Source organism: Mobula birostris, chromosome 13 (assembly GCF_030028105.1).
Source record: "Mobula birostris isolate sMobBir1 chromosome 13, sMobBir1.hap1, whole genome shotgun sequence".
NCBI classification, from domain to species: Eukaryota; Metazoa; Chordata; class Chondrichthyes; order Myliobatiformes; family Myliobatidae; genus Mobula; species Mobula birostris.
Genome location: NC_092382.1, coordinates 28,496,424 through 28,603,471, shown reverse-complemented (window position 1 = coordinate 28,603,471; position 107,048 = coordinate 28,496,424). Strand labels below are relative to the sequence as shown.

General features: G+C 45.4%; 3 protein-coding genes and 1 long non-coding RNA gene across 5 annotated transcripts; 2 read left to right on the top strand and 2 right to left on the bottom strand.

Annotated features, from left to right (window-relative positions):
* The first annotated feature begins 30,675 nt into the window (after positions 1-30,675).
* On the top strand, positions 30,676-32,183 carry LOC140208660 (probable G-protein coupled receptor 139). Its single transcript, XM_072277504.1, has 2 exons — positions 30,676-30,775; positions 31,230-32,183. The coding sequence occupies exons 1-2, from the start codon at positions 30,709-30,711 to the stop codon at positions 32,138-32,140; spliced, it is 978 nt and encodes a 325-aa protein (XP_072133605.1). The 5' UTR covers positions 30,676-30,708; the 3' UTR covers positions 32,141-32,183.
* Positions 32,150-35,142, bottom strand: LOC140208662 (uncharacterized). Of its 2 annotated transcripts, none has more exons than XR_011888855.1 (3): positions 34,991-35,142; positions 34,600-34,722; positions 32,150-32,214 (listed from the first exon to the last, which is right to left on the bottom strand). It is a non-coding gene; the product is annotated as an uncharacterized lncRNA (long non-coding RNA). The 2 variants fall into 2 exon arrangements; XR_011888856.1 differs by lacking the exon at positions 32,150-32,214 and adding an exon at positions 32,398-32,590.
* A 16,317-nt stretch (positions 35,143-51,459) lies between these two features.
* On the bottom strand, positions 51,460-104,239 carry LOC140208661 (uncharacterized). The gene is made up of 3 exons (XM_072277505.1): positions 103,468-104,239; positions 84,760-85,869; positions 51,460-53,799 (listed from the first exon to the last, which is right to left on the bottom strand). Exons 1-3 carry the CDS (start codon positions 103,917-103,919, stop codon positions 51,636-51,638), a joined length of 3,726 nt encoding a protein of 1,241 aa, XP_072133606.1. The 5' UTR covers positions 103,920-104,239; the 3' UTR covers positions 51,460-51,635.
* Positions 71,593-81,370, top strand: LOC140207506 (uncharacterized). The gene is made up of 2 exons (XM_072276032.1): positions 71,593-71,626; positions 76,477-81,370. Exon 2 carries the CDS (start codon positions 76,843-76,845, stop codon positions 78,046-78,048), a length of 1,206 nt encoding a protein of 401 aa, XP_072132133.1. The 5' UTR covers positions 71,593-71,626; positions 76,477-76,842; the 3' UTR covers positions 78,049-81,370.
* Positions 104,240-107,048: the final 2,809 nt, after the last annotated feature.

The following is a 107,048-nucleotide window of genomic DNA, read 5'->3' as shown; positions in this document are numbered from 1 at the left end:
CGATTGAACCTTCCTAACTAACCTTCCGTGTGGAACCTTGTCAAAGGCCTTACTGAAGCCCATATAGACAACATCCACCGCTTTACCTTTGTCAACTTTCCTAGCAACCTCTTCAAAAAATTCAATAAGATTTGTCAAACATTACTTTCCATGCACAAATCCATGTTGACTGTTCCTAATCAGACCCTGTCTATCCAGATAATTATATATACCATATATAGCAATACTCCAATCCTCCGGCACCATCCCCGTTTCTAATGACATTTGAAATATTTCTGTCAGAGCCCCTGCTATTTCCACACTAACTTCCCTTAAGGTCCTAGGGAATATCCTGTCAGGACCTGGAGACTTATCCACTTTTATATTCCTTAAAAGCTCCAGTACTTGCTCTTCTTTCATTATCATAGTTTCCATAACTACCCTCTTTGTTTCCCTTACCATACACAATTCAATATCCTCTCCTTAGTGAATACTGAAGAAAAGAAATTGGTCAAAATCTCCCCCATCTCTTTTGGCTCCATACATAGCTGCCCACTCTGATTCTCTAAGGGACCAATTTTATCCCTTACTGTCCTTTTGCTATTAATATAACGGTAGAAACCCTTTGCATTTACTTTGGATTTATTTTCACCTTACTTGCCAAAACAACCTCGTATCTTCTTCTAGCTTTTCTAATTTCTTTCTCAAGATTCTTTTTACCTTCTTTATATTCCTCGAGCACCTCATTTACTCCATGCTGCCTATATTTATTGTAGATATCTTTCTTTTTCCAAACCAAGTTTCCAATATCCCTTGAAAACCATGGTTCTCTCAAACTTTTAACCTTTCCTTTCAACCTGACAGGAACATAAAGATTCTGTACCCTCAAAATTTCACCTTAAAATGACCTCCATTTCTCTATTACATCCTTCCCATAAAACAAATTGTCCCAATCCACTCCTTCTAAATCCTTTCGCATCTCCTTAAAGTTAGCCTTTCTCCTATCAAAAATCTCAACCCTCGGTCCAGACCTATCCTCCATAATTATATTGAAACTAATGGCATTGTGATCACTGGACCCGAATTGCTCCCAAACACATACCTTCGTCACCTGCCCTATCTCATTCCCTAACAGGAAATCCAGCACTGCTCCTTCTCTAGCTGGTACCTCTATGTGTTGCTGCAAAAAACTATCCTGCACACATTTTACTAACTCCAAACCATCTAGCCCTTTTACAGTCTGGGCTTCCCCGTCTACATGTGGAAAATTAAAATCTCCCACACTCTCAACCGTGTGCTTACTACAAATATCTGCTATCTCCTTACAAATTAGCTCCTTCAATTCTTGCTCCCCATTTGGTGGTCTAGAATACACCCCTATAAGTGTTACTATACCGTTCCGATTCGTCAGTTCCACCCAAATAGCCTCCCTAGACGAGCCCTCTAATCTATCCTGCCAGAGCACTGCTGTAATATTTTCTCTGACAAGCAAAGCAACACCTCCCCCTCTTGTCCCTCTGATTCTAGCACACCTGAAGCAATGAAATCCAGAAATATTTAGTTGCCAAACAAACCCCTCCTGCAACCATGTTTCACTAATAGCTACAACATCATACTTCCAGGTATCAATCCATGCTCAAGGCTCATCCACCTTTCTTACAATGCTCCTAGCATTAAAATAAATGCATTTAAGTAATTTTCCACCTCTATCTCTCTGTTTATCACTAATGGTGCAAACAACTTTACTATCTCCTTTTTCTTCCTTCTCCCCTACATCTGTTCCTACACTTTGGTTCCCCTCGCCACTTGTATCTCGTTTAAATCCACTAGAGCCTCTCTAGCAAACCTACCTGCAAGAATTGAAGGATGGAAGTAAGTCCCCCAGTGAGGAAGATTTGTGAATGGGAAAGTGTCGATGGGAGATAGTGGTGGGACTCCAGCCAAGCAAAAGGATAGGAAGATAGAACCTGCAGGAGGTAGGCGGATGAGGAAGCGAGATCCTGTGGGAGGAAGGCAGATGGGGAAGAGAGATCCAGCAGGAGGAAGGCGGATGGGGAAGAGAGATCCCGCGGGAGGAAGGTAGATGGGGAAGAGAGATCCAGCAGGAGGAAGGCGGATGGGGAAGAGAGATCCCAGAGGATGAAGGGGGATGGGGAAGAGAGATCCCACAGGATGAAGGGGGATGGGGAAGAGAGATCCCACATGAGGAAGGGGGAGGAGAAGAGAGATCCCACAGGATGAAGGGGGATGGGGAAGCGAGATCCCACAGGAGGAAGGGGGATGGGGAAGACATCCAACAGGAGGAAGGGATTGGGGAAAAGATCCCACAGGAGGAAGGGGGATAGGGATGAGTTGTCTCACAGGAGGACTCGGGGGGAAACGATAATCATACAAGATGAGGGGTTACAGAAAAAGATTGTACGGGAGGGGTGAGACTGAAAAGAGGCCCAGAAGAGATGCGCTCACGGTATCTGGTAGTGAGAAAAGTCACACACGGGGAAGGGCAGGGAGGACAATCTCACAATGGTATTTATCTCCTTCTCACTGGGAAGCGGGTGTGAATCTCTGACCCACCTGCTGCAGTCAGTGTCGGTAACAGTGAACCATAGAAACATAGAAAATAGGTGCAGGAGTAGGCCATTCGGCCCTTCGAGCCTGCACCACCATTTATTATGATCATGGCTGATCATCCAACTCAGAACACCGCCCCAGCCTTCCCTCCATACCCCCTGACCCCCGTAGCCACAAGGGCCATATCTAACTCCCTCTTAAATATAGCCAATGAACTGGCCTCAACTGTTTCCTGTGGCAGAGAATTCCACAGATTCACCACTCTCTGTGTGAAGAAGTTTTTCCTAATCTCGGTCCTAAAAGCCTTCCCCTCTATCCTCAAACTGTGACCCCTCGTTCTGGACTTCCCCAACATCGGGAACAATCTTCCTGCATCTAGCCTGTCCAATCCCTTTAGGATCTTATACGTTTCAATCAGATCCCCCCTCAATCTTCTAAATTCCAACGAGTACAAGCCCAGTTCATCCATTCTTTCTTCATATGAAAGTCCTGCCATCCCAGGAATCAATCTGGTGAACCTTCTTTGTACTCCCTCTATGGCAAGGATGTCTTTCCTCAGATTAGGGGACCAAAACTGCACACAATACTCCAGGTGCGGTCTCACCAAGGCCTTGTACAACTGAGAAGGAACATTGTCAATGGACGTGTCACAGTCAGTGAGAAACACGGCCATTCCTGTGATTTACTACCATTAAACCAATGGCCGTTGTTCACTGATCTGATGAAGTCTCCAACATCCCTTCACAAGGAACCACAGAACCCTCCTGTCCTTGGGGAATTACTGACCGATCCCCTGGTCACTTGTCACAATTCTTCACAATCTGATTCACTACAGTTTTATCCAAATCCCTTTACAGGATATCCCCGGGATGTGGATTCAGGAACTGTGCTACTGCAGTTACAAACTCTTGGATGGTGAGGTGTGGGAAATGTGTACACCACGCTCCGGGCAGAATCCTCTCTCTCCAAAAGCTCCATCAGGAACTGGGAAGGCTGCAGATTGTAGTTGATCAAATCTCCACCTGTAAACACAATCTTCTTCTCGAGCACTCCTCTGAAGGCCATCTGACCAACCCTGAGTAACACATCAGGGGACTGTCAATCTCACGACCATGGTTTTTCAGGATGTTGTAAATATAGTAGGAATATAGTTGGGTGATGGTCTTGGGAATTCGCTCTGGGTCCCTGACTCTTTGTGTGAAGAAGGGACCCAATGCCAGAGCGAGGATCCAGCAGTAGGAGGGGTTGCTGCCGCTACCGTCTGATCTTCAAAATACCTGATGAAATATTCCTTCCGTTCCTCACCTACAAATCCCAGGATTTCAGCCCAGACACTGATCTTCGCCTTTTCCAATAGATGTAACGCAGTGGGACGTGTGGTCACCAGCACTGAACACCCTGGGAGCAGCTTGCCCTGGATTAAACTGTACACAATGTCAGACACCTTGCACTTGAATTCAGGATCTGGGCACTGGTGCTTGGGTTCTGTATCTCTCCGACTGTCAGCAAAATCGATTCTGTGCTTGAATTCATCCAATCCATCGAATATAAACAGCAATCCCTCTGGGTTCTTCCAGACCTCTCTCAGGGCATTCCCAAAATACGGATATTGATGCAGAATCAGTTCTTTCAAGTTTATTCTGCAATTAATGGAGTTTAAATCCCAGAATTTGAAACTGAAGGCAAACTGGAATTGTTGGTATATTTTCCCCGTGACCCAGTCATAAACAATCTTTTGTACCATTGTTGTTTTCCCGATCCCTGGGACTCCGGCCACTGCTGCTGAACATCCCGAAGTTGATTGTGTGAAGAATCTTTTCATTTTGTCCCAAAAACTATGTGAGTAACTATTCTCAAACAGATGAGCAATCCCGATTTTCTCCAGCTGTCCGCGGAGATGTTCCTCTCTGCACTCCTCGTGGTCTCTGCCTCTTGCCAGCAGTTCATGTTCCACCAGTCTCCGATCTCGAACAGTAGAAATGACCGTGAGCTCAGCGTATCGATCAACCAGCTGGAAAACCTTCACCTTCTCCCTCATCAGGATTGTGTTCACTCTCAGTGTTTCAGTTTGTGCCCGCAGAGTCTCCTTGTGTTTCTGTTGAACATCTTAGGATGGACAGAAATAGGTGGTCAATGCCTGATCTGATGAACACCGAACACTCACGTATTTACCCCAATAATAAGAAATTGTTAATGACACTGTTTGGGTGAAATTGGGAGATCAGAGATAAGAGCGTCTGAAGATGAACGATGGCCCCGAAACATTTCTGATCCGATTCAGGTTCGCTGTTAAAGCCTCCCCTCTCCCCTCTGTTCGTAGTTTGCAGATTCCCCGGTGTTCCAGCGAGCACCAAGTGCACACGTGATTCTGGAGAGGAGAGTGTTGTGTGGAGCGGCTGGTTTCACCGCTTTCACTGCTCAGCTTCTGCTGAACTGGGCAACACCGCAGAGGGTAACAGTGGGGGTCGGGGGGCAATTTACTTGCTCTACTGACTTTTACTTTCTCATAATGGAGCGGATACTCTCGACACTTCTTTAGGTTGAAACTGTCAGTACTGAGCCACAGAAAAGGAACATTATTTCCATTTCCTTTTCCAAGCTCAGCCAGTCACGATGTAACACACCCCGCAGTAGTCTACAGTCTCTTCTTCTCCGAGGAACTGTTACATTAACTCAGGCTATACACCCTCACCACACCTCTACAGTCTCCTCTGCTCTGAGGAGCTAGTACGTGAACTCAGGCAATAAGCCCCACCACACCTCTACGGTATCCTATGCTCCGAGGAGCTGGGACATGAACTCAGGCAACTCCCGGATGTTGTGCAGAACAGCAGAAATCTGAAGAAGATGTCAGCAGTAATACGGGACTCTATAGTCAGCAGGAGAGGTAAGCGATTCTGTGGACTCAAAAAGGAGACACCGATGCTACTTTGCCTCTCAGGAGCCAGGGTCCGAAACGTTACTGGACACGTCCATAATATCCTGAAAAGGAAAGGTCACGAGTCGTGATAAATATTGGTACCAATGATATAGGAAGAGAACAGGGAAGAGGTCTGGAAAACAAAACACAGCGAGTTAGGAAGGAAGCTGAGAAGCAGGAACTCAAAGGTAGTAATCTCGGGATCACTGCCTGTGCCACCCGACAGTGGGGATAGGAATAGAATGAGGTGGCAGATAAGTGTGTGGCCGAAGAATACAGCAAGGGGCAGGGATTCCAGCAGGGTCCGATATTCTTGCAGGCGAATTTACTGGAGCTGTTGGGAGTGTTTTAAACTAATATGACAGGGCAATGGAAACCAGTATGATAGAGCTGAAGATGAGCCAGCAGGTTTAAATGTGGACACAGCCAAGTGTTAAATTGTACCACAGAGGCAAAATTCGATTTTGGTTGGTACGACGTTGTGGCCATTACTGAGTTGTGGCTGAAAGAAGATCTTGTTTGGGAGTTTAACATCAAAAGATATACTTTGTTTCGAAAGGACAGGCAGGAAGACATTGGCTATGTTTTCGAGATGGAATTACACCTTCAGAAAAAGGGGACATAAAGTCAGAGGACGTTGACTCTTTGTGGGTGGAGATAAGAAATTACAGGGGGTAACAAAGCACATTATGGGAATCATATACAGGCCTCCAAATAGTCGCCAAGATGTGGGTTTGAGTTGCAAAGGGAAAAGGCATGTAATAAGGGTAATGACACATTTGTCCTGGCGAACTTCAATATGCAAGGGGAATGGGAAAATCAAGCATACTTAAGGTGTCGGGTCGCAGGAGAGGGGATTTATTGCGATTGTGCTTGAGCCTACTTGGGGAAAGGCTCGCTTAGATTGGGTGTTGTGTAATAACCCAGATCTTGTTTAGTGGCTCGCCGAGCTGGCTTGTTCGCTTGCAGATGTTTCATTACCCAGCTAGGCAACATCACCAGTGCAACTTCGGATGAAATGCTGGTGATCTATACTGTTCGCCTTTTGTGTGTCCTGTGATTAGTCCATGAGTGAGTGAGTGTCAATATGGAAGCAAAAGTGAGTGGGAAGTTGGATGATTGGAAACCTTTTAAAATCTAACAAAAGGCAACTAAAAAAGCTATAAGAAGGGAAAAGATGAAATATGAGGTGAGACTAGACAATAATATCAAGCAGGATAACAAATGTTTTTGTTCAGTTACATAAAAAGAAAAAATGGAGTTGAGAGTTGATATTGGTCCACTGGAAAATGATATTGGTGAGCTAGTAATGGAAGACAAAGAAATAGCAGGTGAACTTTAGAAACATAGAAACATTGAAAACCTATAGCACAATACAGGCCCTTCAGCCCACAATGCTGTGCTGAACATGTACTTACATTAGAAATTACCTAAGGTTACCCATAGCCCTCTAGTTTTCTAAGCTCCATGTATCCAGAAGTCTCTTAAAACACCCCTTCATATCCGTCTCCACCACAGTTCCATGCACTCACCACTCTGCGTAAAAAAACATCTCCTCTGTACTTACAAGCACCTTAAATCTGTGTGCCCTCTCGTGCTAGCCATTTCAGCTCTGGGAAAAAGCCTCTGACTACCCACACGATCAATGCCTCTCATCATCTTATACACCCATATCAGGTCACCTCTCATCCTCCACCGCTCCAAAGAGAAAAGGCTGAGTTCACTCAACCTATTCTCATTAGGCATGCTCCCCAATCCTTGTAAATCTCCTCTGCACCCTTTCTATAGTTTCCACATCCTTCCTGTAGTGAAGTGACCAGAGCTGAGCTCAAGTGGGGTCTGACCAGGGTCCTGTATAGCTAATGCATACTTTGCATATCTCTTCACTGTGGCCCGTGAGTGACGGGAAGCAGCAGTGACTGCCATCGCTATTAATGAGAACAAGATTTCTGGATGGTGTGTTGCCATGGTCGGGGAAATCTCGCATCCAGTCTGAAACATGTTTAAGGGTAGTGTGAGCAGAGGTCAAGGTTCACGTCGGCACCAATGACAGGGCAGGAAGGGTGAAGAGGTGCTGCAAAGTGAGTTCATGGATGTAGGTGATAGGTTAAAGTGCACAACATCCAGGGTTGTGTCTTCAGGATTGCCACCCATACCACATGCTAGTGAGGCCTGAAATAGGATATAATACAGTCTAACGTGTGGCTGATGAGATGGTGCATTGTGGAGTGCTGCAGATGTTTGGATGATTCCAAGGAAGATGGGACCTGGACAGACATGATCGTTTTGCATCCGAACTGGAGGGGGACTGATACCCTTGCGGGAAGGGTTGTTAACACTGCATCGGGATGGGGTGAGGTGTCAAACTTGAGCTGCAAGGGGATGAAGAACCAGAGTGGATAGTGGAGTGGTTGTGTGGGAAAGATGCTGTTAATCCAACATAAAAAGTCAGGAGTCTAAAGAAAGAACATGGTGAAACAAATGTTCCCAAATGTGTATTATTTCATTGCAAGGAGTATTGTAGGAAAGGCTGATGAGCTTAGAGCATGGATCAGCATATTGAATTACAGTATTGCAAGCATTAATGTGATTTGATTGGAGGAGGTGCAGGACTGGCAGGTCAGTCTTCCAGGGTTCTGTTGCGTTAGACACAATTTGATTGAGTGGCAGGGATTAGAGAAGGACAAGTGACATCACTAGTTAGGGAAAATGTCCCTGCATTGCTCACACAGGACAAACTGGAAAGCTCATCCACTGAGGCCTTATGGGTGAAACTGAACAATAAGGAAGGGATGGGATTATATTACAGAGTGCCCAATAGTCAATAGGATTTGGGGGATCAAATTGTTTGAGAAATCACAGGCAACTTAGAAGGTTATGATGCTAGATAGTTGTAACTTTCCACTTATTGACCGGGACACCCATACTTTAAAGGGCTGTTTGGGATATCGTTGGTAAAATGTGTTCAAGGAAGTTCCCTTGATCAATATATTGAGGTCATAACTATAGACTGAAATACTATTAGGGTACATGACGGGGCAGGTAACAGAGGTCTGTGCAGGTAAATACTTTGGATCTAGTGATCATAATACCATTAGTTTAAAGATCATTATGGAAATGGGTAGGTCTGGTTCTAAATTGGAGAAAAGGCCAATTTTAATGGTATCAGAAAGGATCTGGTGAACGTGAATTGGAACAGGTTGTTTTCGAGCAAATCTGTGCTTGGTAAGTGTGAGGCCTTCAAAACTGCTATTTTAAGAGTACAGAGATGGAATGCATAAATGACGACCAGTACAGAGTTTGAATGTTGCTGACAGAATAAAAGGCAGGGCTAACATGTTTAGGGAACCTTGGGTTTTGACAGATATTGAGACCCTGGTGAAGGAGTGCATAGCAAGTATAGGCAGGAAAGAACAAATGAGGTACTGATAAGTATAAATAATTCAAGAGTTACTAAAGGAGGGAATCAAGAGGGCTGAAGTACGGCACGAGTTTGCTCCAGCAGATAATGAAAAGGAGAGCACCAACTCCTTCATCAAATATATTCAAAATAAAAGTATACCAAAAGGCAAAATTGGTCTTCTTGAAGTTCAGAGAGGGCATTAATGCATGAAGCTGACGTAGGTGGGGGAGATTTAAAATGGATTTTTTGCATTTATGTTTACTCAGGAGACATACAGCGTCTTTACAGTGAGGCGAAACAGCAATGCGATCATGGACCCTATACAGATGACGGAGGAGGAGGTGTTTCTGTCTTGATATAGAATATAGAATAGTACAGCACAGTACAGGCCCTTCGGCCCACAATGTTGTGCCGACCCTCAAACCCTGCCTCCCATATAAGCCCCCACCTTAGATTCCTCCATATACCTGGCTAGTAGTCTCTTAAACTTCACTAGTGTATCTGCCTCCACCACTGACTCAGGCAGTGCATTCCACGCACCAGGAAGCAACAAATCTCTCTTTATATTAATCTCTGTCTAATCTTGCTGCTAACATTGTGTTTGTCACAGAGTCCAGAGTCTGGGAACAGCTAGATGGCAGGAAGCAGATGGTGATGATGGGAGGCTGGTTATTGGAGTCCAGGCCCGCGCCTCGTGGAGTTCCCCAGGGTTACACCCATTGCTACTTGTCATCTATGTCAATAATCTGGTTGAGAATGTACAGGGTATGGGGAGTGAGTTTGCAGCAAGTAATGTCAAACAATTACTTCTTTTTGCAAGATTGTAATATAAACACCCCTCTTTCCCTCTCCACACTCAGAACAGACCAAAAGCTACTTCATAAGATGCAAGTTCTTCAAATGAGCAAACACTGAGGGAATGTGAGTGAGATTAAAGAGCTGGGATACTGACAGTACATTACCAGACCTGGAGTGATTGTAACTGGGTCTGACAGAGGCATAACTGGTATTTCTGGGCACATTCAGTCTCACCATAACTATTCCCTACCTTACTCTGTACAGATATGTAATGTCTAAAGGACCAGTGTTTGAGTAAATGAGACTCACCAAACTTGCTCCGGACTGAATCAATGGAAACCCTGAGTCAGAAGGGTTCTCTCCAGTTGGTGCTCTCAGTCCTCGGGCTGGGTCACTTGCTGCTGTTCCCTCATCTTCAGTCGTGGTTCTCTTCCAGTTGTGAGCTTTTCTTCCAATAAATCTCTCACCGCAGGTCTAACTTTAACATGAAAGATAATGAAGCACGTTAACAATACAAAGGAGAACAAAATATTTCTGCTCACTGAAATCTAAACATTGAAGACAAATATAATGATCTCTGTGAACAAATCTGTAATTGTCCCTGACACGTCACAGAACCTGATAAGGGATAGGAAGGAGTCATCGTTCAGTCATGGTCAGATATAAGATGCAGGAACAGAATTAGGTGATTCGATCCATGGAGTCTGCTCCATCACTCAACCACGGCTGAGATTTATTCCAACACCATATTCTCGCCTTCCTCCTGTAACCCTGAAGCTACTTACCAATCATGAATATGATTCTTCTCACCTCAGTCCAATGCCATTTTTGAAATTGTGACTCTTGGTTCTTGAGACTCCAACAGAGAAACATCCTCTTCCTAAATATACCCAAATGACAGCCTCAGCCACCCTCTGTGGCAACAAATTCCACAGATCAGCCATCTTTTGGCTGAAGAGATTGTTCTCATCTCAGTTTTAAAGGGAAGCGTCTTTATTCTGAGACTGTGCTGTCAGATCACTGACTCTCCGTCTAATGGAAACATCCTCTCCATGTCCACTGTATCCAGGCTTCTCAGCATTCAGTAGGTTTACTTAACCACCTCCCCTTTCACCACCCCGTCTGAACTCCAGTGAGCACAGCCCCATAACCATCAAATGCTCCTCACACGTAAAGCTGATCATTCCTGAGATTATTCATGTGAACCTTGTTGGCAACAACTGCACTGAACACATTCCCAAGTACAACAGACAATCAGAAAACTTAAACCATTCCAGAGTGAATTTAATAAAAAGCAACTGGAATCACCAGAGTCGCGCAACAGGAAAGGAACTGCTGTGGGGAGATCAACAAATTTAACGATTCAGGTTCACAATCTTCTGTCAGAATGGACTCAAAATTTTCCATTTTTAGTGCAGATCTCCAGCAACTTGAGTCTCTGTTTGATTTCCACTGTCTGACAGACAGGTGACAGCGTGGAGGAATTTCCAAACACAGTTCGAACACTGAACCCCCCCAGATCTATTTCTGCTGGTGCAAACACAGAACAGCCCATTTAATCACAGCCTCTCCTTGTGAGGGATGAATACAAACTCATTCTCTCCTCAGATTAACAGCATTGCTTCCAGAGGAACTCCAGAAACAAACATTTGATCCCAGACCAGAAATACTGGCTCAACACCTCACAAACCCGGGCAGCTTGATCCCCGGGTCCATTTTACTTGGATCTAAACAGGAGTGCAGTGCTGCCGGAGCTCACCGGGGCACCACTCCGGCACCTCGGTAAAAAAACGTCAAAATGAACAAGCGGGGAATTTAACAGCGGCCGCATATTAAATAGGGGGAATTTTACAGAAGTGGGGGTTGGGGATAGGTGGTGGTGATTGGTGGGGAAAATACCACTAACAACATTAGGATAGGATATTTGATCGTTTTTGGTGAAATCCTGGATCTGTGACTGTTTTTTATTGAGGTATTTGTGAAGTTCGTCCTCGCTCGACCGTTGTTTTCCCAGCATGCCCTGCTGTAGCCTCCCGCCATTTCACAGATCCTCAGTCTCTCTCCAGCCGAGGGACGACTGTACACAAGTGTGAGCATTTTTCCGCTCTTTCCAACGGGTACCATTGGATTCCAGGTAGCAGCTGTATTAAGCAAGGAATGAACATCGAAACCCAGGTTAAAAGTCCAAAATAATGAAAGAAAAATTCACTGCTCGCTTATCTTCGGCCTGATTTTGATGAAGAATTCAAGGTAATCATCCAAAATCTTCTTCTACATCTGGATAAAGTGAATTTAGTTTTTTTCACAAGGCAAATGGGGAAAAAAAATTTCTAGGCTATAAGCTAGTTTTACATCATTTCAACTGTCATTAATAGCGCATCAACCCCTTGGCTGAGCTCCACCAACTGTAGTTGATTGGAAAGAGGCTGTTTGTCTCTTTGTGTTGATAGGAAAAAGAGTAAATTAGTGAGGCAATAAACGAGACAAAACGCATTTCCAAACCTCCCAAATGGTTGCCCTCCTCCCCTATTAACATTTATCACTTCCAAATACGATATTTTTTATTCGTATAGATACGACAACAATTTATGTAAAGATTCAAGCTTCTTTAACTTTTTATACATTTAAAGACTAAACAGAATCTGTATAGGTCTAACCATGTAGTACTCGACGTGTGAGGATATTGTGAGTATCGACACTCACAGATACACTTCCTGTCCAAACATTTCTGTGAGAGAAACGGTACGAGGCAGAGTTGCCAACCTTCCACTTTTGATACTAATATTCAGCAATATTCTTGGCTTTAGCAAAACTTCACTAGACGTTTTTTTTTCATACTTGATTACTTGGTTCCAATGTAGATATCTAAAAGTGTAAAAAACTTACTTGCTTTATTTCTGTTATTTTTATACCTGCTTAGGAACACTGCTGAGCGCTGTGGGCCCTGCTGTCTGCTCTGACTCAGTCGTATTAGTAAGGCTACATCTGTGGTGGTCCGTGGATTACTCACTAATACAAAAGTAAATTTTTCTCACCAACAACCCTGTGGCTTCTAAGCAAACAATGTTGACTTCTTTCTTCCGTAAACAAGCTGAGGAGTGTAACAAGGATAACATACAAGTCATTGATAACAGTAAAACTAACAAAAGCTGTGTTTCGCCTGCATCTCGTTCAAATTTTCTAACCGGCTCCAAATGCAGTTCTGAAAGTAATGGTCCTTCGAAGTCAGGCCTGTATCCCTGTTCAGATGTTTGATAGGCTATAATCTTGTTAATGTCTTAACTGTCACTATATTTCTGTGTACATCAGTCACTGAAAGCAAGCATGCAAGTACAGCAGGCAGTGAAGAAAGCTAATGGCATGCTGGCCTTCATAACAAGGGGAATTGAGTATAAGAGCAAAGAGGTCCTTCTGCAGTTGTACAGGGCCCTGGTGAGACCACACCTGCAGTACTGTGTGCAGTTTTGGTCTCTAAATTTGAGGAAGGACATTCTTGCTATTGAGGGAGTGCAGCGTAGGTTCACAAGGTTAATTCCCGGGATGGCGGGACTGTCATATGTTGAAAGATTGGAGCGACTGGGCTTGTATACTCTGGAATTTAGAAGCCTGAGAGGGGATCTAATTGAAACATCTATAATTATTAAGGGATTGGACATGCTGGAGGCAGGAAACATGTTCCTGCTGATGGGTGAGTCCAGAACCAGAGGCCACAGTTTAAGAATAAGGAGCAGGCCATTTAGAACGGAGTTGAGGAAAAACTTTTTCACCCAGAGAGTGGTGGATATGTGGAATGCTCTGCCCCAGAAGGCAGTGGAGGCCAAGTCTCTGGATGCTTTCAAGAAAGAAATGGACAGAGCAGTTAAAGATAGCAGAATCAAAGGTTATGGGGTTAAGGCAGGAACTGGATACTGATTGTGGATGATCAGCCATGATCACAGTGAATGGCGGTGCTGGCTCAAAGGGCCGAATGGCCTACTCCTGCACCTATTGTCTATTGAGCTCTGGATTTCATATATTTCTTTCATCTTGGTTTAGTGGTTGACATTATGAGAAGCCCTATTCATTTATATATGCCACACCCAATTTGTATACCTGCTCATTACATGAATGGGGGAAGGAAGTTACCCAGTGCATGAAATGAGCTGGTAGACTGATTAGGTGTGACATCGAGTTTCTTAGCCTGAGGTGGAAGGAGTCAATTTTGAAAACCAGTCAATTTTCAATTATCTGACACAGAAATACCACAACAGTTATTAGCTTCAAACTTTCTGCATGATCACTCACAGAGCGGAACTACACGTACATGTAACGACAGCTGTAAACTTCAGGCTTTCTAACTTAGGCCACGAACTTATCAATCACCCCTCGTCCAGCTCCAGCACCTAAAAAACTGGCACTGCACCCCTGCTCCAGCCGTCAGACAGAGCCCGGGCCCGGGACTTTCCGAATTTAAGCGGCCCAGATTCACACAAACTCGGGGATGTTTCCACTCACCGCCGCCCCGAATCGGAGACCCACCAACGGCAGCTGCATTCGGCAGCGCGCATGCGTTAGCAGGATGTTCGCGGCAGCGCCACCAGTGGCCGGAGGTCCATGCAGCGCCACCAGTGTCCGGAGGTCCGTGCAGCGCCACCAGTGGCCGGAGGTCCATGCAGCGCCACCAGTGGCCGGAAGGCCGGAGCGACAACAGGGAGGTAAATCACAAACACGACAAAGTCTGCAGATCAAAGTTGCTGGTGAACACAGCAGGCCAGGCAGCATCTCTAGGAAGAGGTACAGTCGACGTTCCAGGCCGAGACCGTTCATCAGGACGTCGACTGCACCTCTTCCTAGAGATGCTGCCTGGCCTGCTGCGTTCACCAGCAACTTTGGTGTGTGTTGCTTGAATTTCCAGCATCTGTAGAATTCCTCATGTTTAAAGTCTGCAGATGCTGGAAATCCAAAGCAACACAAACAAAATGCTGGTGGAACTCAGCAGGCCGGGCAGCATCTATCGAAAAGAGTCAACAGTCGACGTTTCCAGTTGAACCCTCCTTCAGGACTGAGATGAAATGACGGAAATACCTGAATAAAATCGGTCCGGACGAGGAAATGTCTCGCTGGAAGGTGATAGGTGAAGCCAGGTAGGTGGGAAAGCTGAAAAGCTGAAGAAAATAGAATCTAATAGGAGAGGAGAGTGGAGAATAGGAGAAAGGGATGGAGCAGTGGACCCAGAGAGAAGTGATCAACAGGTGAGAGGACGTGGAAAGTCAGAGAGGAAGAGAGGGAGTGGGATGGAGGGGTGAGGGGAAGATTTGTTCACCGGAAGGAGAAATCGATATTCATGCCATCGGGTTGGGGGGCGGGGGGTACGCAGACGGAATATAAGGTCCTGATCCTGGACCCTGAGGTGGCTTCATCTCAGCACAAGAGGAGGCGATGGGTTGACACGTCGGAACGGGAATGGGAATCGGAATGGGAATGAAAATGTTTGGACACCGGGAAGTCCTGCTAGGAGCGGATAGTTCAAAGGTTAATTTATTATCAAGCAGGTATCCGTAAACAACTCTTGAGTTTCTTTTCTTCTCCAGAGAGCCACGAAACAAAGAAAGAACATGAAAGTCGTTCAGAGAGAAAAATCAAACTCCCACCACACCCCCCGCATCAAAAAGAACGGCATTGCGATCATCAACCCCCAAAACCCACCCCTCCCGCACAAAAGGGAACAATAACATCGACCCCCCCCAAAAAAAACAACCCTACCCCGCACAACTGCGGAGGGTCTGGTGTCACCAGTGTCGAGGCGGCCGCATCGGGAGCAGCGGACACAACGGGCGACCCCGGAAGATTCACAGGTGAAGTGTCGCCTCACCTGGAAGGATGTTTGGACAACGGAGAGAGTTCGGCCGTCCGGCCCTTTCACTGTGACACCCCGAACTCCACATCAAATCCGTCCACACGAATCTGGGTGAACTTTAATGACCAATAAATATAATTCCTCTCAGCGATCAGCTGTCTGAGTGATCCCCTGACTCTGAGAGGAAGGGGTGTCTCTGGTCCACATTGTCAGGGTGTTGAGTTTACCAGGAGACAGAGACCGCAGGGACGAGAGGTTTTCTGTTGACTAATACACTGTGTGTGGACCCCGCTAGCAATTCTGGTGTTGTGACCCGAATCGAGACAAACACCAGGCTGCCCACTCCACCAACAACACGGCACAGCCGGACACATAACAGGGGACTTTACATCTCACAACACTGGATTCAGTGATGAAACCCGTGATTAATGTTGTTGTCCCACCGAAATCATCAGAAACGTCCATTCAGGTGTTTTTAAATACAAGCACTCCCCCACAGCTGACGTCACAAGGCGCACCCACGCGCCTGACGTCACACATGGGCTCCCCAGACCGAGATCTGCCCTCACGTGCGCCGTGTCTTACGTCACCCACGCGCTGCGGTGCTCGAGCTTGTTCGGTTTAACGGCTGGGCTACGAATCACGTGACTAGCCCCTCCCCCACCGCTGTCAACAGAGGATTCAGGAGCTGCGCTATTCCCATTGGTGCGAAGCGATGTCAATCACTGGTTACAACCAATAGCCGAGGCGGACCAGCCGAGAGGGCGTTACCGCTCTCCGTCAAAGCGGAACAAATCCCAAAGTAAATGTCCGCTTTCTGATTTATTTCCATTTCCCTCCGAGGGAACAAAATCTTTGACATCAGCTGTTGAGAAAATCACCTTTGTTCTACCCCCATGTGAGATGAAGAGAGGTGAGTTACTAACGGAGAGAGACAAAAGGTAAAATACCTATTGGGCGCCCGGTCGGTCTCCGCAGCCCCAGAGTGGCCCGGACACTAACTCAGTCTGTCTGCTTGTCTCTCCCTGTACTGGGATCCTGTTCATAACGCCAAATGTTAACATTAAATCTGAATAAAACTCAGTCTGTCCGCTTGTCTCTCCCTGTACTGGGATCCTGCTCATAACGCCAAATGTTAACATTGAATCTGAATAAAACTCAGTCTGTCCGCTTGTCTCTCCCTGTACTGGGATCCTGTTCATAACGCCAAATGTTAACATTAAATCTGAATAAAACTCAGTCTGTCTGCTTGTCTCTCCCTGTACTGGGATCCTGTTCATAACGCCAAATGTTAACATTGAATCTGAATAAAAGTCAGTCTGTCTGCTTGTCTCTCCCTGTACTGGGATCCAGTTCATAACGCCAAATGTTAACATTAAATCTGAATAAAACTCAGTCTGTCTGCTTGTCTCTCCCTGTACTGGGATCCTGTTCATAACGCCAAACGTTAACATTAAATCTGAATAAAACTCAGTCTGTCCGCTTGTCTCTCCCTGTACTGGGATCCTGTTCATAACGCCAAATGTTAACATTAAATCTGAATAAAACTCAGTCTGTCTGCTTGTCTCTCCCTGTACTGGGATCCTGTTCATAACGCCAAATGTTAACATTAAATCTGAATAAAACTCAGTCTGTCTGCTTGTCTCTCCCTGTACTGGGATCCTGTTCATAACGCCAAATGTTAACATTGAATCTGAATAAAACTCAGTCTGTCTGCTTGTCTCTCCCTGTACTGGGATCCTGTTCATAACGCCAAATGTTAACATTAAATCTGAATAAAACTCAGTCTGTCCGCTTGTCTCTCCCTGTACTGGGATCCTGTTCATAACGCCAAATGTTAACATTAAATCTGAATAAAACTCAGTCTGTCTGCTTGTCTCTCCCTGTACTGGGATCCTGTTCATAACGCCAAATGTTAACATTGAATCTGAATAAAACTCAGTCTGTCTGCTTGTCTCTCCCTGTACTGGGATCCTGTTCATAACGCCAAATGTTAACATTGAATCTGAATAAAACTCAGTCTGTCCGCTTGTCTCTCCCTGTACTGGGATCCTGTTCATAACGCCAAATGTTAACATTGAATCTGAATAAAACTCAGTCTGTCCGCTTGTCTCTCCCTGTACTGGGATCCTGTTCATAACGCCAAATGTTAACATTGAATCTGAATAAAACTCAGTCTGTCTGCTTGTCTCTCCCTGTACTGGGATCCTGTTCATAACGCCAAATGTTAACATTAAATCTGAATAAAACTCAGTCTGTCTGCTTGTCTCTCCCTGTACTGGGATCCTGTTCATAACGCCAAATGTTAACATTGAATCTGAATAAAACTCAGTCTGTCCGCTTGTCTCTCCCTGTACTGGGATCCTGTTCATAACGCCAAATGTTAACATTGAATCTGAATAAAACTCAGTCTGTCTGCTTGATACTCCCTGTACTGGGATCCTGTTCATAACGCCAAATGTTAACATTGAATCTGAATAAAACTCAGTCTGTCCGCTTGTCTCTCCCTGTACTGGGATCCTGTTCATAACGCCAAATGTTAACATTAAATCTGAATAAAACTCAGTCTGTCTGCTTGTCTCTCCCTGTACTGGGATCCTGTTCGTAACGCCAAATGTTAACATTAAATCTGAATAAAACTCAGTCTGTCCGCTTGTCTCTCCCTGTACTGGGATCCTGTTCATAACGCCAAATGTTAACATTGAATCTGAATAAAACTCAGTCTGTCTGCTTGTCTCTCCCCGTACTGGGATCCTGTTCGTAACGCCAAATGTTAACATTGAATCTGAATAAAACTCAGTCTGTCTGCTTGTCTCTCCCTGTACTGGGATCCTGTTCATAACGCCAAATGTTAACATTGAATCTGAATAAAACTCAGTCTGTCCGCTTGTCTCTCCCTGTACTGGGATCCTGTTCATAACGCCAAATGTTAACATTGAATCTGAATAAAACTCAGTCTGTCTGCTTGATACTCCCTGTACTGGGATCCTGTTCATAACGCCAAATGTTAACATTGAATCTGAATAAAACTCAGTCTGTCCGCTTGTCTCTCCCTGTACTGGGATCCTGTTCATAACGCCAAATGTTAACATTAAATCTGAATAAAACTCAGTCTGTCTGCTTGTCTCTCCCTGTACTGGGATCCTGTTCGTAACGCCAAATGTTAACATTAAATCTGAATAAAACTCAGTCTGTCCGCTTGTCTCTCCCTGTACTGGGATCCTGTTCATAACGCCAAATGTTAACATTAAATCTGAATAAAACTCAGTCTGTCTGCTTGTCTCTCCCTGTACTGGGATCCTGTTCATAACGCCAAATGTTAACATTGAATCTGAATAAAACTCAGTCTGTCTGCTTGTCTCTCCCTGTACTGGGATCCTGTTCGTAACGCCAAATGTTAACATTGAATCTGAATAAAACTCAGTCTGTCCGCTTGTCTCTCCCTGTACTGGGATCCTGTTCGTAACGCCAAACGTTAACATTGAATCTGAATAAAACTCAGTCTGTCTGCTTGTCTCTCCCTGTACTGGGATCCTGTTCATAACGCCAAATGTTAACATTGAATCTGAATAAAACTCAGCCTGTCCGCTTGTCTCTCCCTGTACTGGGATCCTGTTCATAACGCCAAATGTTAACATTGAATCTGAATAAAACTCAGCCTGTCCGCTTGTCTCTCCCTGTACTGGGATCCTGTTCGTAACGCCAAACGTTAACATTGAATCTGAATAAAACTCAGTCTGTCTGCTTGTCTCTCCCTGTACTGGGATCCTGTTCATAACGCCAAATGTTAACATTAAATCTGAATAAAACTCAGTCTGTCTGCTTGTCTCTCCCTGTACTGGGATCCTGTTCATAACGCCAAACGTTAACATTAAATCTGAATAAAACTCAGCCTGTCCGCTTGTCTCTCCCTGTACTGGGATCCTGTTCATAACGCCAAATGTTAACATTGAATCTGAATAAAACTCAGCCTGTCCGCTTGTCTCTCCCTGTACTGGGATCCTGTTCATAACGCCAAATGTTAACATTGAATCTGAATAAAACTCAGTCTGTCCGCTTGTCTCTCCCTGTACTGGGATCCTGTTCATAACGCCAAATGTTAACATTGAATCTGAATAAAACTCAGTCTGTCTGCTTGTCTCTCCCTGTACTGGGATCCTGTTCATAACGCCAAATGTTAACATTGAATCTGAATAAAACTCAGTCTGTCCGCTTGTCTCTCCCTGTACTGGGATCCTGTTCATAACGCCAAATGTTAACATTAAATCTGAATAAAACTCAGTCTGTCCGCTTGTCTCTCCCTGTACTGGGATCCTGTTCATAACGCCAAATGTTAACATTAAATCTGAATAAAACTCAGTCTGTCCGCTTGTCTCTCCCTGTACTGGGATCCTGTTCATAACGCCAAATGTTAACATTGAATCTGAATAAAACTCAGTCTGTCTGCTTGTCTCTCCCTGTACTGGGATCCTGTTCATAACGCCAAATGTTAACATTAAATCTGAATAAAACTCAGTCTGTCTGCTTGTCTCTCCCTGTACTGGGATCCTGTTCATAAAGCCAAATGTTAACATAAAATCTGAATAAAACTCAGTCTGTCCGCTTGTCTCTCCCTGTACTGGGATCCTGTTCGTGATGCCAAATGTTAACATAAAATCTGAATAAAACTCAGTCTGTCCGCTTGTCTCTCTCTGTACTGGGATCCTGTTCGTGATGCCAAATGTTAACATTAAATCTGAATAAAACTCAGTCTGTCTGCTTGTCTCTCCCTGTACTGGGATCCTGTTCATAACGCCAAACGTTAACATTGAATCTGAATAAAACTCAGTCTGTCCGCTTGTCTCTCCCTGTACTGGGATCCTGTTCATAACGCCAAATGTTAACATTGAATCTGAATAAAACTCAGTCTGTCTGCTTGTCTCTCCCTGTACTGGGATCCTGTTCATAACGCCAAATGTTAACATTAAATCTGAATAAAACTCAGTCTGTCCGCTTGTCTCTCCCTGTACTGGGATCCTGTTCATAACACCAAATGTTAACATTGAATCTGAATAAAACTCAGTCTGTCTGCTTGTCTCTCCCTGTACTGGGATCCTGTTCATAACGCCAAATGTTAACATTGAATCTGAATAAAACTCAGTCTGTCCGCTTGTCTCTCCCTGTACTGGGATCCTGTTCATAACGCCAAATGTTAACATTGAATCTGAATAAAACTCAGTCTGTCCGCTTGTCTCTCCCTGTACTGGGATCCTGTTCATAACGCCAAATGTTAACATTGAATCTGAATAAAACTCAGCCTGTCTGCTTGTCTCTCCCTGTACTGGGATCCTGTTCATAACGCCAAATGTTAACATTGAATCTGAATAAAACTCAGCCTGTCTGCTTGTCTCTCCCTGTACTGGGATCCTGTTCATAACGCCAAATGTTAACATTAAATCTGAATAAAACTCAGCCTGTCTGCTTGTCTCTCCCTGTACTGGGATCCTGTTCATAACGCCAAATGTTAACATTAAATCTGAATAAAACTCAGCCTGTCCACTTGTCTCTCCCTGTACTGGGATCCTGTTCATAACGCCAAATGTTAACATTGAATCTGAATAAAACTCAGCCTGTCCGCTTGTCTCTCCCTGTACTGGGATCCTGTTCATAACGCCAAATGTTAACATTGAATCTGAATAAAACTCAGTCTGTCTGCTTGTCTCTCCCTGTACTGGGATCCTGTTCATAACGCCAAATGTTAACATTGAATCTGAATAAAACTCAGTCTGTCCGCTTGTCTCTCCCTGTACTGGGATCCTGTTCATAACGCCAAATGTTAACATTAAATCTGAATAAAACTCAGTCTGTCCGCTTGTCTCTCCCTGTACTGGGATCCTGTTCATAACGCCAAATGTTAACATTAAATCTGAATAAAACTCAGTCTGTCCGCTTGTCTCTCCCTGTACTGGGATCCTGTTCATAACGCCAAATGTTAACATTGAATCTGAATAAAACTCAGTCTGTCTGCTTGTCTCTCCCTGTACCGGGATCCTGTTCATAACGCCAAATGTTAACATTAAATCTGAATAAAACTCAGTCTGTCTGCTTGTCTCTCCCTGTACTGGGATCCTGTTCATAAAGCCAAATGTTAACATAAAATCTGAATAAAACTCAGTCTGTCCGCTTGTCTCTCCCTGTACTGGGATCCTGTTCGTGATGCCAAATGTTAACATAAAATCTGAATAAAACTCAGTCTGTCCGCTTGTCTCTCCCTGTACTGGGATCCTGTTCGTGATGCCAAATGTTAACATTAAATCTGAATAAAACTCAGTCTGTCTGCTTGTCTCTCCCTGTACTGGGATCCTGTTCATAACGCCAAATGTTAACATTAAATCTGAATAAAACTCAGTCTGTCTGCTTGTCTCTCCCTGTACTGGGATCCTGTTCATAACGCCAAATGTTAACATTAAATCTGAATAAAACTCAGTCTGTCTGCTTGTCTCTCCCTGTACTGGGATCCTGTTCATAACGCCAAATGTTAACATTGAATCTGAATAAAACTCAGTCTGTCTGCTTGTCTCTCCCTGTACTGGGATCCTGTTCATAACGCCAAATGTTAACATTAAATCTGAATAAAACTCAGTCTGTCCGCTTGTCTCTCCCTGTACTGGGATCCTGTTCGTGATGCCAAATGTTAACATAAAATCTGAATAAAACTCAGTCTGTCCGCTTGTCTCTCCCTGTACTGGGATCCTGTTCGTGATGCCAAATGTTAACATTAAATCTGAATAAAACTCAGTCTGTCTGCTTGTCTCTCCCTGTACTGGGATCCTGTTCATAACGCCAAATGTTAACATTAAATCTGAATAAAACTCAGTCTGTCTGCTTGTCTCTCCCTGTACTGGGATCCTGTTCATAACGCCAAATGTTAACATTAAATCTGAATAAAACTCAGTCTGTCTGCTTGTCTCTCCCTGTACTGGGATCCTGTTCATAACGCCAAATGTTAACATTGAATCTGAATAAAACTCAGTCTGTCTGCTTGTCTCTCCCTGTACTGGGATCCTGTTCATAACGCCAAATGTTAACATTAAATCTGAATAAAACTCAGTCTGTCCGCTTGTCTCTCCCTGTACTGGGATCCTGTTCATAACGCCAAATGTTAACATTAAATCTGAATAAAACTCAGTCTGTCTGCTTGTCTCTCCCTGTACTGGGATCCTGTTCATAACGCCAAATGTTAACATTGAATCTGAATAAAACTCAGTCTGTCTGCTTGTCTCTCCCTGTACTGGGATCCTGTTCATAACGCCAAATGTTAACATTGAATCTGAATAAAACTCAGTCTGTCCGCTTGTCTCTCCCTGTACTGGGATCCTGTTCATAACGCCAAATGTTAACATTGAATCTGAATAAAACTCAGTCTGTCCGCTTGTCTCTCCCTGTACTGGGATCCTGTTCATAACGCCAAATGTTAACATTGAATCTGAATAAAACTCAGTCTGTCTGCTTGTCTCTCCCTGTACTGGGATCCTGTTCATAACGCCAAATGTTAACATTAAATCTGAATAAAACTCAGTCTGTCTGCTTGTCTCTCCCTGTACTGGGATCCTGTTCATAACGCCAAATGTTAACATTGAATCTGAATAAAACTCAGTCTGTCCGCTTGTCTCTCCCTGTACTGGGATCCTGTTCATAACGCCAAATGTTAACATTGAATCTGAATAAAACTCAGTCTGTCTGCTTGATACTCCCTGTACTGGGATCCTGTTCATAACGCCAAATGTTAACATTGAATCTGAATAAAACTCAGTCTGTCCGCTTGTCTCTCCCTGTACTGGGATCCTGTTCATAACGCCAAATGTTAACATTAAATCTGAATAAAACTCAGTCTGTCTGCTTGTCTCTCCCTGTACTGGGATCCTGTTCGTAACGCCAAATGTTAACATTAAATCTGAATAAAACTCAGTCTGTCCGCTTGTCTCTCCCTGTACTGGGATCCTGTTCATAACGCCAAATGTTAACATTGAATCTGAATAAAACTCAGTCTGTCTGCTTGTCTCTCCCCGTACTGGGATCCTGTTCGTAACGCCAAATGTTAACATTGAATCTGAATAAAACTCAGTCTGTCTGCTTGTCTCTCCCTGTACTGGGATCCTGTTCATAACGCCAAATGTTAACATTGAATCTGAATAAAACTCAGTCTGTCCGCTTGTCTCTCCCTGTACTGGGATCCTGTTCATAACGCCAAATGTTAACATTGAATCTGAATAAAACTCAGTCTGTCTGCTTGATACTCCCTGTACTGGGATCCTGTTCATAACGCCAAATGTTAACATTGAATCTGAATAAAACTCAGTCTGTCCGCTTGTCTCTCCCTGTACTGGGATCCTGTTCATAACGCCAAATGTTAACATTAAATCTGAATAAAACTCAGTCTGTCTGCTTGTCTCTCCCTGTACTGGGATCCTGTTCGTAACGCCAAATGTTAACATTAAATCTGAATAAAACTCAGTCTGTCCGCTTGTCTCTCCCTGTACTGGGATCCTGTTCATAACGCCAAATGTTAACATTAAATCTGAATAAAACTCAGTCTGTCTGCTTGTCTCTCCCTGTACTGGGATCCTGTTCATAACGCCAAATGTTAACATTGAATCTGAATAAAACTCAGTCTGTCTGCTTGTCTCTCCCTGTACTGGGATCCTGTTCGTAACGCCAAATGTTAACATTGAATCTGAATAAAACTCAGTCTGTCCGCTTGTCTCTCCCTGTACTGGGATCCTGTTCGTAACGCCAAACGTTAACATTGAATCTGAATAAAACTCAGTCTGTCTGCTTGTCTCTCCCTGTACTGGGATCCTGTTCATAACGCCAAATGTTAACATTGAATCTGAATAAAACTCAGCCTGTCCGCTTGTCTCTCCCTGTACTGGGATCCTGTTCGTAACGCCAAATGTTAACATTGAATCTGAATAAAACTCAGCCTGTCCGCTTGTCTCTCCCTGTACTGGGATCCTGTTCGTAACGCCAAATGTTAACATTAAATCTGAATAAAACTCAGTCTGTCCGCTTGTCTCTCCCTGTACTGGGATCCTGTTCATAACACCAAATGTTAACATTGAATCTGAATAAAACTCAGTCTGTCCGCTTGTCTCTCCCTGTACTGGGATCCTGTTCATAACGCCAAATGTTAACATTGAATCTGAATAAAACTCAGTCTGTCCGCTTGTCTCTCCCTGTACTGGGATCCTGTTCATAACGCCAAATGTTAACATTGAATCTGAATAAAACTCAGTCTGTCCGCTTGTCTCTCCCTGTACTGGGATCCTGTTCATAACGCCAAATGTTAACATTGAATCTGAATAAAACTCAGCCTGTCTGCTTGTCTCTCCCTGTACTGGGATCCTGTTCATAACGCCAAATGTTAACATTGAATCTGAATAAAACTCAGCCTGTCTGCTTGTCTCTCCCTGTACTGGGATCCTGTTCATAACGCCAAATGTTAACATTAAATCTGAATAAAACTCAGCCTGTCTGCTTGTCTCTCCCTGTACTGGGATCCTGTTCATAACGCCAAATGTTAACATTAAATCTGAATAAAACTCAGCCTGTCCACTTGTCTCTCCCTGTACTGGGATCCTGTTCATAACGCCAAATGTTAACATTGAATCTGAATAAAACTCAGCCTGTCCGCTTGTCTCTCCCTGTACTGGGATCCTGTTCATAACGCCAAATGTTAACATTGAATCTGAATAAAACTCAGTCTGTCTGCTTGTCTCTCCCTGTACTGGGATCCTGTTCATAACGCCAAATGTTAACATTGAATCTGAATAAAACTCAGTCTGTCCGCTTGTCTCTCCCTGTACTGGGATCCTGTTCATAACGCCAAATGTTAACATTAAATCTGAATAAAACTCAGTCTGTCCGCTTGTCTCTCCCTGTACTGGGATCCTGTTCATAACGCCAAATGTTAACATTAAATCTGAATAAAACTCAGTCTGTCCGCTTGTCTCTCCCTGTACTGGGATCCTGTTCATAACGCCAAATGTTAACATTGAATCTGAATAAAACTCAGTCTGTCTGCTTGTCTCTCCCTGTACCGGGATCCTGTTCATAACGCCAAATGTTAACATTAAATCTGAATAAAACTCAGTCTGTCTGCTTGTCTCTCCCTGTACTGGGATCCTGTTCATAAAGCCAAATGTTAACATAAAATCTGAATAAAACTCAGTCTGTCCGCTTGTCTCTCCCTGTACTGGGATCCTGTTCGTGATGCCAAATGTTAACATAAAATCTGAATAAAACTCAGTCTGTCCGCTTGTCTCTCCCTGTACTGGGATCCTGTTCGTGATGCCAAATGTTAACATTAAATCTGAATAAAACTCAGTCTGTCTGCTTGTCTCTCCCTGTACTGGGATCCTGTTCATAACGCCAAATGTTAACATTGAATCTGAATAAAACTCAGTCTGTCCGCTTGTCTCTCCCTGTACTGGGATCCTGTTCATAACGCCAAACGTTAACATTGAATCTGAATAAAACTCAGTCTGTCTGCTTGTCTCTCCCTGTACTGGGATCCTGTTCATAACGCCAAATGTTAACATTAAATCTGAATAAAACTCAGTCTGTCCGCTTGTCTCTCCCTGTACTGGGATCCTGTTCATAACACCAAATGTTAACATTGAATCTGAATAAAACTCAGTCTGTCTGCTTGTCTCTCCCTGTACTGGGATCCTGTTCATAACGCCAAATGTTAACATTGAATCTGAATAAAACTCAGTCTGTCTGCTTGTCTCTCCCTGTACTGGGATCCTGTTCATAACGCCAAATGTTAACATTAAATCTGAATAAAACTCAGTCTGTCCGCTTGTCTCTCCCTGTACTGGGATCCTGTTCATAACGCCAAATGTTAACATTGAATCTGAATAAAAGTCAGTCTGTCTGCTTGTCTCTCCCTGTACTGGGATCCTGTTCGTAACGCCAAATGTTAACATTAAATCTGAATAAAACTCAGCCTGTCTGCTTGTCTCTCCCTGTACTGGGATCCTGTTCGTAACGCCAAATGTTAACATTGAATCTGAATAAAACTCAGCCTGTCTGCTTGTCTCTCCCTGTACTGGGATCCTGTTCGTAACGCCAAATGTTAACATTGAATCTGAATAAAACTCAGTCTGTCTGCTTGTCTCTCCCTGTACTGGGATCCTGTTCATAACGCCAAATGTTAACATTAAATCTGAATAAAACTCAGTCTGTCCGCTTGTCTCTCCCTGTACTGGGATCCTGTTCATAACGCCAAATGTTAACATTGAATCTGAATAAAAGTCAGTCTGTCTGCTTGTCTCTCCCTGTACTGGGATCCTGTTCATAACGCCAAATGTTAACATTAAATCTGAATAAAACTCAGCCTGTCTGCTTGTCTCTCCCTGTACTGGGATCCTGTTCGTAACGCCAAATGTTAACATTGAATCTGAATAAAACTCAGTCTGTCCGCTTGTCTCTCCCTGTACTGGGATCCTGTTCATAACGCCAAATGTTAACATTAAATCTGAATAAAACTCAGTCTGTCTGCTTGTCTCTCCCTGTACTGGGATCCTGTTCGTAACGCCAAATGTTAACATTAAATCTGAATAAAACTCAGTCTGTCTGCTTGTCTCTCCCTGTACTGGGATCCTGTTCGTAACGCCAAATGTTAACATTAAATCTGAATAAAACTCAGTCTGTCTGCTTGTCTCTCCCTGTACTGGGATCCTGTTCGTAACGCCAAATGTTAACATTAAATCTGAATAAAACTCAGTCTGTCCGCTTGTCTCTCCCTGTACTGGGATCCTGTTCATAACGCCAAATGTTAACATTAAATCTGAATAAAACTCAGTCTGTCTGCTTGTCTCTCCCTGTACTGGGATCCTGTTCATAACGCCAAATGTTAACATAAAATCTGAATAAAACTCAGTCTGTCCGCTTGTCTCTCCCTGTACTGGGATCCTGTTCGTGATGCCAAATGTTAACATAAAATCTGAATAAAACTCAGTCTGTCCGCTTGTCTCTCTCTGTACTGGGATCCTGTTCGTGATGCCAAATGTTAACATTAAATCTGAATAAAACTCAGTCTGTCTGCTTGTCTCTCCCTGTACTGGGATCCTGTTCATAACGCCAAACGTTAACATTGAATCTGAATAAAACTCAGTCTGTCCGCTTGTCTCTCCCTGTACTGGGATCCTGTTCATAACGCCAAATGTTAACATTGAATCTGAATAAAACTCAGTCTGTCTGCTTGTCTCTCCCTGTACTGGGATCCTGTTCATAACGCCAAATGTTAACATTAAATCTGAATAAAACTCAGTCTGTCCGCTTGTCTCTCCCTGTACTGGGATCCTGTTCATAACACCAAATGTTAACATTGAATCTGAATAAAACTCAGTCTGTCTGCTTGTCTCTCCCTGTACTGGGATCCTGTTCATAACGCCAAATGTTAACATTGAATCTGAATAAAACTCAGTCTGTCCGCTTGTCTCTCCCTGTACTGGGATCCTGTTCATAACGCCAAACGTTAACATTGAATCTGAATAAAACTCAGTCTGTCTGCTTGTCTCTCCCTGTACTGGGATCCTGTTCATAACGCCAAATGTTAACATTAAATCTGAATAAAACTCAGTCTGTCCGCTTGTCTCTCCCTGTACTGGGATCCTGTTCATAACACCAAATGTTAACATTGAATCTGAATAAAACTCAGTCTGTCTGCTTGTCTCTCCCTGTACTGGGATCCTGTTCATAACGCCAAATGTTAACATTGAATCTGAATAAAACTCAGTCTGTCTGCTTGTCTCTCCCTGTACTGGGATCCTGTTCATAACGCCAAATGTTAACATTAAATCTGAATAAAACTCAGTCTGTCCGCTTGTCTCTCCCTGTACTGGGATCCTGTTCATAACGCCAAATGTTAACATTAAATCTGAATAAAACTCAGTCTGTCCGCTTGTCTCTCCCTGTACTGGGATCCTGTTCATAACGCCAAATGTTAACATTGAATCTGAATAAAACTCAGTCTGTCCGCTTGTCTCTCCCTGTACTGGGATCCTGTTCATAACGCCAAATGTTAACATTGAATCTGAATAAAACTCAGTCTGTCCGCTTGTCTCTCCCTGTACTGGGATCCTGTTCATAACGCCAAATGTTAACATTGAATCTGAATAAAACTCAGTGTGTCCGCTTGTCTCTCCCTGTACTGGGATCCTGTTCATAACGCCAAATGTTAACATTGAATCTGAATAAAACTCAGTGTGTCCGCTTGTCTCTCCCTGTACTGGGATCCTGTTCATAACGCCAAATGTTAACATTGAATCTGAATAAAACTCAGTCTGTCTGCTTGTCTCTCCCTGTACTGGGATCCTGTTCATAACGCCAAATGTTAACATTGAATCTGAATAAAACTCAGTCTGTCTGCTTGTCTCTCCCTGTACTGGGATCCTGTTCATAACGCCAAATGTTAACATTAAATCTGAATAAAACTCAGTCTGTCTGCTTGTCTCTCCCTGTACTGGGATCCTGTTCATAACGCCAAATGTTTACATTGAATCTGAATAAAACTCAGTCTGTCTGCTTGTCTCTCCCTGTACTGGGATCCTGTTCATAACGCCAAATGTTAACATTAAATCTGAATAAAACTCAAACTCAGTCTGTCTGCTTGTCTCTCCCTGTACTGGGATCCTGTTCGTGATGCCAAATGTTAACATTAAATCTGAATAAAACTCAAACTCAGTCTGTCTGCTTGTCTCTCCCTGTACTGGGATCCTGTTCATAATGCCAAATGTTAACATTGAATCTGAATAAAACTCAGTCTGTCCGCTTGTCTCTCCCTGTACTGGGATCCTGTTCATAACGCCAAATGTTAACATTGAATCTGAATAAAACTCAGTCTGTCTGCTTGTCTCTCCCTGTACTGGGATCCTGTTCATAACGCCAAATGTTAACATTGAATCTGAATAAAACTCAGTCTGTCCGCTTGTCTCTCCCTGTACTGGGATCCTGTTCATAACGCCAAATGTTAACATTGAATCTGAATAAAACTCAGTCTGTCTGCTTGTCTCTCCCTGTACTGGGATCCTGTTCATAACGCCAAATGTTAACTTTGAATCTGAATAAAACTCAGTCTGTCCGCTTGTCTCTCCCTGTACTGGGATCCTGTTCATAACGCCAAATGTTAACATTAAATCTGAATAAAACTCAGTCTGTCTGCTTGTCTCTCCCTGTACTGGGATCCTGTTCATTACGCCAAATGTTAACTTTGAATCTGAATAAAACTCAGTCTGTCCGCTTGTCTCTCCCTGTACTGGGATCCTGTTCATAACGCCAAATGTTAACATTGAATCTGAATAAAACTCTGTCTGTCTGCTTGTCTCTCCCTGTACTGGGATCCTGTTCATAACGCCAAATGTTAACATTGAATCTGAATAAAACTCAGTCTGTCTGCTTGTCTCTCCCTGTACTGGGATCCTGTGCATAACGCCAAATGTTAACATTGAATCTGAATAAAACTCAGTCTGTCTGCTTGTCTCTCCCTGTACTGGGATCCTGTTCATAACGCCAAATGTTAACATTAAATCTGAATAAAACTCAGTCTGTCTGCTTGTCTCTCCCCGTACTGGGATCCTGTTCCTAACGCCAAATGTTAACATTAAATCTGAATAAAACTCAGTCTGTCTGCTTGTCTCTCCCTGTACTGGGATCCTGTTCGTAACGCCAAATGTTAACATTAAATCTGAATAAAACTCAGTCTGTCTGCTTGTCTCTCCCTGTACTGGGATCCTGTTCGTAGCGCCAAATGTTAACATTAAATCTGAATAAAACTCAGTCTGTCTGCTTGTCTCTCCCTGTACTGGGATCCTGTTCGTAACGCCAAATGTTAACATTAAATCTGAATAAAACTCAGTCTGTCTGCTTGTCTCTCCCCGTACTGGGATCCTGTTCATAACGCCAAATGTTAACATTGAATCTGAATAAAACTCAGTCTGTCTGAGATTTTGCAATCCCTTGTCAAGCTATCACAATTGGGATTTTACTTGAATGACATGATGTTAGATTTTACCCCCGCTGTTGGAAGACACGTCAGATTGTGTAGTATTGAGTATTCAGCGTACTGGAGCGAGTATAAATGAATGAGATTCATCAGCTCAGAGTTTCTTCAGCGAGATCGCGGGCAGCTGGGAGACAGGCTGAATTCCACACAGAATGCTTGAAGCATTTTACAGCATGAGAAAAGTATATTACATGATCATTTTCATTATTGGTGTTCCTGGTAAGAACATAGAATAAGTGAAAATTGTTATTCTATGTACATGTTCTTTGGTTCAAACAGTGTTGTGATGTTGGTGGATCGTTGAGTGCACTGAGGACACGATAACAAAACCGTGTTCATTTTCAAGCTCCGTGATCTCGGCTGAAAATAAACCATCAGTTACAACAGGTGTAGAAAGGAAGATCGGGGAGATGGCTTCCTTTTGTGGATTCATGGCCGCCAGTTTTAATGAATTAATGCATTAGTTAATTATTTCTGATTGCATTCCTTGCTATAGTGCGACGGAACCCTCCAACCTAGAGTAATGCAGAATTTAAAAGAAGCGAGAAAACTGGGGCCCATGTGGGCGGGTGACGAATGGTCAAGGAGGAACTTTTCCGTTTATCTCTGCACAGAGACTCACGGAGCTGCGATACAGTATTTCACTCATTTTTTGTTTTTGTTTTTCCCCCAGTGAATTTAGTGGCGATTGTGATCCTGTCCCGGGGAAAGTGCGGACTCTCCAAGTGCACCACTCGCTACCTGGTGGCCATGGCAACGGCGGATCTACTCACCATCATCTTTGAGATCATATTGTGGCGGGTCAGTTATTATTACTTCCCCGGGACTTTCCTGGACATCACCCCCGTATGCAGTGTGATCTCTACTCTGGGAGTGGCAGCCACAGACTGTTCTGTCTGGTTCACTGTCACTTTTACGTTTGATCGGTTTGTCGCCATCTGTTGCCAGAAACGGAAAGCAAAGTATTGCACCGGGAAAACTGCGGCTGTGATTCTGACAGCAACCGGCGCTCTGCTCTGTTTTAAAAATGTGCCCATCTTCTTTCGATATCGTCCTGTGAAAGTGATTGACAATATACCCTGGGACTGTATTATAAAGCCGAGCTACTATACGCATCCCGGCTGGGTGGGATATGACTGGCTCGCTACCGTTCTTATGCCATTACTCCCATTCGTGTTAATACTACTGCTGAACGCTCTGACAGTCAGGCACATTTTAGTGACTAGTCGCGTCCGTAAGGGGCTGAGGGGTCAGAACAAGGCGGAGAACCGCAGTGACCCGGAGATGGAGAGCAGGAGGAGGTCTGTAATCTTACTTCTCACCATCTCTGGAAGCTTCGTCATCCTGTGGTCGGTAAAATTTGCCGAATTCCTTTATTACACAGTTGCCGTATTGGATCAAAATAATTACAACGATTCGGAATACATTTTCCAACACTCTGGAGAGATGCTGATGCTATTAAGTTGCTGCACAAACACGTTTATTTATGGGGTAACTCAGTCCAGGTTCAGAGAGCAGTTCATCCGCGCAGTGAAATGTCCACTCACGTCAATTATTCAACAAATTAGTAAACAAAATATCTAAGTTATTTTCAAAGCCGGTGGGAGCGTTTTCCACTTTGACACTGCAGAACCGGCGGGCATCGGATAACGTAGCAGCTGAAAGAACAAAATTGGTATTAAACTCTTAAGAGCCGCGGCACGGGAACAGACCCTTTGGCACCCGAAGCTCCAGAAAGCGCCTCCCACCAATTATTAAAACTGTATTGTTTTTCAGTTGTTTTCCCACCATGTTAACGCTCCCCTCTCCGCTACACACCTTTCGATTATGATTCCCACACTGCAGCGTTAATGCTCACCTCTCAGAGGACCGAGAGGAAATGTTCACCTCTCAGAAATGCTGGCGTCAGGCGGAGAACGATCGGAATACATCCCAAGTCTCCGGGAGATCAGATTGGACCTGGTCCATGCTTGGAGTGAGCAGGCAATCTCGTAAAGAGACTTGTTTTAGTCTATCCAACATTGGCACGTCTTTCTAAACCAAATGAGCAGACAGCATCAACTTTAATTATCCAGTGTACCCGGGTGCAGTGAATTGGTGATGTTTTCCATTAGACCACAAGACATGCGCACGGAATGTCCCCCAAGATCCAATTATCGTGTGTAGAAAGTGGGCCGATGGTGAACTCAGACAGTAATTAAACCACAGGACATAGGAGCAGCATTGGACCAGTCGTGCTTTCGAGCTCTTCCACTTAGGTGATCTGTTCCTCAACCCCAACTTCCGTCCTCCTCTCGGAAATCGTTCGCACATTCACCAGTTAAGAGCCTTTCAAACTTTCTCTTAACCACATCCGGGAGCTTGGTCTCCACAACTTCTGTGGGATCAAATTCCACTCCTCTTAAAATAGATGCCATTTGCCTTCGCTGCTACCGAATTAAGCTGCAAGTTCGCTCCAGCGAATCCAGAACCGATGTCCAAATGCATCTTTTATTTTTGAGTTTTCTCTCCAGTTAGAACATTTTCGACACATTCATCATCCCTTCCAAAGCACATACCCCACACGCCCATAACCTGCATTCCAGCTGTCACTTCGTTGCCTACTCGGTCAAACGAAACATTTTTCTGTAGATCACCCTGTCGGCGACAATACTTGTTTCTGCAAGGAACTCTGGTCCAACTGAATCCCGCCCATGAGCTGACTCGGACGGTCATTAACCCACAAGGCTTAGGAGCAGAATTGTTCAATATAATTGTGGCTGATTTACTCAGGAGTCAGTTCTTCCGCTGCTCTGGTCTCCAATCAAGCCCCCCAGGCCACCTACACAAACACTGTATTTGCGTGTATTCCAATGCCTCCGATACTCTAGCCGTCACCACCCTCCCTGGCAGGGATTGCAGGGATTCACCCAGTCTGACAAAAGTAACATCTCTCTACATTGCTTCAAATGACTGTCCCTTAACTGAAACGGTGTCCTCTCCATTATTACCCTCCCAAACGTGATAATACGTTTATATGTACCTTTTTGCCGCTTAAGGTCATGTAGGTCTCAGGAATGTAATTCTTCCACCCGAGGAATACAGACACAGCCTGTTCCGATTCTCTCAGAACACAGAACAGGAACTTCTGGTCCATGATAATCGGTGTCCACCATGAAACCAAATTCAACTAATCCGTGCAACATACATCAAAGTTGCTGGTGAACGCAGCAGGCCAGGCAGCATCTCTAGGAAGAGGTAGAGTCGACGTTTCGGGCCGAGACCCTTCGCCAGGACTAACTGAAAGAAGAGCTAGTAAGAGATTTGAAAGTTGGAGGGGGAGGGCTCAACTAATCCGTGCTGTCTGGCATGATACATAAACTTCCATTGGCATCTGGTTATATTAATTTGCCCAACATACCTCCTTTAAACACATCCCCTCTCATCCAATGTGCGTGTCCTCGAGTATTTTTGTTTTTCATTTTCAGGTTGAGAAAATGATTCAGGCTGTCGACAGTAATTTTCGTTCCTGATTTTATAAACTTTTGTCACGTCTCCCCCAGAACCCGAAGCCTTAGGGAAAATATTCCAAGTTAATCTAGATTCTCATGTCTAGCTCCAATTTGCTAGCACTTCTTCGTGTTCTTCACTGTCTTGGCGATGCTACGGCACGTCCACATGTTTATAAAGGGTTGTGAGAGTCTGTCCCATGTCTAACAATGGTCATATCTAATGGCAGTAACCGAGGGGGCAAGGAAACCTTTTTATCCCTGCTACTTACAATAAGCCAAAGGCCGCTGCCTTTTGACACCTCTGTCCTCGGGCCAAGTTGCTGCCATTTAAACCTTTCACTATTTGAATTCCACGGTTATGTTCTGCTCAGCCTGTTCCACGCCAAAGGAACTCAACTCCCAAACTTCTCAATCCCTCCATATAACTGAAATATTCCTTCCCAGGCAACATTCAGATATCTGATGTCCACACACTCAAGAGGCGCCATCATACCTGTAGCGTACTCTCATCACCTGAACTACACATGATACACCCGCAGGGAAACAACTTACCGTATGTTTCATAAAGCAGCAGTGCATCTTCCCTTTCAATATGGGTGTCGTGGTAAACAATGTTTACCTTGTTTGCATTATTCGATGGGCCGGCCGTTCGTTTTTCTCCAGGAGCCAAGGAGACTGAAAGGTAACATAATCGAGGTACATTTATCAAAAGTGGCACAGATGGGTCAAACAGTTCAGCTGTGAAAAAGAAATCAGAAGAAATGTAAAGATATATATCATAAGAAAAAAAATAATTGAGTTATGATCAGAGAAACAATATTTTAATAACAGCAGAGAGGAAATGTTCTTGTTTTTTTTCTATGGCAGAGAGTTGCCCATATCGGGCAGGCACTGCCAGACGTGGTGGTAGCGATTTCATCTGCGAAGACAGTTTAATTTCTACCTTTGGTGTCTCTTTCTTCCTTTTCTTTCAAGGAGGATGGTTCCTGTCGAAGACCCTGGCCTAAAAATGCACTCTGACTTCAGCTGCTTCTTGTCCACTTCTTCCTCGGCAAAGCGGCCGTCGTTGTCGAAGGCCCTGCACACTCACGTTGTCCTGCTCCCGGCCCCTACAATCATGCAAATGGTACAAAGCTCCGTCAACAGCCCACCAGGGCTCACGAAATTTCTGTCCCATTGTGTAAAGATTAGTGAACAGAGCTCACGCAAATAAATTGAACTTTTGATCTCACAGTCCACCTCGACATGACCCTCGCACCTTATTTACAACCTACTCTTCATGTTCTCTGCAAGTGGAACACGATACAAAGTTCAAAGTAAAATTATAATCAGCCTACAAACATGTCACCACATACAATCCTGATATTCGCTTTCTGCGTGCATACTTAGCACAGCTATAGAGCAGTAACTGTAAACAGAATCAGTAAACTATAAATTTCTGGAACTGTAACCTGTAAACAGACTGTGCACCTGCACAAAATCAATAAATAGCATTTAATAATGAGCATGAAAGAATCCTTAAATGAGTGTTATTTTATCCCCATTTTTCCTCAATGTACTTTCGTAGTGAAATGACCTACATGGGTGGCATGCAGAACGAAATTTTGTTTTTGTCACTTTTATTTCGTAGAAGCGACAAAAGTAAAACGGTTACCAATTTCCAATCTAAGGAGAATTAAACGTCGCCATGGAGACACGTGATTAAATATTCATAGCGGCAGACAAACACTACGGGCACGCATACTTTGAGGGGGTGTGAATCAGAATGAGTGTGTTCTCATAGAAACATTGCAAATTTTAAAAGGCCTAAACAGATTAGATATGGCTAAGGTGTTTCCCATGGTAGGGGATTCCAGGACAACAAGAATCCAGACTTCAGGATTGAAGGACTTCCTTTTAGAACTGAAATGCGGAGAAATTACTTTTGTCAGAGGGTGGTAACTCTGTGGAATCTGTTGCCACGTGCGGCTGTGGAGGCCAAGACATTGGGTGTATTTAAGGCAGAGATAGATAGGTTCTTGATTAGCCAGGGCATCAAAGGGTATGGGGAGAAGGCAGGGGAGTGGGGATAACTGGATGGAGTGGATTAGCCCATGATTGAACGGTGGAGCAGACTCGATGGGCCGAAAGGGCTACTTCTGCTCCTAAGTATTATGGTATTATGGTCTTTTTTAACAATGGATGAAATGGTCAGATGGACGGGCTTTCGGGACATTTTGTCTGCAGCTCAGGAAGACATTCCGAGACAGGTGCAAACATTCAAAGAATAGTTTCGACTAGTGGGACCCGTGGACCGTCCACAAAAGTAACAGGCAATTTGCTTCCAAATGGATTGAAATTTCAAATTCATTCTTTTTCCCACTGTTTATCCCCATGATAGGGATGATCATCGTTACTTTCTCGTGAACGCCTGCAGGAAAAAGATCTCAGGGTAGCATAGTGTAACATACGCACTTTGACAACGAATTTTCTTTGCCTGCTTTGAATGTGACTTTCTTATAACAGCTTATATAGGAGCAAAGCTGGACCTCGAGGGGACCCTGGGCTGTAAAGTACCTGGGATTGAAGCTGAGCTCAGACGAGTGGCAGAGGGACCCGAGTTGCCGAAGGCATGAGTGATGGACCGGGGGAGACCTCGCCATGGAGTATCCCAAGGAACATCTGAAACTGAAGACATAGATGATGGTACACGGAGGTCTCAAAGAGTCAGGAGACCCCAGATCGGCTGGCCTCTGTAGCACCGGGGGAACAGAGGGTTCAGACTATCCCCCTAGTGAGATATGTCACTACCATTTACAAATGGATTGGAGCTTCCGACATCACGAAATTCCTTTGTAAACAGTGTTATTAACGGTTGGATGACATATTATTTCAAAGTCATGAGGACATGACCATCTTGCTGGGGGCGGGGGGAGGGGGAGGGGAGTGTGTAATGCCCTGGTTCACATTTGTACTGTTATGCTGTATGTATTTCATTTTGGGAGTGATATAAGAGCGCTCTGTTCTGTTTTCATGCTTGTTTGGGTCACTGCTGAAGATAAAAGATAAGACAATGTGTGCCATCTAATTAGGATAGTCAGCTTCAGCCCAGTTACTTTAGAGACCAGGATCCTTTCGAAGTCCAGCTGGAATCCTGCCTGTTCACAGATCGGCCCCCGGATTTCACCTGCCTCTGTGTGAGAAGCGTGAGAAGTGTGAGAAGACTCTTCCTGAATTAGTGGGGAGCTAGCAAAGGGCAGCGTACACCACACCCCCATTTCCTCATTGTCCGAATCCATACGTCGTTCAGCGGCGGTGGTCGGTCTACTCTTCCCTGCTGCTGATACTTCAGTCTCTCTCATGGGTTTCTGTTAATACACACTGCTCAAGTCCAGCACCCTGAACCACGTCGCGCCATTCAGGCAAGCCAGCGTGTCCTCGGTGCTCGGGGCTGTTTAGTCGACGGGGACTGGAACCGTGTTCAGAGTCCGATCGAAAACACCTCTCCGTATCTTCCCGTTCTTCTTCCTGGCCACCACTATTGGAGACGCGTAAGGGATTCGGGACTCAATGATGATCCCGGCTTCTTTCATACTGCAGATGCTGCCGAACGTCCTTCCGCAGGTGCCAGTCACCGTGACTTTTCTCTGAGCGGGGTGTCCTCTGTCACCCCGATAGAGTGGCGAGTGTTCTTGAAACAACCCACATCAAACTCGTCAGTAGAAAATGCATCTTTCAGCTTCAATATCTTCTCTATCAACCTCCTCTTCCAGCCTCCAGGTACCGGGGAGTAACCAAAGTTGAATGACTTGGCTGTCAACTTTCCCTTTCCCGGGGAGAAGTTCTCCCCGGCTTGCCTCATGGGAACACTAGACATTACCGTCACCGGAATGAGGTGCGCCATTGGCATACCCCGCCTGAGGGTGACCTCCCGCTCCGAAGTGTTCCTGACACTCTCTGTCATCGTGCTCACCTGTACAACCCAGGGCTTCTGCAGCTCGGGCCTCACCAGTACCCCAGCAGGTAAGCCTGACTCCTCTTCGCCGTCTTCTGGAGCTCACTCTCCGAGAGGTTCCGTCGTTCACAGTCCCGCCTGGTGTCCCTCTTCACCACAGTTATAACAGACGATACCGGCCGCTCCCCTTCTCGCGGGATCCCGGCCACGAGCAGCCCTCTGTGTAGATTGCCCCTTTAGGGGTCCGCTTCCCTATCAGCTCTACCGTACGGAGGAGGGTGAGCGGGTGCGCACCCGATGATAACAACCAGGACATCTCAGTTCTGAACTCTGCCACAAGCTCGTTCACCATTCCTCGGTGTGTGTTATCAGTGATCACCTTAGCCAAGTGGACCGCTACCGAGGACTGCACCCTGTGGACGGAGGCCTCCCGCGCCTCCATCAAGTTTTCTTCCTCTCTTAGATCTCTGATCAACTGGACAAACGAGGGAAGAGGGCACCTCTTACGAGACATTCGGAAAGCCAAGCGATCAGGTCCGGTGAATGTGCGCTTTTCGCCAGTGGCTCCTCTCAGCCGTTTGAATGGCCCCTGTACGCCGCAAGCAATTTAGCTGCATCTCTCGGCGAATAATGTAGGCAGAACCTCCCGACAGCACCCCTCCCCCGCTCCTGAAACATGTTCTGAAATCCCGTCATAAGCTCCAGTGGGTTTCCCATCGAACCAAACGCCTATTCTAGCATTTGTACGTAGGCCGCAGTGGTAGCTCAGTGGTTCAGTGTCTTTATGGATCTCACTACGTCAACAGCCGGCCCCTTCAATCGCTGTCGTTCTTCGTCATTAGAGCACTGCCCCTTATCCAGCAATTTAGATGTATTCCATGCCCAAGCCTCATACTCCTCTTTCCTTCAGGGGTGGGCTTCATTCCTGACAACAGGCTGAGCCTACGGTAGCTGAGACTTTGAAACTGGGTATCTTGCCTTTTATTCGTCAGGGAGGTAAGGGCCACAAACTCAAAATGCTCAGCCCTCGCTGGAAGACTCATTAGACCCTCTACTCAGACCACTCCTGCCCCTCGCTCCGCAGAAACGATAGCAACTTGTCTTTAAAGTCTCCGACCCCAACTACGGGAAGCTCAGCTTCCGATTCAGCACGCTCGCCTTCACTCCCGTCCTCCCGCAAAGTATGGACAACCCGCGACCGACTCCTGTCCCGGGACCCCAATTGTACCATGCAGTTTTACTGCAGTTACTTCAGTTCTAGTCCGAACTAGAACAAAGTCTTTGACCGCCACTTTATCAAAGCTCCGCTCCACCCGTGCAGCTTCCATAACCACGTATCGTAATCACTTTACCAAACAATAATTTAACACAAACACAGAACCCATTGGATTAGCGCTCAGGGCAATCACACAGCATCCAGCGAAATCGATCCCGGATGAGCCCCTACAATGAAGCACCCTGGCAGAGCGAAGGCAACCTCCGGCCATGCCAAACTCGTGCGATTGAGGCACGATCGCTCCTACCCCAAACCCCGGTTTGTGTGGATGCTGTGTCAATTGCTACCCTGTTACAAATTAATGCCGCGAAATAACAGACTTTGCACAGCACACGTTTAAAGGAATTATATTTAAGAATCTTAACTAAGGGGTTGGTAAACAATAACAAAAAGAAAAGGAACCTTTCTAATTAAACAGTCAAATGTGCAACAAGTTGGAGCTCATCTTGAACTCTGCACCCACGCACTGAGCCCCCGGTCAACGTGAACGCCCACACCACCCTCCGAACGTCGCTCGCAACCCATCTCGAACAAACGGGTCTCCCACCAGATCGTACGCTACGACCGGTTCTTCTCAGCGTCTTCTCTCTTCATCTCCTCTCTAACCAAAAAAACTCAAGCCCAACCTTAATGCCCCTTACCAGAGAAAACCTCCCCTTAATCCGACCATCCTAATTGTATGGCACACATTTCTCCTATCTCTTAACTTCAACAGTAACCCAAACAAATATGAAAACAAGTAGTTCACAAAGAAGAGCACAAAATGAAATGCCTACAGCACAACAGCAAACACACGAAACAGGGCATTACACAAGTAAGCACGACTATCTACCTCACTGTCAACGCTACCAATGCAGTGCATCTGCAAAACAATTGTCACTGTTGTTACAGAGGTAATGAATGCAGATGCTCTGTCGTTTTAAGCAATTGCACCAGTTCGAGGGTCACGTGTAGGGCGATTGAATTATTTATTTCATATCGGTGCAAACATTCAGTGTACCTGGTTCACCACGTGACGGACTGAATCGATTTTGAGCTCACACAAAATGCTGGAGGAGTTCACCAGGTCAGGTAGCATGCATCAAAATGAACAAAAAGTTCACGTTTCGGGCTGCAACCCTGTTCCAGTATGGAATAAAAGGCGCCGAGATGCCTCAATGAGTAAGTTGGGAGGAGGCCGAAAAGGACAAGCTAGAAGGTAATAGGTGAAGAAGATGTGTAGGATAGGTGGCTGAAATGTGGCTGGGGTGATAATGGGAAAAAACAAAGAGCTGGAAAAGATGGAATTTCATAGGAGAAAGTGGATCATGGGAGAAAGGAAAGTAGGAGAGGACCGGAGGGAGGTGACTGGAAGTGAGAAGAAGAGTAGGAGGCCAGAGTGGTGAAATGAAGAAGAGGGACGGGGGAGAGGGAAAACACCGGAATACTGAGATATCTGTGTTCATGCCATAAGACTGCAGGTTCCAAAGGCAGAATGTAAGTTTGCAGTTTACACCTCCAACCTGAGAGTGGGCTCATGTGGCAGAAACGGAGACAATGGGCCGAAATTTCGCACTGGGAATGGGGATTGGAATTGAATTGCGGAAATTCTGCTTTTTGTTGTTGGAGCTGAGGTGCTGGCTGAAGCGTTAATTAATTTGAAGAAGGGAAGCTTGTATGGCGTATAGCTCCGGGATTGTGCTCCCAATGTTTTTTTTCCTTTTCTTTTTTTTTTTGTTAGTGTTTTTTTTGGGTTTGTTTCAGTTAGCAGGGGTTCTTTTTTCCTTCTTTCCTTTTTCCAAAAAAAAAGTTTTAACATTTTGTCCTTTTTTTCTTATTATTATTGATATATCGTTTAGCTTGGTTAATCAGTTAGTTCAACTCTTATTCTACATGTTGATACGTTGACTTGATTACTTTAATGTATTTTTTGTTTATTTTCAATAATAGAAACATAGAAACAGAGAAAATAGGTGCAGGAGTAGGCCATTCGGCCCTTCGAGCCTGCACCGCCATTTATTATGATCATGGCTGATCATCCAACTCAGAACACCGCCCCAGCCTTCCCTCCATACCCCCTGACCCCCGTAGCCACAAGGGCCATATCTAACTCCCTCTTAAATATAGCCAATGAACTGGCCTCAACTGTTTCCTGTGGCAGAGAATTCCACAGATTCACCACTCTCTGTGTGAAGAAGTTTTTCCTAATCTCGGTCCTAAAAGGCTTCCCCTTTATCCTCAAACTGTGACCCCTCGTTCTGGACTTCCCCAACATCGGGAATAATCTTCCTGCATCTAGCCTGTCCAATCCCTTTAGGATCTTATACGTTTCAATCAGATCCCCCCTCAATCTTCTAAATTCCAACGAGTACAAGCCCAGTTCATCCAGTCTTTCTTCATATGAAAGTCCTGCCATCCCAGGAATCAATCTGGTGAACCTTCTCTGTACTCCCACTATGGCAAGGATGTCTTTCCTCAGATTAGGGGACCAAGACTGCACACAATACTCCAGGTGTGCTCTCACCAAGGCCTTGTACAACTGCAGTAGTACCTCCCTGCTCCTGTACTCGAATCCTCTCGCTATAAATGCCAGCATACCATTCGCCTTTTTCACTGCCTGCTGTACCTGCATGTCCACTTTCAATGACTGGCGTATAATGACACCCAGGTCACGTTGCACCTCCCCTTTTCCTAATCGGCCACCATTCAGATAATAATCTGTTTTCCTATTTTTGCCACCAAAGTGGATAACTTCACATTTATCCACATTAAATTGCATCTGCCACGAATTTGCCCACTCACCCAACCTATCCAAGTCACCCTGCATCCTCTTAGCATCCTCCTCACAGCTAACACTGCCACCCAGCTTCGTGTCATCTGCAAACTTGGAGATGCTGCATTTAATTCCCTCATCCAAGTCATTAATATATATTGTAAACAACTGGGGTCCCTGCACTGAGCCTTGCGGTACCCCACTAGTCACCGCCTGCCATTCTGAAAAGGTCCCGTTTATTCCCACTCTTTGCTTCCTGTCTGCTAGCCAACTCTCCACCCACACCAATACCTTACCCCCAATACCGTGTGCTTTAAGTTTGCACACTAATCTCCTGTGTGGGACCTTGTCAAAAGCCTTCTGAAAATCCAAATATAACACATCCACTGGTTCTCCCCTATCCACTCTACTAGTTACATCCTCAAAAAATTCTATGAGATTCGTCAGACATGATTTTCCTTTCACAAATCCATGCTGACTTTGTCCGATCATTTCACCGCTTTCCAAATGTGCTGTTATCACATCCTTGATAACTGACTCCAGCAGTTTCCCCACCACCGACGTTAGGCTAACCGGTCTATAATTCCCCGGTTTCTCTCTCCCTCCTTTTTTAAAAAGTGGAGTTACATTAGCCACCCTCCAATCCTCAGGAACTAGTCCAGAATCTAACGAGTTTTGAAAGATTATCACTAATGCATCCACTATTTCTTGGGCTACTTCCTTAAGCACTCTAGGATGCAGACCATCCGGCCCTGGGGATTTATCTGCCTTCAATCCCTTCAATTTACCTAACACCACTTTCCTACTAACATGTATTTCGCTCAGTTCCTCCATCTCACTGGACCCTCTGTCCCCTACTATTTCTGGAAGATTATTTATGTCCTCCTTAGTGAAGACAGAACCAAAGTAATTATTCAATTGGTCTGCCATGTCCTTGCTCCCCATAATCAATTCACCTGTTTCTGTCTGCAGGGGACCTACATTTGTCTTTACCAGTCTTTTCCTTTTTACATATCTATAAAAGCTTTTACAGTCCGTTTTTATGTTGCCTGCCAGTTTTCTCTCATAATCTTTTTTCCCCTTCCTAATTAAGCCCTTTGTCCTCCTCTGCTGAACTCTGAATTTCTCCCAGTCCTCAGGTGAGCCACTTTCTCTGGCTAATTTGTATGCTGCTTCTTTGGAATTGATACTATCCCTAATTTCTCTTGTCAGCCACGGGTGCACTACCTTCCTTGATTTATTCTTTTGCCAAACTGGGATGAACATTTGTTGCAGTTCATCCATGCAACCTTTAAATGCTTGCCATTGCATATCCACCGTCAATCCTTTAAGTGTCATTTGCCAGTCTATCTTAGCTAATAATAGTGAATAAAAAGATTTAAAAATGAAATGAAATTCATTTGAAGAAGGCGTCTCGGCTCGAAACGTCGACGGTTTGTTCATCTCCATAGACGCTGCCTTATCCGTTGAATTCCTCCAGCATTTTGTATGTGCTGTGATTGTTGTGATTTCACCAATCGCCATTTCATCGTCTTTGAGTTTTTGCAATTGCATATTAAACTATCTATACCTCAAATTGGGATTTTACTTGAATGACATCATGTTTATTTTTATCCCAGATGTTGGAAGACACGTCAGCCTTGTGTAGTCTTGTATATTCAGCGTGCTGGAGCGAGTATAGATGAATGACCGTGGAGATCAATCAGCTCAGAGTTTCTTCGGCGAGATCGCAGGCAGTTGGAAGACAGGCTGAATCTCACACAGAATGCTTGAAACTATTTACCGTGTGAGAAAGATACATTACTTGATCATTGCCATTGCCGGTGTTCCCGGTAAGAACACAGGTAAACTAACATTTACAGTTCTATGTGCGCGGTCTTTGGACTCATTCAGTTACTGACAGCGTTGTGATGCCGGTGTATCAGTGAGTGCGGTGCAGACATTGTAATAAATCCTTGTGTTCCTTCAGAAGTTCCTTGCAGTTTCATCCGTAGCCTCGGCTGAAAATAAATAGATAAATAAAGGAAACAGATGTAAAGTGGAAGGTCAGGGAGATTGATGCATTTTGTGGATTCATGGCAGGCAGCTTTGATTTATCAATGCAAGACCCCTGTCAATGTAAACTGCAATAATCCAGCGCGCTCGGCACCTTTACGGGTTACTTGGTGCTTTTTCACCCGCATCAATAGTTCAACACGCTTTGAATTCAAATTTAAAGGACTTGCGCTGGGTTTGGAAAAATGATGCTGCAAGTTTGAAGGGAACGTGATAAGCCAAAACCCGGTGAGATGCACTTGTGCGTTAGATCGTGAACCATCGGGATTTTCGAAAATTGAAATGTGTCCGTGTGTGCTTTAATTTACAAGGGTTTCTTTCCAGGCCATAATATCCATGAAGAGGGGGTTAGCCAACCCAGAGGTGTCTGTTAGATGCCTGACGGGGTAAAGTACATGGTCCGCTCTGCAACAATAAACATCGATCCATTTAAATAATGCGTCTGTAATTTGGAGCAGGTCAGAAGGAATATACCAAAAAAAAAAGAAAAAAAGATGGGAACTTCCAGATAAGATCTCTTGACATTGTGTGAAGGAACCGCGGCCAAGTGCAGCTGCAGAATTTAAAAGCAACGAGCCTAGCTGGGCACGTGTGGGCGGGTGACAAACGGGAGTTGAAAAGATGAATGCTTGCGAACAGAGGAAGTAAATCTGCTACGAACTTTGAACGTTGTAAATGGACAAAGTCAGAGGCAGTGAGGCGTAGCGACATGCGATGAGTGCCAGAAAATCGTGGGAGTTGCTTAGGTATCCAAACTTTACACATCAGTCGAAAAGTGCCCTTGGCGATCAGTTCAAAGTGCCTCCTTGCCAAATCCTGCTCCTCTTGCAGTACCGAGTGCCGTAACCTTTCTCCCTGCTTGCGCGCATTTGAGGTGTCTGCGAACCCCGATTTACACCTCTTAAACCTCCAGTAAAGTTAGGTTGTTGTCTCTTTACAACTTATCTCTGCACAGAGCGGTGAGACAGTAATTCACTCAGTCTTTCTGCTGTTCCCCCCAGTGAACTTAGTGACGATTGTGATACTGTCCTGGGGAAAGTGCGGCCTCTCCACCTGCACCACTCGCTACCTGGTGGCCATGGCAACGGCGGATCTACTGACCATCATGTTTGCGGTGATATTGTGGCTGGTCGGTTATTATTACTTTCCCTGGACTTTCATGGACATCAGCCCCGTATGCAGCGCGATCGCTGCCCTGGGATTGGCAGCCACTGACCGTTCTGTCTGGTTCACCGTCAGTTTTACCTTTGATCGGTTTGTCACCATTTGCTGTCAGAAATAGAGAGCAAAGTACTGCACCGGGAAAACTGCGTCTGAGGTTCCGACGACAACCGGTGTTCTGCTCTGTTTGAATAATGTGCTGCAGTTGTTTCTATTGTAACCTATGAAAGTGATTGACAATATACCCTGGGACTGTTTGCAAGTGCCGAGCTACCGTACAGATCCCCGGTGTGTGGGACATGACTGTCTTACTACTGTTCTACTGCCAGTACTCCCGTTCGTGTTAATAGTACTGTTCAACGCTCTGACAATCAGACACATTTTAATGACAAGTCGCGTCCGTGAGGGGCTGAGGGGTCGAACAAGGCGGAGAACCGCAGTGAGCCGGAGATGGAGAGCAGGAGGAGGTCTGTGATTTTACTTCTCACCATCTCCGGAAGCTTCATCATCCTGTGGCCAGTAAATTTTCTGACTTCCTTTATAACAAAATTGCCGGATTGGATCAAAATAATTACAATGATTCAGAACACATTTTTCAACACACCGGATACATGCTGATGATATTAAGCTGCTGCACAAACACTTTTATTTATGGGGTATTATGAGAGCAGTTCATCAGCGCAGCGAAATATCCGCTCACGTCAATAATTCAAATAATTAATAAACAAAATATCTAAGCTCTTCTCAGTGGGGGTTATGGTGATTTCCATCTTAACACTGCAGAACTGACACCGGAGAACATGGCAGCGGGGAGAATAAAACTGGTTTAGAGCCCGAGAGAGGCACGACACAGGAAAATACACATTCACACCTTCAGCCCGCGACATCCACCTCCTATCAATTATTGCACTCACCCTATCTTTTATGTTTATTCTCCCACCATATTCCGGCTCCTGTCACCGCCACAACCCTTTCGGCAATGATAAAGCGGGAGAGGATCCGGGGACATTCAAGTCCTAATCGGCAACATTGCATCTTATTTGTTACGTTAGTCTTTTGCATCAGAACGAAATGAACAAGAAAGCTTACTCTGCTGCAAGGAAAAATGTCACCTCGCTTCCTGATTTTTTTTTCATAAATTTCCATCCGTACAAACTGCACGTTGAATCTCCCCTGCATTCTCCGCAGTACAATCGTATGGTTAACGTTGTTTTATTTTTTTCCTCAATTAAAACTGGTAAAACGTTGTCTATGGACATAAACAAAGAACTCATTTCTCAACTGCGATGAATATATGGACTATTCTAGCGGTGTTTATTATTGTCCTGCAGGTCTAATTGTTTAATGTTATTCTGTAGTGACTTTGGGATGATACCAGTCGTGTATATTACAACCGGGACAATTGTTCATGTATCGCAGACTTTCATTTTCCTCTTTCAAGTCAGCATATTTTAGCTGCTTTTCACTGATTTCTACGTGTTGTATTTATCAGAATGGCTATACTGTATCTATCAAGTAAATTGTCTTTGCATGCTTATCCTGTGATATTATATCCGGACGAGGATCCACTCGCTCTAATAATGGATCGGTCGTAATTTAATTGTAAGGCTCCGGCTCCAAAACGGGATCAGGCTTGTATTTACAGTAATCTATAGTATCTTTCATGACTTTGCATCTTAAAACAAGATTTTGATGAATGATGTTTGCCACTTGATGACGCCTGTGTAAGTAACTAGATTGAAATCAATTGCTGTTGGATACGCTAATGTGTTGGATAGTTTCTCGTTTCAATTGGCAGATTCTGTTTCAGAGCCCGAGAGAGGCACAGCACACTTCGTAATGAATTTGTTAGTCTTTCAATGTGTATTTTTGTTATTTCTGTGTCAACCGCCTGGTCCTTATTTACACAAGGAACCACTCAGTTTCTGGGAGGAGGTCTCCAGCTTTGAGGCTGCCGTTGGACGCTTTCCTCATTTGCTCAGATCGTGGGGATCTCATCCGCGGACGATTTTGCTCATCTATTGGCTAGCTCTTTCTTCTATAGCAGTGTTTCCCAACCTATTTTAGCCCGAGTGCCGTGAGTCAAGGTGAACTGTCGAGCACCCTAGCGGCTAATTTATGCATCCCCAACAACGTCTGTTAGGTTGGTAAGGTCGGACGAGATTGCCGAGTGTCAGAGTCGTTGTGACGACGAATGTTCACTGCCTGCAGTGCTCTGCTTCTTCCTGTGTCCCAGCGCCACGTCTTTTTTTGGAAGTGTCTGCTCTGCTAACGGTCAGTCAGGTCTGGTGCCTCAAGTTAGAGGCAGCTTACCGCTCCATCAAGAAACTTGAACGCCCCCCGGCGAGTGTTATTTGTTCCTAAAGCCGTCTTAGGATGCGTAACCGCCCCCAGAGGGAATAACTGTTCTATTGTGATAGTTTCTTCATGTTTCTGGGTTGACCTTACATTTCAGTTCAGAATAGCGCATGATCGGAGCGTGTTGAATCCTGTTTTCGTTGATGCAAATACATCCTTAGAAAAGTTACCGTGAGTGGGACAGAGGGAATGGAACTCCCTCAACATCCTGCTACCTCCTCTCTCTATAGTGTGCTCACCGTATCTGTCACTCCTTTTCTCCCTACCCTTCACCCTCCTCACTCCTCAAAACACCTTCCTCTGTCTCTCTCCTCCATCTTCTCTTACTCTCCCTCTCCCCTCTTACCCTAATACACCCTCTCCCACTTCCTCACCTCCCTCTCTTACTCCGCTCACCCGAACTTTTTCTCACTCTCACTTCTCTTCTCCCCTTTCTGTGTACAAACCGCACCGCGCACCCCGACACTGAATCTCGGCCCGAGTTCACTCCAGGATAGCATACCATCCTTTTTGATGTGCGATTGTGACAGCAACAAGATAAGTAGGCTGGGTAACATCGGAATTTACTGGCATTTGGAGTTGGATGAAGCACAGGAGGGAGAGAAAGATTAGATTAGACTATGGGGACACACAGTCCTCTTTTATTGTCATTTAGTAATGCCTTTGCATTAAGAAATGATACAATGTTCCTCCAGTGTGATATCACAGAAACACAAAACAGACCAAGACTGAAAAACTGACAAAAAACACATAACTGTAACATATAGTTACAACAGTGCAAGCAATACTGAAATTTGATAGAGAACAGACCATGGGCACGGTAAAAAAAAAGTCTCAAAGTCTCTCGAAAGTCCCATCATCTCACGCAGACGGTAGAAGGAAGAAAACTCTCCCTGCCATGAGCTTCCAGTGCCGCAAACTTGCCGATGCAGCATCCTGGAAGCACCCAGCCACAGTCCGACTCTGAGTCCATCCGAAAACTTAGAGCCTCCGACCAGCCCTCTGACACTGAGCACAGAGCACCATCTCTGCTGAGCACTTTGACCCCAACCCCGGCTGCCAGTAACAGGCAAAGCCAAGGATTTTGTCCTTCCCCTCCGGAGATTCTCGATCACACAGTAGCAGCAACAGTGAACCAGGCATTTCAGAAGTTACTCCAGACATTCTTCTGTGCTTCTCACGTCTGTCTCCGTCAAATCAGAATTGTGCACGGCCCCTACTTACAAATACCGGTATCATACACCGGAGAGGCTGCGCGCTGCGTTGTACCACCATCTTCTCCTCCCCAGAGATCTAGAGGAAGAGGGAGAAGGAGAGAAGGGAAAGTGGGAGAGAGAGGGGTAGGGAGAGAGAGGGGTAGGGAGAGAGAGAGAGAGAGACAGAGAGAAAACAGGTTGAGTGGTGGTAGTGAAAGTGAGGGAGGGAGAAACTGAGTTACAGAAATAAGAGGCCGTTGGAGTGTTAGCGAGACAGACTGAGGAGAGATGGGAGGGAAGTAGCGGAGGCGAGAAACAGAGGGGAGAAAGACGGTGGCAACAACCAGTGAGGGGAGAAAATGGCAGGAAATGAGATGGATGTGGGAGAGAAGTAAACGGGAGCGAGTGAGGGGACAGAAAGAGGCGCGGGAGAGAACGACGGAGGAGAGAGATTGGAGGGAATAGAGATGGGGAAATAAACCGGGATAGAAAACAGGGATTGAGGCGGGGGAGATAAACGAGGGAAATGGATGGGCTCTTTGACATCTCTGCTGATCAGTGAGAGAGAAACGGACAGGGATCGAAAAGGGCTGCTCATTTTAAATGGAGACGTATGGAAATTTCTGAAATTCTAAATCTTCCATGTAAATTCCTTTAGGATCAGTGAAGTGTCTATCTATCTGAGAGTAAGCGGGTGGCTGGGTACATTGAGGTGGAGATAGAGGGGGATGGAAACAGATGCATAGATTAGACACGGCCGTGTTGAATAAACATAATATCATAAGACTTCCTCCTCCTCTCTCTTCTGAATTGATTTCCCTGTAGTCTGAGGGTGTACCACCAGTCCTGGGCTCTGCATTATGGGAAACGTCCTCTCCACATCCTCTCTATCTTGGCTTCTCAGTATTCAGGAAACAGCGCCCCCCCCCCCCCCCCCCATTATTCTAAACTCCAGTGGGAACAGGCAAAGAGACACCAAACACCATGAGCTGTGGTCTTGTTAATCAGCGTCAGGTGCAACACCTTGTTCAAGACCATCTGAAAATCCAAACAAACAACACCCACTGCCTTTCTCATTTCACCAAAGAATTCCAACAGATTCGTCTGAGAAGATTTCTCCTGAGGAAAACCATGCTGACTTTGGCCGTACACGGGAGGATTTAAAAGAACTGTCATGGAACAAAATCACTGGCAGGGTCCAGCCGGCCTGAGCTGACTCGCTACTGCAGGGGTCCCCAACTTTTTTGCACTGCGGACCGGTTTCATATTGACAATACTCTTGCGGACTGGCCAACCCGGGGGTGAGGGCGGTGGGTAGGGTTGCCAATGGACAAGAGTAGAGCCAAATACATTGTTTACAGAGACTACAACCACCACGAAGCCTTGTGCGGGCACCAGTGCGCATGCGTGTACCTGCCGATTTCTTCTAGAAATCGTTTTTGGCGATTCTGTTCAGGGGGGGTGGGAAGGGAGGTGTTAATCACAACCGGAATATAGGTGATAAGTGGCTACTACACTCAATTTTGTTTCTAAGAGCGTTTATCTAACGAATTTAATATTACACACACAGCGCATATTTTCCTCGCATGAATATAGCAATAAGTCAATTACCGTATCAAGGAAGGACAGGGGAGCTTGAAGTAAGTGTTGAACGAACTTCCAGTAGAAATGGTATAGGCAGGTTCGATATAATTTAAAGAAAAATTGGATAGGTATATGGACAGGAGAGGAATGGACTAGGTCAGTGGTCCATCGTTGGTGGGACTAGGTGAGAGTAGCGTTCAGCATGGACTAGAAGGGCAGAGATGGCCTGTTTCCATGCTGTAATTGTTATATGGTTATATAAGTCAATAGCATCATAACATTTTAAGTAACGTTTGGATATTAAACACACAGCACATATTTTCCCCGTATGAACATATAAATCACTGCAACACACCAATATCGCTGAATCAGTGGGAGCCCTGGGCTTGTTTCCCTGCAACCAGATGGTCCCATCGAGGGGTGATGGGACACAGCGATACTTGAACGGGGTTCCTTATGTCCAGTCCATTACACAATTTGGTTTTCGTTGCATTCATTGCAGAGATATGTTGGAAATGGGAGCAACATTTTCAGTGCTTTCGTGGCTTTCTCAGGATATTCAGCCTTGACTTTGATCCAGAACGCCAGCAGAGATGTTATGTCAAACATACTTTGCAGCCCATCGTCATTTGCAAGCTCGAGGAGTTGATCTCCTTCCCGCGCTGACATGGATGACGTGCGGGTAATGACCTCGCGTGCGTTCAAGCTCAACAGTGCGTGACAGGGAATGAGGAAAGGTGCAGCTGACTCATATCGCCAAATCATATCATTTCCTCGCGGACCGGTAGCGCATACTTTGCGGCCCGGTGGCTGGGGACCACTGCTCGACTGTACACTAGGTGTGTTATAAATTTACTAAGTACCAGAGACGGAGTTTAAAATAGAACTGACTGATTTGTCTCAGGTCAAGAATATTAAAACTCCAGTCCCATTAAAGGTGAATGTGCAGCAGAGGAAACTCCTCCCATGCCCAGTGACCAGGGTGCAGACTGGGTGTGGTGAGCAGCAGCAATAATTGCAGAGTTCAGCACCGACAGTCACTCTCGAAATAGCATTCAGCAACAGTGATGGACAAATATCCAGCATGCAGCTTATTGAAACTTTCTCCCCAGTGTGAATCCCGTAGGGTGTCATAAGGATAGATAACTGAATGAATCCTTTACCACATTCACAGCCGGTGAACAGCCTTTCCCCAGTGTGAACTCAATGATGCACATTTGGTTGATTTGGCTGAGAGAATCTCTTCCCAAAGTCCGAGCAGGTGATCAGCCACTACCCAGTGTGAACTGACTGGTGTCTCTGTAGTTGACTTGACCAAGTGAATCCCTTCCCACATACTGAGCAGGTGAACGGCCTCTCCCCAGTGTGAACTCGCTGATGTACCTTCAGGTGAGATGACTGAGTGAATCCCTTCCCGCAATTTGAGCAAGTGAACGGCCTCTCTCCAGTGTGAACTCGCTGATGTGCCTTCAGGTGGGATGAGCAAGTGAATCTCTTTCCACAGTCTGAGCAAGTGAACGGCCGCTCCCCAGTATGAACTGACTTGTGTGCTTGCAGGTGGGATAACTGGATGAATCCTTTCCCACAGTCTGAGCAGGTGAACGGCTTCTCTCCAGTGTGAATTCGCTGATGTTCCTTCAGTTTAGATGAGCAAGTGAATCCCTTCCCACAGTCCGCGCAGGTGAACGGCCACTCCCCAGTGTGAACTGACCAGTGTGCTTGTAGGTAGGATGACCGAGTGAATCCCTTCCCGCAGTCTGAGCAGGTGAACGGCCTCTCTCCAGTGTGAACACTCTGATGTACCTTCAGTTTAGATGACTGAGTGAATCCCTTCCCACACACTGAGCAGGTGAACGGCCTCTCCCCAGTGTGAACTGAATTGTGTAGCAGTAGTTGGGATGACCGAGTGAATCCCTTCCCACAGTCCGAGCAGCTGAACGGCCACTCCCCAGTGTGAACTGACCAGTGTGCTTGTAGGTAGGATAACCGAGTGAATCCCTTCCCGCAGTCTGAGCAGGTGAACGGCCTCTCTCCAGTGTGAACACTCTGATGTACCTTCAGTTTAGATGACTGAGTGAATCCCTTCCCACACACTGAGCAGGTGAACGGCCTCTCCCCAGTGTGAACTGAATTGTGTAGCAGTAGTTGGGATGACCGAGTGAATCCCTTCCCACAGTCCGAGCAGGTGAACGGCCTCTCCCCAGTGTGAATTCGCTGATGTACCTTCAGTTTAGATGAGCAAGTGAATTCTTTTCCACAGTCTGAGCAGGTGAATGGCCTCTCCCCAGTATGAACTGACTTGTGTACCAGTAGTTCAGATGACTGAGCAAATCCCTTCCCGCAGTCTGAGCAGGTGAATAGCTTCTCCCCGGTGTGAAGTCGCTGATGTACCTTCAGTTGGGATGAGCAAGTGAATCTCTTTCCACAGTCTGAGCAAGTGAACGGCCGCTCCCCAGTGTGAACTGACTTGTGTGCTTGCAGGTGGGATAACTGGATGAATCCTTTCCCACAGTCTGAGCAGGTGAATGGCCTCTCTCCAGTGTGAATTCGCTGATGTTCCTTCAGTTTAGATGAGCAAGTGAATCCCTTCCCACAGTCTGAGCAGGTGAACGGCCTCTCCCCAGTGTGAACTCGCTGATGTACCTTCAGGTGAGATGACTGAGTGAATCCCTTCCCGCAATTTGAGCAGGTGAACGGCCTCTCTCCAGTGTGAACTCGCTGATGTGCCTTCAGGTGGGATGAGTAAGTGAATCTCTTTCCACAGTCTGAGCAAGTGAACGGCCGCTCCCCAGTGTGAACTGACTTGTGTGCTTGCAGGTGGGATAACTGGATGAATCCTTTCCCACAGTCTGAGCAGGTGAACGGCCTCTCTCCAGTGTGAATTCGCTGATGTTCCTTCAGTTTAGATGAGCAAGTGAATCCCTTCCCACAGTCCGTGCAGGTGAACGGCCACTCCCCAGTGTGAACTGACCAGTGTGCTTGTAGGTAGGATGACCGAATGAATCCCTTCCCGCAGTCTGAGCAGGTGAATAGCTTCTCCCCGGTGTGAAGTCGCTGGTGTACCTTCAGTATAGATGAGCAAGTGAATCCCTTCCCACAGACTGAGCAGGTGAACGGCCTCTCTCCAGTGTGAACTCGCTGATGTATGTTCAGTTGAGATGAGCAAGTGAATCCCTTCCCACAGACTGAGCAGGTGAACGGCCTCTCTCCAGTGTGAACTCGCCAATGTACCTTCAGTTTAGATGAGCAAGTGAATCCCTTCCCACAGTCTGAGCAGGTGAATGGCATCTCCCCGGTGTGAACTCGCTGATGTATCTTCAGTTTAGATGAGTAAGTGAATCCCTTCCCACAGTCCGAGCAGGTGAACGGCCACTCCCCGGTGTGAACTCGTTGGTGAGCCATTAGGCCAGATGACCAAGTGAATCCTTTACCACAAGTTCAGCGGATGACCAGCCTCTGCTCAGTATGAACTGACTCATGTGTCCAAAGGTGGGTAGACCGACTGAGTCCCTTCTCACACACAGAACAGGTGAATTCGCTGATGCACCTTCAGTTGAAATGACCAAGTGAATCCATTCCCACTGCCTGAGCAGATGAACGGCCTCTCCCCATATGTAAAATGACGGGCATGCCAGTCGGTCAGATGACAATCCCTCCCCACAGTCTGAGCAGGAAGGATGATCGAGTGAATCCCTTGCTCCTCTTCTTAAGTATCTGGACAGAGACAGCAAAACTGGCGTGTTGTGTTCGAGATTCACGTAGACAAATTCCTTGCCATTTTTAACCTGTAAAAAGATTTACAAAATCCATCAATAGGTGTAGGACAACATTTCAGATGAGATTACTTGAGTTATCAAGGTGTGATCTGGCATCTCACTGTTACAGTGAAGTTCAACCCAAGTTGGAGAGAGAAATCATCTTCTAACTGGGCACAGTGCTGGTATCTGGAGTGACCATCAAATTCTCTGATGCTCTTCCTGTCTCTGTAAGAATGGGGCATTTCTGCCATCTCCAACCAGTGACCTGGCTCAGTTTGACTCTCTCCATTGGTATTATTCCCTGTTCTCATTGAGCTGCATGGGTTCCTGGCCCCACAGTAACTGAAACACTCACACACAAATAGCCGGCAGTGCATTCCACGCACCCACCACTCTCTGTGTAAAAAAACCTACCCCTGACATCTTCTCAGTATCAATTTCCAAGCACCTTAAAGCGATACCCCCTCGTGTCCACACGATTAATGCCCCTCATCATCTTGTGCACCTAAAAAAGGCTCTAAACATCAACAAGGAAATTATACATTGCTCTGAGGATTTGCCAGAAGTACTGTATACAAAATTATGAGGGTATAGATAGGGTAAATGCAAGCAGCTGTTTCCACTGAGGTTGGGGGGGTGACAACCCGAGGTCATGGGTAAGTGGGGAAGGTGAAAATTTAATGGGAACATTTGGAAAAGCTCTTTACTGAAATGGTTGTGAAAGTGTGGAATGAGATGCCAGAACAAGTAGCGAATATGAGCTCGGTTTCACTATTTAAAGGAAGTTTGGATGGGAGCCTGGATGGTAGGGGTAAGGAGGGCGATGGTCCCGGTGCAAGTGGTCGTATAAGACAGCTTAAATATTTTCTTCAGCATTGACTAGATGGGCCAAATAACCTGTATCTGTACTGAACTTCGCCATGTTTCTATGACAGAGAGGCTGGTCAAACTTGTTTGGAAGGGAAAAGGTAGGAGTGACAATGGAGCAGCAATGGCTGGAGCTTCTGGGAGCAATTTGGGAGCTGAGTGATCGATACATCCCAAAGAAGTTGAAGCATCGGAAAGACAGGAGGACACAACTGTGGATGAAATGAGAAGCCAAAGCCAACATAAAAGCCAAAGAGAGGGCAAACAAAAGAGCAAAAACTATTGGGAAGCTTTTAGAAACCAACAGAAGACAACTAAAAAAATGTCAGATGAGCTCAGGGCGTGGAATTATGATATTGTAGTCATTAATGAGTCTTGGTTGCACCCAACAGTCTGAGGCATTTGGAGGAATAAAATGTCCGGGTCCTCAATATCTTTTGAAAACCAAGGTACCCTGCATCAGCCATCTTTCAGCTTTTATTCTGGCAGGCACATACAAACTTGACACCCTCAAAATTTCACTTCTGAATGCCTCCCACTTACCAAGTACTCCTTTGCCAGAAAACAGCCTGTCCCAAACCACACTTGTCAGATCCTTTCTGATACCATCAAAATTGACCTTTCTCCAATTTAGAATCTCAACCCATGGCCCAGACCTCTCTTTTTCCATATTTACTTTGAATCTCATGGCATTATGATCACTATTTTCTGTCACCAGCCCTGGAATATTTCCGAACAGGTTATTGCACACTTCTACATCCGAAATTCTACGTACTGATTAAGGGCACATTTGACAACCTCTACCCCATCTAGGCCTTTTACAGTATGGGAGTCCAGGTCAATATATGGAAAGTTAAAAGCACTTACTGGATCAACCTTTGTTTCTTGGCATGGTTTGTGATCTCTCTACAAATTTGTTCCTCTAAATCCTTCAGACTGTTGGGTGCAACCAAGTCCCAATAATGGCTACAATATCATAATTCCCTGTCCTGAGCTCATCTGGATTTCCTACGATGCTTCTTGCATTGTGATATACACAACTAAGCACATCATCACACCATGCTCAACTATTTGATTGCTGACTCTATCTGAGGTCTGAACAACATCTGACTGGTGTCAAGAAAACAACCTCTCCCTCATTGTCACAAAAACAAAGGAGCTGATTGTGGATGACAGGAGCAATGGAGACAGGCTAACCCCTATTGACATCAATGGATCTGGGGTTGGGAGGGTGAACAGCTTTAAGTTCCTCAGCATAAACATCACCAAGAATATCACTTGGCCTGTACATACTGGCTGTGTTGAGAAAAAAGCACAAAAACACCTCTTTCACCTCAGACGGTTAAAGAAGTTTGGGATGGGGCCCCAAATCCTAAGGACTTTCTACTGGAACACAACTGCGAGCATCCTGATTGGCTGCATCACTGCCTGATATGGCAACCGTACTTCCCTTAATCGCGGGAACCGTACTTCCGTTAATCACAGGAACCTGCAGAGACTGGTGCGGACAGCCCAGCACATCTGTAGATATGAACTTCCCACTATTCAGGACATTTACAGAGACATCTGTGTAAAAAGGGCCCAAAGGATATTGGAGACCCAATTCACCACAACCACAAACTGTTCCCACTGCTACCATCCAGGAAACGGTACCACAGCAAAAGGACCAACAGGCTTCGGGACATCATCTTCCACCAGGCCATCAGACTGATCAACTCATGCTGATACAATTGCACTTGTATGTTATTCTGACTGTCCTATGAACAAATTATTTGTTATAAGGTACTATAAATTACATATTGCACATTTACATGTAGACGTAACGTAAAGATTTCTACTCCTCATGTATATGAAGGATGTATGTAATAAAGTCAATTCAATTGATTTCACCCTCTCCACTATCTGTTCTGTCATTCTGGCTCCCATTCCTCCTACAACTTATTTTAACCATATCACCCCATTCCCCCCACACTAGCAAGCCTTACCACTAGGATATTAGACCCCTCTTGTTCTGTTCCCCTAACTAACGAATCCCCTATCATCCCTTTGATTTTCCCCTGTCAGTAATCCTCCTCCCCCAACAGTTTCTAAAGCGGTCCACCTGTTGTTGTGTGGGATAGCAACAAAAGTACTCTGCAATGGCTATTTAACCTCATTCCCCTTCCCGACTCGCACCCAGTTTCCTGTGTCCTGCACCTTGGCTGTAACTCACCTCCCTTCATGTCATATTTATCACCCCCTCCAACTCCTGGATGATCTGGAATTCATCCATTTCAAGTTACAGCTCCTTAAAGTGCAGGGTTACAAGCTGCAGCTGGATGTACATCTTGTAGGTGAGGGCATCAGGGACACTGGAGGTCTCCCCACCTTCCCACCAATGTCCCCTCTAATTTGTCATGACCAGTGTGCACATCAATCTTGTACCGTATATTTTTTACCCAGTAACAACATGTGCATAGTGAATTTTATATAGAGAGGTATTCATTTTAACAGCTAGCAAATCACTGTCTATAAGAACTTTGATCTCCTCTGGGTTTGTTTAAGTTCATCTGCACTCTCACGCAACCCATGTAGCAGGCCTGTAACAGATAACGAAGGATTTTCTCATCAGAGCTTTTGCACATTATCCATATATGGCTTGCTTGCTAAATTATGCTTTAAAAAGTCAGATTTCCAAGTATCACTCCACTTCTTCCCAATTGTAAATTCTCCAGCAACTTTTGCATCACCACAATACACACAGGTGACACCGGTTTCTACATTGCACATAAATATTTCCCCTGAACCCTCCGAGGAATTGAGCATCTATAAAAAACCTATGGGGTACGTAACAGCATACTCTAGGGGAAGAGATGGGGAAATACATATGCCAACTAACCAAAATTTTCCAAGCATTACATTCACAGGTACGACAGGCTTGCAAGGAAGGGAACTACCCCGCAGAGAGGAGTGACTATCCCACCATAGAACCTGGGGATTTTGTCCTGATGAAGAACTGGGATCGAGGGAATCTCGGACCTCGGTGGAGAGGACCACATCAGGAGTTACTGACCACTCCCACGGCTGTGAAACTGAAGGGGCAATCTCGGTGGATACAGTGAACAGACACCAAATTTGTTACTGACGGAACTGAGTAGAAGGACTCTCTCGGACAAAAGGAAAATGTATTGGCTGATAGTGGTGTTTGTGTTCATGTCTTTGAGAGGGCTCACCCCAGCATCCGGGGGCCCCCATGTTAACATCTTTCTGTCTCTCTGTCACATCTAAGCCAAACAGGTAGAACTAGGTGTCTGCTGGGTTTGTACTGAAATTCCCCAGCATGGTAAAACTATGATTCCAATGTCAGTAATCCCGCTCAACCAGAGCGAGGAACTCTCAGCCACGGCTTTCATAAACAACACCCGGGGAAGAGGGGTGAGGAGCTATGTTCTAGTCAGAGATGACTGTGGCTGTCAGTGTTTTGAGGGATGCTATCTCAGGCCCCCACCAAACGGAACTTCCTATACTGGGAAACATGCATCCTGGCCATACTTGCAGGTGCCCAGCATTGCAGAGGAATAACTGAGACCGAGCGATTTTGGATGATTGCTTTTCTCTCCTATGAAGTAGCCAGGAATTCACGAGAGATGATCAATTTGGCTACAGCACTTGAGGAGCTGGCCACAATACTGCAGGGGCCCTGACAGAAACACAGGCCCAAGTAACAGAAATATCCACTGAAATGACTGCAATCCGGCACACAGTCCTACAGAATTGTATGGCTTCAGATTTTATCCCAGCTGAGAAAGGGTGAACCTGTGCTATTATTGACACAGAATGCTACACCTATATCCCTGATGAGTCTACTAACATTACATCCCTCTCCGAGCACACTGCCGAGGAGACTGCAGCATTAAGAAAGTTGGACAGGATTTACATGGGGTCACCAAAGGGTCAAAATGATGGTCTTCGAAGGCCTGTTCGGTGATATGTGGGGCATGATATTGCATTATGGCCTAATAGTTCTACATGTCATTGTTATAATTACTGTTGTACGCTGTTATTACCCACTGATATGTCAATGCTGTACTCGGTTGCTTTCTCTGTGAAAAATTACTGCTTTGTTGATCATGTAATGATCAAAAGGAGGGAATGATAAAGTATGTAAAAGGGTTAACACATGGTTAAACGATAGCAGCCTGTTTTTCTGAAAGAAACTGCTGATGGTCAACAGATGTGCTAAGCCACGCTGAGCCATATTTCTGCTTGAGGGTAGCTAGCTGGGGTTTCAGGATGCTTATCTCCTTGTGCACTCATGTGTAGAGATAGGACAGATTCAGTCTGTTCTGTGTGTGTAAGCCATTATGACTATTTTGTAATTTGTCTTTAGCAAATAACTTTGACTCCAGCCTGTCTTGTGTGGGGGGTATCTGGACGGATATATCTGTGGTGTAAGGGGAATTGTTAGTCAGTTAGTGGATTGGGCAGGAACAGTCATGGACTGTTCCTGTTTGAGCGAATAACTGAATAGCCCCGGGTGCTTGGAATAAATAGTTTGTACTTATACGATCTCTGAGTGACTTTATCCGGATTCAACTTCCACAGAATGGGAGTGGTTTTAAAGGGCTGGGCTGCTGGAAGCACATTACCAGACCTGGAGTGATTGCAACTGGGTCTGACAGAGGCATAACTGGCTCTTCTGGGAACATTCAGTCTCACCCCAACTATTTCCTACCATCCTTTGTACAAGTATGCAACGTCTAAAAGACCAGTGTTTGAGTAAATGAGACTCACCAAACTTTCCCCTGACTGAATCACTGGATTCTCCGAGTCAGATGGATCCTCTCCAGCTGATGCTCTCAACCCTCGGGCTGATTCTCTTGTTGCTGTTCCCTGATCTTCAGTAGTGGTTTGCTTCCAGTTGGGGTTTTTCTTCCAATAAATCTCTCACCGCAGGTCTAACTTTAACGTGAAAGATAATGAAGCACAATAACAATAAAAAGGAGAAAAAAACATTTCTGTTTAATGTTACTAAGAACAAAACTCACTGAAATTTAAACATTGAAGGCAGATATAATGATCTCAGTGAACAATCTATTATTGTCCCTCACACGTCACAAAACGATGTGGGATAAGAACAACCCATCATTCAGTCATGGTAAGACATAAGACACAGGAACAGAATTAGGTGAGTCAATCCATCTGGTCTGCCTCACCACTCAACCATAGCTGATTTTTATTCCAACACCATATTCCTGCCTTCCTCCTGTAACACCGAAGTTACTTAGCAATCATGAATATATTAATCTCTGTCAAAAATATACCCGAATGGCAGCCTCAACCAAAATCTGTGGCAACAAATCCTACAGATCAGACATCTTTTGGCCAAAACATTTTTCTCATGTCAGTCTTAAAGGGAAGCATCTTTATTCTGAGACTGTGCTGTCAGATCACAGACTCTCCGTCTAATGGAAACATCCTCTCCATGTCCACTGTATCCAGGCTTTTCAGCTTTCAAGAGGTTTACTTGACCATACATCCCTCCACCACCCCAACTGTCCCTCTGAACTACATCCAGCACAGGCCCAGAACCATGAAATTCTCCTCATACATAATGCCGATCATTCCTCAGATTATTCTTGTAAATCTTGTTTGCAACAACTGTACAAACACATTTCCAGGAATAATAGACAAATTGGTACCAGGATAATTTAGGGAGAAATGTTGTGCTTTCTTTACTGTTTTACTGTTACATACCTTGTGGGTATCTTGTGACTGTCTTATGACCATGAAGTAATGGAGTATCTTGTGAGCATGATGTAATTGCGTTGTGATGGTGGGGTCAAGTAATTTTCCTGCCAGTGTGAGGCCATGTGATGACCTGTTCCAACAGGTATACATGGGGAAACCCCTGTTGTTACGGAGTTAGTTCATCAGTTTTGGTTCGTCAGTTAGTTTTGCTGCGTAATCATCTCATGACGTAGTTTTGTTTCAAAGCAAAGTTTTACTCTCTATTTTAAGGTAAAACCGTTGTTCTGGCAGTTTCGCCAATCGCTGCCAGGTTTTGTTTGTTTACCTTTGCAGTCTAGTGTCGGAGAGTGAAGACCTTTACCAAACTACAGGAACCTGAAGGATTGAGTAAAGGTTGTGTCATTTGGCGGTTTCATAAAAGATCGACCTTATTGAATCTTCGTTCAGAATTAGTGATCTGCATCTGAGATAACCCCTGCAAGCTTGGGAAAGGTTTGTGCAGTGTTCAGCATCCAGAAAAAGGTCAGTTCCTTTAATCCGTTTTATTTCCTTTGACATGAATCCTTTGGACAGAATCAGCAGTAACGTCACATCTTTGAAGAAATCCGTTTCCAGAGAAGTCTCTCCTTATTGACTGCGTAAATCACTTGGACTTTCAAATTTACCACTTTAAGACTGTGTTTGAATTTACCTCTTTAAGAACTGTTCCAGAGTTTGGCTGTTTGTTAAATTGCCATATAGCAGTTAACTTCCAGTTAAGTTAGTCGTTAGTTTACTTTTCACTATTGTTGAGCAGAGTTTAATAAATATTTCAGTTTGTTTGTTAAAACCTGACTCAATTCTATATTCATAGTTGCCGACCACATAACACTACGATCACAAAACAAGCCATTTCCGTTTCCAAGTGAAACCAGGTTTATTTCAGGAAATATAAACCAGTCCAGGGTGAACGTAATAAAAGGAAACTGGAATTACCAGAAACACTCAGCAGGTAAGGAATAGCTGTGGGGACAGGAACACACTTTACAATTCAGGTTAATAATGTTTCATCAGAATGACTTCAAACATTTTCAGTTTTTAGTGCCAATCTCCAGCAACTTGAGATTCTGTCTGATTTCCACTGAGTGACAGACAGGGGGGATTTCCAAACACAGTTTGAACACCAAACTCATGGGTCTATTTCTACTGCTGTAAACACAGAATAGTCCATTTACTCATAGCCTCTCCTCAGATTAGCAGTCATTGCTTCCAAAGGAACTCCAGAAATAAACATCTGATCCCAGACCAGAAATACTCGCTCAACACCTCATAAACCCAAGCAGCTCGATCCCCGGGTCCATTTTACCTGGAGCAAAAACTGTGATACCCCAGGATTCAACCTCACACAGCTGAACCTGCCACTCACTGACCCTGAAAATCTCACACATCACCCCCGCAACTCAGACTGGGTAGTGCATTCTGGGATTTCCACACAACCAATGTCCAGCTGCTCGAAATTTCTGCTTCATTGCAGAAGGACGACCATCCTGCCCCATCTGTAGAAGCACTAACCAAAGGCAAAACCGAAACAGCGACAGTTCCATATGCCTGGAATGTAGATCACAGGACTCTCCCAGTACTCTTTGCTGACAGGAAAATGCTGCAGTGTGTCAGCCAGTCACAGTTCAAAAACCAGCATCTCCACACCAATGCACAACACAACTAGTACCTGATGACCCTCTGGCATTCCAGCTAACAAAAACTGATTCTGGAAATAACTCAGCAAGGCCAAAGGTGCAAAAGAACACTTCACAATAACAAGGGTTAGAAGAAAAATTGCTGATATACAACATTGAGGAGGTGGGACACAGGGTGACCGAGGTTGACCCAGATGGTTGATGTATATCGCTGAAGCGGGACAGTGGGGTGGGGTTAGGAGACTGGACAGAGGTTGAACAAGATGGGCAGGGATGAGCACATGGAACCAGGTGGGAGAAGGGATCAAAGACAATCATTGATGGTCCTCCAGCAAGACACAGATACTGAATTAATAGTACATACTACTGTATAAAAGATCCTAAAATGACAAAGTTAGAACAAACAACAAGAAATTTGCCATATATACTTTGACCCTCACCAAATTTTTATCAACACACCACAGAAAGTTTCTCATCCGGACACTTCACATGTTTCCATGGTAACTGCTCCGCCCGTGACTGTGATGAACTCCAGAGACCTTTGGATACAGATCAGCACATCACAGAAACTATTCTGCCCCCTAGACTTCCCAGTCCCTCGGTAAAGCAGGCAGTGAAATCAAAGATCCCCACAACCTGGGACGTTCTCCTTTCTCACCCACCCCAATCGGGGAGAAGTCTACAGCCGAAAGCTGAGGGACAAATGCGAGGGGCCTCAGGAAGCGAGGCGAGTTGGGGGAAGTTAACGCGACTCAGTGGCCAACATTAGATTTCCCCAACACAACGTAGAGGAAACGTAGAACATAGAATAGTACAGCACATTACAGGCCCTTCGGCCCACAATGTTGTGCCGACCCTCAAACCCTGCCTCCCATATAACCCCCCACCTTAAATTCCTCCATATACCTGTCTAGTACCCTCTTAAACTTCACTGGTGTATCTGCCTCCACCACTGACTCAGGCAGTGCATTCCATGCACCAACCACTCTCTGAGTAAAAAACCTTCATCTAATATCCCCCTTGAACTTCCCACCCGTTACCTTAAAGCCATGTCCTCTTGTATTGAGCAGTGGTGCCCTGGCTATCCACTCTACCTATTCCTCTTATTATCTTCTACACCTCTATCATGTCTCCTTTCATCCTCCTTCTTTCCAAAGAGTAAAGTCCTAGCTCCCTTAATATCCGATCATAATCCATACTCTCTAAACCAGGCAGCATCATGGTAAATCTCCTCTGTACCCTTTCCAATGCTTCCACATCCTTCCTATAGTGAGGTGACCAGAACCGGACACAATACTCCAAGTGTGGCCTAACCAGAGTTTTACAGAGCTGCATCATTACATTGCGATTCTTAAACTCTATCCCTTGACTTATGAAAGCTAACATCCCATAAGCTTTCTTAACTACCCTATCCATCTGTGAGGCAACTTTCAGGGAGCTGTGGACATGTACCCCCAGATCTCTCTGCTCCTCCACACTACCAAGTATCCTGCCATTTACTTTGTACTCTGCCTTGCAGTTTGTCCTTCCAGAGTGTACCACCTCACACTTCTCCGGGTTGAACTCCATCTGCCACTTCTCAGCCCACTTCTGCATCCTATCAATGTCTCTCTGCAATCTTTGACAATCCTCTACACTATCTACAACACCACCAACCTTTGTGTTACCGGCAAACTTGCCAACCCACCCTTCTACCCCCACATCCATGTCATTAATAAAAATCATGAAAAGTAGAGATCCCTGAACAGATCCTTGTGGGACACCACTAGACACAATCCTCCAATCTGAATGTACTCCCTCCACCACGACCCTCTGCCTTCTGCAGGCAAGCCAATTCTGCATCCACCTGGCCAAACTTCCCTGCATCCCATGCCTTCTAACTTTCTGAATAAGCCTACCGTGTGGAACCTTGTCAAATGCCTTACTAAAATCCATGTAGATCACATCCACTGCACTACCCTCATCTATATGCCTTGACACCTCCTCAAAGAACTCTATCAGGCTTGTTAGACACGATCTGCACTTCACAAAGCCATGCTGACTGTCCCTGATCAGACCATGATTCTTGAAATGCCCAGAGATCCTATCTCTAAGAATCTTTTCCAACAGCTTTCCCACCACAGATTTAAGGCTCACTGGTCTATAATTACCCGGACTATCCCTACTACCTTTTTTGAACAATGGGACAACATCCGCCTCCCTTCAATCCACCGGTACCATTCCTGTGGACAACGAGGACATAAAGATCCTAGCCAGAGGCTCAGCATTCTCTTCCCTCACCTCGTGCAGCAGCCTGGGAAATATTCTGTCAGGCCCCAGGGACTTACCCATCCTAATGTATTCTAACAACTCCAACACTTCCTCTCCCTTAATATCAACATGCTCCAGAACATCAACCTCACTCATATTGTCCTCACCATCATCAAGTTCCCTCTCATTGGTGAATACCGAAGAGAAGTATTCATTGAGGACCTCACTCACTTCCACAGCCTCCAGGCACATCTTCCCACCTTTATCTCTAATCGGTCCTACCTTCACTCCTGACATCCTTTTGTTCTTCACATAATTGAAGAATGCCTTGGGGTTTTCCTTTACCCTACTCGCCAAGGCGTTCTCGGGCCCCCTTCTTGCTCTTCTCAGCCCCTTCTTAAGCTTTCTTGCTTCCCAATATTCCTCAATAGACCCATCTGATCCTTGCTTCCCAAACCTCATGTATGCTGCCTTCTTCCACCTGACTAGATTTTCCACCTCACTTGTCACCCATGGTTCCTTCACCCTACCATTCTTTATCTTCCTCACCGGGTCAGATTTATTCCTAACATCCTGCAAGAGATCTCTAAACATCGACCACATGTCCATAGTACATTTCCCTGCAAAAACATCATCCCAATTCACACCCACAGGTGTGAGCTATATAGCCTCATAACTTGCCGTTCCCCAATTAAAAATTTTGCTGTCCTCTCTGATGGCATCCTTTTCCATGATAATACTAAAGGCCAGGGAGCGGTGGTCACTGTCCCCCGGATGCTCACCCACTGGGAGATTTGTGACCTGACCCGGTTCATTACCTAGTACTAGATCTAGTATGGCATTCCCCTAGTCGGCCTGTCCACATACTGTGACAGGAATCCGTCCTGGGCACACTTAACAAACTCTGCCCCATCTAAACCCTTGGAACTAATCAGGTGCCAATCAATATTGGGGAAGTTAAAGTCACCCATGATAACAACCCTGTTATTTTTGCACCTTTCCAGAATCTGCCTCCCAATCTGCTCCTCTGCATCTCTGCTGCTACCAGGGGGTCCCGGAGAATCGCCACCCATCGGGGAGTGTGAGCACACACCACGTGATCTTGCGTCACAAAGCGGAGGGCGGGGCTAAATAGCCTCACGTGACCTGCTGACGGGACTTCCGTTTCAATTCTGCGGAAAGAGACAGCCTGGGCTCCTGGTTTGGGTCGTTCAATGCAGATTAAGTGAAGTCGACACGTTTCTGACGAGCCCAGATAACTGGGTACTAAATGAGTAATTGGCCCGCCGTTCGGGGCTGACGGCCAACATCAGATCTCCCCGCTCGGGATCGGTCTCCATACTCACCGATGGGAAAGTGATATCTTCGGCCCGCAGACAGTGATCCCGACCCCCGGCTCCCCGACCTGGGAGGCGATCGTCCCTTCCCGATCCCGCAGACGGCTCGCTTCAGCACTGAGCGGAAAGGCAAACACCGTCCATCTGGCGACAGTGAGCATGCGCGAAGTGATTAATACGTCATCCGGGGGGCGGGGCCTCGGGAACAGACCCGCTGCTGCTGCCCGTCTGCGGTTAAATGGGCGGGGCGAACGGGATCACGTGACCGGTGGGTCCCCACAACCCAGGGAGAGACTCCAGCGACCCGCCCGTCACTCTGTGTTATGTACCGGCAGCGATAGACCACAAACTCAGTCTGTATTAGTATAAACTACTATCTGTATTAGTATAGAGACAATTAAACAAACTACTCTTCTAAACAGAAGTTAACAGTGTTATGCGTTTTGTGGCTGCAAAAATGTCAAGTTTAGGAACAGTTCTGAAAGTTTCACAATGGCAAGTTTCAGTTTTCCACGGAATGGGGAAACTTGTAAATCCACATTAAAATGCAACGAGGAAGTAATCACAAAGAATTTCGCAGGTTCTACACTGGGAAAACGAAATACAAATCACAGAAGATTTTCAGTTGTCGAACCGTATTCCAAAGTGTGTGTGTGTGTGTGTGTGTGTGTGTGTGTGTCTCTCTCTCTCTCTCTCCCCCCTCCCTCGTCCTCTCTTTCTCTGTCTCCTCTCTCCCTCTCTCTGAGACTGACAGCTCCAGCAGTCAGTGTACTGACGTCATACTCCTGCCTCCTGCAGCCTCTCTTAAAGTAACACCCACAGCAAAATGAAACCTCTGATCTCGTAACACTTGCCCCTCACATCTCCTCTCACTCTAAATGTATTAGACATTTCAACCCCCAGGAAAAATATGTCATCTGTCCGCTCTATCTATTCCTCTCGTAATCTTATAAATGTCCATCCAGTCTCACCCCAGCCTGCGCCGCTCTGGAGAAAACAACACAAGTTTGTCCAGCCTCTCGTTACAGCTCTCTTAACCACCCGATCAATCTGTGCAGTCTCTTTCAGGGAGCTGTGAACTTGGATCCAAATCCCTCTGCTCATCGACACTGTTCAGGGACTTTCATTCAACAGTGTACTGTCCCTCTACATTCGACCTACCGAGCTGCCAAGATGATCATCACTAATCAAATCTCACTGAGTTTTCTCAGGTAATATTAAATGTATTCCCAAATGCACAATTATGAGAAGGTACAGGGACAGAGAAACACCCAATCCCCCACCGGGGAAGAGATACAAAATCCTTAAAGTGCGTACCACCAGGCTCATGGACAGCTTCCTGTCTGCGGTTGTAAGCCAAATGAATGGTCTCCAGTCCAATAAAATGGACTCGAACTCACAATGTAACTGGACGTGACCCTGCCCCATATGTCCATCTGCACTGCACTTTCTCTGCAGCCATAATGCTTTGTTACAGTTATTGTTTTGTCGTATATCAGCTCAATGTACTGTTGCAATGTATTGATCTGTGTGGATAGTAGGTCGGGCAAGGTTTTCACTGTAGCTCAGTACGTGATAAGAATAAACAAACTCTCCATTTTAATTGTGTGGAAATATTAGACAAACTGAGCTTCTGCTTTGGAACCACAGAGGGAAACTTGACTCAACTGAGGAACACAAATAAATAGAAAAGGCTTCAATCTCGCATTATGATCTGCGGTAACTGGGATCAGGTGACCGGTGGTGTGTCTCCCAGACCAATTATCAGAATCAGGTTTAATAGCAGCGGTAGGTGTCATGTAATTTGTTGTCTCTGCGGCAGCAATAGAACCTAATTCATAGCAATAGATTTTAACCCCCTCTGTGGTGGGGATTTACAGACATTCACCACCCTCAGAATGGAGACATTTCCCGGACAGTCCACCCCCTTTTTTCAGAGACTGGGATCCCTGGTTCAACCGGTAATAATGTGCATTTCAATGTGTTCACCTCTCAGTCCTCGATTCTCTAAATGAAAGGGTTATCACATTTGATCTTTCTTCATATGATGACCCCACCACTCCAGGGATCAGTCTGGTGAATCTTCATTGCACTCTCTATAACAAATACTCTCTAACCTCTTTGTTAATCCTCTATGGAATTAATTTCCATCTTCTGCAGCCCCGTGTTGCCCCAACCACTCACCTCCCACCCCCGTCACTATTTCCACCTTCCCACCTCCCCCCTCACCTGGATCCACCTCTCACTCCCCAGCTCTTGCCCCATCCCCACCCCTCACCTCTTTTCTCTGACTATTTCCCGTCCACTCTCAGTCCAGAGGGAGGGCCTCGGCCCGAAATGTTGACGGTCCATTTCCCTCCACAGATGCTGCCCGACCCACTGAGTTCCTCCGGCAGTTTGTTCTTTGGTCTGTATGACCCGTGTTAGCGAGGGGAGTGGGATTTTACACCATATTCCAGGTATAGTCTCAACAAAACACAAATAATTGTCACTTTGCCCGGACCATTGGCCCCGCTTGCAGGGCAACAGTCTGCCGGTGTTTGCCCCCCAATGTGGTGAATCCCTCTGCTGGCCACCAACATGGGCTCAGACATTTCCACAGATGAGCCCCTCCTGTCCCCACCGGGACAAACATCCTGTCCGCCCCCTCTCTGACCATCTTCATTCTTTCAATAAAATCCCCCTCTCCCTCCCCGGGGAACCGGCATCAAACCGACGGGCCGAGCGGTCTCCTCCTACCTCTCAGCGACACATCAGACTCCGGCCGCAGGAGACGCTTCACAAACGCCCCAACTTCCCTCGGAGGGAAATGGAAATAAATCAGAAAGCGGACATTTACTTCGGGATTTGTTTGGCTCTGAGGAAAGATCGGCGCCGAAGCGGGAGACGGCCTCTCGGCTGGTCCGCCTCTGCTATTGGTTATATACAAACCATAGGCTTGCTCTGCGGCTTGATATTCTAAATTGGAGATCTCTGGGATACTCCAAACGCTACCTCCTCCCAGTCTGAAAACGACTCCCTCATCCAGCCACACAGTAGCGGCAGTTCATCGATCTCCAAAGAGAAAGCCTAATAACCTACTCCTGAGGGTCAATACAATTGCTGTCTCTGAGTTTACCTCCGTCAAATGCCAGGAGGGACATAATAATCAATATGTCTCCAGTCGCAGCCGTGTAAATAAAATGTGATATTAGTAGGTGTGTGGCGGATGCCGAGAATGCGAAGGAGACAGACAAACTGAGCCAAGTCGCAGACTGATGAAGGGGAGGAATGATCCATTTTGATACAGAGAGGGAAGCAGAGAGTTTGATATTGTGCCTGATGCCAGAACTGTGTCCAGTTAGAAGATGAAGTCTTGTTCCTCCAAATTGTTTTGAGCTGTGACAGTGTTTTTAATCAGAAGACACCATGGAGACTAAAATTATCTGAGTTGAAATGTTGTCCACCCACTGACGTGCTTTGTAAACATTTAACAGTGTAGAAAAGTCAAAGGATTTGTGTATGGGAAACTCAAACACAACAGCACGTTAGTCCCGCTGTTTCTGTCAGTTCACCAGCGCTTGAATGTCGCCGATCCTTGAATGTGGAGACGGAGATGCTGGAGAAGACAGCGCCCCACTCGCTACAAGGAGATCCCGATCACGTGTCCGTGTCCGTGATCTGATTGGATACATTGCCATGACGTTGATAGCAGTGTGATGTCATCCACTGGCTCTCATTTTGGAAGGGATTCAGTCGGACATCCCAGATACACCAACAGCTTCGCCCTGGGAAGCGGCCGTTCACCTGCTCCGTGTGTGCGAAGAGACTCATTCAGTTAACCCACCTTGTGATGCTCCGGTGAGTTCACAATAAATAGAGGCCACATTTCTGTCCGGAGTGAGCAAAGAGTTTTACTCAATCATCCCAGCTGCTGCAACACCAGTAACTTCACATCAGGGAGGAAGGTCAAATCGGCTCTGTGTTAAATGTTTAACCATCACGGTGACTGAACGCAGCTGTAGGTTCATGAGGGATTGTTACTGCCAGTTATTCTGCAGTTCTTGCGGCTGCTCATCGCAACCAGGACTGAACCCTGGTCACAGAGCATTGGAGGAGTCTGTTCTGCTGATGCTAACCTTAAACTAGACTGGTATTAACATCATGGATCTGTGAAAGATAAATCAGTTCTGTATCAAATCCCCTGTCAGAAGTACTTACTCTCTCTACCAAACTCACAGTTTATACTAGAGAGGCCGCTCGGCCCATCTGGACCCTGCCCATGTTTCTGTTCCACATCAGTATTTTAAAATCTATCCCTGCCGTTCCTCTCTCACCCTCCCTGTGCTGACAAGTTGCAACTAATCACCACTCCCTGGGAAAAGAGATTTCCCTTGAATTTCATAGCACATAGAAATCTGCAGCACAGTACAGGCTGTTCGGCCCACAGTGTTGTGCCGACCATGTAACCTACTCTGGAAACCGCCTCGAATTACCCTCACAGATAGCCCTCTATTTTTCTAAGCTCATAAAAGACTCAATTGCATCCGCCTCCACCATCGTCACCGGCAGTGCATTTCGTACACCCACCGCACTTTATGGAAAAGCATTCCCTCTGACTTCTGTCTTGCAACTACTTCCAAACACCTTAACACTATGCCCCGAGTGTTAGCCATTTCAGTCCTGGGAACAAGCCTCTGGCTATTCCACGACCAATGCCTCTCAACATTTTATACACCTGTATGAATTCTCTGCATTGTTTTCTCCAGACTGAATAAGACGATGAGTTCCCTGTGGTTTTGACATTCCCCAGGGCTCTGGACTAAGGAGGTTAAACTCCTTCTTCCCTGCTCTTTTGAACGTTTTGGGACATTTTCACTCATTTCAAAGGACTGTCCTTCAGACAGCTGGGTTGTTGCAATGCACCTCCACAGTCTGACAGCAGACTAGCGAGTGAGTCTTCGATAGAGCAGGGTCAGAAGCCAGAGTCGCCAGCACGAATCAAGGCTTTGGGGCTCCAGAAAGAGATGGGGTCTGGAGTTTACAAGGAAGAGGAGGAATCAGACCATCATGATGTGGCTACAAATGAAAGATCAGAAACATTTGCGGACTGGTTGATTGAAAAAAAATCTAGTTATTTTCTGAAAAATACTGGAAGAATTCAGCAGATCAGGCAGCAAATGTGAAAGGGAATAAATAGACAACGTTCCGGCCGAGTCCCTTCAGCACGCCTAGAATATGTACTCCTCTCCTTAGTTGCTGCCTGAACTGCAGAGTTCCTCCAGCATTTTGTGTGTGTGCGTCTCTGTATTACCAGCAACAGCAGAATCTCTTCTATTTTATATCTGCATTTGTAAAGGATTGTACTTTGGCATTAGATACACGTTGATATTGAGTATATTTTTTATGGGAGCCGCTTTCTGCGTTAAAACAGTTGCTGAGTATTCTATATACACAAAAAAAAAGTGAGGTATGGACATGGAACCGGTGCTTGCAGAAACTGTTAATGGCACCGTGATTACCCATAAAGCCCTGCGATAAAACTTTCGCCGGCGCTGAAGCATTGATCAAATGCGCAGGCGTCAAGGTTGATAACGTCGGTGAATATCACGCATGCGCGCAGTATATATTAGGCCTCGGGATCACGGCTGAGGGCGCGGCTGCAGGTAAGCGGGTATCTCGGGGCGATGTTGTGACTCCGGACTCCGTGACCTGTAATCCCGGGACAGTCCTGCTCTCTTCCCTCTCTCTCAGCCCCACCATCCGTACACGGGCCCCGGGGAGCTTCCGGCTGATGAGGGAATGGGAACCGATGGGTCTCTCAGACAGAGCTGAGCTCCAGCTGTCTAAATGCAAGGATCGGGAACTCGGAGAAAGGGAACAAAATCTTTTACATCAGCTGTTGTGAAAATCACCTTTGTTCTGCCTCCAGTCACAAACAAGAGAAAATCTGCAGATGCTGGAAATCCGAGCAACACACACAAATTGCTGGAGGAACTCAGCATTAGTACTCTTTTCCATAGATGCTGCCTGGCCTGCTGAGTTCCCCCAGCATTTTGTGTCTGTTGCTTGTTCCACCCCTCTTGTTCTGGACTTTCTACCCATGAGGTCATTTTTTTTTTTTTTTATTTTATTATTTTCTACAAGCTACAGCGTAGAAGAAAAAAAATCAATAGTGTAAATAGAAGGATCATTGCAATACAGACAAAAATAGCAATAATACATATCTTAACAAATGAGCAGGTCACCCATATTAAAAATGAAAAGTTAGAAAGGAAAGCTCCCAACCCACCCACGATCCAACTCCAAGCCAACCATTATAAGTATAAATATTTAAAAGGACATTTGAGATAAACTTCTATCACCCCAGAACTATATATTGTAGTAAAGAGAGAAATGAATGATAAAAAAAAAAGCAGCCTGCTAACTAAACAAAGAACGCTGGAAATGCAGGCTCTGACTATCAAGGGAAGAAAAAAAAATACACCTGTCAATCTAGGTGAGAGTTATGAAAATATTTTAAAAAATGGTCCCCACACCTCATGGAACTTTATATCCTAATTTAAAAGTGAATAGTAAATCTTTTCAAGATCTAAACAAGACATTCTATCCCTGAGCCATCGAACATGCGTAGGGGGAACTACATCTCTCCACTTAAGGAGTACTGCACGTCCAGCTAAAAGAGAGACAAAAGACAATGTTTGTCATTTAGCCGGGATCAAATGCTTGTCAGAGTCTTGAGAAATACCAAAAAAAGCGATCAAAAGATCAGGTTCCAAATAACAGGGACATGTTTTGACCCATTCTCTCTGAGTACATAATGAAATCAAACACCTTTGTCCTGGGCAACAAGTAGCTTTCACATCACAAATGTGCCAGACTCCAATGAGACAGACTACTGCCCTTCCCTCCATATTCATTGGCATTGCCATCACTGAGTTCACCACCGTCAGTCACCTGGGGGAGGGTTCAGGGGAAATATTTATGTACAATACAGAAACTGGTGTTACCTGTGTGTATTGTGGTGATGCAAAAGTTGCTGGAGAATTTACAAGTGGGAAGAAGTGGAGTGATATTTGGAAATCTGAGTTTTTAAAGCGTAATTTAGCAAGCAAACCACATATGGACAATGTGCAAAACCTGTGGTGAGAAATCCTTCATTACCCGTTACAGGCCTGCTACATTGGTTGTGTGAGAGTGCAGAACTCAATCAAAGCCAGAGGAGATCAAAGTTCTTACTGACAGTGATTTGCCAGTTGTTGAAATAAATACCTCTCTATAGAAAATTCACGGTGCAGATGTTGTCACTGGGTAAAAAAATGTACAGTACAAGCTTTATGTGCACACTGGTCATTACAAATTAGAGGGGACATTGGTGGGAAGGTGGGGAGACCTCCAGTGTCCCTGATGCCCTCACCTACAAGATGTGCATCCAGCTGCAGCTTGTAACCCTGCACTTTACAGAGTGGGAACTTGAAATGGATGAATTCCGGATCATCCAGGAGATAGATATGACATGAAGAGAGGTGAGTTACACCCAAGGTGCAGGACACAGGAGACTGGGTGAGAGTCAGGAAGGGGAATGAGGTTAAATAGCCATCGCAGAGTACGCTTGTGTCCATCCCACACAACAATGGGTGGACCACTTTAGAAACTTGAGGGGGATTACCTGGCAGAGGAAAATCAAAGGGGTGATAGGGGATTCGTTAGTTAGGGGAACACAACAAGAGGGGACTAATATCCCAGTGGTAAGGCTCACTAGTGCTAGTGTGGGGAGAGGGTGATGTGGTTAAAATAAGTTGTAGGGGGAATGGGAGCCAGAATGACAGAACAGATAGTGGGGAGGGTGAATTGAATTGAATTGACTTTATTACATACATCCTTCCGATACATGAGGAGTAGAAATCTTTATGTTACATCTCTGTCTAAATGTGCAATGTGTAATTTATAATAAATAGTTTGTACATAGGACAGTGAATTAATCAGACTGATGGCCTGGTGGAAGATGATGTCCCGGAGCCTGTTGGTTCTTTTGCTGTGGTACCGTTTCCTGGATGGTAGCAGCAGGAACAGTTTGTGGTTGTGATGAATTGGCTCCCCAATATCCTTTGGGCCCTTTTTACATACCTGTCTCTGTAAGTGTCCTGAATAGTGGGAAGTTCACATCTACAGATGTGCTGGGCTGTCCACACCACTCTCTGCAGGTTCCTGTGATTAAGGGAAGTACAGTTCCCATACCAGGCAGTGATGCAGCCAGTCAGGATGCTCTCAGTTGTGTCCCTGTAGAAAGTTCTTAGGATTTGGGGCCTTATCCCAAACTTCTAAAACCGTCTGAGGTGAAAGAGATGCTGTTGTGCTGTTTTCACAACACAGCCGGTATGTACAGACCATGTGAGATCCTCGGTGATGTTTATGCCGAGGAACTTAAAGCTGTTCACCCTCTCAACCCCAGATCCATTGATGTCAATAGGGGTTAGCCTGTCTCCATTCCTCCTGCCGTCCACAATCAGCTCCTTTGTTTTTGTGACAATGAGGGAGAGTTTGTTTTCTTGACACCAGTCAGATGTTGTTCAGACCTCAGATAGAGTCAGCAATCAAATGGTTGCGAATGGTGAGATGAATGTGCTGAGCTGTGTATATCACAATGCAAGAAGCATCGTAGGAAAGCCAGATGAGCTCAGGACAGGGAATTATGATACTGTAGCCATTATTGGGATTTGTTTGCACCTGACAGTCTGAGGGATTTAGAGGAACAAATTTGTAGAGAGATCACAGACCATGCCAAGAAACAAAGGTTGATTCAGTGAGTGATTTTAATTTTCCATATATTGATTGGGACTCCCATACTGTAAAAGGACTAGATGGGGTAGAGTTTGTCAAATATGTCCTTAATCAGTATGTAGAATTCCTGATGTAGAAGTGTGCAATAAACTGTTAGGAAATGATCCAGGGCTGGTGACAGAAATTAGTGATCATAATGCCATGAGATTCAAAGTAAATATGGCAAAAGGGAGGTCTGGACCACAGGTTGAGATTCCAAATTGGAGAAAGGTCAATTTTGATGGTATCAGAGAGGATCTGACAAGTGTGGTTTGGGACAGGCTGTTCTCTGGCAAAGGAGTACTTGGCAAGTGGGAGGCCTTCATAAGTGAAATTTTGAGGGTGTCTAGTTTGTATATGCCTGACAAAATAAAAGTTGAAAGGTAACTGGTGCAGGGAACCTTGGTTTTCAAGAGATATTGAGGCCCCGGATATTTTGTTCCTCTAAATGCCTCAGACTGTTGGGTGCTACCAAGACTCATTAATGACTACAATATTATAATTCCACCCCTGAGCTCATCTGACTTTTAGTCGTCTTCTGTTCATTTCTAAAAGCTTCCCAATAGTTTTTGCTCTTTTGTTTGCCCTCTCTTTGGCTTTTATGTTGGCCTTGGCTTCTCATTTCAGCCATGGTTGTGTCCTCCTGCCTTTCCAATGCTTCCACTTCTTTGGGATGTATCGATCACTCAGCTCCTGAATTGCTCCCAGAAACTCCAGCCATTGCTGCTCCGTTGTCACTCCCACCTTTTCCCTTCCAGACAAGTTTGTCCAGCTTCTCTGTCATAGAAACATGAGGAAGTTCAGTGCAGAAACAGGCTATTTGGCCCATCTAGTCAATGCTGAAAAAACATTTAAGCTGTCTACCTGCACTGGGACCATCGCCCTCCGTACCCCTACCATCCAGGCTCCCATCCAAACTCCTTTTAAATGGTGAAACTGAGCTCATATTCACCACTTGTGCTGGCATCTCATTCCACACTCTCATGACCATTTCAGTAAAGAGCTTTTCCAAATGTTCCTGTTAAATTTTCACCTTCCCCACTTACCCATGACCTCTGGCCATCCCACGCAACCTCAGTGGAAAAAGCTGCTCGCATTTACCCTATCTATACCCTCATAATTTTGTATATTTCTAACAAATCCTCAAAGCAATGTATAATTTCCTTGTTTATGTTTAGAGCCTTTTTTAGATGTATAAGATGATGAGGGCATTGATCATGTGGATAGCCAGAGGTTTATTCCCAGGGCTGAAATGGCTAAAACGAGGGGCATAGTTTTAAGGTGCTTTGAAATAGATACTGAGGGGATGACAGGGGTAAGTTTTTTATACAGAGAGTGGCGGGTGCATGGAATGCACTGCCGGCTATTTGTGTGAGTGTTTCAGTTACTGTGGGGCCAGGAACCCATGCAGCTCAGTGAGAACAGGGAATAATGCCAATGGAGAGAGTCAAACTGAGCCAGGTCACAGATTGGAGATGGCAGAAATGCTCCATTCTTATAGAGACAGGAAGAGCATCGGAGAATTTGATGGTCACTCCAGATACCAGCACTGTGCCCAGTTAGATGATTTCTCTCTCCAACTTGGGTTGAACCTCACTGTAATAGTGTGATGCCAGATCACACGTTGACAACTCAAGGGATCTCATCTGAAATATTGTCCTACACCCATTGATAGATTTCGTAAATATTTTTACAGGTTAAGAATGACAAGGAGTTTGCCTATGGGAATCTCAAACACAACACGCCAGTTTTGCTGTCTCTGTCCAGATATTTAAGAAGAGGAGCAAGGGATTCACTCGATCATCCTTCCTGCTCAGACTGTGAGGAGGGATTCACTCGATCATCTGACGGACTGGCACGCACATCATTTTACACAGGGGGATCCCATTCATCTGCTCAGACAGTGGGAATGGAATCACTCAGTCATCTCAACTGAAGGTACATCAGCAAGTTCACATCGGGCAAGGCCTTTCACCTGTGGACACACCAGTCAGTTCACACTGCGCAGAGGCTGGCCTTCTGCTGAATTTGTGGGGAAGGAATCACTCGGTCATCTGAACTAATGGCTCACCAGCAAGTTCACACTGGGAAGCGGCCGTTCACCTGCTCAGACTGTGGGAAGGGATTCACTCGGTCATCTGACCTAATGGCTCACCAGCCAGTTCACACTGGGGAATGGCCGTTCACCTGCTTGGACTGTGGGAAGGGATTCACTCAGCCATCTCATCTGATGGTACATCAGAGAGTTCACACTGGGGAGAGGCCGTTCACCTGCTCAGACTGTGGGAAGGGATTCACTCAGTCATCTCATCTGATGGTACATCAGCGAGTTCACACTGGGGAGAGGCCGTTTACCTGCTCAGACTGTGGGAAGGGATTCACTCAGTCATCTCATCTGATCGTACATCAGCGAGTTCACACTGCGGAATGGCCGTTCACCTGCTCAGACTGTGGGAAGGGATTCACTCGGTCATCTGAACTGAACGTACATCAGAGAGTTCATACTGGAGAGAGGCCGTTCACCTGCTCAGACTGTGGGAAGGGATTCACTCAGTCATCACATCTGAAAGTACATCAGCGAGTTCACACTGGGGACAGGCCGTTCACCTGCTCAGTGTGTGGGAAGGGATTCACTTCATCATCTACAGTGAAGGTACATCAGCGAGTTCACACTGGAGAGAGGCCGTTCACCTGTTCAGAGTGTGGGAAAGGATTCACTCAGTTAGGCCACCTACAAGCACACTGGTCAGTTCACACTGGAGAGAGGCCGTTCACCTGCTCAGACTGCGGGAAGGGATTCACTCAGTTATCCACCCTGATGACCCACCGGGAAGTTCACACCAGGAAGAGGCCATTTACCTGCTCAGTCTGTGGGAAGGGATTCACTTTGTCAAATCAGTTACTGAGACACCAGTTCGTTCACACTGGACAGTGGCCATTCACCTGCTCAGACTGTGGGAAGGGATTCACTCAGTCATCTGAACTGAAGGTACATCAGCGAGTTCACACTGGGGAGAGGCCGTTCACCTGCTCAGAGTGTGGGAAAGGATTCACTCGCTCATCCCACCTACAAACACATCAGTCATTTCACACAGGGGAGCGGCCGTTCACCTGCTCAGACTGTGGGAAAGGATTCACTCAGTCATCAGAGCTACAGAGACATCAGCGAGTTCACACTGGGGAAAGACCGTTCACCTGCTCAGTGTGTGGGAAAGGATTCACTCAGTCATCCCACCTACAGAGACACCAGCAAGTTCACACTAGGTAGAGGCCGTTCACTTGCTTAGGGTGTGGGAAGGGATTCACTTGGTCATCTCAACTGCAGAGACACCAGCAAGTTCACACTGGGTAGAGGCCGATCTCCTGCTTGGACTTTGGGAAGAGAATCTCTCAGCCACATCAACCAGGTTTGCATCATTGAGTTCACACTGGGGAAACCCGTTCACCCTCTGTGAATGTGGGAAGCGATTCACTCAGTCATCTAACCTTATGGAACTCTCACTTCGGCTGGCAGTTTAATGTAGGGGATGATAGCTCCTGGCCCGGCCAAACTTAAGAAATCTCATTTGGGTGGATGCTGCACGATGTGTCCCCTGTTACAAATCCGTACCCCGAAATAACAAGCAGTACAGAATATGTGATTAAATGATTGAGCTTTATAATTTTTACTTTGACTATAGGGTTAGAAAAGAAAACAAAAAAAAAGAAAAAGGGCCCACTCCATTTGCATCTTCTCATCTCTCCCCGGCAAAAGAACATGAAAATATCTCTTCCAGACTCACAAGGAAGAACATTTCTGACACCAGATCGTCCCGCACTCCAAAACCCTGTTATCTCTAGTTGTAACCTAAACACTGCTGCTACAGAGAAACCATTACCTCAGCAGTGAAACATTACAGAGAGGCCATTACATTAACAGTGAAACCTTACAGCATGTTATACTTGTGACACACTGCCGGATTCACACTGGGGAGAATGTTTCAATAAGCTGCATGCTGGATATTTGTCCATCACCGTTGCTGAATGCTATTTTGAGAGTGACTGTCGGTGCTGAACGCTGCAATTATCACCACACCCAGTTCTGCACCCTGGTCACTGGGCATGGGAGGAGTTTCTTCTGGGGCATATTCACCTTTAATGGGACTGGAGTTTAACATTCTGCATCTGTGGCAAATTAATTAGTTCTATTTTAAACTCTGTTTCTGGTACTTAGAGTATTTATAATACAACTAGTGTACTCAGGCCTGCTGGACCCAGCCAGTGATACAGTTCCACAACAGTCCTTTTAAATCCTCCTCTGTTGTTCACATCTGTGGGATGGGTTCCAAACAGTCACCACTCTGTGGGTGACAAGGTTTCCCTTGAATTTTCTGCAGACTGAATAAGTCGAGCTGACTGCAGTTCTGTCTGAGATGTTCTTTGCCCCTCAAATCTTTGGGCTGAGAAAGAATGACATTGGGAGTTAATCTCCTTATTCGGGGCTCATTTCTACATTATGGGTCATTTTCCCTGCTTCTGAAGGGTTGTTGAAAACACTCTCCTCTAAAGACTGAAAGCAGAATGGGAAACCATTAGTTGGATGTTCAGTGGAGCAGGGTCAGAAACCAGAGGCGGGTCTGCACAGGGTAGAGTTTGGGGCACTGGACGGTGGTCAGGGAAACAACGTATGATGATTAGAAGGGAATCAGCTGCGGGGCGTGGCAACGAATGACAGAGTAGCAACGTTTGGAAGCTGATTGACAGGGAAAATAATTCAGTTGTCTGACTGACACAAACGATGCCTGTGGTGAGGTGCTCCATTGATCGAGGTACGTGTGTGTTGAGAATGGTTATATCCATTGAGGGAGTTGTTCCTGCTTATTTATCCTGTAATATTATATCTGGATGGTTATTTTAGATTATCCTATCTGTAATAATGTATTGATTATCATATAAATTGTGAGATTCTGTCCTTAGCTGGATCAGGCTTGAATTAAAGGTGCCTTAATGAAGTTATGGTGATTATTAATGAGTTTGTATTTTAAAGCAAGATTTTGGTGAATGATATTTGCCACTTGATCGTACCTCTGTCAGTAATCAGATTGAGTTAAACTGCAGCAGGATCCTGGAATGTGTTGGATTGTGTCTGGTTTCTCTTGGCATTTTCTGCATTTATTGCCTTGTTACTTTGTATGGTTTGTATTTTTGATTTTTTTTTTCTTTTTGTTGACCACCTTGTCCTGTACTTCTGCAAGGAACCCCCCTGTTTCGGGGTAGAGGTCTCCAACTCTCAGTCAGGTGCTCGATGCTTCCTTGTCAACATCTAGTCTGCTCAGATCGTTGGGATGTCTCCCATGGAGGGTCATACTCGTTCCACTGGTTAATGTTTTCTTCCATAGTGATGATTCATTTTTCTGAGGTAGCCTCTCATTTAGGTTTCCTGGTCTGTGTTTCTTATCAGAATTTCATATACACACATGAAGCACTGAATCCAGTTCATTTTTGATGAAAATATATACTTAGAAGTCTTATCTGAGTGTTGTGTGATTTTATTTTTTTCATGTGTGTTATTCCTCTTTCTCCTTCTGTCCAAGGTAGTATTAATCTGAGGCTATGTCCACACTGGACCGGATAATTTTGAAAACGACGGTTTTGAGTAAAAACGACAGGCATCCACACCAGGCGTTTTTCAAGATATCCCTGTCCACACTAAAATGGATATTTGGGAGAATTTCCTCCTACTGGGCATGCGCAGACACATCTACAGAAAACAAGCGAAGAGGAAACGGTATAATATTTACGTTTCCGCGGTGGCGTTGTGCTATTTCCATTGGTCAAAAACAAGAGTACCTACAACAACAGCGAAAGAAAGTTTTCAAAAATGTCTTCGAGGAATACAAAGAAAACCTCCACTGGAAAAAGCAGACGGACTTCTTCATTTAGACAGACAATGAAGTCGAGCTGTTTCCGCGAGTTACAAACAACTACAAGGTCAGCAAAGCAGTGGAGAACGTTGGAGGGAGATGTTTAACTCCGAAAAAGCTATTAACATAGAGAATAAAGTAAACTACACATGCATGAAGCCGTCCTCTACCCAAGATCAACAAGAGTGGAATCTTCTGCCGCCAGACCTGCACAGTATTTCTGAGATTAATATTTTTAAAGATAGACTCAATCAAATCAATTTATGGGATCTGGTCAATAAAGCTCACTTCACAATTTACCTCTCACGCTGTTCACACCGACTGCCCGTTATAACAACCGTCCGGCAGTGCTTGCACAGTACCAAGCAGCAGCAAAAAAAACTTTGTTGTTGTGGTGTTGTCATGACAGCGTTTTTAAACATCTCCGTTTACCCCGTCCACACTTCAACGCAAAGCAATCGTTTTCAAATTTACACACTCTGGAGAGTGTTTTCGAAAATCTCCATTTTCAGGGGAGGGAAATGCCATTTCAGTGTGGATGGAGGGTCAAAACGAAGAGAAAAAGCTTTGTTCTCAAAATTATCCGGTGTAGTTTGGACGTAGCCTAAGTGGGTCTGAGTGTAAATAGACTTTTCTAAAGTTGTCATTTCAGCTCTTATTTATCTTTGTAAGTTTTACTGATTGAAATGGGACCAAGATATTTTCTTAAAAAAATGTCAATGTCTGTATTGATGAAAGTGTTTATTGCCTTTGTTGTGTTTGTTAACTATTAAGCTCTGTTTGGCAGGTTTTTTTAAGCCTTGAACTAAATTTGGTCAAAGGTTTTCCCCATTTTGCACTACTGTAGCGGTGTGCGACACATAGCGCTAAAATAACCACACGGAGTCGGTGAGTTGGGGTTGCGGTTAAAGATTTATTTAACTTCGCGGCCTGCTTTAAAGCCTTCCCGTTCCCGCCCTCTCTGGGCGGGATTGCTGTGGGGAATGCATATTCCCAGCCCCTTTCCGCACGCGGGATTTTCCCCCTGCTGGTGAAGATGGCCTGGCGGCCTTTTTGGGGCCGGCCCTCTGTCTGCGCGCGCTGTTTCGTGAGCCGGTTTGTGTGTGCTAGAAAGTGGGTCGCCACATAACCACGCCCCCCAGAACCGGCGATACCTCCCCCAATGTCCACAGTCTGGATCGGCCTCTGTTTGGGAGGTCTGCCCCTGCGCCGCGGTGCCTGAGCCTGGACCAGCTGCGCCAAGTCCACATGGGCCGGTTTGAGTCGGTCCACCGTGAAAACCTCCTCTCTCCCCCCAATGTCCAGCACGAACGTGGAGCCATTGTTCCTGATCACCTTAAACGGCCCCTCGTAGGGCCGCTGTAGCGGTGCCCGGTGTCCGCCCCGTCGTACAAAAAGAAAAATACAGTTCTGCAGGTCTTTGGGTGCGCGGGTCGGGCTCTGTCCGTGCTGTGAAGTGGGGATGGGGGCCAGCTTACCAAGCCTCTCACGTAGTCTGTCCAGGACTGCTGTGGGTTCTTCCTCTTGCCCCCTTGGGGCTGGTATGAACTCTCCTGGGACGACCAGGGGTGCGCCGTACACCAACTCGGCCGACGAGGTGTGCAGATCCTCCTTGGGCGCCGTGCGGATTTCCAGTAGGACCCAGGGAAGTTCGTCCACCCAGTTAGGCCCTTCCAGGCGGGCCATGAGAGCCGACTTCAGGTGACGGTGGAAATGCTCCACTAGTCCATTCGACTGTGGTGGTAGGCAGTTGTGTGGTGTAGCTGTGATCCTAAAAGGTTGGCCATAGCCGACCACAGGCTGGAGGTGAACTGGGTGCCCCTGTCGGAGGTAATGTGGGCCGGTACCCCGAAGCGTGCTACCCAGGTTGCGATCAGTGCTCGGGCGCAGGATTCGGAGGTGGTGTCGGTGAGCGGGACTGCCTGTGGCCATCTCGTGAACCAGTCTATCATAGTTAGGAGGTACCGCGCTCCTCGTGACACTGGCAGGGGCCCCACGATATCCACATGGATGTGGTCGAACCTCCGGCAGGTGGGTTCGAGCTGCTGCGGCGGAGCCTTGGTGTGCCACTGCACCTTGGCCGTTTGGCACTGCATGCACGTTTTGGCCCATTCACTGGCCTGTTTACGCAGTCGATGCCACACGAACCTGTTGGCGACCAGCCGGACAGTTGTCCTGATGGAGGGGTGCGCTAAGTTGTGAATGGATTCGAAAACCTGCCGGCGCCAGGCTGCTGGGACGATGGGGCGGGGTTGGCCGGTAGCTACGTCACATAGTAGGGTCCTCTCACCTGGGCCTACGGGGAGGTCTTGGAGCTGCAAACCGGAGACTGCAGTCCTGTAACTGGGGATCTCAGCGTCTGCCTGCTGTGCCTCTGCCAGCGCTGCATAGTCCACCCCCTGGGACAGGGCCTGTATGGTAGGTCTGGATAGTGTGTCCACCATGACGTTGTCCTTTCCCGAGACATGCCGGATGTCCATCGTATATTCGGAGATGTAGGACAGATGTTGCTGCTGGTGGGAAGACCAGGGGTCGGACACCTTAGTGAACGCAAAGGTAAGCGGTTTGTGGTCTGTGAACGCAGTGAAGGGCCTATCTTCTAAGAAGTACCTGAAATGCTGGATTGCCAGGTATAGTGCCAATAGCTCCCAGTTGAAAGCACTGTATTTGAGTTTGGGTGGTCGTAGGTGTTTGCTGAAGAATGCCAGGGGTTGCCAGCGACCCTCGATGAGTTGTTCCAGCACTCCACTGACTGCTGTGTTGGATGCGTCCACCGTGAGGGCAGTAGGAACGTCCGTTCTGGGGTGCACTAGCATCGCGGCGTTTACTAAGGCTTCGCTGGTTTTAACAAAAGCGGCCGCAGCCTCTTTATCCCAGGTAATGTCCTTGCCCTTACCCGACATCAGGGTGAACAGGGGGCGCATGATTCGGGCTGCTGAGGGGAGGAAACAGTGGTAGAAATTCACCATACCCATGAAACGTCGACTGTACTTCTTCCTAGAGATGCTGCCTGGCCTGCTGCGTTCACCAGCAACTTTGATGTGTGTTGCTTGAATTTCCAGCATCTGCAGAATTCCTCATGTTTAGGAAAATGGTGCATAGTTTTCTGAAGGTGGAATCTCATGTGGATAGGGTGGTGAAGAAAGCTTTTGGTATGCTGGCCTTTGTAAATCAGAGCATTGAGTATAGGAGTTGGGATGTAATGTTAAAATTGTACAAGGCATTGTTAAGGCCAAATTTGGAGTATTGTGTACAGTTCTGGTCACCGAGTTACAGGAAAGATGTCAACAAAATAGAGTACAGAGGAGATTTACTAGAATGTTCCCTGGGTTTCAGCACCTGAGTGACAGAGAAAGGTTGAACAAGTTAGATCTTTATTCTTTGGAGCGTAGAAGGTTGAGGGGGGACTTGATAGAGGTATTTAAAATTATGAGGGGGAAAGATAGACTTGACGTGGATAGGCTTTTTCCATTGAGAGTAGGGGAGATTCAAACAACTGGACATTAGTTGAGAGTTAAGGGGCAAAAGTTGAGGGGTAACACGAGGGGGAACTTCTTTACTCAGAGAATGGTAGCTGTGTGGAACGAGCTTCCAGTTGAAGTGGTAGAGGCAGGTTCGATTTTGTCATTTAAAAAAAATTCGATCAGTATTTGGACAGGAAAGGAATGGAGGGTAGAGGCAGGTAGATGTGACTAAATGAGAGTAAGCGTTCAGCATGGACTGGAAGGGCCAAGTTGGCTTATTTCCGTGCTGTAATTGTTATATGGTTATATGAACTTGCGGGTGTCTCTGTAGGTTGGACAACTGAGTGACTTCCTTCTCAGACCGAGCAGGTGAATGGCCTCTCCCCAGTGTGAACTGACTGGTGTGCTTGTAGGTTAGCTAACTGTGTGAATCCCTTCCCACAGACTGAGCAGGCGAATGGCCTCTCCCCAGTGTGAACTCACTGATGTATCTGTAGATCAGGTGATCGAGTGAATCCCTTCCCACAGACTGAGCAGGCGAATGGCCGCTACGCAGTGTGAACTGACTGGTGTCTCAGTAGGTGAGATGCCTGAGTGAATCCCTTCCCACAGTCTGAGCAGGTGAACGGCCTCTCCCCAGTGTGAACTCTCCGATGCACCTTCAGTTGGGATGACTGAGTGAATCCCTTCCCACAGTCTGAGCAGGTGAACGGCCTCTCCCCAGTGTGAACTTGCTGGTGTCTCTGTAGATCAGGTGATCGAGTGAATCCCTTCCCACAGACTGAGCAGGTGAACGGCCTCTCCCCAGTGTGAAATCGCTGGTGTTTCAGTAGGTCGGATGACTGAGTGAATCCCTTCCCACAGTCTGTGCAGGTGAACGGCCTCTCTCCAGTGTGAACTCGCTGATGTACCTTCAGATGAGATGATAAATTAAATCCCTTCCCACAGACTGAGCAAGTGAATGGCCTCTCCCCAGTGTGAACTCGCTGATGTACCTTCAGTTTAGATGAGCAAGTGAATCCCTTCCCACAGACTGAGCAGGTAAATGGCCACTCCCCAGTGTGAACTGACTGGTGTTCTTGTAGGTGAGCTGACTGTGTGAATCCCTTCCCACAGTCTGAGCAGGTGAACGGCCTCTGCCCTGTGTGAACTCGCTGATGTATCTGCAGATGAGATGACTGAGTGAATCCCTTCCTACAGACTGAGCAGGTGAATGGCCTCTCCCCAGTGTGAACTCGCTGATGTATCTGCAGATCAGGTGATCGAGTGAATCCCTTCCCACAGTCTGAGCAGGTGAACGGCCTCTCCCCAGTGTGAACTCGCTGATGCACCGTCAGTTGAGATGACGAAGTGAATCCGTTCCCACAGTCTGAGCAGGTGAACGGCCTCTCCCCCGTGTGAACTCTCTGATGTTCCTTCAGTTGAGATGACGAAGTGAATCCCTTCCCACAGTCTGAGCAGGTGAACGGCCTCTCCCCAGTGTGAACTCGCTGATGTATCTGTAGATCAGATGATCGAGCAAATCCCTTCCCACAGTCTGTGCAGGTGAACGGCCTCTCCCCAGTGTGAACTCGCTGATGTGCTTGTAGGTTAGCTAACTGTGTGAATCCCTTCCCACAGTCCGAGCAGGTGAACGGCCTCTCCCCAGTATGAACTCTCTGATGTACCTTCAGGTTAGATGACTGAGTGAATCCCTTCCCACAGTCTGAGCAGGTGAACGGCCTCTCCCTGGTGTGAACTCGCTGGTGAGACATTCGGTCGAATAACCAAGTGAATCCTTCCCCACAAATTCAGCAGATGACCAGCCTCTGTTCGAAGTGAACTGACCTGTGTGTCCAGGTGGGAAGACCGACTGAATCCTGTCTCACACATAGAACAGGTGAATGGCCTTGTCTCAGTGTGAACTTGCTGATGTACCTTCAGTTGAGATGACGGAGTGAATCCACTCCCACTGTCTGAGCAGGTGAATGGGTTCCCTTGTGTAATATGATGGGCATGCCAGTTGGTCAGATGATCAAATGAATCTCTCCACACAGTCTGAGCAGGAAGGAGAATCGAGTGAATCCCTTGCTCCACTTCTTAAATATCTGGACAAAGACAGCAAAACTGGCGTGTTGTGTTCGAGATTCCCGTAGACAAATTCCTTGTCATTTTTAATCTGTAAAAAGATTTACAAAATCGATCAATGAGTGACGGACAACATTTCAGATGAGATCACTTGAGTTGCCAAGGTGTGATCTGGCATCACACTGTTACAGTGAGGTTCAACCCAAGTTGGAGAGAGAAATCATCTTCTAACTGGGCACAGTGCTGGTATCTGGAATGACCATTAAATTCTCTGATGCTCTTCCTGTTTCTCTAAGAATGGGGCATTTCTGCCATCTCCAATCTGTGACCTGGCTCAGTTTGACTCTGTCCATTGATATTATTCCATGTTCCCACTGAGCTGCATGGGCTCCTGTCCCCACAGGAACTGAAACACTCTCACACAAATAGCCGGCAGTGCATTCCACGCACCCACCACTCTCTGTGTAAAAAACTTACCCCTGACATCCCCTCAGTATCTATTTCAAAGTACCTTAAAACTATGTCCCTCGTGTTAGCCATTTCAGCCCTGGGAATAAACCTCTGGCTCTCCACATGATCAATGCCCTCATCATCTTATACACCAAAAAAAGGCTCTAAACATAAACAAGGAAATTACACATTGCTTTGAGGATTTGTTAGAAGTATATAAAATTATGAGGGTATAGATAGGGTAAATGCAAGCAGCTTTTTTCACTGAGGTTGGGTGGGATGACAACCAGAGGTCATAGGTAAGTGGGGAAGGTGAAAATTTAATGGGAATATTTGGAAAAGCTCTTTCCTGCAGTGGTTGTGAGAGTGTGGATTGAGATGTCAGCACAGGTGGTGAATATGAACTCGGTTTCACCATTTCAAAGAAGTTTGGATGGGAGCCTGGATGATAGGGGTATGGAGGGCGATGGTCTCGGTGCAGGTAGTTGCATTAGACCAGGGGTCTCCAACCACCGGGTCGCAAAGCATGTGCTCCCGGGCCGCGAGGAAATGAGATGATTTGGCGATATGAGTCAGCTGCACCTTTTCTCATTCCCCGTCACGGCCACTGATCAGCCATTACACATGTGAGGTCATGACCCGCACGTCATCTGTGTCAGCGCGGGAAGGAGATCAACTCCTCGAGCTTGCAAATGACGGCGGGCTGAGAAGTATGTTTGACATAACATCCCTGTCGGCATTCTGGATCAAAGTCAAGGCTAAATATCCTGAGATAGCCACGAAAGCACTGAAAACGTTGCTTCCATTTCCAACATTTTTCTGCGAAGCGGAGTTTTCTCCAATGAATGCAACGAAAACTAAATTGCGGAATAGACTGGACAGGAACTCACTTCGAGTATCGCTGTCTCCCATCATCCCTCGATAGGACCGTGTTGTTGGAGGGAAACAAGCCCAGGGCTCCCACTGATTCAGCGATATTGGTGTGTTCCAATGATCTTATATATTCATACGGGGAAAATATGTGCTGTGTGTTTAAAATCCAAACGTTACTTAAAATGTCATGATGCTATTGACTTACCTATATAACCATATAACAATTACAGCACGGAAACAGGCCATCTCTGCCCTACTAGTCCGTGCTGAACGCTACTCTCACCTAGTCCCGCTGACCTGCACTCAGCCCATAACCCTCCATTCCTTTCCTGTCCATATAGCTATCCAATTTTTCTTTAAATGATAATATCGAACCTGCTTCTGCCACTTCTACTGGAAGTTCATTCATCACTTACTTCAAGCTCCTCTAATAATTGACTTATCACTATATTCATGCGAGGAAAATATGTGCTGTGTGTTTAATATTAAAGTCGTTAGATAAACACTTTTAGAAACGAAATTGGGTGTATTAGCCATTTATCACCTATATTCCAGTCATGATTAACACCGCCCCCCCCCCACTCCGAATAGAATCACGAAAAAGGATTTGCAGGAAAAATCGGTAGGCCACAACGCGCATGCGCACTGGTGCCCGCGCAAGGGTTCATGGTCATTGTAGTCTTTCTCTGGGTAAACGCAACGTATTTGACTGCTACTCTTGTCCGTTGGCAACCCTACCCACCAACCCCGCCCCCCCCCACCCCACCGGGTTGGCCGGTCCACAAGAATATTGTCAATATTAAACCGGTCCGCAGTGCAAAAAAGGTTGGGGACCCTTGCATTAGACAGCTTAAATGTTTTTTCAGCATTGACCAGATGGGCTAAATAGCCTGTTTCCATACGGAACTTCTCCATGTTTCTATGACACAGAAGCTGGCCAAACTTGTTTGGAAGGGAAAAGTTGGGAGTGACAACGGAGCAGCGATGGCTGGAGTTTCTGGGAGCAATTTGGGAGCTCAGTGATCGATACATCCGAAAGATGTGGAAACATTGGAAAGGCAGGAGGACACAACCGTGGTTGAAATGAGAAGCCAAAGCCAACATAAAAGCCAAAGAGAGGGTAAACAAAAGAGTGAAAACGATTGGGAAGCTTTTAGAAACCAACAGCAGACGACTAAAAAAAAAGTCAGAGCTCAGGGCGTGGAATTATGATACTGTAGTCATTAGTGAGTCTTGGTAGCGCTCAACAGTCTGAGGCATTTAGAGGAACAAAATATCCGGGGCCTCAATATCTCTTGAAAACCAAGGTTCCCTGCACCAGTTAACTTTCAACTTTTATTATGCAGGCACATACAAACTCTACACCTTCAAAATTTCACTTCTGAAGGCCCCCCACTTACCAAGTATTCCTTTGCCAGAAAACAGCCTGTCCCAAACCACACTTGTCAGATCCTTTCTGACCTTTCTCCAATTTAGAATCTCAACCCACGGTCCAGACCTCTCTTTTTTCCATATTTACTTTGAATCTCATGGCATTATGGTCACTAATTTCGGTCACCAGCCCTGGATCATCAACCTATTGCACACTTTTACATCAGGAATTCTACGTACTGATTAAGGGCACATTTGACAAACTATACCCCATCTAGTCCTCTTACAGTATGGGAGTCCCAGTCAATACATGGAAAGTTAAAATCACTCACTGAATCAACTTTTGTTTCTTGGCATGGTCTGCGATCTCTCTACAAATTTGTTCCTCTAAATCCCTCGGATTGTTGGGTGCAACCAAGTCCCCAATAATGGCTACAATATCAGAATTCCCTGTCCTGAGCTCATCTGGTTTTCCTACAATTCTTGCATTGTGATATACACAGCTCAGCACATTCATCGCTCCATGCTCAACCATTTGATTGCTGACTGTATCTGGTGTCTGAACAACATCTGACTGGTGTCAAGAAAACAACCTCTCCTCATTGTCACAAAACATGCATCATTGCTGTCGCAGTTTATGTTCCACTGGATGCTAATGCTAAAGTAGCCATGAAAGACCTCAGTGCTGCTATTAGCAAGCTGCAGACATTGCATCCAGACGGAGCTTTGACTGTCGCTGGAGACTTTAATCATTGTAACCTGTGTACCGTGCTTCCAAGATTTTACCAAAATGTATTACGCACCACCAGGTGTAATAAAACCTCAGATCATGTGTACACAAATGTGGCTGACACTCAAACTAACTACCCTCCCCCATCTGGGACAGTCCGACCATCTTTCATTGTTTCTGCTTCCCAAGTATAGCCCGGTCATTAAACGTGTGAAACCCACAATGAAGACTATTAAGATCTGGCTGGAGGGGGCTGACTCTGCTCTTCAGCACCAATTCCAGCACACAGACTGGAGCACGTTTGCTGCCCATGCCACCACAGACTCTCAGACTAACATTGATTTATAAACCAACTCTGTCCTTGAGCACATCAACAAGTGTGTAGATAGAGAGACATTACTAAAACAAATAAGAGTTTTCCCCAATCAGAAACCATGGATGAACAGAGAGGTTCACCTCCTGCTCAAAGCCAGAGATTCAGCCGTCAGGTCTGGAGACGGGGAGGTTCACAGCTCAGCCAGGGCCAACCTGAGGAGGGGAATCTCTCAGGCTAAACACATATACAAACAGAGAATCGAGGAGCATTTCAACTCCTCAGACCCCCGGTCCATGTACATGGCATACAGGTTATACAGACTTCAAACCTCCTAGTACTGTGCCCCCTTCCAGCTCTGCTACCCTCCCTGATGAGCTCAATTACTTCTACGCTCGCTTTCATCGAGGGAACAAGGAGGTCACCCTCAAAGCGGATCTCCCACCTGGTGAACTGTCTCTCTCACTTTCCACCTCCGATGTTTGTGCCACCCTGAGCAGGGTGAATGTACGGAAGGCAGCTGGTCCGGATGGAATACCTGGCCGTGTGGTGAGAGTCTGTGCAGGGCAGTTGACCGGGGTCTTCACGGACATTTTTAATCTGTCCCTGGCCCGGGGTGTTGTCCCCACAAGCTTCAAGATCACCACCATCGTGCCAGTGCCGAAGCATTCCACTGCCACGAGCCTGAATGATTTCCGCCCAGTTGCACTCACCCCCATCATTGCAAAGTGCTTTGAAAGACTGGTTCTATCACATCTGAAATCCTGTCTGCCCACTACCCTGGACCCCCATCGCACCAACAGGTCAACAGAGGACGCCATCTCCACGGCACTTCACTCTGCCCTGACCCACCTGGACAGCCCCAACTCTTATGTCAGAATGATGTTCATTGACTTTAGTTCGGCATTTAATACTGTGATCCCCTCAAAGCTGATCACCAAACTTCGCCAGCTTGCTATCAGCTCATCCCTCTGCAATTGGACCTTGGACTTTCTGATGAACAGACCCCAATCAGTTAAGTTAGACAACCTCTCCTCCTCCACTCTCACCCTGAACACCGGCGTGCCTCAAGGCTGTGTGCTGAGCCCTCTTCTGTACTCCCTTTTCACCTGTGACTGTGTTCCTGTACATGGTTCTAACTCCATAATCAAGTTCGCAGATGACACCATGGTGGTTGGCCAGATCAGAGGGGATGACGAGACAGCCTACAGGGACAAGGTCCAGCACCTGGATGCGTGGTGTGCCGACAACAATCTGACCCTTAACACCCAGAAGACCAAGGAGATCATTGTGGACTTCAGGCATGCCAGGAGCCACACTCACGTCCCCATCTACATCAACGGAACTGTAGTGGAGCGTGTATCAAGCTTCAAATTCCTTGGTGTCCACTTTTCCGAGGATCTCATCTGGTCCCTGAACTCCTCCATCCTGATCAAGAAGGCACAACAGCACCTTTACTTCCTGCGGAACAACAAGAAATCTCACCTCTGTCCCAGGATATGACAGACTTTTACTGCTGTACCATTGAGAGCATACTCACCAACTACATCTCAGTGTGGTATGGCAATTGTCCTGTATCAGAGCGCAAAGCACTCCAGTGTGTGGTGAAAACTGCCCAGCGGATTATCGACAGCCAATTGTCCACCATTGAGAACATCTACCATTAACGCTGCCTGGGTAGGGCGAAAAGAATTATCAAGGATACATCTCACCCTAACCATGGACTTTTTAACTCTCCTCCCATCAAGGAGGTGCTAAAGGAGCCTCCGCTCCCACACCAACAGGCACAGGAAGAGCTTCTTCCCTGAGGCTGTGACACTGCTGAACCTCTAGTCACAGCGCTAAGCAGTATTGCATCCATATTGTACTGTCTCAGTACTTTTATATTTGTGGGCTGTAGCACTTTTTTATTCAGTTATTTTGTAAATAACACGATTCTTTGCATTTCTGGTCAGATGCTAACCACATTTCATTGGCTTTGTATCTGTACTTGGCACAATGACAATAAAGTTGAATCCAATCTAATCTAAAAAAAACAAAGGAGCTGATTGTGAACGACAGGAGGAATGGAGACAGGCTAATCCCGATTGACATCGATGGATCTGGGGTTGAGACAGTGAACTGCTTTAAGATCCTTGGCATAAACATCAGCGAGGACCTGACATGGTCTGTACATACCGGCTGTGTTGTGAAAAAAGCACAACAGTACCTTGCTCACCTCAGACGGCTGAAGAAGCTTGGGATTGAGTCCCAAATCCTAAGAACTTTCTACTGGAACACAACTGAGAGCATCCTGACTGGCTGCATCACTGCCTGGATGATCTGGAATTGATCCATTTCAAGTTCCAACTCCATAAAGTGCAGGGTTACAAGCTGCAGCTGGATGCACATCTTGTAGGTGAGGGCATAAGGGACAGTGGAAGTTCCGCCACCAATGTCCCCTCTAATTTGTAATGACCGGTCTGCACATAGAGCTTTAAGTTCCTCGGGGTAAATATCACAAATGACCTGACCTGGTCCAACCAGGCAGAGTTCACTGCCAAGAAGGCCCACCAGCACCTTTACTTCCTGAGAAAACTAAAGAAATTTGGCCTGTCCTCTAAAACCCTCACTAATTTTTATAGATGCACTGTAGAAAGCATTCTTCTTGGGTGCATCACAACCTGGTATGGAAGTTGTCCTGTCCAAGACTGAAAGAAGCTGCAGAAGATCGTGAACACGGCGCAGCTCATCACACAAACCAATCTTCTGTCCGTGGACTCAGTTTACACCGTACGGTGTCAGAGCAGTGCTGCCAGGATAATCAAGGACGCAACCCACCCAGCCAACAGACTTTTCATCCCTCTTCCCTCCAGGAGAAGGCTCAGGAGCTTGAAGACTCGTACGGCCAGATTTGGGAACAGCTTCTTTCCAACTGTGATAAGACTGCTGAATGGATCCTGACCCGGATCTGGGCCGTACTCTCCAAATATCCAGACCTGCCTCTCGGTTTTTTTGCACTACCTTACTTCCCATTCTTCTATCTTCTATTTATGATTTATAATTTAAATTTTTAATATTTACTAATTTTAACTAATTTTAATATTTATAATATTTAATATTTGTAATCCAGGGAGTATGAAGCGGAGAATCAAATTTCGCTGTGATGATTATACATTCTACTACCAATTGTTTGGCGACAATAAAGTACAAAGTAAAGTAAATCTTGTACTGTTCATTCTTTTAACCAGTGACAACATGTGCACAGTGAATTTTATATAGAGAGGTATTCATTTTAACTGCTAGCAAATCACTGTCAGTAAGAACTTTGATCTCCTCTGGGTTTGATGGAGTTCATCTGCACTCTCACACAACCCATGTAGCAGGCCTGTAACGGGTAATGAAGGATTTTCTCGCCAGAGCTTTTGCACATTGTCCATATCTGATTTGCTTGCTAAATGACGCTTTAAAAAGTCAGATTTCAAACTATCACTCCACTTCTTCCCACTTTCAAATTCTCCAGCAACTTTTGCATCACCACAATACACACAGGTAACACCAGTTTCTGTATTGTACATAAATATTTCCCCTGAACCCTCCCCCAGGTGACTGACGGTGGTGAACTCAGTGATGGCAATGCCAATGAATATGAAGGGAAGGGCAGTAGTCTGTCTCATTGGAGTCTGGCACATTTGTGATGTGAAAGCTACTTGTTGCCCAGGGCAAAGGTGTTTGATATCATTATGTACCCAGAGAGAGTGGGACAAAACATGTTCTCACGGGTAGAAAGTCCAGAACAAGAGGGGGTGGAACAAGCAACAGACACAAAATGCTGGGGGAACTCAGCAGGCCAGGCAGCATCTATGGAAAAGAGTACTAATGCTGAGTTCCTCCAGCAATTTGTGTGTGTTGCTCGGATTTCCAGCATCTGCAGATTTTCTCTTGTTTGTGACTGGAGGCAGAACAAAGGTGATTTTCACAACAGCTGATGTAAAAGATTTTGTTCCCTTTCTCCGAGTTCCCGATCCTTGCATTTAGACAGCTGGAGCTCAGCTCTGTCTGAGAGACCCATCGGTTCCCATTCCCTCATCAGCCGGAAGCTCCCCGGGGCCCGTGTACGGATGGTGGGGCTGAGAGAGAGGGAAGAGAGCAGGACTGTCCCGGGATTGCGGGTCACGGAGTCCGGAGTCACAGCAACTACCCGAAGTCGGTGTTGGAAACGCCGCCCGGTGAGACCCCCAACCCGGAGATCCCTTCTCACCTCAACCGATCATCCGGGGCCTTTTGTGCCCCGCGCGCTGGTGAGCTCGAGCTTGGTCGGTTTAACGGCTGGGATACTAATCACGTGACCAGCCCCTCCCCCACCGCTGTCAACAGGGGAGTCACGCGCGGCGCTATTCCCATTGGTACGAAGCGATGTCAATCACTGCTTCCAACCAATAGCGAAGGTGGACCAGCCGAGAGGGCGTTACCCCCGCTGACACCGTCTCCCGAACTTTCCGTCACGGCGGGACAACCGTCAAAGTAAATGTCCGCTTTCTGATTTATTTCCATTTCCCTCCGAGGGAAGTTGGGGCGTTTGTGAAGCGTCTCCTGCGGCCGGAGTCTGATGTGTCGCTGAGAGGTAGGAGGAGACCGCTCGGCCCGTCGGTTTGATGCCGGTTCCCCGGGGAGGGAGAGGATGAAGACGGGGAGAGAGGGGGCGGACAGGATGTTTGTCCCGGTGGGGACAGGAGGGGCTCATCTGTGGAAATGTCTGAGCCCACGGTGGTGGCGATTCACCACATTGGGGGGCAAACACCGGCAGACTGTTGCCCTGCAAGCGGGGCCAATGGTCCGGGCAAAGTGACAATTATTTGTGTTTTGTTGAGACTGTACCGGGAATATGGTGTAAAATCCCGCTCCCCACACTAACACGGGTCACACAGACCAAAGAACAAACTGCCGGAGGAACTCAGTGGGTCGGGCAGCATCTGTGGAGGGAAATGGACCGTCAACATTTCGGGCCGAGACCCTCCCTCTGGACTGAGAGTGGACGGGAAATAGTCCGAGAAAAGAGGTGAGGGGTGGGGATGGGGCAAGAGCTGGGGAGTGAGAGGTGGATCCAGGTGAGGGGGAGGTGGGAAGGTGGAAATAGTGACGGGGTGGGAGGTGAGTGGTTGGGGCAACACGGGGCTGCAGAAGATGGAAATTAATTCCATAGAGGATTAACAAAGAGGTTAGAGAGTATTTGTTATGGAGAGTGCAATGAAGATTCACCAGACTGATCCCTGGAGTGGTGGGGTCATCATATGAAGAAAGATCAAATGTGATAACCCTTTCATTTAGAGAATCGAGGACTGAGAGGTGAACACATTGAAATGCACAACATCATTACCGGCTGAACCAGGGATCCCAGTCTCTGAAAAAGGGGGTGGACTGTCCGGGACTGAGATGAGGGGAAACATCTCCACTCCGAGGGTGGTGAATGTCTGTAAATCCCCACCACAGAGGCCGGTGAAGACTCAGTGATCGTTCTCACATAAAACAGAGGCCGGCAGATGTGTGGAGACCGGTGGGATCGAGGAAATGAGGATTGGGCAGAAACATGTGGCTGAGATGGGAGAGCAGCCATCATCTTGTTGATGGTTAGAGGGGCTGAATGGCCACCTCCTTCTGTTTCTCACTTGATGTTTCAGTGTTCCTGTCCAGTGAGGCTGGAGGAATGTGAATAGAAATTAGTGTTTATAAACATGGACAGATTTAAATGAAACCTGCACATTTCCGGTTTGGGTCTGAATTGTGTGTTGGACCAGGATGGGAATCGAGCCTGTGACTCTGTGACCTTGGGGTGGAGGGAAAGGGACAGGGAAGATATGGAGGGAAGAAGTAAAAATGTATCTGGTGTAAATATGGAATAATGTGGGAAATGCGGCGGATGGGTCGGGCAGCGTGTGAGGGGCGAAGAGCAGAGTCACCGGATCAGATGGGAGACCCTCCACCCGTCACCTGATCCTGTTTCCTGTTCACGTTTTTCCACAAATCTGCAGCATCTGCCAGTCACTGCTGGAGTGTACGTGTAGCTTCATCTTTCGCCCGTTCAGACAAGGCAGTGAGATCCGGATCTATCACGTCCTCTCGTTGTGGGTGGACAATGATTTATTCTGCAATATTTTCAGCATGTTTCCATATAACCACATAACAATTACAGCACAGAAACAGGCCATCTTGGCCCTTCTAGTCCGTGCCAAATGCTTTCTCTCACCTCGTCCTCGGCCTCAAACCATAACCACTGGGCTGAGGCCTGGGATTAGGCCTCATTCCACTGTTTTTACCTGCTGAAGAGCAGCCAATGTTTCTGGCTATATGACCCATTTATGTGAGAACTTAGCCTTTTGTATTTATCTGAGCTTTTCATAAGTTTAGTTATACTTTAGTACAGTTTAGTTCAGCTTCACTCCAGAATTTCCAAAGCAACAACCCATTGAGTCAAATAGTTCCACACAATTAAAATAGTTTACAGTATTACATTTTTAAATTTTTTGTTTTGTACTACTTATATAATTTAACTATTTAATATGTATATTCTTATTTTAAATCAATTTTTAAAATCTATTGTTACGAATTAGGTTCTATTGCTGCCGCAGAGACAACAAATTACATGACATCTGCCAGTGCTATTAAACCTGATTCTGATAATTGGTCTGGGAGACCCACCACCGGTCACCTGATCCCAGTTACTGCAGATCGTAATGTGAGATTGAAGCCTTTTCTATTTATTTGTGTTCCTCAGTTGTGTTAAGTTTCCCTCTGTGCTTCCAAAGCAGAAGCTCAGTCTGTCTAATATTTCCACAAAACTAAAATGGGGAATTTGTTTATTCTTATCACGTATTGAGCTACAGTGAAAATCTTGCCTGACCTACCATCCACACAGATCGATACATTACAACAGTACATTGAGCTGATATACGACAAAACAATAACTGTAACAAAGCATTGTGGCTGCAGAGAAAGTGCAGTGCAGATAGACATATGGTGCAGGGTCACGTCGAGTTACATTGTGAGGTCGAGTCTATTTTATTGGACCGGAGACCATTAATTTGGCTTACAATTGCAAACAGGAAGCCGTCCATGAGCCTGGTGGTACGCGTTTTAAGGCTTTTGTATCTCTTCCGCGATGGGGGATTGGGTTTGCGGCATCTTTGAGTACATGGCCTGCTTTTCCAATGCAGGAGAAGTGTAGGAAGAGTCCATAGAGGGGAGGCTTGTTTCTATGATGTTCCCAGATGAGACCAAAGTTCTCTGCAGTTCCTTGCAGTCATGGGCAGAGCTTTAGACAAGAAGCTCAGAGACCTCGGCCTTCTCCCTGCCTTGTGCAGCTGGATCCTGGACTTCCTGTCAGATCACCGGCAGGTGGTAAGAGTGGGCTCCCTCACCTCTGTCTCTCTTACCCTCAGCACACATGCCCCACACGGTTGTCTCCTTGGCCCCCTCCTTTACTCTCTGTGCACCCATGACTTGTGTCACCACCCACAGCTCCAATCTGTTAATTAAATTTGCTGACGACACTACATTGATTGGCCTAATCCCAAATAATAACTTTCAATCGATCAAATGCTTCCTGACAAGGCTCGGTCCAAACAAACTTTTCACCCTTCTTCAGGAGATTAGTCAGAGGAAGAGCGATATCAGCAAAGTTCTTCCAGAACTTACGATAATATCCAACCATTCCCAGAAAACTTCCAAGAGCCTTCTTACCAGTCTGTCACAAAAACTGTGGGTCAACTGTCTAAGAAAAATAACAAGATGGCTTGAGTTGCAAAAATGGTTTCAGGTGCTTTTATTTACAAAAATAGTGGAAAATCAAAACTTGGATGTCCACATCAAAACAAGAAATTTTTTTAAAAATGCAATATATATATATATATATATATATATATATATACACAGCTTGCAGTTGTCACCTGTCTGGTTAACAGCCACCCTCAAATTAAACAAAAAAAGAACCCAAAGCGCTAAGCTGATCCCCCTAGACAAACCAAAAGCTAATTAACTCAATTATCTTCCATTTCAGGCAATCTGAAACTCTACCACCAGTTCTCACAATAAACACATATACTTCATCATAGGATTCACCATTTCCCGGTTAAATAACTTAAATAAACCCCATGAGTAATTAGGTAACATAACCCTTGTCCCAGGTAAAGATGGTATCCTCCACCATCGGCACACCTGTGCAGGTTGCTGCTGCCTCTATATAAGACAGCTCTATGCAGCAGCTCTGTTTCAGACCCAGTGACTGTGGAGGAGAGAGACGTCAGATTATCATGACACTTCGTCAAAACACTTACTGGAAAGATGAATATGAATAAATTGACCTGAGATAATAAAACTGTGACATAGTGTGTTTCTTTTTTCCATGCCTGTTACTGCTGGGGATGAGTGTAAAATTGTGACTGTTGATTTATTGTGATGCGTGCACTCACCACAATAACAGAGGGGAATAATGTGTGTGGATGACGCTTTGAGTGTTTTACCGAGTGTGCCATGAAACATCTGTAATCAGTGACCGGCCTTCGTCACACAGTCGCAATAGGAACTTCAGAAATTGCCTGGATTTTGCCTGCACAGGAGCCAACTTGCCTTGACCTACAACACAGCCAAGACAGATCACAGTGGCGTGGCCAAGTTCACTCTTAGCTCAGTCAGCTGTAAGGTTGGCCCTGGAGAGCCTGTCAAACAGCTCTTCCACTACAGACATATGCTCTTCCCAAGTGTCACTCCCTGTGACTAAGTCATCAATATAGGCATCTGTGTGTCCTAACCCTCAAATTACAGGATCAATCATTCTCTGGAATGTTCCTGGAGCATATTTCATTCCAAATGGTGAAACATTGTATTCATACAACCCAGAAGGTGTCACAAATGCAGAAATTTCTCTACCTCAGTCCGTCAATGGAACACACCAATACCCTTTCAACAGATCAATCTTTGTAAGAAATTACCTTTTCCAACCTTATTGATGCAATCATCCACCCTAGGGATAGGATAGGCATCTGTTTTTGTTACTGCATTTACCTTCCTATAATCAGTGCAAAATCTAACACTACCATCAAGTTTGGGCACAATAACGCAGGGTGAGCTCCAATCTGATGTTGAAGGCCTAATAATACCATTTTTCAGCATATATTCAATTTCTTGCTCAGCCAATTTCCATTTCTCTACGTTCATGCGATATGGGTGTTGTTTAATCGGTTTGGCTTGACCAATATCTACGTCATGTACTGCGACCCTGGTTTGCCTGGGAACATCGGGAAATAAATCTTTAAACTTCAGCTGTTGTTGTTGCTTTGGCTGCAGATGAGCCAACTTGTTGTCAATGTTTTTGAGAACAACCGAGTTCATTAGCCTAACTGGGACCATGTTTGGCTTGTGAAAAGTCTCAGACGAGTCAATTGTTTCATTCTCAGGGTTGTCAGATTGATATGTTTGACAACACTCACCGATGGTGCCTGCTTGTCAGAATAAGGCTTTGTCATATTGATGTGTACCACCTGTGTTAGTTTACGTCGGTGGTGTGTTTTAATAACATAATTCACATCATTAATTTGAGAGACTATTTCATACAGTCCATTGAACTTCACCTGAAGTGGATTCGTCAACATTGGAGATAAGGCAACACATTATCCCCCACCTAGTATTTTCTTTTGTTTTGGTCTGCTTATCAAACCAACACTTCATTTTGTTTTGAGAAATCTTTATGTTTTGTCTCGCTAGACGACAGGCTTGGTGTAGTTTATTTTTGAACTTCAAAACATAGTCTAACAAGTTAACATGTACATCCCCATCAATCCACTGTTCCTTTAACAAGGTCAAAGATCCCCTCACTCTATGACCAAATACAAGTTCAAATGGACTAAAGCCCAGTGATTCCTGTACCGACTCTCTTAAGCCTCATTTATACTTGTGCGTCAAGTGTACGCCATAGGCATCATGTACCCTACGCCGTACCCACGCTGTAGGGTGACGTGCATCTCCTCTAAAAAGTAACTCACACGTCGCGGCGATGCAGACCGCAACAACTGTGATTGGAGACAATGAGCCAAATCGTTAAAATTTCTGTCCTATGAAATTTAGGAACTACAACTTGGTGAACAACTGCCCATTCCTCACTCGCAGGTATAGCAGGTGGCCTCCACTTCCCCATTAACACTCCATCCTTGAGATAATACCCTACTGACATTTTCTTAATCTCATCATCTGAGAGAGATGTTTCTTATGAAGCTTCAATCTCAGGGTCTCGGTTCTGTTCTGCTATAAACTCCTTCCTAGACAGGGATAAATCTTTCTCATCAGACTTACTACCTGAATCCTGTTGGAACAATGAAGGCAAAAAAGTCCCTGACAAGTCATCATAACCTGAATCCCAACTTTGGCTATCTTGGGTATCAGAATCGTGCTGCACAGAACCGTCTGCATCGGGAGAATTTTTAGCTGTACTTCGAGTTACTGCACAGGAAGGATAAATGTTAAAATCCATCTGTGGGTCGTCAGTGGTTGGTTTAGTTGTCAACTGCACTGCAGGAACAACTTTACCATCTGCCAGGTCATTCCCTAACAGCAAAGTAACATCTTCCACAGGTAAACTGGAGCATAATCCGATCCTAACAGGTCCTGAAACAAACCCTGACTGTAAAGTTACCTTGTACAATGGCACAGATACAATGCTGCCCCCAATGCCTTTAATAAGATTTACCTCACCTATCTCAGTCTCATCACCAAACTTTAGAACGCTGTCTAATATAAGTGACTGAGAAGCCCCAGTATCTCGAAGAATTTTCACTGATACCGGGGTTGACCCTTCCATTACTAATACAAACCCATTTGACATAAAATGATCGAATCCCTTAACTCGGTCAGACCTCTCAGTCCTTAACTGAGCCGCAACAGAATGTTCAGAACCCTGTGGGTTTATAGGTGCTTCAACATACAGATCAGAGGTATTTGGGACTGCCTCCTTTTCCTTTTTCTTCTTCAGGACACAACAATTAGCCATCATATGACCAGCTTTCTTACAATAGTAACAAGAGAGACCAGAATATTTCTCCTTCAACTGCTTCCCTTCATCCTTACTCTTGTCACTAGTCCCAGTTTTAATTTCTGGTTTACCCTGGTTATCCCTGCTACTCTTCTGGAAACTCTTACTCGGGGTAAACATAACCTTGTGGGTTAAAGCAAACTCATCTGCTAATCTAGCAGACTCCTGCAAAGCAGCAGCATCCTTTTCATCTAAGTACATCTTTACGTCATCAGGGATGCACATTTTGAATTCTTCAATTAAAACCAACTCTTTCAAGCTGTTAAAATCATCATTTACATTTTTATATGTGCACCAGTGGTCAAAACACACAAACTTCTCATAAGCAAATTCCATATAAGTCTGGTTCACAGCTTTCCTCAAATTTCTAAACTTTTGCCTGTATGCTTCTGGTACCAACTCGTAAGCCTTGGGCACAGCCTGTTTCACTATGTCATAATCAACTGCTTCAACAACTGTCAAAGCAGAATAGGCTTGCTGAGCCTTCCCCTTAATTACACTTTGTGGCCAACCCTCTTTTGGGCACTTTAAACTCTGAGCAACCTTATCAAAATGCTGAAAGTATTTATCAACCTCTGCATCATCAAATGGAGGTACCAATTTAACTTCCTGACTGCTCTCAAACTTATCACCAGAGTCTAACGTTATAACCCTTTGCTGCAATCTCTCTATCTTTTCCAGCTCGAACAGCCACTGTCTTTCTGCTTCCTCCCTGTTTTTCTGCCTCTTCTCTCTGTTTTCCTGCCTCTCTAGCCTCAACCTGCCTCTGCCTTTCCACAGCCTCCATCTTCAATTTTTCTAACTTGTACGGGAGGCCAAGCTCACTAGGTTTACTTTCAGGAAACACCTCCAACTCCTCCACTTTAAACACACCCTCAGATACATAATGTTCAGCTATTATCCTCTGCATCTGTGACCTCCTCATTGTCGATTTCACCTTAGCAAGTTTTAACCATTTAACAATACTCAACAACTCAATCCTTCTGGTGTCCTTTAGTGCCTCAGAGGTTGGCGCTTCCAGAAATCTATCAACATCCATTGCTGCTGATTTTCCACACACAAATAAATCAAAAGGGATTTCTCCAATGAAATCGATAATTAATCAATACGCCTCCAAATCTTTTCCTATATCGGATGCAGGTCCCAATTTTGTCCCCGTAACACTTTAGAAATGAGTCAGCAGCAATAGACTACACCTAGAGTCTGTTTTTGATGTTACATCCACTATCTTTATTAGTACCTACTAACAATATAGTAACTTAAGCAAGATAAACAAAAGTTAACAGTGTTATGTGTATATATGTGGGTAAATATAACTCCCAAACTATTGAGCTCAGGGGAAACAAGGCTTGGAGTCTTGAGATGGTAAACTATGAAAGTTCAGTTCAACCACAGAATAGTTGAGAAGAGAGAGATATTTGTAATCCAGGGTAAATGTAGAGAGAAGGCAATAATGTTGACTTCCACAACATCCATGATGGTAAAACGAGAGAACAGTCACTGTAGATTTTATCTGTCATCGTTCCAAATCCACATACAAATTATCACCAAAAGTGACTTTTCACAGGGGGTATCGTCTTCAAGTGAATTTCCACACCACACCCAGGCAAGGGTTAACACATAAGTGGTCTTCACAGGATACCCCAAATCCGATCCACTCCTATGGATCAAACGAGATGACAACCACACATTCAACGTATGCTGAATCAATAATTAACCCACCCTTGTGGGTATAGGAAAGTTCTAAACAATGACCCTTGGCCACTGGTCCCTTGTTCCGATACTTCCATTTTTCCTCCTTCATCTCCGTCTGACTCTGAGTGTCTGTGTCCGTGGTTAAAACTAATCAAGCTGCGAGCAATGTAAACAAGATGCAAGTCAGACTGATTTCCATTCTTAATCTCTCTCAAAATGACAGTCCACAGCAAACAAAATCTAGGGATTTATAACAATGGCCACTCCCCAGTGTGAACTCGCTGATGTCTCAGTAGGGTGGATGACTGAGTGAATCTCTTCCCACAGACTGAGCAGGTGAATGGCTTTTCCCCAGTGTGAACTCGCTGATGTCTCTGTAGGGTGGATGATCGAGCGAATCTGTTCCCACATTCTGAGCAGGTGAATGGCTTCTCCCCAGTGTGAACTCGCTGATGAATCTGTAGGTCGGATGACCAAGTGAATCTCTTCTCACAGACTGAGCAGCTGAATAGCTTCTCCCCAGTGTGAACTCGCTGATGACTCTGTAGGTGAGATGACTCAGTGAATCTCTTCCCACATTCCAAGCAGGCGAACGGCTTCTCTCCAGTGTGGACTCGCTGGTGTCTCTGTAGGGTGGAAGAGTAAGTGAATCTCTTCTCACAGACTGAACAGGTGAATGGCCACTCCCCAGTGTGAACTGACTGGTGTGCTAGTAGTTGGGAAGACTGAGTGAATCTTTTCCCACATTCTGAGCAGGTGAACGGCTTCTCCCCAGTGTGAACTCGCTGATGACTCTGCAGGGTGGATGACTCAGTGAATCCCTTCCCACAGACTGAGCAGGTGAACGGCTTCTCCCCAGTGTGAACTCGCTGATGACTCCGTAGGTTGGATGACTGAGTGAATCCCTTCCCACAGACTGAGCAGGTGAATGGCTTCTCTCCAGTGTGAACTCGCTGATGTACCATTAGGTTGGATGACTCAGTGAATCTCTTCCCACAGACTGAGCAAGCGAACGGCTTCTCCCCAGTGTGAACTCGATGGTGTCTCTGTAGGTCGGATGACCAAGTGAATCTCTTCCCACATTCTGAGCAGGTGAATGGCTTCTTCCCAGTGTGAACTCGCTGGTGTGTCAGTAGGTGAGATGACCAAGTGAATCCTTTCCCACAGACTGAACAGGTGAACGGCCGCTCCCTGGTGTGAACTTGCTGGTGTGCCATTTGTTCAGATGACTGAGTAAATCCTTCCCCACAAATTCAGCAGATAACCAACCTCTGCCCAGAGTGAACTGACTGGTGTGTCCACAGGTGGGAAGACCGACAGAATCCTTTCTCACACACTGAATAGTTGAATGACCTTGCCCAGTGTGAACTTGCTGATGTACCTTCAATTGAGATGACCGAGTGAATCCCTCCCCACAGTCTGAGCAGGAAGGATGGTCGATTGAATCCCTTGCTCCACTTCTTAAATATCTAGACAGAGACAGCAAAACTGGCGTGTCGTGTTTGAGATTCCTGGAGACAAATTCCTTCTTATTTTTAACCTGTAAAAAGATTTATAAAATCCATCAGTGGGTGTAGGACAACATTTCAGATGATATTACTTGAGTTGCCAAGGTTTGATCTGGTATCACACTGTTACAGTGAGGTTCAACCCAAGTTGGAGAGATAAATCATCTTCTAACTGGGCACAGTGCTGGTATCTGGAATGGCCATCAATTTCCTGATGCTCTTCCTGTGTCTGTAAGAATGCAGCATTTCTGCCATCTCCAATTTGTGTCTTGGCTCAGTTTGACTCTCTCCATTGGTATTATTCCCTGCTCCTGCTGAGCAGCATGGGTGCCTGACCCCATCATATCTGAAACACTTTCACACAAATAGTCTTTCTTGACGTGCAGCGAGGATTGTCTTTTATGTATTATTAACTTAAAGTGCCACAATTTTAAGTTTTAATGCCATATAAAAAATTCCTGCTGAGATGAATGGTTGGTCCACACAGCTGTGAAAAGGACTTAGAGGGAATTTTTGTATTATTTCAGGTTCTTGTCACAGTCACAGAAAAGGACAACACAGAAACAGGCCCTTTTGTTTGTGCTGAACTATCTAAACTGCCCACTCCTGTACCCCTACCATCCAGGTACCTAAGCAAACCTCTTAAATGTTGAAATTGAGCTTGCTTGCACCACTTGGGCTGACTGCTCATTCCACACCCGGATGACCATCTGTGTGAAGAAATTTCCCCTCATGTTCCCCTTAACGTTTCACCTTTCACCCTTAACCCATGGCCTCTGGTTGTCGTCCCACCCAATCCCAGTGGAGTAAGTCAGCTTGCTTTTACCCTGTCTATGCCCCTCTATCACAAACAAATCGCCCCTCAGTCTTCTACATTCCAAGGAATAAATTCCTGACCTGTTCAATCTTTCCTAACAACCCAAGTCCTCCAGACCTGGCAACATCCTTGTGAATTTTCTCTGAACTCTTTCAACCTCTTTTACAACTTTCTTGTAGGTAGGTGACCAAAACTGTACACAATACTCCAAAGTAGGCCTCACAACTGTCTTCTACAAGTCAACATAACGTTCATCTATTGTTGTCAGTACTTTGGTTCATGAAGGCCAATGGGCCAAAATCTTTCTTTCGATCCCATCTATGACACCATTTTCAATAGACAATAGGTGCAGGAGTAGGCCATTCGGCTCTTCGAGCCAGCACTGCCATTCACTGTGATCATGGCTGATCATCCACAATCAGTACCCCGTTCCTGCCTTCTCCCCATATCCCTTGACTCCGCTATCATTAAGAGCTCTATCTAACTCTTTCTTGAAAGCATCCAGAGAATTGGCCTCGAGGCAGAGCATTTCACTGACCCACAACCCTCTGGGTGAAAAAGTTTTTCCTCAACTCCATTTAAGTGGCCTACCCTTTATTCTCAAATTGTGGCCTCTGGTTCTGGACTCCCCTAATATCAGTGAATTAAGGACTTGTATTCCCAGATCCCTTTCTTCTGCAAAACTCCTCAGAGCCCTACCAGTCACTGTGAAAGACCTACCTTGATAGGTCCTACCAAAGTGCAACACCTCACACTTGTCTGCATTAAATTCCATTTTCCATTTCTCAACCCATTTTCTCAGCTGGTCCAGATCGCACTGCACGTCATGATATCTTTCCTCGCTGACCACTACACCACCAACCTTGGTGTCGTACAGAAATTTGCTGATCCAGTTAACCACACTATCATCCAGATTACTGATATAGATGAAAAACAACAACAGATCCAGCACTGATCCCTGTGGCACACCACTAGTCACAGGCCTCCAGTCAGAGAGGCAACCATCTGCTACCACACACTGGCTTCTCCCAAAGACAGTGTCTCATTCAATTTACTATCTCCTCTTGAATGCTGAGTGACTGAACCTTCTTGACCAACCTCCCATATCAAACTTTGTCAAGTGCCTTGCTAAAGTCCATGTAGACAACATCCACTGCCTTGCCTTCATCCACTTTCCTGATAACTTCCTCGAGAGACTCTACAAGATTGGTTAGATATGACCTACCGTGCACAAAGCCATGCTGTCTATCCTTAAACATCCACATCTATCCAAGTACTTACAGTATATATCTGGTTCCTGCACACACGTTCCAATAACTTTCCCACTACTGATGTCACCAATGTACAATTTCTTAGTTTATTTTAGAGCCCTTCTTGAACAGTGGAACAACATTGCTGTCCTCCAATCTGCCAGTACCTCACCTGTCACTAAGGATGACTTAAATATCTGTGCTTGTGCCCCGACAATTTCTGCACTTGTCTGCCGCAGAGTCCCAGGGAACAACTTGTCAGGCCCTGGGGATTGATCCACGCTAACTTGCCTGAAGACAGCAAACACCTCCACCTCTGTAATCCGTACAGGGTCCATGAAGTTGATGCTGCTTTGCCTCACTTCTATAGATTCTGTCACCATCTCTTGAGTAAATATGGATGCAAAAACATCTGCCACATCTATTTTGTCTCCTCATATGGATTAACGTTCTGATCTTGCAGAGGATTAATTTTTCCCTTGCAATCCTTTTGCACTTAACCTATCTGCTAGAATCCCTGAGATTATCCTTCACTTTAGTGCTGAGGGGCAACCTCATCCTTCTTTTAGCCATCCTGATTTATTTCTTATGTATTCTCTTGCATTTCTTATACTCCATAAGAATCTGCCTGCTTATACCCGTTATCCAACTCCATTTTGTGCTTCACCAGGGTCTCAATATCTCTTGAAATCCAAGGTTCCTACAGTTTCTATATTCACCTTTTATTCTGACAAACACACACCCGCTTTGTACTATCAAATTTTGCTTTGA

Bases quoted from the DNA above. Each gene is read 5' to 3' on its own strand.
- LOC140208660 (XM_072277504.1), top strand. From the start codon at position 30,709: ATGCTTGAAGCATTTTACAGCATGAGAAAAGTATATTACATGATCATT. The intron at 30,776-31,229 runs GTAAGAACATAG...TTTTTCCCCCAG, and splicing joins TTTCATTATTGGTGTTCCTG to TGAATTTAGTGGCGATTGTG.
- LOC140208661 (XM_072277505.1), bottom strand. From the start codon at position 103,919: ATGGCACACCAGCAAGTTCACACCAGGGAGCGGCCGTTCACCTGTTCA. The intron at 85,870-103,467 runs GCCGTTCACCTG...CACCAGGGAGAG, and splicing joins CGAGTTCACACTGGGGAGAA to GCCGTTCACCTGCTCAGACT. The intron at 53,800-84,759 runs CTGTGGGAAGGG...CATCCGCTGAAC, and splicing joins AGGCCGTTCACCTGCTCAGA to TTGTGGTAAAGGATTCACTT.
- LOC140207506 (XM_072276032.1), top strand. From the start codon at position 76,843: ATGGCTCACCAGCAAGTTCACACTGGGAAGCGGCCGTTCACCTGCTCA.